The sequence below is a fragment of the Ochotona princeps genome, chromosome 4 (genome assembly GCF_030435755.1).
Source record: "Ochotona princeps isolate mOchPri1 chromosome 4, mOchPri1.hap1, whole genome shotgun sequence".
Taxonomy (NCBI): domain Eukaryota; kingdom Metazoa; phylum Chordata; class Mammalia; order Lagomorpha; family Ochotonidae; genus Ochotona; species Ochotona princeps.
The window spans coordinates 80,728,251-80,836,691 of NC_080835.1; the positions used below are offsets into that span (position 1 = coordinate 80,728,251).

Sequence of the window (108,441 nt, forward strand, 5' to 3'; positions counted from 1 at the left end):
TTTCAAATCAGCCCAACTTCAAAAATAAAAAAAATAACTCACCTCTGATTAAGCACTGGGCAGCGAGGTGTCACTGATGGTTGTGGCAAGAGGAGCAACAGGGAGAAGGGTCACGAAAAGGACAGTGGCAGCTGTCCATGAGCAGCAGAAAAGGGAAATAGGAAAATTGGGTCATAGCTTGACCAGTCAGAGGAACCTCTTAAGGATGCGGGACGCTTGACTGTTCATAGGCCAGCAGCTTTCAGACAGGTGCGCAGCAGCTGGTGAGTTTGGCAAAATTCAGGTCACTAGATGCTCAACTGAAGAGCCTCAGGTCTGTGGCAGAGCTAAAACCTTACATTGCCAACAAGCTCCCAAGTTCAGGATCATGCTACTGGTCTGAAGAGCAAAATTGAAAGCTACCATTGTAGACCAAGAAAGAGATAACCAAAAGATGAAGATTTAGGAAACAGATACTTTGTAGCAACATACAGAAAGCAGACAAGGACAGGATTCAGAGTCAAGGTAAAGTTGGTCTTGAAGAGTAAGAAATCAGGCTGGGGTTGATGTCATGGTATAGTAAGCTAAGCCACTGTTCCACGTCCAACACAGTTCCCTGCTGGAGGCCTGGGAAAGCAATAAAGGATGGTTCAAGTCCTTAGGCTTCTAAACCCACATGGGAGACCTACAGGAAACTTCTGGCATCTGATCCGTCCAGCTCCAGCCACTGTGGCCTTTTAAGGAGTGAACCAGTCAATGGAAAATCTGTCTCTCCTCTGTGACTCCTTCCTTCTTCTTTCTCTGTTTTTAAAAATTTATTTACTCTTACTAGAAAGGCAGATTTACAAAAAAACAGGAGAAACAGCAAGAGAGATCTTCCATATGCTTATTCATTCCCCAAATGGTTGTGACAGCTGCAGCTGAGCTGATCCAACCAGGAGCTTCTTCCAGGTCTTCCACACGGGTGCAGGGTCTCAAGGCTTTGGATCATCCTCTGCTGCTTTCCTAGACCACAAGCAGGGAGCTGGATCAGAAGTGGAGCAGCCAGGCACTAACAGGTGCCCGTATGGGATCCCAGCATTTGCAGGTGAAGGGTCAGCCCATTTGAGCCATCACACTGGGCCCTGCTAGTCTTCTAAATAAATAGAATGTATATATATAGCAAAGGCATATAAATACATATCTATATAAATATATAAACACATATAAATATATAATATAAATGTATAATGTATATACTGATAATTACTATAATATTTAATATATAATAATATACATATAAAGATATAAATATGTGTATATTGCAAAGTTAGATGTACAGCGAGGAGCAGAGACAGACAGGAAGATCTTCCATTCTATGATTCATTCCCCAAGTGACTGCAATGGCCAGTCTGCGCTCATCGGAAGCCAGGAGCCAGGAACCTCCTCCAGGTCTCCCATACAGGTGCAGGGACCCAAGGCTTTGGGTCATCCTCAACTGCTTTCCCAGGCCACAAGCAGGGAGCTGGATGGGAAGAGGAGCAGCTGGGATTAGAACCGGCGCCCATATGGGATCCTGGTGTGTGCAAGGTGAGGACTTTAGTCGTTAGGCTACAGTGCCAGGCCCAGAATAAATCTTTAAATGGGGATGCATATGTCTTCCTCTGGGACTGTTGGCAGATACTTTTTCTAAGACAAAAATTATCTTTTTAAAAAAAATTATTTATTTTTATTGGAAAGGCAGATACAGAGAGAGGAGGAGAGAAAGAAAGGTCTTGCATTTGATGGTTCACTCCCCAAGCGGCCAAAACGGGTGGAGCAGAGCCAATCTGAAGCTAGGAGCCAGGAGCCAGGAGCTCTTCTGGGTCTGCCATGCAGGTGCAGGGTCCCAAAGCTCTGGCCCATCCTCGACTGCTTTCCCAGGACAGAAGCAGGGAGCTGGATGGAAAGCAGGGCTGCTGGGATTAGAACTGGTGCCTACTGGGATCCTAGCGTGTTCAAGGCGAGGACTTTAACTGCCGGGCCCCCAAAATTATCTTTTAATTCCATTTTCCACTAACACCTTAAACACCAACATACAAACACAGCTGGGGTGTCTTACCAAGGAATGCTGTCAGCAAGATGGGCTGCTTCCTCGGCCCTTTTTCTTCCTAGTCCCTACTGTTAACCTTTAACCCTGTGGTTGTAGACCAAGCCAGTTAGTATCAGTGTGCCCAATAATTAAGTATTATAAATGAAATACTGTTTTCTCCCTATAGTGAAATAGCAAATAATATTAACACCCAGGTTAGTCTTCTGTCTTTGAGATAAACAAGAACAAATCCAAGTTTGGATCAGCACTCCTGATGTTGGGCCAGAAACAATTCACAGAGCATACTGCTAGCTGCTTCCTCACAGATATTGTATTAAAAGCTTTCTTGTCCTGGGTTTGTGAAACCTTGACAATGATGTATCTGTAGGCACACCTTTTGCTTTACAATCAGCTGTCATAAAGCTGGGAGTTCCCTGACAGACCAGGATTATGTGCCACATTTCTCATAGGTCAAACCAGTTTAAACACAGATAAAGCCTAGTGATATGCATGGTCTAGCATCGGGAAATGGACCTAGTTTGCCCATTTGCAACTTAAAATATTGAACTCTGCGGCCCAGCATGCATAGCAGGTACCACAGCCTACAGTGCTGGCATCCTACATAAGTCTTATCTTCTCCACTTCCAATCCAGCTCGTAGCTATTGTGCCTGGGACAGCAGTGGAAGATGACCCAAGTCCTTGAGTTCCGGAAGAAGTGGCAAGCTCCTGGCTTCAATATTGTTTGGCCCTGGATCTGCAGGCATTTGAGGAGTGAGCCAGTGGACGGAAGATCTCTGTAAATCTGACTTTCCAATAAAAATAAATCGAAACAAAATTATAAAGAAAATTACAAGTACTGAATTCCTAGACTCTTGCAAGTGTAAGAAAGGAACTGTGCAACTGAGAAGCACAAAAACTCAAGCTGAAGCAGAAGGTTGCCTCTTGGTTCCAGTGACAGTTATACCGAGATTCTTTAACTTTGTTTGCAAGTCAATTCTTTCTCTCCCAACCCCCCACCTTCAAGTCCCAGTGAAAGTCAAAGCTTAAGGGGGACAATATGAAGTGAGATACACTGATCCACCCAGTCAGTGGTCTATAAACCATGCAGTTACTACCAGAGAAGACTCAACTGAGACATGGCCCCTCAATTTAAAGGAGCCCTTTTAACATTTCTTTTAAATTCAGTTCTTCTATGCAGTTAGTTTCCTACATACAATTCGCTTTACAGTTTTCTGATTATTGTTGACCTGACCAGTAACTAACTGCTGCAGAGCCCGTTCATCTTCACAACCTTATTACTAAACTAGCTCTAGCTGACTTAAGGATTCCACAACTTTACAAATGTATCCTATACATGAAATAACATTTTATATTTTAAACTTGCATCTGGGACCTGGCACAAATAGCCTAGTGGCTAAATCTTTGCATTGTATGTGCTGGGATCCCATATGGATGCTGGTTTGTGTCCTGGCTGCCCCACTTCCCATCCAGCTCCCTGCTAGTGGCCTGGGAAAGCAGTGGAAGACGATCCAAAGCCTTGGGACCCTGCACCCACATGGAAGACCTGGAGGAGGCTCCTGGCTCCAGGTAACTCAGCTCCAGCCATTGTGGCCACTTAGAGAGTGAACCAGTGGACAGAAGATCTTTCTCTCTATATCTACTTCTCTCTCTAAATCTGCTTTTCCAATAAAAAGTAAATAAAATCTTTAAACAGGTATCTGATGTCAAATTGGATTTGACATGGCCTAACCTGAAGATGAATGTATTATTTTGAAGTTTTAAGTTTTCGACTCCTTCCAGACACGATAACTATCACTGGTGGAAAGCTACATTCTTGACTGCTTTTATGTGAAACTACAATATGAAGTCTGAAAAAAGTAAGCGGGTTACTTTTCATATTTCTACTTTGTAAGGTTAGCTGAGATGTACCATTTTACCTTGAAATATATGAATATGCTTAGTGTAAAAATAAAAATTCCTGGAAACTATTTCATAGTAGAACAGCAACATTTTCTGTGTAGGTGAAAGCTTTTATATTACATTTTTTATTTTGCAAGAAAATAAATTATACAACTTAAAAAATAAAATCCAAAATTAAGCAATTCATCAAAATATTTCAGCCTATTGCATACAGAAACTGCTACCATTTAAAATTGTACAGCATTATCATCTCAGTATGTAGTGGCACACATTCAAAATCGTACAGACCATGTAATGATAGATTACAGCCTAGGGTTTCACATCTGTTCAACACTCCAGACAACATAATGTAGATGACAGGAAAGCTCTCTTGTGGTGTTTATTTCACAAGAATTTCTAAGACAGCATCCCATTCATTTACATAAAAATAGAAAAACTAGCTTGAATGTAAGATAGGAAATCTTTCTGTAAAACTAGCAAATCTTTCACCCAAATTGAATTTTTTAAAATTTGACCCTTGAAAAGAGCTAATGACAGCTTACTGCACAGAATGCAAAATATTTTGACGCTCCAGGTCACTGTATTAAATTTAATACAATGTAAAAATAAGAAAGCTAACATTCCATTTTGGGAAATTTTAATATTTATGCACAAAATAAGAGCAAGAGACTTAAATAAACAGGTTGAAAGAATTCAGGGACCCCTCCACTGCAAAAAAAGTAAAAATTGGAAGACTTCAGAATTGACTCCAAGATCCTCACTGGAACCGTGATGCTCCAATATCCCTCTTGCTTTTAAGTATGAAAATTGTTCTACATTTTCAGTTATACATTTTTTCATGTCTACTTACTATGGCAACGAGATGACAACAAAGGCTAACCTTATCCAGATGACTCCATCTTAAATTAGAAGGTAAGTGTTCACAGTTTAAATTAACCTCAGAAGCATCGAACTGCCAACAAAAATACCCAAACCCAAAACAGTGGGGGTGGTTGAAGGGAGGAAGGAGTGGAGGGTAGGGAGGAAGATGGATTTTCTTCTTCCTTAACTATGTCAGGTTTCACCTCTGTTCATAGAGCATTAATATCTCAAAATACATATTACAGAAAAGAGACCTGATAAAGGATACTGTGCCTCTAAAACTTTAGCAAACTGCTGGTAAGACTTTCTTTACTTATTTCTTTAAAATCAACACATCTATTGTCAAAACATATTTAAAGCAAATTTAACAATGGTATAGGCACCTTGTCAACTAAGAGGTTTTCATAAACACCATATACACAATGAAAAGGTAATGAAAACTGAGACTGTAGTATTTGCTGCTTTTCACCACCCCCCAAATATAATCAAGACATAATTGGCTATTTAAAAACTTACAAAATCGAATGGAAAACTTTGCCATGGATTTAGTGTTACCCACTTTCACATTAAATTTGCCTTTATAAAGAAAACATTATGGCTCTTATTCTTCAATTAAATGACCAAAAAGATCATAAATCCTGAAAAAGTTCAGAGAACAATTATGATTTAAACAAGTCTTAAACTTAAAAAAAAAAAAAAACAAAAAAACAAAAAAACCAGAGTGCAGTTCCCTCCCACCCCTCACAGTTTTCTCTTTTGGCATTCTTGTACCAGGACAAGCATATATGCAATACCAAACTATTTGTTAAACATAAGGATCACAATCATCACAAAATTATTCCTTCTAAATTTCAAACTTATCAATGTGGTTAGCAGACATTTAATCTGAGAAAACCGTAAGCACTAATCTTAGTTTAATTCTTCACAAAATGTGTGGTCTAATAATTGACACATACTATCTTAGAGATGAAATGTAAAACAAATTTCTAACCGGAATTTGTATATGATCAGCAAAACCTTAAATGCTTTATATTTGCTTTCCTTTCTTTCAGCAGGCAGCTCACAAAAACCTCCTGGGATTGGGGACAAATTCCATGAAATATTATGAAAAAGCATTCTGCTGTAATGTTATACTATATGCTTTTTCAGCATGCCCTACTACTTTGAAAACCATACTTTTAAACTATTATTTAACATCAAACAAGATAAAAAATAATTTGTAAGAAAATTTGAAGTGTGCACCACAATGAGTAAAAACCCTTGTTGATTCATTCTTTCCCAATGGGGAATAAATCTTTTTCTTTAAGTTGTTTAAGTCCTCAAGTCATAAAATTTCTACTACTCTGGGTATTCAGTTGCTAGCAACTAGTAAGTTGCTACTTTGGATTGACTGAAAGGAACAAGGTAAGTGTTGCCTTCTGAAGATTTAAAAAATGTTTATTTTAAAATATATAAATATATATGTACATATATTTGGCAAGTTTCCTGTTCATATAAGATTGCAACAACTCTGCTATTATTTTTCAGGTTTTATGTTGTGGTTATTTTTTCTCTTCCTCCTAGGTGACAGACACTGAATTTTTTCTACAACAGCATGTCTTTCTTTCCAGAAACCTGAGCAAAATAGTTCTATGCTACCACGTAAGAGATCAGTTACCAGAGAAGATTTCTGTGTTCTTTTTAATAAATTTGGACATGGCATTATAAATATTCATTACATAAATATTAAGTGTGTTAGCAAACCACTTAATACGCTTGTCTTGGTATTTTGACTCCACAATTGTAATGACCTATTTCCATAAAGTTTTTTAGACAGTGGAAGCAACAATTAATATACACTGGACTTTTTTTCAAAACAAGCTCTTCAGCCATGTAAGATTAAAACAAAAAAATTACCAACAAACAACTAAAACAGCAATCTCTTGCTGAAAGAAAACTAATGTTTTTAAGCTGGAAATATTTAATACCTATTTTAGGTCACTATTACAATCCAGTTATTGTATTGAAGCAGTGTTTGAACGACAATTCAATACTATTAAATATTTAGCTTCTCATCTACATCTGCCCTCTCCCAACACTACGCTGACCAGTTCACTCTCTTCAGCAAAACAAACCAAGAGTGCTATTTCTAGTTTTAATGGAATTTTTAAAAACAAAAGACAACAGCATTTTCAGTGCATGAATATCTGAAGATCCTTCCTTGTGCAAGTACATTTTTTTTTAAGAGAGGAAAAAAGAAAAAAAGCAACAAGAACCCCGTCCTCACCATTTCCAACGGAATTTCTCCTGGTGGGTATAAATCAAATTTACCTTTTTTACCTTTTAAAGTTCATAATGGGCTCTTCATGAATGCAAGTATCTCCACAAAACAGCATGCTGTTAAAGTGTGTGCAACATGAAGGGGGTGCCATCATGCTAACTAAAGTGATTGGCAAAATAGACTTGTTTTTTAAGGTAAGGCAGAGATTTTAATATGTAATCAAAGTCCAAGTAAACCTATCTCCAGCACAAACTGTTGACAACTTTCTGCCCAAGCACTCCAAAATCTGAGTTCTTAACATTGTCCATGATTTTCAAAATTATGCCATATATATGAAAGTGTTGATATCAGATTCATCTCTTCGGATATATTTGTGCTCGATTAGCCATTCTATTTGCTCTTTTATCATTTTTTTTTGAGGCAAGAACATGTTTTTCAATATTTCAACTAATTCAGTCTGCAGCTGGGCATTACTAATTTTCTTTCTCATTTTCATTATTTGTATAATAGCTTCCTAAAAGAAAACATAAAAATGAAAGAATATTAATATATTAAATTATGTTAAATAAAACAAAAAGTGACATCTGTTTTTCTTCCTTTATCCAGTATTTATCCAAAGGAATAGTAATCAGTGGGGTATTAATACTGATAGTAAGCAGGGTTTTATTTAATAAATGAAAGATTTTTTTTTCACTCGCCACAAATCTGTTCATATGGAAACTTTGAAAAGTAAAGAAATTACCCATAATCTCTCAGCAGAAATAAAAGCACACCTAATATTTTAAAATCCTACTCCTTTCTTCTGTACCATGCACATTACAAAATTTATCTTACCTGTGAATACAGTAAGTATATAGCTAGGTATTATACTTATCATCAACTGACATATAATCATACACAACACAGATACTTTTTCCTCATATTCCAAAGTTATTCTTCAATATAGCAGTAAGGGGTATAGCAGTAAGGGGTATGAACACTATCTTCAGTGTGCATTGATTCAAATATATATATATATTTTTATAAAGGAACATTTTTCATTTAAGTCAATTTTATCAGTGTTTTCCTTGATGATTTCTGTAACTACTACTAAGCTTTCAAAAAAGGTTATTTGAAAATTGTTAAACAAATTTTTCCCTTTCACATTTTCTAGTAATTTCTCTTAAGTAAAAAAAAACAATAAACAAAAAAACAAACAAAAAAACAAAACAAAACTACTGCACTGATGGATATTAGAACTGGTTGCAAAAAAAGTGAAAAGAGGAAAAGAAAGAGTATTTACTTTTTAGCATATTTAAAATGGAAAATTGATGCAAATCAATAGGCTTGGAACCCAAACACTATTTCTGAAAAACTGCCCCTTCTCAACGTGTAGATACAATGCCTTTATTGACACTACAGGGTCAAGCAAACTCCTCTCTTTCTGTATCGGGATACAAGGCTCCTGGTCGCAAATCAGAAACAGGGAGTTATGTCAAAGGTCCAGCAGTAAAAAGATGTGGTAATGTCTGCCACGCTAGGCACCTCAAGTTAGCTTTGGTAGACGTGAAGATAATGGTTGTGTCAGAGGAGCTACGAGGAAACTCCTGCCCTGATCCCCATTTGAAATGCTGCAAGTCACTGCACTCCTGAATCAGAAAGATGCCCAGAGTTTAGAGCTCAGGAAGCAGCCTGCTCTGAGTCTTTGCTAGCAGAGGATAAGAACAGTGAGCTGTGCAGGCCGAGGTTTCACAGATGTGGGTCAGAGTTTCAGAGGGCTCAGTAACTCATTAAGGCAGGAGAGAGGTTGTGCGGCCCTGACCAGTTGGAAAAAGAGTGAATCCTATGTTCATCTGCTGCACAGGTCAGCAATACCTACCAGCAGAAAAGAAAAACCTTCCAAAAGCTGACCATCCAAAGTGCCACAGCTGCCAAGAGGAAGGACCAGGACACTCGCACTGCTGTACAGGAGTGACAGTGTTTTCACTATCACTACAAGGTAAAGCAAATTCCCACAATATATTCAAATGCTTTCTTTTAAAACAGCGAACAACGGGGATGGAGTAGAATCAGCAAGAAATAAGAAAGTCTGTATTATCAGCAGAGACATCTTTAGATTACTGGATTGTGCAGAGTTTCAGATCATTTAATGACAAAACAAAATTACTCCATTTTCTCTGAACAATGCATACAACTATGCCGGCCCTCCTTTTACCCATTTGGCCTCTTCAATCCATCTGGGAATTATCCTGGTAAAGCTGTAAACCAGCACTGTATCTCGACTGTCCCACAAAACAGTAAGATCTTCTGACATCTCTTACTGAGTAATCCGTTCCCTGTCTATGGGTTGTGGAACTGATTGCCTTCACAACCAAACATTATCTATATTCAAATTCTCGTAAAATTTCTCAATTAATGTTCAATTTTAATATTTGGCACTGCAAGTTCCACCATCACTGTCTAGTTCTTACTTTGAAAGTTACTCAATTACCATTATTAATTTTGTTAAAAATAAGAAATTATAAATAGTGAATTTGGTATTGATATGGCAAAAATAACCTCTTTAAGCCATTTAAACCATGGAAGCAAAGAGACTCCAATAATGAGCAAAGGGAGCTAGACACAAAAAGACATACTGCCTGAATCCATCAGACTAACAACCTGGATCAGGCAGAACAGAGTGAAGGTGAAAAGAATCAGCTAGTGCAGAAGGGAAGCTGGCCGGAAACGAGACCTGGGGAGATGATTGATGTGACGTGCTTTCAGCAGCAGCGCTGGACCAGCAGACATCCAGCCACCGAGGGCACCACCTGCTGCTTCCTGGGACGCGCAGCAGCAGCCAGAGGCTGGAAGGGGGAGAACGGGACTGGAACAGACACTCCCCATGGGATGGGGTGATCCAAGCAGGGGCTCACCCCACTTCACCAGGCACCCCATTCCTTTAATTATATGATCTATTAGTAATTTAACAATTTAATCTCCTAGTATTTCCTATTTTCGCATTGGTCAGAAAGTCTGAGTAATATTAAATAAAAATAATAAAACTGGAACAACTTTTTCTGAAGTTAATCACACATTAATTTGTAACAGACAGTTTATCATCATCAGAAGATATAACACTAGCTTCAAAATGTTTTTAAAAGAAATGAAAATAGAAAATTTTCATTTTTTATGGATTTGAACAAATTTCTTAATTTTGCATTACACAAGAATTTCAAGTTTTAAAATGAAACACAAATTTAAATACTTCAATCCTAAATATGTAATTTGTTGCAAACACACACTGATTCAGGAGGGGTGAGGTTAAAAGAAGACATAATTCAGAATCAAGTCTGTACCAATTCAACAGATTCCACCAGAGGCCCCCAGGCCATACAAATTCTGCAGTGAAGAGAATTCCATCAGTACAATGTTTTGATTCTAGAAAACTGAGTATTTGCACTCTTTCTTTAAAAAGGTCTGATTATGTCTAGGCCTTTAAATTCAAAAAAGGTTTGAAGATCTTAAAAACAAATGCAAGCTTGCTCAGAATTCGGACATTTTTCTTAATATTACAAACCTGGGTTCTTAATATCCTTAGTTGAACTATTCCTTCATTCTCTTCTTCTCTCATCCTTTCTGTAGTGAGCTGCAAGCGTCCAATCAAGTTGATTTTACCCCTTTTCTGAACTTTTGCATTTTTTCTGTAAAAGAAAAATTTTACAGTACTCCTTAAGAATTAAATATATTATAATAATCAATGTCCAGAGGAGACAGACATAATCTAAGATACAGAACTGTTTCAAGAAAAAGTAAAATATACCCAATATTCAGCTTTATTCAAAATAAACTGATTTTCCTCAAAAAATCATACTGTATCTGTAAATAAAATAAGTGACAGGGTCTGTGCTGTGAAGAAGTGGGCTAAATCTCTGCCTGCAATCCTAGCATACCATTTGGGGCACTGTTTTAAGTCCCAGCTCTCCACATCCAATCCAGCTCTCTGCTGATGTGTCTAGGAAAGCCTCTGTCATATCCATCTGCCTGTCATGCCATTCTCCTTCCTTTGCTTTCATATAAATAAATAATCTTAAAAAAATAAAAATGGAAATAAGTGACTACAGTCCCTGTAATAATAAAGTAAATTTGCCATGACATGAAAATAATCAGATAATTCAAGATATATAGATTGCTGTTCAGCATGAACTTCTAGATGGATGTTGAAAAAACTCGTTGCTCAGGAACAGCTGCTTTTTAATTGTGAAAGTGGGGGCCCCCGTGTCGCACAGTGGCTTACTGCAGCATGTGGTGTGCCTGTGGCCTCCCACATGGCAGTTGGTTGGAGTGCAAGCTGCCCCACTTCCTGTCCATCTCCTTGTTAACTGACATTCCTGGAAAAGTAGTGGAAGATGTCCCAAGTTCTTGGACCCGTATAACATATGGGAGACCCGAAAAAAGCTCCTGGCTCCTGGCTTTGGCCTGGCCATTGCAACCATTTGGGGAGTGAACAGGCAGATAGTCTCTTTTTCTCTAACTTTGCCTTTCAAACAGATAAATTAATTTTTAAAGAGTGTAAAAAGGTGTTTAAAGGAAAGCAAAATAGTATGATGTCAGGCATCAAAACTGTATCTATAAAAATATGGTAAAGAAATAAACACCTCCAGATCATGAATATACATCCAAGTCAAGATACACAAACAGAAAACAGAGCTTTACCCCATTGGGTGGCTCATTGCCCAAACTCTCACAAGGCTACTAAAGGGGTTGAAACCAAACCCAGGATTTTAATCCAGGCCTCCAACATGAGCAGCAGCAACCCAGTTATACAAGCTATCACCACAGCGTGTCCACAGAGACTCAGTGGTTAAACCCCCGTCTTGTATGCACTGGGATTCCATATGGGCGCCAGTTTGTGTCCCGGCTGCTCCACTTCCCATCCAGCTCCCTCCTTGTGGCCTGGGAAAACAGTCGAGGACGGCCCAAAGCCTTGGGACCCTGCACTCATGTGGGAGACCTGGAAGAAGCTTCTGGCCAGCGGAGACAAACTCTTTCTTTCTGTCGCTCTCTTTCTCTCTGTATATCTGACTTTCCAATAAAAATAAATAAGTCCTGAAAAAGAAATGAAGAGGAATTTAGCAAAAAAAAAAAAAAAAAGTTTATGTGTTTGCTTATTTGAAAGGCAGAGTTGCATACAAAGGCAGAGACAGAGATCTATATGCTAGTGCACTCTGCAAATGGCTACAATAACTGGGACTAATCCAGGTCAAAGCCAGGATCCAAGAACTCCATCCTAGTCTCCCACAAAGGTGGAAGGAGCCCAGGTACCTGTACCATCTTCCACTGCTTTCTCAGTTGCATTAATAGACAGCTGGGTGGGAAGTGGAACAGCCATGACTTGAACTGGTACTCTGATATGGGACGCTTACCCTGCAAGTAGGTATTAACAAGCTGTGCCAAGATATAAGACATGAAATCAGGCATCTTAACTGATAGACCAAATGTCTGCCCCTCTAACTTGTTTTATTAATTTTTACTTATTTATTTTTACTTCATTTGAAAGACACAGGTTATCTTCAGTCTGCTAAAGATAATGCCCACAACAGCCAGGGATGGGTCAGGCCAAGGTCAGGAGACTGGAACTCCATGTGGGTCTTCCACCTGGTGGCAGGAAGCCAAGTACCGAGTTTACCATTTACTGCCCTTCTCAGTGGGTAGGAAACCAGAGAGGAAGCAGAGGAACTGAGACTGAAACCACACATTCTACTACGGGGTATAGGTGTCCTAAGCATATTTTCAACGACTATGCCAAATGTTTGCCCCACATTTTTTTCTCCTGTTTTTAATTTATTTCTCTTAAGACTACCTCCTTACAACTTTCAGAAAGAAAATACAAAATAACAGACAGACTGGTTTCAATGCAACAGAGCCCCAGCATGGCAAGCTCTGCAGGACCACTGCCGTGACTCTGGGGCGCCATGGGGTTCCTGGGGAGTCGGTGGGGACCCTCCTTCCCTCGCACTGTGACATTCTCGGCGTGGGTCACTGCTGCGCCCCACATATTTTTAATAGCTAATTAAATAAATTAAGTTAGAGTGATGACACTATACACTTATGTTCCAAATATCATTTAAGAAAATAATTATTTTGCTAAAAACTAAAGCAGAAAATTTAAACAGTTTTTATTCTGGGTCGACCAACATAAAGCCTTACATTAAACTGAACTCCTGGTTCACTGAGAAGAGGGTGCCTTCTGTGAAGTCTTTGGGTGAGTTGACTTGAGGCTCGTACAATAAAACTTGCCGTTTGAGCTTTGGGAAAGCTACTAAAGACTATAAAGAATCAAGAGGGAACAATTAGCATTTATAAACAGTACGCAATACTGACATCAGTTTTCTTACTAAATCAACATAGATGGGGAGGGAATGTTTTTTCATCTTGAGAATGGGATCATAAACAAAAAGAATTTAAACTTTTATTTGGCACCTCCACAAACACAAAAATGTAAATGAGACTTTGGAATGGAAAAGGTGGAGAAAGAATTGGCAGTGAGGAAACAATAACTGTTGTCTTTAAAAAAAGACAAGAAATCAGGATTGATCACATAATATCGTAAAACATTTTCCAGTTATAAACCAGTCATTTGCTATGTATCTGGTAACTTGTGAAAACTGATGTCTATAGAACAGACATAAAGTACAGTTATGAGAAACTGACCAATAACTACATTTTACACTTCCACAAACCAAAGTTTTTTAACTGTTAGGTTTTTCATCATCACAAAATCTTGCTACATACTTTTAGGATTAAATCTTTTTTTCCACAGTTAACATTCGAATATCAAGTCAATCATTCTCTTCTCCTTTCTCTGTGAAGAGGGGGGAGGAGGGAGAAGCTCTTTCTCTGGTAACTTGCCTATTTTCAAACTTCTTTTTCTATAAATACCTGTTTTAGCATATGTGCTGCCGGAAGTGAGCACTCTATAAATATCGGACTAGTTTTCTTGTAAAAATCATTTACTGAGTGCTTTAAATTAATTTTATAATAACCACATTTTTGCTGCTTTGAAGAAGATACAATGTTAAAGATAAAAACAAAGAAACTAACCCATAAAGTCCGTCTAAGCTCAGCATCAGGGAGTTCAGTTGCAAGTTTGAGATTTTCAAAGCTGATTTTCTCTCTAGGTCTTTGGTTCCATGCAAATAACACAGCCAACTGAAATGTGGTCACCTCCAAATCATATTGACCTACTTCATTCTTAAATGTTATCTATAATAAATAAAATAATTTTTAAAAAGTTAGAATTTTTCATAAACATTATCATTAATATCTGTTCCATGAAATTATTTGTGGAAAATACAGTTGTCTTCTAACACCCGCTCTTATAACCTTCTCTGTAGCAAAATGGGCCATGTGACTTAATTCTGCTTAATGTGATACAAAAGGGAAAGGATGAGACAACTTCTGGAAGACAGATACAGTGAGTATATTTGATCCTAACCAGTAACTCATGTCCCAGACAACTTCACAGAACAAACCCACCATTCCTGGCCAAACTTTTCTTATTTTAGAGAGGCAAAAATCTATTTGCTCAAGTAACTTGTATGTAAAGTACAGCTAAAATAGCTGAAAGAATGCACTAACTACTAACTACTTACAATTCCATTTGACATGAGATGATGCCAATGTAATTTTCTACCACTGTGATTTTTTTTGTAGAACTCTTCTACTTCAGGTATCAAATCCTCCAGTTCAGTAGGAAGTGAGACAAAGACCTTCTCAGAGCTTCTTGACCAGGCACCAGCATTCAAAATTTTAATATTAACTGAATCAGCTGAAGGCAAAAATACCAGAAAATAAATAATAAAAACAAACAATCTTGACAATGGCTAAATTTAAGCATTAAAAAACACAGTAAGTTTTGGTGAATAACAAAATTTTAAAGATTTCATTAAGAGGGCCCTTCTGTTTCAAAGTAAGAACTGTAAGTCTACCATTCTGCTTTGACAGTGGTCTCCAAGGAACATGAACTATGTAACTTCTTTGAATTTACTACTACTAGCATTTATTTTTAATTTACCAGAAAAAAAGATATTTTGTGTTTAAAATTTTTAATAATCTACACAATATGTAACTGTAAAATAATACCTGGTAAAGCCAGTTTATTATTTTTGTGCATTTCTTTAAAAGCTTGGTTCAAATCTTCAGATACTTTTATGTCCTGAAACATTCTAGCAAGTTTGTTTACATAATCTGCAGGCATACCAACTTCCTACAAAAACCGTAAACAGAACAACAAATAAATACATATGTTCATACATTGTTAGGAAAAGCAGTTTTTAGGCAAAGTTTTAATATGAAACTAAGTCTTAGACACTTTGATATGCTTTCATTTCTCCTTTATTTGTTAGAATACTTAATTCTAATTAAAGTTTATTTTTAATCTAGCCATTTAATACCTATTAAATTTGATCCTTTGAAGCCAAATGTGATGATAGACTGTCTTGTTTGAAAAATTCCAGTATTAATTTCAATTATCATAATACATTAAATAACACAAGTTCTTCAACCACACACTTTTAAGTTTTAGTTGCCACTGCATAATAAATCTAAGTATATAAATCTCAAATTTTATTTCTAGCTTCTCAATCCACAAATTGGACAAAAGCAACAAAAAGGACAATATAATCAATGACCAATCATAATACTCATAATACTTCCTTGAACATTTACTAATCAAGTGCTTATTCAATTCATCAGACAACAAGGTGCAGTTCTGGTACAACTTTGTCTTCCAGTGATAAATCCACATGACATTGACAAAAAGGGATAATCAAAAAGGTAATCAACAAAGTTGGTAAGAGTACACCAAAACAAAAGTGACCATACTGAAAATAGAACAATGTGTGAAGCTACAGAAGAAAACTGTGATCATAGTATTGATACTGCAACACAGAGGATTCTAGAAATATGTAAGCATAAGAACTTCAAGAAGATAAATCACTAACATAAGTGAAAAAAGCACCAAGTGTCAAAAATTATAAGATGCCCCAGAGGAAATGATGCTGCCAAAACTTAGTAAAGAACTCTAAGTATATTGTGACACTGCAAACTGGGAGGAAGGCACACAAGATGTCTTTAAGACATAGAAAAGATGCTCTTTCTTTACTTTTTAATGCTTATTTTGTTATTGATAACAAAATTTATTTCTTATTTATTTGAAATGCTTGGTTACAGAGAGAGGGATAGACAAAGATGTTACATCCCTTGGTTTACTCCTCAAATGGCCTCAACTGTTAGGGCGGGGGCAGGCCAAAGCCAGGAGCCAGGAACTCCATCTTGGGTTCCCATGTGGGTAGCAGGAGCCCAAGCACTTGGGCCAGTTCTTTCCCAGGCACATTTAACAGGGAGCTAGATCAGAAGTAGGGCAACCATGACTTGAATTGGCATTCACATGCGATCCCCAGTGTTACAGGTGGTGGCCTAACCCATTGTGCTTTAACGTCTCACTCTTACTTTTTTCTTTTTTCTCTTCAGTTACTTTCTTTTAATTTTCCTGGTGTGCGGGGGGAAGGGAAGGTGACTGCTCCTTGCTGTCAAACTACATCAGGACCTGCGGATGGGAGGTGTCACTGATGATGCCTTAAAGATCCCGATGTGGGTAAGGATGCTTTGAAAGTGTTACTTGAGTGGTTTTGATAGTTCTGAGACATCTAGACCTTTACTCTTTTTTTAAAAGACTTTTTTTAAAAAAAATTTGAAAGTCAGATAAGATTTATGGAGAGAAGCAGAGACAGAGAGAAAGATCTGGTTCACTCCCCAAGTGTCCACAATGGCGGGAGCTGAGTCAATCCAAAGTGAGCAGCCAGGAGTTTCTTCTGGGTCTACCACACAAGTGGCAGGGTTCCACAGCTTTGGGCCTTCCTCTACTGCTTTCCCAGGCCACAAGCAGGGAGCTGAATGGGAAGCGGAGCAGCCAGGACACAAACCAGCACTCATGGGAACCTGGTGCTTACAAGGTGGGGATTAAGCCAATTTAAGCCATCATGCCGGGCCCTAGACCCTCACTCAAGTTACTTGCCAAGAAGGCAAATGCTGTTCAAACCTCTCTTAATCTTATGAACAGCTTTACTGAGCTGTATAATTAATTGTAAATTCACCCTTTTACAGTGTACAATGTAGTGAATTTTAATATATTCAAAGAGTTTGTAGCCATCAGTACTATCTAACTGTAGAAAATTTTCATCGCCTCTAAGGAAATCCCATGGGTACTTAAAATCATTCTACACGTCCCCTCCCTGCTATAGCTCCTGGAAACCAACAAGTCTACCTTCTATCTCTGGCTACTGACCTGCTCTGAACTTTGTCTATGAGTGGATTCACATGGTCTTTGGTCTTTGGTCATGGGTTTGCTGCATTTAAGCATAACAATTGTTCTAAGTTCAGTCATACATTAGCATATAATAGTACTTATTTGTATTGCTCAATAACATTGCATTGGAGGCATAAGCCATCTTTTATTCATTCATTGATTCCCTAATATTTTGTTTTGCTTTCACAACTTGAATATTATAAGGAATGCAGCCATTATCACTGATATACAAATATTGGCAGGGACAAAAATTTTCATTTCTCAAGTGGAATCAAGAATGGGCCAACTGTTTAACTTTCTGAGAAAATGTTAAGCATTTTCCCAAACTGGGTACATCATTTTATATCTTCACATAGCAACTCATAAAAATTCCAGTTTCCCCTCTTCCTGAAAACAAACTGACTTAAAAAAAAGAGAGAGTAAGACAAACAGAAGGTGTCTGTCTCTTTGTTAACTCCCCCAAATGTTCATAATGGCTGGGCACTGAAGCTGAGAACGCACCGTAAGTCTCCTACGTAGGTGGTAAGAGCCTAACTTGTTGGGCCTTCATTGTGCCTCACCGTGTGCATTAACAGGGAGCTGGAACCAGGAGCCAAGTGTACTAATTGTGTCTTCTAGGCCTGACTGGCAGGCCAAACGCCAGCCCCATCTACTTCATATAGCCTAGTTGGTAAGTAAAGTGCATCTCTTTGTGCTCTAGATTTGCATTTTAATAGTGAATAAGATATTAAGCATCTTTGTATGTGCTTATTAGCCATTTCTCCATTTTGATTGAGTCATCATTTTATTGTTGTAAGAGTTCTTTACATTCTAGATATAACATCAAATCTACAAATTATAACCACTCCCTTTTTAAAAAATTTATTTAAAATGCAGAATGACAGAGAGTATGAGAGGGTTGGGGGGAGAGAGAGAGAGAGGGAGAGAACATTCAATCTTGTACTGACTGGCTTCAACTGCCTGAACTGGGCTAAATGGAAGTCAGGAGTCAGGGATGCCAGCGTTGCAATCAATGGATTACTCTACTGTGCCACAATGTTAGCACCAGATGATTTTTTTTTTTTTTTAAGATTTGTTCATTTTCTTATTTGAAAGGCAAAGCTACAAAGAGAGGAGAGAGACAGAAAGATCTTCCATCCATTGGTTCATTCCCCAAACTGCCGCAACGTCCAGAACTGGGTCAGTTCAAAGGTAGGAGCCTGGAGATTCTCCCTGGTCTTCCATCCACACGGGTATAGGGACCCAAGGGTTACTTTTCATTGTTTTCCCAGGCACATCAGCAGGGAGTTGGACCAGAAGTGGAGCAGCCAGGACTCAAACTAGAGCCCATATGGGATCCCAGGACCACTAGCGGAGGCTTAACTTACTAAGTCAAAAGTGCTGACCACTAGATGCAGGTTTTACAAAGAAATTAATCACTAAAATTCTGAAAGTTTTTATGTTTTTAAGTTATAGTATATTAAATACATATTATTTCCACTATTTCTTTTTCTCATATATTTCTTTTTATATATTTTTTTAATAATTATTTTGCATTATGTGACAGTTTCATAGGCTCTTTCTCATATATTTCTAACAGTAAAGAGTTTCGAATGCTTTGAAAAGAATTTTTAAATGTTATAAAACAGTTTCCTTACTGGGCAATTTCATTTAGCACAGCAATCTCTACCATCTCACGCTGCCATGTGAAGCAAGGCTATTATTAAAAAAAAAAGTGTGTGTGTGTGTATGTTTCCAGAGACAGAGAGACAGAGAAATGGAAGGCAGGAGAGAAACTGAGTTAGGGCATTCATTTTAATAAAACTTAATGAGCAGTAAGAAGCAGACTCAAATATTTTTATATGAGAATTTTGTTACAGTTAGCATTAATTACCCCAATATGACATCATAAAGATTCCTTTAGCTATGCAGATACGCCTATACTTATTTGTACAAGCACCTCCATAGTTACACACTTAGTATTGAAAGCAGCTCATGAAGCAAATGATTTGTTTTATAACCTCTAAAGTAATTTGAAATGAGAGTAGAGTCAGAAATCAGAACAAAACAAAACAAGAGTAAAAGTGCTTTAGTGAAAGTCATTAAGAAAATTTTCTTTATTAGATATCATTTTATTTTATATAACTTACATTGGATTACTATAAAATGTTTATTTCTTTGCTGCTACCATTATCACCAAAATATATGACTGAAGCACAATAATGAATCACATGCTATATTAGGAAAGCAGATGGTTTCTTTAAAAAGTTACTTACTCTTAGCCATTCAACCATATTTTCTTCAATTTCACTATCGGCAGAGATGTCTAATATAAGACGTCGTGTCAAATGAGCTTTATGATACCTCATAAAAACGTCTTTATTTTGTACATATTTAAGTACCAAGAGCTGTATGGAAAACAAAGTTACTTTCAATTTTTGTATATGTTTTAGGATCTCTGTCACTTAGTTCCTCTTATATGAAGCTGCCAAAATTCAAATGTTTATGAGCACACATGCAGACTAGCTATTACACTATCCCATCTCTGAAACATTAAGTAATAATAACATTTACTTCACTATTTAAAAAAGGAACCAAATTTTAGACTTTAGCCAAATAACCTTTTAGTCACTATAATAACTAATTTTTAAAATATTATATAACAAATGTCACAATTCTTCCCATGAAAATCAACAGCTATTCCAATTTTCTTTCCCACAAACTTTATTTGTCCCTGACATTCATCTTTCTGGTATTTTGTCTATTATTTATCTCCTCTTTGTATTCCTGGGATTATAACATTTCATCAATAACTAGTACACAAAAAATACAAGCAAGTAATTCTTATTTTCACTCATCTAGCTTGTCTATCGAAAAGAATAAAGAACCACCAATATTTGAATTATTCCACATATATCATCTTCCCCAACCCAGGCTTTCAGTTCTTTAATAGGAGCCAAAATTTAATTGCCTAAGAAGAATCAGAAAGAGAGAAGAATTAAGTGATATTTCTCTTTCAGGCAGCTACAGAATACCAATTTTTAGGTAGAAACAGCAATTATCCCATAGAGGTCACATTACATAGAAGTTTCTAACAACAGTGGTTATCTATCTATATCTATATAACTGTTTAGAGTCTATCACAAAAAGTCTCATAAATAAAACACAAATTCAAAAATAAGGTAATTTCAAATTTTAAGATATATTAAAAAAAATCTATATACCACTTCTTTAAGCTTTGCTTCAATCTCTTCGGAGGTTAGTTTTTTGCTTAACGGTGTTTTTCTTAGCAACATGTCACAGTAATTAGCAAGCAGCTCAGGGCATTTTGATTCTGGCTGAGTTTTTAATCCCACCCTAAAAAAAAAATCAGAAACAATGGATGAAGAATGACTGGTATTTGCAAATTTTTTTTTAAGCCAATGTTTCACAGACTAATTTTAAAAAATGTGTCTATTTATTTAAAAGGCAGAGAAAGAGAGCCAGAGAAGAGGCAGAAGTAAAACGGAGGAAGGAAGAGGAGAGGAAATGGGGGAGGGGGAAGAGAGTTCTTTCCATTTGTTGGTACATTCCCCAGTCACAGTGGCTAGGGATGGTCCAAGCCAAAAACTTGTGCCAGACTCCACTGTTTTCCCATGGACTTTAGTTGTGAACTGAATGAAAGTGGAGCAGCCAGGACTCAACACTGGCACGCCAAGAGGGGATGTCAGAGTTACAAGTGATTGCTTCGCTTACTGTGTCACAATGCTGGTCCCACAAACTAGTTTCTAATGTTGCATAGTCTGGTGATTAGGGCTAGGACTAGCGAGAGCAAGCCAGATGTCTTAGGGTTCACAACTTAAACAAATACTCATTCCCTAAGTGCCATTCCTGTATTTACAGTACACTGAAAGCAAGAAAGTTATTAAATTTTGTACAAGAAGTATTTCCATGCCTCAACATAGTGCCAGCTTTGTCAATGGTCTTAATTTTTTCTCGATTTTTTCACAAGAAACATGCTTGCCAAATTTAATAAAGAGAGTATATCAGACAGACTGGGTAGGCATTTCAGGAAAGAACCAAGCCTTTTTAAGAACTTTACTCTTTCATATGCTAACATGCTTTAGGAAAACTGCATGTTGCTAGATATTTTGTATGATAACACTATGCTTTTTCATGTAGGGATGGACTATTGTGGTACAGCAGGGTAAATTACCCCCTTGGAACCTCATATCCTAAGACAGTCTGGGTCCAATTCTAGCTGCTCTACTTCCAAGCCAGCTTCCTGCTAACGCACACTAGCAGGCAGCATATGACAGCTCCATTGCTTGGGTCCCTGCTACCCAAGGAACAGGACCCATATGAAGTTCTGAGGGTTACAATTCTTACCTTACCCTTTAAATATGTCCAGTTTCAGAGCCGGCACCATGGCACAGTAGGCTAAGCCTCCACCTGTGGCAAAGGCATCCCATATGGGTTCTGGTTTGTGTCCTAGCTGCTTCACTTCATATCCAGCTCCCTGTTTATGGCCTGGGAAAGTGACAGAGAATGGCTCAAGTCTTCAAGCCCCTGCACACGCGTGGGAGACCTGGAAGAAGCTCCTGTCTCCAAGCTTCGGATTGCCTCAACCCCAGCCATGACAGCCATTTGGGGAGTGAACCAACAGAAGGAAGATCTCTCTCCTTTCCTCTGTAACTCTGTCTCTCAAATGAAAATAAAACCTTTTTTTTTAAAGTGCCAATTTAACATTCACGTTAATTACCCACTTTGAACAAATTCTTAATTAACAACTTGGATATCTATATCACTTCCCCGACAAGAGTTATTTAAATCAGTAAAGTGTATTTTCATGCTTGAAAGTCTTTTATTTTCCATTCTACTTCTCTAGATAACATATGTAAATAAAATTAAATGCAACATTTAAAATTTTCACATGACTTTATAATTCAAGTGTTATTTTCCAAAAACCTGAGCTATCCAAATTAGTAACACAACATGTGCAATATTCATATATAAAACATGGACACAGAGCCAGTACGGTGGTGTAGCGCATTAAGGTTTTTCCTGCAGTACTGGCACCCGCCCCCCATATTGGGGCTAGTTGGGATCCCTGCTGCTGTACTTCTGATCCAGCTCCCTGCTAATGGTCAGGGACAGCAGTGGAGGATGGCCCCAAGCTCCGAGCTTCAGACTGAGCCAGCCCCAGCTGTTGTGGCCATTTGGGGAGTGAACTAGCAGATGACAGACTCTTTCTACCTTACATTCTCTGTAACTCAGTCTTCCAAATAGATATATTTTAAAAATGCATATATTTAAAATTTCATCAACTGCTTTTACAATGTGTTGGATAAAAATCTTATTTTTCACTCTCAATTATGAATTCCAGAATTAGCAACAGTTCCGTTTCTGCCTTGAGAACTCTTATGAGTAGGTAGGTGGGACTGGAACAAGTTTTCTTTTGATGTCATTAAACTCAACATTTCCTGAATCATCTTGCTGGAAATAAAAATAAAACAAAACTATACTTGGTCCTGGTATGCTGGCCTAGTGGCTAAAGTCCTCACCTTGCCTGCATTGGGATCTCATATGGGTGCTGCTTCGGGTCCCAGCAGCTCCATCTCCTATCCAGCTCCCTGCCTGTGGCCTGGGAAAGCAGTCAAGGACGGCCCAAATCCTTGGGACCCTGCAACCACATGGGAGACCAGGAAGAAGCTCCTGGCTGCTGGCTTCGGGTCAGCTCAGCTCCAGCCATTGTGGCCACTTGGGAAGTGAACTGATGGAAGATCTTCCTCTCTATCTCTCCCCTCTCTCTCCGTATATCTGACTTTCCAATAAAAATAAATCTTAAATAAATAAAAAATTTAATTTCCGTCTTATTTGAAAAGCAGAAGGAGATCGCAGAGTGCACAAAGATAGAGACAGAAATCTTTCATCTGCTGGCTCACTCTTCAAAACCCCCGAAAGCCTGGACTGGTTCCGACTGAAGCCAAGAGACTGGAACACAACCTAGCTCCTTCTACACGAGTGCTAGGGACCCGGTGCTCCTCATTTGCTGCCTACTAGAGTAGATGCAGAGCCAAAACTTGGGCCCCAGCATTCCAACTCAGGACACGGGTTCCCCAGCCAACATCCCAACCACCAGGGCAAACACTTGGACCAATTCATTACAAGTCTGTAATCACCAACATCACCAAATTTATAACATTTTCATTACTCCTGAAATAAACTTCACATCCGATATCAATCAAATCCCATTCTCCAGCTATTCTCCCCTCACAACCCTGAGCAAAAACTAGTGTCTTTTTGTTAATCTGTTGGTTCTGGATCTAATGTAAATGTTTATTACATAATATATAATTTACGTAACTTACGCCTTTTACTTAGCATGTTTTTGAAAGTCGTCCATGTCAAAGATGTACACAGGCAGATCTCTTTTGCAAAATATATCTTTCATTTTGGTAAAAAGAGATTACTTTGACCGGTTTTAAGTGTAAAAAGCGCGTATGTATTAATTTCATTGACAGCATTTTATTTACAGAATGTCTTCATTATCTCAGAGAAACTTTGTATCCACGGAACTATAGAATATCTCATTTTCCTTACCCCTAGAACTCCTAGTTATCTTCTTGTAAAAATATTCTTTCTGCCCACAACTGTGGCTCAACAGGCTAATCCTCCAACTTCTAGTATCCCAGTGGGAGTGCCAGTTCACATCCTGGTTGCTCCACTTCCTATCCAGCAGCCTATATAAGTCCTGAGAAAGCAGCAGAGGATGGCTCAAGTCTTTGGGCCCCTGCACACGTGGGAGACCCCAAAGAGGCTCCAAGCTCCTGGCTTTGGATTGGCTCAGCTCTGGTCATTGCCGCCATTTTGCAGGAGAGAGAATCTGTGGATGGAAGATCTCTCCTTTACTCTATAAATCTGCCTGTCCTATAAGCAGAAGCCCTGAACATTAAGCCAGTCTCCAAGGTGAGTGGCAGGAAGCCCAGACACACCATCATTTGCTGCTTCCCAGGCGCATTATCAGGATGCAGGATTGCAAGCAGAACAGCCAGGATTCACACTGCGACTCCAAAGTCAGATGCAGGAATTACCGAGCACTGGCTCAGCTCATCACCATGCTCACCCTGCTTGGTAGCTTTTATTCTATTTTTTTTAAAGATTTATTTATTTTATTGGAAAGGCAGATGTACAGAGAGGAGGGGAGACAGAGAGGAAGATCTTCTGTCAGACGATTCACTCCCCAAGTGGCTGCAATGGCCGGAGCTGCACCGATGCAACAAAGCCAGGAGCCAGGAGCGAGGAACTTCCTCCAGGTCTCCCACGCAGGTGCAGGGTCCCAGTGTATTGGGCAATCCTCAACTGCTTTCCCAGGTCACAAGCAGGGAGCTGGATGGGAAGTGGAGCTGCCAGGATTAGAACCAGCGCCCATATGGGATCCTGGGGCGTTCAAGCTGAGGACCTTAACCATTACACTATCATGCCGGGCCCTTATTCTGTTTTTGTCTTGATGGGCTTGACCTCACACAAGTGTATTCATACAAAATCTGTCCCTTGTTTCTACCTTATTTAACTTGGCGTGTTTTCAGAGTATTTTTATATTGTACATACACCAGAAAATCTTTTTTTTTATCCTTTGTTAAAATTAGGTTTTGGGCCCATGCGCGATGGCCTAGCAGCTGAAGTATTCACCTTGAACTCACCAGGATCCCATATGGCCGCCGGTTCTAATCCCGGAAGCCCCACTTTTCATCCAGCTACCTGTGTAGCATCTTCCTCTCTGTCTCTCCTCCTCTCTGTATATCTGACTTTCCAATAAAAATACATGAATCTTTAAAAAAAAAATTAGAAGGTTTTTGTGGCTGAAAAATATTTCCTTGTATGGATATACTACTTTTTCTTTATCTAATCAGTCATTTGAGCTGCTTCCAGTTGGGGGCCATTAAGAATAATTCTTCTCAAATATCAACGCTTATACACCAATTTTTGAATAGATGTATATTTTAAATTTCTTGTGTGTATGTATGTGTGTGTGTGTATATATATATATATATATATATAATTATATATAACACATATATATAATTAGACTACTGGGCCTTACTGACTGGGCTTAACTTCTCGAAAAACAAACTGGATACAAAGTAGCTGCACTGGGCATTTAAGAACAGCCTCGGAGAAAACTGAAAGTCCAAACCCCTAACTCTACAAAGTACCTGATATGCCTGATAGTTTTGTCTCTCTTAAGTGCTGTTAGTAGCTATTCACTAATTTTAGCTCAAATTAACAAAATTTCCTAACATTTTCATGTCTCATTTTAGTATTTATGAGAATTAAGAAAACATTATCTAAAAGTTGCTAACATTTGTCTCAATTATATGCTTCTTAAATATGCAAATCTTATTTGTTTTTAAATAATCACAATTTACATAAACAAAAAAACAAAGTAGCTGCACTACCAATAATTTTTCTACATCCTTACTAACACTTTTTTTTAATATCTACCTTAAAATTAAAAAAACAAAACAATTATTTGAAAGGCATGGGTTACAGACAAAGGGGAAAACACAGAGATCTTTCATCTGTTGGTTCACTCTGCAAATGGCTGCAAGAATCAGGCTGTCATACCAAAGCAGGGAGGCTGGAATTCTGTCCAGGGCTTCTGCATGGCAGGCAGGGGCCCAAGCACCTGGACCACCTTCTGCTGCTTTCCCAGGCACATAAACAGGAAGCTAGATTGAAAACAAAGCATGACATGAACTGCAATCCACAGGGGATGCCAGCATTGAGCAGCTTAATCCACTGCACCACAATACAGGATCCCACTTTGTAAATTTTAACTAGCCTAGTGAGGATGAAGAAGTTTCCCAAGCGGGGCTAACCCACTAATCTTAATTAAACTCCCTATTGGCCAACTCCAAAACAGGTTCACTGGAGAATTTGCTTCTAAAATAATTTTTCTATTAGGTGATAATTAGTTGCTCTGTCTTCACAGACCTGTAATGTCATATATGTCATACTGAATACTGGACTCTGTATAACGGAAGTACCAAGGCACAAGATGATATTATCTGACATGAGGAGGGCCATAATCCACCTTTTGAGAGTCTGACAATTGTAACCCAATTAGGAAATGAGCTGGTTTAAACTGAGTTGCAGGTTTCACAAGAATCAGGTGATGTTGGGTGTGCCACTCAATCTACAGAACGTTCCTCCTGGGCTTCCAATCGAGAGCCCAGGGACTTCTTGCTACTCTACTATTGTGGAACCTCCAAAAGTCCTACTGCCACTAGCCAATCCCAGCCTTCTCTCCCATTTCCCTTTCAATTATTTTGCCACACTTATGCAGCTCTTTGATAACATTAAAATCACTGTTTCCTAACATTTAAAAAATTTTCTCCTTTATGTAGTTTTAGAAACGCAGGCTTACAGAGACAGAGGAGAGAGATCTTCCAACTGCTGGTTCAAACCCCCAAAATGTCTGCAGACATCAGAACTGGGCCAGTATGAGGCCAGGAGCCTGAAACTTCTTCCAGGTCTGCCACATGGAGACAGGGGCCCAAGAATTTGGGCCATCTTTTGCTACTTTCCCAGGCACATTAGCTGGGAGTTAGATTAGAAGTGGAGCAGCTGGGACTCAAACCAGTTTTCATATGGGTTACTGGCACCATAGGTGGAAGCTTAACCGACTACATCATGGTGCCAGCTGCCTGTTCCCTAATTTTTCTAATTGTCTTCAATGGAAGCTCTTGCATACTATAACCTACTCTAGTCCTCCAGATAAGTTAGTCTACTAAATAAAGTTTGTTCTTAGAAAATCATTTCTTCCACCTCTAACAACCATAACATCTGCCTGCATTCCCTGTTTGGATCAGCTACTGAAACTCATTTCACTACACAGTGTTTCTATTATATTTTTGGCCTAAGAAAGGAAATAACGATTTTAGGAGCAAAAAAAATAAAAGAAAATCAGCAACCTTAACTTCTGGGAATTTATTTTTTGGATAGAGTTATACATGTAAAACAAGAAATGGATCGTATTACTGTTTCTTTGTTCATGTTCTGTTTTTCCTCATATTAAAGCATGAAGAAAAAATGTATTACCATTTATTCAAAAGACATGAGAGAGCGAAGTGACATGGTATGTGTGTATGTGTGTGTAGGGGTAGAGGGATCTTTAATACACTGGTTCACCCCTCACAAGCCTCAGCAGTTAGGGTCTGGGCCAGGCCAACACCTGGAGCCAGGAACTCCATCCCAGTCTCCCACATGGGTGGCAGGAACCCAAATACTTGGATCATCATGTGCTGCCTCCCCAAATGCATTAGCAGGAAGCTGGATTGGAAGTAGTACATTAGGGGCTTGCATAGGCTCTCTGATATGAGATGCTGACATTGGAAGTAGCACTTTAAGCCACCATGCCAGAATTCTGGTTCCCAAGAAAATCTAGAAGTAAAGAAACAAAACTGCAGAATGACTGCAAATGACATCTGACTTTTCATCACAAAAGTGGGGCTCAAAAACATTGGTATGTATGGTAAGCATTCTGCCCAGCATTTGTGATCAGTGGTCCCTGCATTCCATACCAGCATGCCTGGGTTTGATACCCACCTCCGACTCCTGTTTCAGATTCCTGCTAATCCGACCCTGGGAGGGAGTTATGACGGTGTAAGCAATTGGGTTTCTGCCACCCGCATGGGAGATCTAGATTTAATTCCTGATTCCTGGCTTTAGCCTTTTCCAGATTCCCTGACCCAAAGTGAACATCTGGGGAGTTAACTAATAGATGGAAGCTCTGTCACTCAAAAAAACAACAACAACCAATGTTATAACAATGTGTTGTAAGGAAAGACCCTATTAACCCAGAATTCTATAAACAGTAAACACAGCTTCAAGAATAAAGGGGCTTGGCACAGTGGCTCAAATAGCTAATCCTCCACCGCCAAGTCCCTGCATTCCATATGGGTGCTGATTCGTGTTTCAGCTGCTCCACTTCCTTTCCTTCTCCCTGGGAAAGCAGCAGAAAATCGCCCAAAGTCTTGGAACCCTGCACCCATGTGGGAGAGCCAGAAGCACCTAGCTTTGAATCAGCTCCAGTCATTGCAGCTATTTCGGGAGTGAATCAACAGATGGAAGATCTTTTTCTGTCTCTCCTCTGTAAATCTGCCTTTCCAATAAAAATGAATAAATCTTAAAAAAGAGAGAGAGAATAAAGATACTGACAGATAAAGAAACCCAAAGACAATCAATTCTAGCAGAATTACACTAGAAAATGCTAAACCAAGTTCTTAGGGCTGAAAGTCAATAATACCAGAACACTGAGACCTTCGGAAAAGAATAAAAGCACTGGAGCTACATAATATGCAGGTAAATGTAAAAATGCTGTATTTTAACTTCCATTTAAAGCAGTTATGGTGGTGTTCAGTATACACGGCATATGGAGAAGTACACATACCAGGAGCATAAAGGAAGGTGAGGTAAAAGGAATTATGTATTCACCAAATTTTTAATTGGCATAAAATGGCACAATACTAATTTCAAGTAGACTGGGAGAGGCTAAGAATATATATGAGTATGTAATGCCCATAATAATCATTGTAAAGAAAAAAAATCAGCAAGTTAAATAAGAAGCCAAAATATAACTTGAAATGGAAATCTAAAATAATTTAATAAGCTCAAAAGAAGGCAAGGAAGAAATTAAAGGAAGAACAGAAAACAAACAAGAAAATGGCACACCAAATCCAATCATATCAATATACACATAAATGAAGTCAATACTCAGTGGCAGAAATTATCAAACTAGATAAAAAAAAACAAGACCTAGCACATGCTGTCTATCTGAACACATTTTAAAGGAAAAAAAGGAGAAAAATACTATATAGAAAGTGAACATAAGAAAGATTAGAACAGACATTCTTTTCAACTATAAATGAGTATAATGAGGCAGGACACAGAAAAGGGTCAACACATACTTAAAATTCAAAGCCATCATTCTAATTCTCAACACATACTTAAAATTTAAAAATTATTAACAGTAAGAAAGTCATAAAACCCTAAATACTTGGGGCTAGCACCATGGTGCAGCAAGCTAAGGTGCTGTCTGCAGCAGCTACATCCCATATGGGTGTTAGTTTGAGTCTCAGCTGCTTTACTTCAGATCCAGCTCCCTGATAATACATCTAGCAAAAGCAGCAACAGATAGTCCAAGTGCTTTGGTCACTTCACCAATGTGGCAGCAACAGATATAGCTCCTAGCTCCTGCCTTTAATCTGGCCGAGCCCTGGCCATTGAAAACACTTGGGGAATGAAAAGAATTGGAAACTCTTTCCATGTCTCTTTTTCTCTACTTCTTGGCTCTCAAATAAACAAAAATGTCTTAAAAAAAATCCTAAACATTTGAAAATTAAAACCACATATACCTCAACTGGAACAGATCTGCAAAAATCGGGAGCACAGATAAACTTTTCCTCTAGGAAACTAGAAATTCAAGTGTCTCCATGACGCCTGTGTTCTCCCACAGGAAAAGAAACAATCAAATGATATTTTTGAGATCTTGTGAGAGGAAAAGGCTTGTGTGGCCAGAAGGAAAAACGTGAAGAGCAAGAACAGCCAATCAAGCCATCATTCCAATTCTCAAACACCTAAATGTAGACAATCTCCATCAAGAGTAATGGCCAAAAGATAATTAAGCTCCTTAAATGTGGTCATGTCAGTCATTTTACAATATTCCTTTCTTGCCAGTCCAGAAACTGGGAACTTGGGAATAGCAGTTTGCACAAGATTTAAGAGTTATGAAGCAGACTGTGGATAACATCTACCCAATCCATACTCCTGCTTACAATCCAGTTTACTTCTGGGTTACATTTTGAGATGTAAAGGAAGCTCTCTACTCCATCTCTTTGGACTCTGGATTCCAACAATTATCTGTCTTTGAATGGGTGAACCTCTGACAGCAGAAAATAAAAAGCTAACATTGTTGGAATTTCCTTCTCCAGGACTTCAAAAATGCCTGGAGAAAAATATTTGAACAAGTTTTGGCAAGGGATCCAGAAAATTTACATCTTACATAGGGGTGTACAATTTCAATAGTCATTTTGATTGTCAGCTAGACCCATGGGGCAGCAGATAAAATCACTACATTAACCTCAACATTTTTGGCTGAAAGCCAAGTTTCCAAGGGGGAGGGGGAAAAAAGCCAACGTTTCACCATGAATTGTGAGGCATCTTGGATTTAAACTTTCACAAAGGTAGAGAAACCTACTTCCTGACTAAAGAAAGGCTCTTGCAGGGTGGCTCATTCTGCCATCCATCAGCAATTCAGAGATTTCTCAGAAATGGCAGATTTCTGCCATGTCTGGATTCCAAATTTTGGTCTTAAAGCAAACCCCTAAATGAAGTCCTAAAAGGATCAGAAAATGATACATCAGAATCAAATGGGGAAAAACACCAGGTCTTCCTAAACTTGCATGAGCTATACTACATGCACCAGTTTTGGTACTGCAAGATTATTAGCAGGCCTTTGGACTTGCTTATCCATCAGAGGTTAAGAAATCAGTCTTGACCCAAAGGCTGGGCCAACTAAGAAATCAGACACCTACTTGTCTAGATAGCTGCAGGTACCCAACAGTGACCAGCCTGCCAGTGTATTGTGCCAGTTACAGGCTGATCATCTGTAGGATAGGAAAGAGTCCAACTCAGTGAAGTTGGAGTTGCTCTTTAGTGTGTGGTTTTTTTTGGGGGTTTTTTTTGGTATTTTAATAACCCTAGGTCTCCTGGGGATATACTGTGAAGATGTACATCAGTGGGATAGGTCAACTTGTTGTAGGCAAATTTGAGTGGCAAGTCACAATGAGAGTCACAGAGAGATTGAACATACTCAGAGGCTTATCTTTTGTGTCAGCAAAGTCTCCACACAGCATTTCGTAAGGGCTCAATTAGAACCTACTTCTCTGAGGATCTTTGAACTTAGAAACCATACAACTAGCATTGCCTTATTCCAAATTGGGTTAGTTTCCTGACAGATGTTGGGCGGGTTTTTTTAAAGGCATCATTCATTTTTCTGCATTTTTCCACTTGATCAAGATGTGTAGGAGGCATGACAATTCATCATATTCCTGAAGCTCCTGATACTTTGTGATTCCTTGGCAATGAATCTCCTTACTTGTGACTGTGAGTTGAATAGGGGAGTCCAAACCTGGGAATTATTTCCTTAAGGAAGGCCTTCAGCTCTTTATAGGATTTTGTTTTATTTGGGGAAGTTTCCACCCATCCTATAAATGTGTTTCCTAAAACCAAGAAGTATTTGAGGTTTTCAGTTGCCTTTGGCATCATGAGAAGATGTATTTGTCAGTCTTCTGGTGCCCTTGAACTGTCCTAATGATAATCCAATCTTTGATTGTGTTTTGCACAGACCACATGGTTTGGGGTTCTCTTGGGAGAGTTTTTCTCACATTTGGCCCGATTATTTACTCCTCCATTGTAGAGTGGCATCCTGATCATAAGTGAGTAGCCTGGATATGATTAATCTCCTTTTCTGTAATATTCTCTGGTATTAACATGATTCCCTGTTTGGCCTTCTTTGGTCCTTTGGGGCCTACACTGAGCCACCTATTTTACTATCTGGTCTAATTTAGTAGTTCCATTAGCAGTTTGGTTCTCAGCCATGTAGCACATACTGGGCACTTCTTTGGCCTTAGGAGCCAAGCATTACTTTGCATGTTTGCTTTGCTTTCACCTGCTATTGAGAGACTTCCTTCTTTCCACATGGCTCCCTGAGCATGACTGCTGAAAAATCACACTTTTTTTTTTAAGATTTACTTATTTTTACTGGAAAGGCAGATATACAGAGAGGGGGAGAAATAGAGAGGAAGATCTTCCATCTGATGATTCACTCCCCAAGTGGTTACAATGGCTGCAGCTGAGCCAATCCGAAGCCAGGAGCCAGGAGCTTTTTCCGGGTCTCCCACGTGGGTGCAGGGTCCCAAAGCCTTGGGCTGTCTTCGACTGCTTTCCCAGGCCACAAGCAAGGAGCTGGATGGGATGTGGAGCATGGCCACCGGGATTAGAATTTGCACCCATATGGGATCATGGGCGTGCAAGGCGAGGACCTTAACCACTACGTTATTGTGCCGGGCCCAAAAAAATCATACTTTTATAGTCAGTATACATGGTTACCTTTTTGTTGGTTCTCAGTTGCAAGGGACATGTAAGTGCAATTAATTAGACTTTTGGGGCCTGGTCCCAGGGAGGAGAGCCATAACTTCAGGAATCTCCTGGGTGTGTGAGCCCTGCATGCCAAGCTGATGTTCTCCCATTCCATGACGCTGCTCCCAAGGGTGAACATTTCCAAATATGGATCCTTCAAGCTAGGGGAGCAGGGAAATCAATCACGTCAGTCTGGCCTATGCCCACGTGAGAACCCAGAAGAAAACCCTGACTCCTGGGTTTCATCTGGCCCAGCTCCAGCCACTGCAGCCATTTGGTTAGTGAACCAGTGGATGGAAGGTTGACCCCTTTCTCTCTCTAACTTTACCTTTTAAATGAGTAAAGTAAATCTTACAAAGCAAAGCAAAACAAAACAAAACACCAGATACACGAATTGAATGAAAAAAGTTTTACATAGACAACTAGGCAGTGGGGCTGGTGCTGTGATATAGTGGATTAAACCACTATCTGCAATGCTGGCATCTCATATGAGCCCTGGTTTGAATCCTGCCTCCTCCATTTCTGATCTGTCTCTTACTAGCTCGCCTACGACAGCAGCAGCACAAGGCCTGAGGATTTGGGACCCTGTACCTACATCAAAGCACTGGATGAAACTCCTGACTCCTGGATTTGGTCTAGCCCAGTGTTTGCTGTTGCAGCCATTTGGACAGTAAACTGGTAAAAGAAAGATCTCTTTCCCTCTTTCTCCCTCCACCACAACTCCACTTTTCAAATAAATAAATAAATCATTAAAAAAAAAAAGTTGGCAATGAGGAGCTCATGCTGTGGCTCAACATACTAATTCTGCATCTGCAATTGCCAGCATGCTATATGGGCACCAGTTCATGTCTCCGGCTGCTCTGTTTCCCATCCAGCTCCCTGCTTATGGCCTCGGAAAACAGAGGAGGGTGGCCCAAAGCCTTGGGATCCTGCATCCATGTGGGAGACCTGGACGAGACTCTCGGTTTTGGATCGGCTCAGCTCTGGCCATTGTAGCCTTTGGAGAGTGGTGGAAGATATCGCTCTTCTTTTTCGTATATGTCTTTCAAATAAAAGCAAATGAATCTTAAAAAGGGGGGTTGCATTGAACTTATGTGATTCCATTTACATATAATCCCAGGACAAAACTAATCTGCAATGAAATGATTAGATCAAGGGTTGACTGATGAAAGGAATGGGCATGACACAATTCTACAGTTATGGAAATGTTATACATTATGGCATCTGTCAAAACTTAGTCTATTTTCACTGAACACTTGTATATAACTACATAAAAATTCTCCTCAAAACATAAACATGGAAAGCAATCAATGTCTGCATGCTGAAGTACTCAGGGAATAAAGGTTACCAATGTCTACAACTTATAGAAATGAATTTTAAAACTTGACTGATAGTACTTTTCCCTTGGTTTATGAAAAGGATCAGTTCTAGCACTCCCCCTCTACCCAAATATAAACTGAGGATGTGCAAGGCTCAAACGCAAAATGGCAGCATGTACATATAATCTATGCACATCTTCCCACACAATTACTGCCATTTATACACTTATTGTAGTGTTTGGAAAATAATGACATGAAAACAAATCTTCACACATTCAGAACAAAAAAAATCCCAATATTTTCAATTGTGGTTGGTTGAACCTAGGAAATGCACCTTACGGATGGATGAAGAAGGCCAACTATCCAGAGGGATACATGTTCAAAAAAGTAATTACAGCAACAATGCTATAACTGAAAATATTCATAAAAAATGCTTGAGAAGAAGGAATATTTCTAAGTACTCATGAGATGAGGCTGTTAAGACAGTAGAATAACGTGTTTCACACATCTCAAAATTTATACCAGAGTACTATTATAGCCTTCTAAACTATGTCAACCATGCTCCAGGTGTCTTCTATCACTCAAGCAAGTTATACAGTTCAGCAGTAGAGAAAGAAATCTAAACCACTTTTTCCTTATCGAAAAATGGTATTTTTTCAAATATTATTAACAATTAAAACTTCTTTGCAACAGTATTCCAATTTCTTTTATTAGCTTTTATTGCTACTTGTATTATTGTAACTTACAATAATTATATCTTAATATTCAAATTTTCTATAAATTGTGGTTAGCACAAGCAAATTCCTCCTATTAAAAATTTTTCAAATGTTAATTTTAAATTTACATTACAATTAACTCCCCTTTCTTATTTTTTTTTAAACACTTATTTTTCTTGGAAAGGTAGATTTACAGAGAAGGCAAGACAGAGAAAAAGATCCTCCATCTGTTGGTTTACTTCACAAGTGGCTGCAATGGCCAGAGCTGAGCTAATTCGAAGCCAGAAGCCTCTTCTGGGTCTCCCATGCGGGTCCAGGGACCTAAGGCCTTGGGCCATCCTCAACTGCTTTACTAAGCCACAGGCAGGGAGTTGGATGGGAAGTGGAGCAGCCAGGAAAGAAATTGGCATCCATATGGGATCCTGGCGCATTCAAGGTAAGGATTTAGCCACTAGGCCATAGCACCGGGCCCAACTTCCCTTTCTTATAACACTGATGAACTGAGACATCTTCTATAGCTTTTACACTTGAAACATACAATTTTCTTTATCATAAAAGTAATTTAACACAAAACTACATAAAATATTTTTAATAGCCAAAGGTAGTAAAATTCATTAAAGCAATAAGAGCTATAACAAGGCTAAAAGAGTAACAGGGAACCCCGCACAGCTAGCACATAAAACATTTTGAAAATTTCAAGTATTTTTAAAATATGGTTGTAAATAGCTTACCCTTTCTGCTTCAAAGGTAATTCAAGTTTGAAAATAGTAGCATCATTAACAACTGCTTTATATGCCTGCAAAATAATTTGAAATATATTATTTTTAATATTCAAAATACAATTAGAGATAAATCATGGCATTTCTAAAATATACGTATCCATTTTCCTTCTCTGTTGTTTTTGTAGTTTCATAACAAAAACATCACCTGTTTCTTTTACATCTTCAAAGCTATCTTCTGGTTTTGCCCCTTTTAGCTAATACTCCAATTCTCTCCCTCCCTTGAGCTAAGTTCCAGAAAAGTTAATACAACACACTGTCTCCAAGTTTCTGCCTGCATTCTACTGGAAACCACTCTCATAAGGTTTTCACACCACTACTCACCAGAATTCTTTTTACCAAAGTCACTCACAACCTCAGCATGCTGAAGTGAATGCGGAATCCTTACCAGCAGCAGCACATGTAAAACACAGTGCCTCTCCTGCGGGAACCTCCCCTATTTGTTTTCTAGCATCCGGGTTCTGCTGGACATGTTGTTCATTTTTCCTCTCTCCTCATGCAAGATAGCACCTCACCTTAATCACAGATACAGGGTGAGTACAAGCTGACACACAGATTTTTCCAGGCCCATTTTCTCTCAGACTCTATACCACTACACGGATGTTTAACAGACATTTAAGTTAATTTATTCAAAGCTGTAGTTCTGATCCTACTTTATCTCAAAACCTTTCCCCACAACCTTTCTCACTGCATTAAACATGTTCTTCTAATTGATTAGAAACAAATCTCAATGCCTTTTTTTTTTAAGATTTATTGATTAATTTGAAAGGGACAACTAAAGAGAGAAATAAAAGACAGAGGAGAGAGAGAGAGAGAGAGAGACAGATTGATTTCCATCTATTGGTTCACTAACCAAATGGCTATAATGGCCAGGGCAAGGCCATTCAGAAGCCTGGGATCCCACCCAGGTCTCATGAGGATGGAAGGGTCCAAGCAGTTTGGCCATCTTCCACTGCTTTCCTATTAGCAGGGAGCTGGATCCCAAGGAGAGTAACCAGGACTCAAATTCCAATATAGAGTGTCAGCATCTATGTCTCAAGCACCAGCTTAATGTCTGTCATGATGCCAGCACTGTAGTGGCATTTTTAACTAATCATTTTCTATACCTGATTCATTAGCAAATGTGGAACTCTATTCACATATTATCAGAATCCCAGGAATCCCTCCTTCTAAGCATATACTACCCCCAAACCAAAATCACTACCATACAAGGTTTTTTGTACTCCTATGTTCACTGTTGCATTATTCCCAGTAGCCAAGGTATAGAAACATCATTAGTATCCATCTGTAGGAGGACGAACAGATAAAGAAACTGTGCTCTGTATGTGCACTGGAATAAAAAAGAAGGTATCTTGACACTTGCTACAGAATGAATAAACCTACAGGGCACTATGCTAACTGAAGCAGGTGTGACATAGAAAGAAAAATATTACATTATTGCCCTGTCAAACTTACAAAATATTCAAATATACAAAGAAAACAAAAACAGCTGTTACTAGGGATAGGGAAAGAAATGTCAGATAGATGATAACGGAACAGAGTCAGTGGGAGTCGAGATGCGTACTCAAAGAAAATTGCTGAAAGGGAGAGCTCTCACTGGGTTGGCTAGGAAAGTGGTCAGCCAAAGCCTTCCACATTTAGTAGCTACTGTCACTTTTATCTTTTAATTCTAAGCCATACAGTTCGTACGACAGACACTGTCAAACCTCTCTCTCCCCTCTGGCTTCTCTCACTATAAATATCAACATCTATACCTAACGATGCACTTTCTAAGACTGGAGATACAACCTGCCTATACTTCTGGCAGGCTAGAGATGTGAAGGAATCAATACCTCGTAAGAGGAATAATTTTAAGCAGTGTCTTTAATACTTTTAGGAATAAGCTACAGCAGCTAACCATAGTCAACACCTCACTCTGTTTGCTACCATCCTTTCTCTTTACATCGCCTTGCCTTCCTACACACGTTCCTCTCATTTTCAAAACTAGTTATATATTGAGGGGCCCAGTGTGGTAACCTAGCAGCTTAAGTCCTCGCCTTGCACACATGGGAATCCCATATGGGCACCGGTTCTAATTCCAGTGGCCCCACTTCCCAGCCAGCTCCCTGCCTGTGGCCTGGGAAAGCAGTCGAGGATGACCCAAAGCCTTGGGACCCTGCACCCATGTGGGAGACCCGGAAGAGGCTCCTGGCTCTGGAATGGCACACCTCTGGCCGTTGCTGTCACTTGGGGAGTGAATCAGCGGATAGAAGATCTTCCTCTCTGTCTCTCCTCCTGTCTGTATATCTTTCTAATAAAAAAAAAAAAATAAATCTTTAAAAACAAAAAAACAAAAACAAATTCCTTATATCACAGCTCACAGTCTTACATGATGTGGCCTTCTGTTTCCTATTTATTTCCTGCTCTCTCCCCCTCTCACTCATCCACTCTGGCCACAGTGGTCTCTTCTCCTATTCTAGGTACATGCCAAGTGTTTTCCTGTCAGAGAGACTTTACAGCCATTGCTTCCTCTGGGTGGAACATTCTGACTTAGACACCATTACCAATTCTGACTGAAACATCATCTCAGTGAAGCTTCTGCAGAGTACTCCGTTTAAGACCTCAAACGATCCCACCACCTCCCCATTCCCTTGACCCCTTTCCTATTTAAAATCGACCAAAACAGAGAGGGAAAAAAAGACTAATGCATAAAGTTGTCTTTTCAGTGTCATTAAAACAAAACAAAACAAAACAAATAAAACCACTCACTTGGGAAGTAATTAAGGGTAGTTGAAGAAACAAAAAGAGTAAATTTTCCCTAAAAAGATTAATTCATTTATGAGGCAGAGTGACAGAAAGCAGGGAGAAACAGGGAGAAACAGTTTCCATTCTCTGCCTCTCTCCCCAAATGCCTACAAGGGCCACAAGAGCTGGGCTGCACCAGATGGAACCCAGGAGCCAGGAACTCTGTCAGGCTCTCCATGTGATGAGCGCATCTGCCACTGCCTTCCCCAGTGCATTAGCAGGCAGATGGACTGAAGTGGAACAGTTGGGATTCAAACCAGCACTCTAATACTGCATGTCAGATTCACCGACAGCAACTTAACTTGCTGTACTACAATATGGGCCCCTAACAGTAATTTCTTGTGACATCTTTATGACATTTAAAACGACACAACTTTATGGACAAACAATGTTTCTTTATCATTATTACATCTTAGTTCTGATGTGAAAAGTCTGTATTCAGTGTAAATGCTTCCCTCAGAAGCCAGGATAACCAAAGGAACCTTATGCAAGCATAGCAGATAGAGGAGTCAATTCTGTTTGGCAGGCGAGAATTCTACCACTGAACCACCAATGCAATCAATTCTGTTTGGGATAAACTGCATAGGTAGGTGGGGAATCCATCAAACAAATTCCAGGGAAGTACACTTCAAGCTGGGATTTACAGGAATGATGAACAGGGATTCAATAATCCTAATATTCAAAGACAAACAAAAATTCTTAGAAAAATAAAGAAAACAATTTCTAGATAAATTCTAGTTCACAGAACACTCAATGCTTTAAAAAAGGCAAGTCTAATGGATCAAATGTAATAAATATAGCTGCTCTCCACTTTTGAAAAAATTAGAGCTGCTAGGCTGTTTCAAATTTAATAGCAAGATAGTGTATATCATGTACTAAAAGTAAATTATGACAGTAACACTTCAAACATAAAGTGTTAATATTCAGAAGTACATACCTTATCTCTTGCAGTAAGAAATCGTGGATCATCTTGAAAAGCTTCTTTGACGAGTTTACTAAATCTATTAAATAGAGTAAGTAACTGCTCAACATATTTTTCAGAGTCCTAGAAACAAAATGTTTTATATTTGAGTTTCTAAAAGGAACACAATGACATCAAAAAGCAAAAATATATAACCTATAAAAGAATTTTTTCTTGATAGCAAAGATGCTTGAACATCACTGTTTTGCTCTTCCAGTTAGTAATGTAAATACCCAGATACACACTTAAATAACCTTGATACACATTTACTATTGCCATTGAAGAGAACTTACAGTAGTGATAGTTTCAGCAGCTGCTACCATATCTGCCAGGCCAGCACTAATGATATGCTCCTCCAAGTCTTTCAACATTGGCTCTATTCCATTAGGAACTTTGTCCATCAATGAAAACATTAAATGTAACTCTGAAAGGACAGAATACATCCATGTAATCATTTCATTCACTATCATAAAATACCTGTGCTAGTAAGAGTTTGGAGAATTGTATGATGTTACTAGCATTCTGTGCGTACCGTTGGTTGAGGAACTGCTATGGTGAGCAAGGCTTCCTGCTCTACCTTCTCTGTGTATTCAAATTTAAAACAAAATTAGATCTAACTGAAAATGATCAGATACTACAAAACGAACACCCCTAAAAAGGAAGTCATTGCACCTCATATGTGATAAACCATTTTTTATTTGAAGTCCATCAGTTTACACAGAACATTAGTACATTTCATAAGGTAGTTGTACTACTAGGAAGACAGCTGCACCATTAAAGGTTAAAAAACCCAGAAATTATGACTATAAACAAACAGGATTTTAAATGATAAAAATGTATTAATGCACTTTTTCATGTTACACCATTTAACTGACCTTCACAAAAACCCTACCTATTTGAAAATAAGTATTTTCAAAGGGAGTCCAAAACACATCAGATGTAAATCATCTTAAATTGGCATATAGAATCTAAATATTTCATTCATGGTAATGAATAGCTTGCTTTTCACTATAATTTTGTTTTTACAAAAATGAGTACATTTAGCAAATCAAAATATGCACTGTAAATTCAACTAGAGATTAAATGGAACTTTGTAGTTAGACACAATTAAATCTACAATAATACATTCAGATGCTAAAAGTGGTTATCTCAGAGATATAAGGACGTAAGAGATTTTTTTTTCTTTTGCCATGTATCATCTATCTTTCAAAATATAACTTTACTAAGAGATTTTTAGGTGGTAAAACAAAAAATACTTCAAAAATCTTAGACTGATCTGTCAGTGTAATCACAGACTAGAAAAATAAAGATGGCATGAGGACAGAAAAAAAATAGCCAATACTGATTTTAACAAGAGCAGGATACTTTATTATTTATCATGATGTGAGGCTTTATATCAAGACTTTCTCACTGAGAAAAAAATTCAAATTATAAACCATTTTTGGGGAGTTGGATGGAAATAAGTAACACAGAGAACTGTATCACTTCTTAAAAATATTTGGTACAACATTCCACACATAAATCAAAAACCTATTCTTACAAATCAAAGCCCCTCTAAACACAGAATGTTATTTTTACTTGACAAAACAGAAATTCATCACACATACTCAGATATACATATAAGTATAAACATCTAAGGAAGAAAAAATTTAAGCTTGAAACCTAAGTGCTTTGGTATTATTCCATCACCTTCTTTAAACACAATTTACAAATATATCTAGATATACAGGAACAATTCAACAGCAATTTATTAAGTGAATTTCCTCAGAGATAAAAAATTTGGATAACAGTGTATGCTTTTACCTACTTTCAGTTTCATTTCGTTTGATCATGCCTTGGCACTCTGCTAAGATAGTCTCTTTAAATGATGTCACCAGGGCATTTACACAGCATTCCATGAGCTGAAATGTACCAAAAAGTAGTCAAGAGGTTTGTAGCATAAGGTTTATACCATAAAAGGTCATAAGGTTTACAGCATAAATCTATTCCAACGTACAAAATAAAACCATACTGATCAACAGAAAAAAATTTAGGGTACCAGAAGTAGTTTTTACTTACCTTTACTGTGGGATTACTGAAGATACACTCTACACTAGTTTACCAAAGTCTATAAATATCTGCACATAAGGAAAAGGCTATGGAACTTAGCTTCTCTTCAGAAATTATAACAAACATCCTCAAGGAGGGAAGTAAAAAAACCAAAAATATATATATACAAAAACAAAATAAAAAAACAAAGTTGGATTAATCCTTTCAATCTGGAGAGAATCAACACTGTAAATAGTCTCTATAAGTGTGAATGTATTCATTCAACAAACAATTACTGGATGCTGACTATGTGTAGGTATCAAAGAAATGTTAAAGAGGCAAAGAAGAATGAGATATAACTCCTTCTCTTGAAGTGATCACTGTCTAATTTCTTTCTAGAAGAATAAAAAAGGTAAAAATGGTAGGAAGACAAAGATCAGAGAAGACTAGAAAGTTATAATGGAACTAGATTATAAAAGAAAACTATAGTTCGGGAGTTTATCCTATATATAAGGAAGGATAAACCAAGGAAGCCTGAAACAGAATGGGCCCAGTGCCACGGTGTATCAAGTTTAAGTCTTCAGTTATACTGCCAGCATCCCATAGGAGCCCTAGTTCAAAATCCAGCTACTCCACTTCTGATCCAGTTCCCTGCTAAAGGCCTGGGAAAACAGAAGATGACCTAAGTACTTATGCTCCTGTCCCATATAAAGACCCAGAAAAAGTTTTTAGTTCCTGGCTTTGAAACCACCTAGCTACATATGGCCCACAGGCCTATTTTGGAGAGTGAACAAGTGGATGGGAGACCTGCACTTCCTTCTCTCTGTAACTGTGTATCAAATACAGTTGAGAGAGAGAGGGAGGGAAGGAAGAAGAGAGAGAGAGAATATATAGCGATATTCTGCCCTAGATTCACTTTAAAATATGAAAATACTTTTAAAGATTCATGACAATGAAATTACGTTTACACTGCTATAAAAAAATTTGGAAATCCATGCAGTTTTCTCGTAATACTTGTCTTGTACAAACTTTCCAAAGCACACTCACATTCATGTGATGACCATAAGGTGAGTGCTAGGAAGACTGGTAAAAGAGGGTGCTGCAATGGTTCACGTGGGCTTGGTGCGTTAGTCAATTGGTTAAACCCTAGCCTTGCATATGCCAAGATCCCATATGGGCACCGGTTCGTGTCCCAGCTGCTCCACTTCCCTTCCAGCTCCCTGCCTGTGGCCTGGGAAAGCAGTAGAGGATGCCTCAAAGCCTTGGAACCCTGCACCTGTGGGGGAGACCCAGAAGTTCCTGGCTCCTGGCTCCTGGCTTTGGAATGCTTCTGGCCATTGCAGCCACTTGGGGAGTGAACCAGTACATAGAAGATCTTTTTTTCTCTCTTCTCTGTAAATCTGCCTTTCTAATAAAAAAAAATTAAGTATTTAAAAAAAAGGGGGGGGAAGGGTTCATGTAAGATAGGCAAGGGTCTACTATACTAGGAGGACATCATTAAAATCCCCTAAATAGAGCAAATAATTACCACATGCCATGCCTGTTCTCACATGGCAAACAATTGCTCATTCTTCTTGCTGGGTTTGTAGGCTTTGAGTACTAAAGCAAGGAGCAGTAACACTGACATACCTCTTCTGAAAAACATACCATCTACTTACATGAAAGGAGGAAATTACACAAAGGGAAACAATTATATGTGCCTTCATGGAACCAACATAATACTATTAATTACTAAAACTAAATTTATCTAATGGAAATTTGTTATACTAGCCTTGCTAGTTCTTAAAATATTTAATATTCCCTAAAAAATGTTTTATTCAATGGGCCCGGCGCAGTGGCCTAGCAGCTAAAGTCCTCGCCTTGAAAGCCCTGGGATCCCATGTGGGTGCCGGTTCTAATCCCAGCGGCTCCACTTCCCATCCAGTTCCCTGTTTGTGGCCTGGGAAAGCAGTTGAGGACGGCCCAATACACTGGGACCCTGCACCTGCGTGAGAGATCCGGAAGAGTCCTGGCTCCTGGCTTCGGATCAGCTCAGCTCCAGCCGTTGCACTCACTTGGGGAGTGAATCAAAGAGGAAGATCTTCCTCTTTGTCTTTCTTTCTCTCTGTATATCTGACTTTGCAATAAAAATAAATAAATCTTTTAAAAAATAAAATGAAAATAAATAAATAAATAAAAAAGCTCTGGCCCCAATTGCAGAATACTTTCATTCTATAATGGTTTTGCACAAATGAACCGACCTACTTTGTTGTTGTTTTTAGTAAAAGGCAAAAGATTTTTTTTTAATATAATGAGAAACCAGGGTATGATGAATTGTTCTACTTTCAACAGCAAAACTAATTGAAAACGGAGTGGCATTATGGCATAGTGGATAATGCTGCCACCTGAGACATCAACATTCTAAATGAAGGCCACTTCAAGTCCTGACTGTTTCACTTCCATTCCAGCTACCTGCTAATGTGCCTGTGAGGGCAGCGGGGGATGGCACAAACACTTGGGCCCTTGCCTTCCATGAGAAAAGGGTAGACGGAGCTCCAGGCTCCTGGATTCCGCCTCACTCAGGCCCAGTTGCTGCAGCCATCTGGAGAATGAAGAAGAGGATGGAAGATCTCTTTCTGTCACTCTGCCTTTCAGAATAAATAAATAAATCTTCACCAAAAATTGACAACAGGTCAATTTAAACATATACAACTAATGAAGAACAAAGAGTAAGTGTAATCTGAGCATATTCTAAGTGCCAGTGACTTGATCCGTTTTCTATTTCACTGAAACATTCACTTAAACGTTATGCTATTTTCTCGGTAATACAAATTTTGCAGATTATAAAAATCTAGACAAGTACATTTCAAACTGTTGTGAACTGAGTTTTAATGGCTGTAATTAATTTATTTTCTTAATGACACATAACAGGAAAGTATCAGTACACATGACTCATTCTGATAATGAATGTTATTTCATGAAATTACTTTCAGAAAAAAAAATTAGTTTCAGATATATACAAGTAAAAAAAGCAATAAAATAAAAAATACGTTTCTTACTGTGGGTTATAATAAGTATGTAATGGAGTAAAATGAAAAGATAATCAAAGAAAACTGAGAATTTGCTCACCATTTAAATGAAAGGCATTAGGTAAATAGAAGGAGGCTGAAACAGTTTCTAACTTAAGAGGTTAAAAGCGGCCAGCATTGTGGCATAATAGGTAAAAACTGCTGCCTGCAGTGTTGGCATACCACACGGGCACCAGTCGTGCCCTTCTTGTTCTGAGTCAGCTCCCTGTTAATGGCCTGGGAAAAGCAGTGGAAGATGGCCCTGGTGTTTGGGTCCCTGTTACCCAGTGAGAAATCTAAAAGAAGCTCCTGGCTCCAGGTTTTGGCCTGGCCCAGTCCTAGTTAGTCCTGGGACCAGTAGATGGAAGATATCTTTCTGTCTTTCCCTCTCTGAAACTCTTTCAAATAAATAAATATATATATTTTTAAAAAGGGCAAACCAATTAATAACAGGTTATTATAACATTTTACTAAACACTCAGTATTAGGCATTATGCTAAAAACTTCACATATATTACCTTATTTAACTCAAACAACAAATTTACGATGCAGATATTCAATTTTATAGCACACACAGGCTAAGAGGCTAAATAATCTGTAAACATTACAGTTGGTTCTTGGACCTTGACTTGCCACGAGGCCAGGTAGGGGACTCCACAGAATCCAAATGTTCTTACTATAACAACAGATCATGTGTATATTAATAGCTATATATTTAGAACTAGGTTAAAGTTTTTCTTTTTTTAAAATAGCTGTATCCTGATTTGCAATTTTTCTTGATGTATACAAATAACACATAATTAGAATTATTTTGTGACATTTAAATATATATATATTTACAATGTGCTCAAGTGTTTGAAGGAATAGAGAAGTTCATACACTGACTGATTTTATAAATCTAGTTAGGGACATGTAACCACATACCTAAAAATATGTGCAAGCTTTATGTGGATACAAAACATGTATGTATACATGCTCATATAACAAGAAGCTCAATCCCAATAACAAGCAAAGAAATAATAATAAATGCATTGTCATAATAGTGTAAACTTCACAAGGAAAAACATTTTGGTTGATCAACAGCTATGTAGTCATGGCCTTGGACACAGAGCTTGATAAACAACAAAGAGAGCGTGAGGATAAAAGGACAGAGAGGAAGGCTGCAGAAACCTGGGCTACTTCACTACCAGACAGGCAAATAAGAATATTTTAAATAATCTTTATAGGTATAAGAAAAGGAAAACATTACTAAGATGAATTCAAGGAAATAAAAAAGTTATATTAGTTCTATCAATGAGGAAAGTCTTCCTTACTGAGATGGAGTGACCCTTGCTACCCAGTACTAAATTTGAAAAGTAGGTTATGGTCAAATATTAGAGGCCTTGAAAACTGGGGACAGGAAATAATGATACTCCACTTTTTAAATAAAGTCATAAAACGATAAAAGCATTCTTTATAAAAGATTATCCTAAATTCACAAAAGAAGAAATACAAAAGGCCAATAAGAATAAACATGTCCAGCCTCTCTAACAAATTGTTTATCCTTCATTTTCTATTTGAAAGGTAGAAAAACCATGATGAAGATCTTCCGTTCTATGATTCATTCCCCAAATACACACACCAGAAAGAGATAGCCCAGGATGAACACAGAACTTCATGTAGGTCTCCCACATAGGTGATTATGGACTCAACCATGTGAACTATCACCTGCAGGCTACCAGACTGCATGTAAGCAGGAGATTGGATTAGAAGAAAAGCTCAGACTCCAACTTGGAATATGGGCATTCCAAGTAGTATATTAACTGTTGTGCCAAATGTTTGTCCTAATCAATTTTTAAAAACATATATTTTATTTATTTGAAAGGCAAGGCTACAGAGAGATGCAGAGGGGGACAATCTTCCGTTTGTTGACATATTCCTCAAATAGCCACAACAACCAAGACTGGGCCCAGTCAAAGCCAGGAGCCACGAGGCTTTCTGGGTCTTCTATGTGAGTATTCAGACCCAACAAGCACTAGGGCTATCCTCCCCCCAGGCGCATTAGTGGGGAGCTGGACTGGAACCAGAACAGCCAGGACTCATGCCAGCATCGGACAGCTTTACCAACTATACCACAATTTGGGCCCTAACCCAAAGGCTTTTAAATCTACATTTTAAAACTTTTAAAATCTGATACTGGGAAATTAACAAAAATCAATAAATACCAGATACGCAAAGATATGGGTAAATAAACACACTACTGGTACAATAGTTACTACAACATTGCTGGAAGTCATGTAGGTATTAGATACAATTTGTAAAAGGCTCATATTCTTTGCTTCAACAATTTTTAATAGTCTATTCTAAGAGGATGACAAATCTGAGAGACAATACATATGCATAAGCATGTTATAAAGATATGTAGGTACTTAAGGATATCCCAGGAAGCACTACATAAGAAACAAACCATAAACAATGACAGTGGCCATCATTACAGGATGGCATATTATATGTTAGGTATATTATACAAGTATATTAAGCATATATTATATATATTAGGCATATAATAGCTAAACATACAGGTGAGGTATATTATACTATGTTATGCTATAATATAAAGTGTTTACACTAAAATATACAATGCCACAAATTTCTTCTAAAATGTTAGAGCAAAAAGGAGGAAGAGAAAGAAGTAATGGAAGAGAAAGGAAGAAAAGAACAGGCATGACAGAATGAAGATAATTGTTGAACTTGGAGGCGGAGTACGGAGTGGGATTCTTTATATTATTTTCTCTACTTAAAATATTTGAAACTTCCGGGCCCGGCGGCGTGGCCTAGTGGCTAAAGTCCTCGCCTTGGAAGCCCCGGGATCCCATATGGGCGCCGGTTCTAATCCTGGCAGCTCCACTTCCCATCCAGCTCCCTGCTTGTGGCCTGGGAAAGCAGTTGAGGACGGCACAATGCATTGGGACACTGCACCCGCGTGGGAGACCCGGAAGAGGTTCCAGGTTCCCGGCATCGGATTGGCGCGCACCGGCCCGTTGCAGCTCACTTGGGGAGTGAAACATAGGACGGAAAGATCTTCCACTCTGTCTCTCCTCCTCTATGTGTATATCTGGCTGTAATAAAATGAATAAATCTTTAAAAAAAAAATTTGAAACTTCCATTACAAGGGTTTGAAAAAACAATAATGGCATACATCTCTCCTGCATATTGGAAACTTCTTCAGAAAACTATCTTATCTAAGCAAAAAGAAGAAAGGAAGATTGCTAGATATGATTCTCTCCTTATTTCAAATAAGTTTTGTCCTAATAAGAGTCATGTCCTCATGTCTTCAAGGACAGAGATCATGCTATTCCTCTTTTATAGTTTTTCCCCATCACTTACCAAAGTACTATATAATACACAGCGGATCTTAAACATAGTTGTTATTTGAAAAACACATGTGAAATTGAAAGGATAGTGATAAACCATCTCTCTCACCTTGTATTCCCCTTTCTGTCTCCTTTTGCTAGCTTCCGTGAAGAAAAAAACTTTTTGTCATGTGCCATCAACTCCTGTATTTTGTTTGCCTGAGATGAGCACAACTTCTAAATCCAAAGCAATCTCTCCCCAGAGGTCTGCAAGGTGAAATACTTTAACTATCAATATGCTTGATGTTCAACCTCCACTCTAGAAAGACCATAAACCCTTCAAAGACAATGCCTACCACAGAAACACAGCAGCCACTCAGTAAGTTATTTGTTGAATGAATGAATCCACTGATCTCTAAAGATGAAAAATGAGATACGTAACCTAAGCGATGCAAGTTTGCTTACAGTGTTACTGAATCAGCATCATTAATTCTACTTCACTGACTTTTAGTAAAAAAACAATATCAGTTCTAATTTTTATTGGTTTTTTTTTTTTAAAGATTTATTCATTTTATTACAGCCAGATATATACAGAGGAGAGACAGAGAGGAAGATCTTCCATCCGATGATTCACTCCCCAAGTGAGCCGCAACGGGCCGATGCGCGCCGATCCGAAGCCGGGAACCTGGAACCTCTTCCGGGTTTCCCACGCGGGTGCAGTGTCCCAATGCATTGGGCCGTCCTCAACTGCTTTCCCAGGCCACAAGCAGGGAGCTGGATGGGAAGTGGAGCTTCCGGGATTAGAACCGGCGCCCATATGGGATCCCGGGGCTTTCAAGGCGAGGACTTTAGCCGCTAGGCCACGCCGCCGGGCCCATAATTTTTATTGGTTTTATAACTGTTTAGGGAATCATTTACTTTACCTCCATTATAAAGCAAGTAATGGGGCCCAGTGCAATGGTTCATGGCTAAATCCTCACCTTGCAAGCACTAGGATTCCATATAGGCACCAGTTTGTATCTCAGTTGCTCCACTTCCCATCCAAGCTCCTTGCTTGTGGTCTGGGAAGGCAGTAGAAGATGACCCAAGACCTTGGGATCCTTGTATCTACATGGGATAACTGGAAGAAGCTCCTGACTCCTGGTTCAAGATCAGCTAAGCTTTGGCCATTGCAGCCTTTTGGGAGTGAACCAATGGATGGAAGCTCTTTCTGTCTCTCCTTCTCTGTAAATCTGATCTGACTTCCCAATAAAAATAAATAAATCTTAAATACATGAAACAAGTACTGAAGTAAAAATCAGTTTAAGATTCCCCAGTGTGTCTACTGTATCAATCTTAGGCAATTTACCATATCAAGATTTACATGCAGAAGGCTATTCTCAAAGTTTCTCTTAGCCCTTCTTAAGGTTCTAAAACTGTGATTGGTGGCCTTTGGTTCATTTCTAAACTGGTTCAACACACAACTTTTTATAAAGAGTGATAACGAATGTGCTTCTTATGAGATTTTTGGATACCGTCATTACCAAACTAAAATACTGAAGTTTCATAAGTACTTGTATTAATGTTAGTAAGTTACAACTTATAATCAATTACTTTCTCAGCTATGTTGTTTTTGTCAGTTTGCATAGAGAATAAAGCAGTTTCTATTTTTCTTTGGTATCAACTTTTCTTCAAACCAGAATCCTAACAATACATGAACCTGGGAAAGCAGCAGAAGATAGCCCAAGTCCTTGCATCCCGGCACCCACATGGGAGACCTGAAAGAAGCTCTACACTCCTGGCTTTGGACTGGCCCAGCCTTGGTCATTGCAGCCACTTGTGGGAGTGAACCAATGTTCACCTCTGCTTCTCTGCAACTCTGCTACTCAAATGATAGTAGTAATGAGATACCTTGCCATTTTCCCAAGGCTATGTTTGTGTCTTTGATAATATTTAGGAAGTTTCTCTGCTTAGAAGTTTCATCCATTTCATGCTAATTTTTCCCAAGAATTTAATTTTCTTTCTAGCTAACACAAGCAAATTCCTTTGACATTACCTCCTTTAAATATAAGGCTAGTTGTTTTTGTATATAAACTGTAGCTCATGGAATTATTCATTTTCAAACATTATCACTTTTACTAGATTCTTGGGGGTTTTCCAGATACACAATCATAACATGTGTACCAAACAGGTGCATTTTTTAGTTATGTTGGTGAAATATGTGTGTGGGTGGGGCGAAGCCAGAGGAAACTTTGGTGAAGTCTACAGCAGTCGTGGTGTACAAATTGGCATCTGACCTGGATCTAGGTGCGAAAAACTAGTAAGCCATCTAGTTAGCCGGTTTCCTCCGAGGTTTCCCTGAGGACAGCTGGCGCTTTCGCAACCCTGCAGTTTTTTCTGGTAAAAGTGAATGACTAGATGTTTGGGGTTGAAACTTATGCCCCTCATTGATTAAACCTGTCTTATTTGTATTCTTTTTTTTCCTTTTAATATTTATTTGTTTAAATGTAGATTGTTAGAGAGAGAAAGAGATCTTCTACCTATCGGTTCACTCCCCAAATGGCTGTAACAGGCCAAGCTAATGCCAGGAGCTCCTTCCTTATCTCCTACATGAGCAACAGAGATTCACACATTTGGGCCATCTCTGCTGCCTCCCAAGAGCATAAGATTATGGATCAAAAGTGGGGCATCAGGACTTGAAGCAGTGGTCAGGGGATGACAGCATCATAGACTGCGCACAACAACATGCTCAGTTAATATCTTTAACACAATGTTAAACAGTATAGATATAGTATGTGCAGGAATACATGCTTATCTTATTCATGACCTTAGTAAAAATTTCTCTAATGTTTCTCCATGAAATAAGCAAATGGCTCTAGAAATGACATGTAAACATTTCTAAAAACATTATTAATGAAAAGAGAAATAATTATTTTTTTTCTTTAAACAGAGTTATTTTTATTTAAAAGAGTTAGAGGGAGAGGGAGGGGGAATCTCCATCCACTGATTCACACCCCAGTGACCACATGGCGAAGTAGGGCTGAGCCAGGCAGAACCCAAGAGCAACATCTGGGTCTCCCATGTGGGTGGCAGGGATTCAAGCACTCAGACACTTGTCCCCCCTTTTTTGTTTTTTAATGGACGCCTGTCTTAGGTTGTCCAGCAGTCAGTTGACGCCTTACCCGCCATGGGAGCCCCACCCAGGGCACGTGGGATCCCTGTCTTAGGTTGGTCATCAGCTCTGCCAGATCTTACCCATCTCTGGCTACCCATCACACCATGCTCAACCAGACTTGAGCGCTAGGGTTTTTCACAGCTAAGGCCATCATGGTTTGTCAAATGATGACCTGCTCCCAGGCTTGTTGCCTGATTAGGCGGCAGAAAAGAGGAAAAAATACTGCAATCATAGTCACGACCATCAGTCTCAAGGCTAAGACTGCGTTCCATTCCTATAACATCCATGCTGCCAGTCTAATGCCATTTAGAATAACTTTCCTCAACATGAGGGGTACCCAGGTCTTAACAATGTACAAGTACTGTTGAAAACACTAACATTCCAGAATTTCATAGTGCTAAGATGTTACATGTATACAAGACAGTTTTACCAGGAACCAGAGACCCTAAATGTCTATCATCCCATCTGGCTACATAGAGAGGCACTCAACAACATCCGTGAGGGCTGGATGGTTGAGTTGGTTAGATGGAACTAAGCTTTAATACCCATTGACAAGTACAAGAACCAAAGGGGATGGAGGACAGACTGGTCTACTGCTATACATACTGGCAAACCAGGGTAGGGGGCAGGCCTGATGGGGGTTATTGTGGGTCGCTCTGACTAGGCTGCAGCTCCCACTGGTTGAAGTAAGGGCCGAGTATGTGCTGGGCAGAACCAGACTAGACTGCAACACCCATTGGTTCCAGTGGAAGTCGGGACTGAAAACAGAACCAACCCAGCAATTGAAACCACCAGCTGATTGGGGTGATGGACTGTGCCGGGCCCTGCGCTTGCTAGAACATACAAGAATCTGGTCTGGGAGTACCTCAAGGTTTCTTTGGAGATCTCCCCAATCGAACTGCTGGACTCAGAACTCTAGCCAAGAAAAGACAGAAGACAGAACAGGTCAATCATTCATCTCAGCTATATGTTGGCAGCGAAATACTGGGCAAACGGAGCCTTTATGATGGACCATATCAATCAGTGGACGACCTCATCGAGCGAAACTGGCAACGATTCATAACTGGAGAACTATTAACACCACTTGAGCAAATATCTCAGAGCATGCCCCATATCCGGGACTTTGGGTGGGTGGGAAACCGGGTGGGGCTTCTCCCTCAATATCCCCCTTTACCTCAAATACATGATGGAAACAATATGGACATAATAGTATTACCCACTTCCCTATACCCCCTGAACCTTTTTACCACAATTAACTATGTAAAGATTGTCAACAACAATACAATAAAATAAAATAAAATTTAAAAAAATTGTTTTTATGTCTTTAAAGAATGAAACTTTTCTGTGCAAAAAATTTTTTAAAAAGTGCAGAAAATGTTGCCTGGCCCCAAAGTATGATTCCTTCGTCAACTAAAACTCATCTAAAAGCCTTTGTGGCAGGTAACTAAACTCCTAGTTAATCTATCACACACTATCAGCTGACTGCAAATTCCCAGTTTTGATACTAAGTAGTAATTGAAAATGGTCCATTCGTGCAAATTTTTGGTAAGACTTAACATTTAAACATACAAAAGTCCAAAATAACCTCCAAGATGTTTAATGTTTTACAATTTAAAGAAAACAAATTCATTATACAAATTTCATTCAGATCCATTAGCTACATATAAAGCCTGTACAGTAGGATTGTGGCCTGAATACAAACCGGTTTACGTTTGTATCAGTTCTTCTCAAGAACGTTATTATTTTCACACCACTATCAACAACATAAACAAAAGTTCAGAAATCATTTATTTTTCTAAAGTTGCTGCATAAAAAAAATTTCTAAATATAACCACATTTAAACTGAAAAACAAATTACAACTACTTCTTTATGTTTAGCAGCACTGCACAACAAAGCATGTCACTCTTTCCAATTACATCCATAGGTTATGCCACTCCTTCATTCGCAAAAACCCTCCCAAGAGACATTTAGAAAAGCACTGTGGATGGAGGAAACTCATTCCACAATCTGAACATAAAAGCATTTATGTATAATAATGAAAACACTACACCATCCTACAAAGGAGATTGTGTTCTAGTCTTTCAACTCCAGTTTGGGGAGAGGTTCACACTGTAAACCATGGAAAAACACATTCAGAAATTTTATTTTAAGAATTTTTCCAGGGCCCAGCACCGTGGCCTAGCGGCTAAAGTCCTCGCCTTGAAAGCCCCGGGATCCCATATGGGCGCCGGTTCTAATCCCGGCAGCTCCACTTCCCATCCAGCTCCCTGCTTGTGGCCTGGAAAAGCAGTCGAGGACGGCCCAATGTGGAAGAGGTTCCAGGTTCCTGGCATCAGATCGGCGCGCACCGGCCCGTTGCAGTCACTTGGGGAGTGAATCATCGGATGGAAGATCTTCCTCTCTGTCTCTCCTCCTCTCTGTATATCTGACTGTAATAAAATAAATAAATCTTTAAAAAAAAAAAAAAGAATTTTTCCGGTATCTGAACATGCATGTGTGTGCATGTGTTTCAAAGTAGAAAGGCAGACTTCACTGTCCAAAGCAAATGGCTATATTTGTTTGCCTCTACCTTCCTCATTCTGTTCTTGGTCTATTTTCTTAGTTTATCCATTACAGTTGAATTTCCACAAATTTACTGTAGATGTGACGAAACTACACTCTCTAAACTGGAGTAGAACTAAAAACACTCCCACCTTACAAAACTGTAAGATCCCCATCCAAGCACTGCAAGCACATGGATCTACTAAAAAACCTAAAATCTTCCAAACTAAGCTCATTTTTCTCTTTAATATACATTTTCATATGTAATCTCTGTGTAGCAGAGATGAGACATGGGGAACAATGCTGGCTCAAACTCTGATATCCAGTCTTATCCATACAACAGGCTGCTCCACCTCTGGGAAGTCTGTCTTTGCCCTTGGCATTCTCACTGCTGTAACGCTACTACAGCTTCTTATTGCTTAAGTTATAGTAAAAATCTTCTATTTATTCTCATTTCTTTCCTATTCTGCTTTGTTCCCACATTAGTCTGCCTCAGGGACAGCTCTGACCACTGAACACCTGCTTCATAAACATTCAGATTTTCAGGCCCAGCGCGGCAGACTAGCAGCTAAAGTCCTCACCTTGCATGTGCCGGGATCCCACATGGGAATGCCGGTTCTAATCCCGGTTCTAATCCCGGTGGTCCTGCTTCCTGTCCAGCTCCCTGCTTGTGGCCTGGGAAAGCAGCCCAGGACAGCCCAAAACCTTGGGACCCTGCGCCTGCATGGGAGACCCGGAAGACCCGGAAGAGGCTCTGGGCTCCAGGCTTTGGATCGGTTTAGCTCCAGCTATTGTGGTCGCTTGCGGAGTGAATCACTGGACAGAAGATCTTCCTCTTTGTCTCTCCTCCTCTCTGTATGTCCAACTTTCCAATAAAAATAAAATAAATTTTAAAAAATTCATATTTTTCTCTGCCTGATGAATAAAGTCCAAGCTCACTGGAAATTTCTATAAAGAACTTTCATAAATGAAGCTTAGACATCTGTCAATATCAAAATTATGTTAACTTTTAAAAAACATGGTAAATCATGAACAAACAAAAAACTCCTGCCATAAAATTCAACTCAATGTTGATTTCTTAGCAAAGAATACAATAAACATGAATGTCAGTTAAAATGGAATAAACCAGTTCAAGGTAAAACCAAAAACTTCTCAAAAATTCCATCCATAGTTGAAGAACATTTAGTTTTAAGCAAACGAGAATGGTATTCCTTTGAATGTAAATCTAAATCTCTCTTAATTATTAAAACTGAGGGGAGGGCATGACATGCAGGCAAAACTGGCTAATCCTCCCCTTGCAAGTGTTGCCGGGATCCCACATGGGTGACAGTTCTCGTCCTGGCTTCCACTTCCCATCCAGCTCCCTGCTTGTGGTCTGGGAAAGCAGCAGCGGATGGCACAAAAATCTTGGGTCACTGAACCCATGTGAGAGACCCAGAAGAATCTCCTGGCTTCTAGTCGGCTCAGCTCCAGCCATTGCGGCCACCTAGGGAGTGAAATCAGTGGACTAAAGAGCATTCTTTGTCTCTCCTTCTGTCTGTATATCTGGCTTGCCAATAAAAATAAATCAATCTTAAAAATAAAAATTAAAAAAGGAGATAGTGGGGATGGTACTGTTGTGTAGCGCATTAAGTTTCCACTTATAGTGCCATTATCCCAACATACACCAGTTGGAATTCCAGCTGTTTCATCAGATCCAGCTCCCTGTTAGTACCCTGGGAAAGTAATAGAAGAAGGTGCCTATACTGATGTGGGAGACCTAGAAGAAGCTCTGGGCTTCAGACCTGCCCAGCTCAGCCGCTGCAGCTATTTGGGAAACAAACCTGCAGATGGAAAATCTCCATCTCTCCCTTCTTAGTAACTCTGCCGTTCAAGTGAAATAAATCCAAAAAATTTAAAGTAGTAACAAAACGAAACAAAACCCCAATACCTAAGCACTGTACGTTAAATACAGAAAATCTAGAGGAGAAATGGCAAATAAATTTGTATCTTGCACATTCACTCTGAATAATAATGTGTTCCAAATAAGTTGCCTTTGGAGTTTTGCTTTGGCTCCCTGGGCAAGAGTACTGTGATCAATTAGCAAGTGGTGCTCAGAGGCTTATGTCACTTGTATCACACAGGTAGCTGCCATTCCCCTAGGCTATCATACCTCCAATAATCCCATAAAATATACAATTGCAAAGTTACTTACTGCTTCAACAGAATTACATTCTCGTCTTGTTTCTAAATAACGTAGTGCTCGTTTTTCTTCTTCTTTTAATTTAGCATCTGCCTGTCCAGAAGCGAAACATCAATCAATTTAAAGCAAATCAAAATAACAGCTCAAATTATCACATACACTAAGTTCAAACTTACATATTTCATATAATTCTGTACACCATTTTGCTGTAAATACGAGGGTGCCTGTGTTCTATAAAATCTCTCCGTTGAATCCAGGTATGCCTTCTCAAAATTGTCCCTATAAATCTGAAGCTTATCCTCAGGATTAGAACAAAGGTTAACTGAAAAACAGGAAACAAAATGCTATCTGAATATGACGTATGTGAGCATTATGAGTAAAAGAAGTAATAAATATTGAATCATCATGTGCAAAGAGATAATGCTCAAGAAAACTTCAAATTAACAAGTAAACAATGCAGAAAAATAGACTATTTTTAGTAGTAAAGAGACTGACTTCTAACTAGATGATTTAAGAAAATCATTTACAAAAAAGATCTAACTGAATCTTATAAACTAATACTTGTAAAGGTAGAGATTAGTAAAGAAGGTAAATATTCAGAAGAAAAAAAGCGCTAACAACTCGTTGATCTAAGTGGATTCTGAGGTTACTAGAGGATAAGGTAGAATGATAAACTAGCAGTGACTGCAGAGAGCCTCAAATCTGAAATCAAGCAGCCTGTCTGAACATACCATGGTATATCACAAAAGTGCTAACCAGGAAAAATATCAGTAAAAACAGAACCTAAAAAAATAAATCTTGTGAGCAGTAATCAGATGAAATGATGGCAGTAAGATCACTGTAAGACTTTTCAACGTCTTGATGTAGAACTTAAAAGAGTTCTACTTTGGTAGCAGCTGAAATAAAAATAAATACATTCCAGGGCCTCTTCTAAAGGGAAAAAAAAGGCTCAATAACTAAAGAAATAAAACATTGAAAAACAAGCCAATAAAGAATAACTCAAGACTCATTAATTCAACAATTATTTATTGAGAATTTAAGTAACAGAGTGATATGCAGTGTCAACAAAAACACCATCAAACAAAATTACATGAGGGCCTGGCACAGTAGCCAAGTGGCTGAAGTCCTCACCCTGTATGAGCCAGGATACCATATGAGTGCCGGTTTGTACCCTGGCTGCTTTACTTCCTTTCCAGCTCCCTGCCTGTGGCCTGGGAAAAGCAATCAAGGATGGCCCAAAGCTTGGGACCCTGCACCCGGTGAGAGACCCAGAAAAAGCTCCTGGCTCCTGGCTTCAGATTGGCTCAGCTCTGACCGTTGTGGTTACTAGGGGAGTGAACCATTGGATGGAAGATTTTTTCACTGTATATCCTTCTCTCTGTAAATATTACTTTACAATAAAAAATAAAATTTTAGAAAAACAAAGTAGAGCCCGGCCTGGTGGTCTAGCAGCTAAAGTCCTCGCCTTGCATGTGCTGGGATCCCATATGGGCACCGGTTCTAATCCCGCTGGCCCCACTTCCCAAGCAGCTCCCTGCCTGTGCCCTGGGAAAACAGTTAAGGACGGCCCAAGGCCTTGGGATCCTGCATCTGCATGGGAGACCGAAAAGAGATCCTGGCTCCTGGCTTCAGATTGGCTCATCTCCGACCGTTGCGGTTGCTTGGGGAGTAAATCATCGAAGGAGGATGGTCCTCTCTGTCTCTCCTCCTCTCTGTATATCTGACTTTCCAATAAAAACAAATAACTCTTAAAACAAACAAAAAAAAAGTGCCTGAGATTTCTGAGATTTCTTAACAAAGTACTAGGAAAATTGAATTAAATGCTCGTTGGCAAAAAAATTTTTCTTTTAGAAATCCACGTGATTATTAAGAATACATACTTTCTAAGAGCTTTCCAAAGATTCCTCACTTTAGGGAGTCACAGGCGCCATGAAACATGAAGTGAGAGAATCTAACCAAGAGTTCTGATAAGGAAAGGCCTCCAGGAAACAAACAAGGATGAATTAGAAAGTGAAGTAGGGTCAGGAAAGTATCCCACGTCAGAAGGAAAATCAGACTGAATGCACAAGTAAGAATATCATTGTCAGAAGATGAGAAGCTAGTAGGGAACAAACACATGAAAGCTGACTTATTTCTGAAAATAAAAATGCAAACTTAGTTACTTCTTCTGAGCAACAGATTCAAACTTACATTTGTCTAATTTAGATTACTAAAAAAAAATAATGAGATGGAGAAAACATTAACCACAAGAGAATTCTCCAATGATTCTTCAAAGCAGTTTTGGGACCAGTACAGTATTTTCTTAAAAAAAATGACATCATCTTATGTACTAATAAATATCACTCTGATACTACTATTTTACAAATGTCCTGGTTTTCACAAAAAGATAAAAAATAGAAAAATAAAATAAAAATTTCAGCACACACCATATGATTCTCTTACTCCAATGACCAGCTGAGAATCAAAAGCTTCTCCTAATCTTTCAGCATGAACCAGCTTCATTGCACTATCTTGCAGTCTGTTTTTTATATTTGAAAAAATTGATTCATTCCATGTATCAAGCATGAGCTAGAAAAACAAAAACAAAATAAGGCACCACTTTCAAGCATTAATAGACCATGTACCACACATACTCAGAACCTTTTTCAGTACAAATGCTAAAAAGCAAAATCACATTACATCTATGTTCACTTGAATACTTCAGGAAAACAGTACATTTAGCATAATAGTAAGTGCTTCAGAATCTGACTGGATTGAATTCCACTCCCAGGTATTATTACACATCTGCTTTCCTATGTGTAAAACAGTCAAAACAATACCACAAGTTTTAAGTGACTGCTACAAAATCTATATAGGATATATGAGAGGCTACTTCTCCTGTAGTTGCAAGAGACTGAACCACAGTAACAGCGATAAGTGTGAACAAAAAACACACAAAAAAATCAACCAAAGTCTGTGATACCAGGCCTGCAGTAAAAATAACACATGTGGATCTACTTTACAGATGTTCCACTAAAATGATGAAAATTATATATAACAACATTATGGGTAAGCACAGTGCTTCAAGTAACTGTCAGTTTAGAAGATATTTGATTAACAGTGGCAATAATTAAAGTTTTATAACATCTACCATATATCTGGAACTGCTTTACTTATTTTCAACATATAACTCATTTAATACTTAGACCCTGGTACATTTGCTACTATTGTCATCTCCAGAGACAGAGAGCAAGGCTAACTTTCCTGCACTCAGGGAGCTGCCTGTGTCCAGACTATGCTTGAACCATGGCCCTAGAATCAGTGCTATTTATCTTTCTACTGTTCAAATAATTTAGTAATCCTATTTTTAAACTGAATTTCAATCTACAATCCACACAATCAAACCACTAATTTATAATGGATGATAGGCATAAATAGGAATTCGAAACACTAATCTCTAAAAACCATTGTGTTAATGGGTTAGGCAAAATTTTTTTCACAAAAGATTGTATCATTTTCCTTAAAAACTTTTTTTGGACATTTAAAAATATATTTATTTATTATACTGGAAAGGCAAATTTACAAAGAAGGAGAGAGAGAGGAAGAGGAAGGGAGAGAAACAGAAAGAAAGCTCTTCCATCTGCTGGTTCACTCCCCAAGTGGCCGCATTTGTCCAGAACTGAGCTGATCTGAACTCAAGAACCAGAACCTCCCTTGGGGTTTCTCACGTGGGTGCAGAGGCCCAAGGCTTTGGGCCATCTTCCACTGTTTCCCCAGGCTAGAAGCAGGGAGGTGGATGAGAAGTGGAGTAGTTGGTGTCCATATGAGATGCTGGCATCTATGTATGGGATGCTTTGCAGGTGGAGGACTAGCCAATTGAGCCACTATGCCAGCCCCTGGCTTAGTGAGTAGAGGTGAGGCCTGCAGCATCAGCATTCCATATAGATGCTGGTTCATATCCCAGCTGTTCCACTTTGAATACAATTCCCTGTTCAAGTGCCTGGGAAAGCAGTGAAAGATGGTCTAAGTCCTTGGGCCCCTGCACACACATGAGAGACCCAGAGGAAGCTCCAGGCTCCTTGTTTTGGATTAGCCCAGCTCTGGCTGCTGTAGCCACTTGGGAAGTGAACTAGCAGATGAAGGATATCGCTCACTTCTCTCCTCCTGTCTGTTAATCTGCCTCTCAAACAAAAACAAAGTAAATTTCAAAATTAAAAAAATAAATAAAAGATATAAGTATAAAGAACATAGTTCAGCAAGAAAATACACAAGATCTATAAGCAATAATCAAAAGACAAGATGTTCAACTTCACTGATACAAGTTTCAAAATAATCACAAAATAAATTACTGTAGTATAAACATCAATCAACATGGTGGCCGGTGCTGTGGCGTAGTAGAATAAGCCTCCAGTTGAGGTGCTGGCCAATATAAGCACTGATTTTGAGTTCTGACTGCTCCACTTTTGATCCAGCTCTTTGCCCATGTGCAGTGGAGGACAGCCCACATCCTTGGGCCCTTGCACCCAAATGGGAGATCTGAAGAACATCTCTGTCTCTCCCTTCTCTGTGAGCCCCCCTTTTTAAATGAAAAAATAAAGCCTTAAAATAATTCTTTCAGCTTGACAAAGATTTAAAGTTTAACAAAACACTACATTTGCAGCAAAACTGATAAACAAGGAGATATCTCTTGAGTTCTTTTTTAACTTTAGCTACTACATATGGTAGCTAAAATTATGCAATATTTCTATTTCTGTGTTTGGTTTATTTCATTAAACATGATGTCCTCAAATTCCCAACATTTTGCTGAATAATATTCTACTCTGTGTGTAAACATGTGCCTGTGTGTATACATATACCTCACATTCTGTTTTTCTGCTCATCTGACGCGGGACACCTTGGTTGACTCCATCGTTTGGCTACTGTGAGCAGCTGGGGAGCAGGTATCTCTCCGATACAGAGTTCGTATCTTTTCAGTATTCACCCAGCAGAGGAAATGCCACATCATGTGGCATGTCTACTTCTAGTTTTTAAAGAAGCCTTCATCTTTTGTGCCACAGTGCCTGTGTTAGTTTACATTCCCCCTAACAGTGTCTAAGTTCCCCTTCTTCTACATCCTTGCCAGCCTGTGTTACTCTCTATGCAGCGTAACAGCCACTATGCCCAAGACGAAGTGTTTCCTCTTTGTGGCTTTGATTTGCATTTCCATGATGATTAATCACACTGAATATTTTTCATATATTTGTTCTTTTGAGAACTGTCTATTCTGGGGTAAGATTTCCAATGTACAAACAAGAACAAAACTAGACAAATGGGAAAAAAGAGGAGAGAGGAGGGGAGAAAAGGACAGAAACTGAGTACATTTCATGAAATCATAATTGGTTACTTGTCACAAAGCTCTGAATTAGAAACTATGTAAAACATGAGAATAAGCAAAGTGCACACCTAGTTTATAATGACTAGAATCAAGTAAAAAGAAATTTATAAATATGACAGCAATTTAGCCAATGTTAAACACAGAGATACTATAAAGGCATACTAATGAAAGATGTTTGAAAGAGGAAGAAAAGCAACTTACAGGAAGACAAAAGTACAAATAAAAATCAGGGAAATAAAACACTGATGATAAAACTGGAGCAAAAAGTGAAAATGAAAAGCAAAAGAGGTAATATTTCCCCTCTCTTGGGTCACTACTCCCGCGGGAGGGCATGAAAACTAGGACGGGGGCTGGGGTGGCTAGACGGAGAGGCACTCAACAACATCCGTGAGGGCTGGAGAGTTGAGTTGGTTGGAGAGAACTAAGCTTCAATGCCCATTGACAGGTATGAGAGCCAAATGGGAAGCGGGACAGACTGGACTAGTCTGCTACACATACTGGCAAACCAGGGTAGGGGGCGGGCCTGGTGGGGGTTATTGTGGGTCGCTCTGACTAGACTGCAGCTCTCACTGGTTGATGAAAGGGTCGAGCACGTGCTTGGCAAAACCAGGCTGGACTGCAACACCCATTGGTTCCAGTGGAAGTCGGGACCGAAAACAGAACCAACCCAGCAATTGCAACCACCAGCTGATCGTGGAGATGGACTGTGCCGGGCCCTGTGCTTGCTAGAACATACAAGAATCTGGTCTGGGAGTACCTCAAAGTTTCTGAGGGGATCTCCCCAAGCAAAATGCTGGACTCAGAACCCTAGCAAGAAAAGACAGAGGACAGAATAAATCAATCAACCACCTCAGCTATATGTTGGCAGCGAAATACTGGGCAAATGAAGACTCTAATGGACTGTGACAATCAGTGGATTCTTCAATGACCTCACCGAACTAGAAGTGGCAAAAACGGCAGCGATCCATAACTGGAGAACTATTGAAACCACTTGAGCAAGTATCTCAGAGCATGCCCCACATCCGGGACTTTGGGTGGGTGGGAAACTGGGTGGGGCTTCTCCCTCAATATCCCCCTTTACCTCAGATACATAAAGGAAACAATATGGACATAAAAGTCTTACCCACTTCCCTATAGCCCCTGAACCTTTATACCGTAATTAACTATGTAAAGAATGATAATAAAAAAAAAAGACATATATTTACACATAGAAAAAAAGTTAACAAACTGAAAAAAAAAAGAGGTAATATTTGAAGACATAGATCTAGAGTTTAAAACTGACAAAAAAAAGATGAAACACAACTGAAGCTAAAGATGGATGAAAGAAAACTACTATGGAACAAAATCCAATAGCGATTCAAAAAATATATATACATGTGAAGCAGAAACATCCTTTTAAAATCTAAATTACGCTTAAATGCCTTATAATTATCCTCTTTCTGGAAGAACATTACAAAAATAATGGGAAAAAATGACTTACCTTTCTAACAATACTGTCTTCAACATTTGATTTTTTATTGCTGCCCTGTTTACCCATTAAAGTAATCTCTAGTTGGCAAAAAGGTTTCGGTAAAATGTCACATTGCGTAAAAAATTTTCGCCATTCCACAATATATGCTTTTAATAAAGCTGTATCATCTTGATGGCTCAGTACTCGCTGAAAAAAAAAATACACATTTGAAACAAGTGCAAGTACCCGATGAGTAAGAGCAAAATATATTCATGCCATAATTTAAAAAAAATGTTTTATCATACAAACTGTACAACACCCAAGAGAAACTGAGATATATTTGTTCACCAAAACACACATGAATGTTTGCAGCAACATTATTTAAAAGACAAAAAGGAGAAACAACTTATATCAGTGAACTGATAAATGAACAAACAATCTGATTTAGACACAATAGAATATTAGCCATAAAAAATACTGTTAAAATACAGATGAACTCTGAAAACATCCCAAATGAAAGATAGTAGTAGCTAAAGCACACGCTACATGATTCCATTTAGAGGTATCATAATAGATTTTATAAAGACAAATCAGTGGTTTAGTCGTTGCTTGGGGCTGGGAAGGAGGGGGTTGTGATCAGCTACTCTTATTTTTAGGGTTTTTAAAATATTCTGGAATAAGTTGGTGGTGGCTGTACATCTCTATAAATACACATATACTGAAGCCCACTGAAATCACACACTTTGAAGGAGTAAATTCTATAGGTCCACAAAATAAATTTCAACTTCTAAAAAAGATGGTAGAGTATTTCCACACTGTTGAAGTTTGGGTTGGTCCCTGACTTGCCCAACAGCACGCTGCACATGTAATACCGTGAGATTTCAAATCTAGATCTGAAGATATCTTGTACATTCTGGTTCCCCTTCAAAGGCAGGTTCCCTTGAGAAGGACAAACCACTCAGAGAAAACCAACCAAACCAACCAAACATCAGATATGAGATTAAAACTTTCTTGGACCACCCTGTCCCAGCAGAATGAACAGCTTGCTGCTGCTGTATTCATAATGTCAGGCAAGGGCTGGTGCTGTGGTGCAGCTTGTTAAGCTATGGCTTGCAACTGTGGAATTCCATTTGAGCAATGGTTCAAGTCCAGAGTGCTCAATTTCCAAACATGCTTATGCACCAGGGAAAACAATGGAGGATGGCCCAAGTCCTGGGCCCTTGTTGCCCGTATTGGACAGATGAAGGGCTTGGCTCCTGGTCTCAACCTGGCACAGCTCTGTCTATTAAGGCCATTTGGGGAAGTGAACCAGCACATGGAATAAATATCTGACTCACCCTTTCTTTGTCACTCTTCCTTTCAAATACTCAAAATAAACCTTGCACAAAAGACAAAAAATCTTAGGTAAAATCAGATGAGTCTAGACCAAACTGATTACCCACAGAATTACAAACAGAAGTTATAGTAAATCTAAGAACTGCCCAAGCATTATGTTTATTTTTGCTTCCATTATCACTTTTGATTTTCAAAGTTTATGTTTTACTTATTTGAAGAATAGAGCAAGAGGAGAAGGGAAAAAGGAAGAGAGAGAGAGAAGCTGACTGTATTTGCAGTTCACTCCCTAAATGACCACAGGGGCTGGGGCTGTGCCAAGCCAAAGCCATCACTTCTCCTACACACGTGGCAGGGATCCAAGAGCTTTAGCTAACCTCTGCTGCCTCCCAGGGTACATCCTAATAGGAAGCTAGACTGGAAATGGAAACAGGATTCAGTTCCAGAAAGTGGGATATGAGAAGCAGTGAGTGGTGGCTTAACACATTGTGCCGCAATGTCTGCCCCTAAAATAAACATTTTAATGTACATTATCTTTACCATTTGGGAGATTTTGTTCTTTTTCCAAGGTAAGTTCAACCAAATGTTATCTAGCAAAATAACCTTTCTTAAGCATTTAAAAATTATACATCTTTCCTATTATATCTGCTCTGAATTAGGTTCCTGCTGATATATACATTCCAGATTTTTTGTGGTATTTTCTTTTATATATATATATACATATTATTGATTACATTGCATCATGTGACACAGTGTTATAGGCACTGGGATTACCCCCACCCTCCCCAACCCCCCCATGGTGGACTCCTCCACCCTGTTGCATTACCACAGTTCAAATTCAGTTGAGATTCTTTCATTGGAAGCATCTACCAGGCATAAAGTCCAGCATCTTATTGTCAGACAAGTTCATCAGTTTCTTGGGGAGACCATCTCTGGTCTGAAGGTAGAGCTGATAGATTGGTTTTGATATTTCAACAGATCTGAATTGCTGCCACTCTCACTACTCCAAGCACAATGCAGTTGTTGGAGAATCCACTGATTGACACAGTCCATCATAGAGTCTCCATTTGCCCAGCATTTTCATTGCCAACATATAGCTGAGGTGCTTCATTGACTTGTTCTGTCCTCTGTCATTTGATGGTTAGTGTTCTGAGTCTGAAAGCTCGATTGGGGGGATCCAAAGAAACTTTCTCTGTGGTGTTCCCAGACCAGATTCTTATATGTACTGGCAAGAACCGGGCCCGGCACAGTCTATCGCCCGATCATTTCAGATATTTTTAAAAGACTTACTTTTTATTTATTTGAAAAGCTAGGATTGCAGGGATAGAAAGTGACAGAGAAATATTCCATCTACTAGTTTATTCCCCAAATGTCCGCGATGGCTAGAAGTAGGCTGGTCTGAAGCTAGGAGCCAAGAGTTTCTTTAGGGTCACCCAGATGAATGCAAGAGTTCAAGGATTTGGGTCAACTTCATTGCTTTTTCAAGCACATCAGCAGGGAACTGGATCAAAGTCAAGCATCTGGGACTTGAACTGGCACCCAGGACCACAGGTGGAGGCTTAATGTGCTACACTACAGTGACAGTCCTTACTTTCTAGACTTTAATGGGTCATGTCACAATGCTAGTGTGGAGTTATTTCTTAACATCTGTTAAACATAAGTATTTAAGATGATTCTTATGAAATTATTTCTAGAAACTTAAGAATGGCATCACGTATCAGTTCGAAATAAACTTATTTTATCTTTACCAAGTCATAAAATGGTATATTAATTTTTAATCCAAGTACAAACTGCATTTCTAAATAAACTGTAGTAAAACCATATTGATTAAATTTTGACACTGAAACATTAATTTCTTTTTTTTTTTTGATTTATTTTATTTTTATTACAAAGTCAGATATACTGAGAGGAGGAGAGATAGAGAGGAAGTGGAGCTGCCGGGATTAGAACCAGCGGCCATATGGGATCAAGGCGAGGACCTTAGCCACCAGGCCACGCTGCCGAGCCCTGAAACATTAATTTCTAAATAACACTTGAAGATAGAACTTATTTATTTAAGATTTACTTATTTTTATTTGAAAGGCAGAACTGCAGAGAGAAGGAGAGACAGAAAGATCTTCTACCCTCTGGTTCACTCCCCAAAAGGTCCCAATAGCCAGAGCTGAGCCAATCTGAAACCAGTAGCTTCTTCTGTGTCTCCCATGTGGGTGCAAGGTCCCAAGGCTTTGAGCCATCCTCCACTGGTTTTCCAGGCCCAACCAGGGAGCTGGATGGGAAGTGAAGCAGTGAAACACAAACCAGCATATGGAACCTCAATCCTTGGAGGTAGAGGATTAGTCAGTTGAGCCAAAGCACAAACTCAAAGATAAAATTTATTTTATTGGGCGATAACTACCAGAGTTCGTGTTGTGTTGTAGATAGGGCCATGTGACTGGCAAACCATGTAGTGCTGGATGAAATCCAGGCTGCTTCATGTTTGGTCCAGCTCCCTGCTAATATTCTAGAAATAACAGCAGAAGACAGCCCATGTTCTTGGGTCCTTATCACTCATGTGGGAGACCCAGATGAAGCTCCTTGCTTTGCCTGACCCGCCCCAGCTATGAAGCCACTAGTGGAGTGAATAACAAATACAAGATGCCTCTTTTTGTGTTTGTGTCTTTCCCTAGCCCTAATTAAATAAATGCCTATGCAATCATCAAAAATTTTATCGAGATATTGTCAACAAGAGACTTAGTTCTTTTTAAAGATTTATGTATTTTTATTACAAAGTCAGACATACAGACAGGAGAGACAGAGAGGAAGATCTTCCATCTGATGATTCACTCCCCAAGTGAACGCAATGGCCGGTGCTGTGCTGATCCGAAGCCAGGAGCCAGGAACCTCCTCCAGGTCTCCCACACGGGTGCAGGATCCAAAGCATTGGGCCGTCCTTGACTACTTTCCCAGGCCACAAGCAGAGAGCTGGATAAGAAGTGGAGCTGCCGGAGTTAGAACCAGCGCCCATATGGGATCCCGGCACATTCAAGATGAGGACTTCAAACGCACGGACTTCAGCCACTAGGCCACACCACCGGGCCCAAGAGACTTAATTTTTTTAACTAAGGATATCAATCTTATTCTACCAGAATGGTATCCAGTAGCAGAATTTACATGTAAAATTTCAATATCCTCATTAGTTATTTACAGAAGAAATGCTTGAATTTCAACTGCTGAATAGCTGTTAACATTCAACGAAAGGGGGCAGCACTGCAGCCAAGACATTAAGCCTCTGCCTGCAGTGCCAGCAGCCTATGAGGCACTGGTATGAGTCCCAGCTGCTGCACTTACAGTCCAGCTTCCTGTTAATGTGCCTGAGGAAACAGTGGAAGGTGTCCAAAGTCCTTGAATCCCTGCACCCATGTGGGATACACCTATTTGGCCAAGCCCCAGCGTTTGTGGTCATTTGGGCAGTAAATTAGCAGATGGATGTCTCTCCTTTTCTTTCTCTATAACTAACTGCCTTTCAAACAAATAAACAAATAAGTAAATAAATGAAACTATTTTAAAAGGTTAAGTATTTACCAAGATTGTAAAATTACTATAATATACGAACTTTTTTTTAGTTAATTTATTTATTTTTTTTTATTATGTTGTTGACAATCTTTACATAGTTAATTGTGGTAAAAAGGTTCAGGGGGTATAGGGAAGTGGATAAGACTATTATGTCCATATTGTTTCCTTCTTGTATCTGAGGTAAAGGGGGATATTGAGGGAAAAGCCCCACCCAGTTTCCCACCCACCCAAAGTCCCGGATGTGGGGCATGCTCTGAGATACTTGCTCAAGTGGTTTCAATAGTTCTCCAGTTATGGATCGCTGCCATTTTCGCCACTTCTAGTTCGGTGAGGTCATTGAAGAATCCACTGATTGATAGAGTCTTCATTTGCCCAGTATTTCGCTGCCAACATATAGCTGAGGTGGTTGATTGACTTGTTCTTTCTTCTGTCTTTTCTTGCTAGGGTTCTGAGTCCAGCAGTTCGATTGGGGAGATCCCCTCAGAAACTTTGAGGTACTCCCAGACCAGATTCTTGTATGTTCTAGCAAGCACAGGGCCCGGCACAGTCCATCTCCACGATCAGCTGGTGGTTGCAATTGCTGGGTTGGTTCTGTTTTCAGTCCCGACTTCCACTGGAACCAATGGGTGTTGCAGTCCAGCCTGATTCTGCCCAGCACATACTCGACCCTTTCATCAACCAGTGGGAGCTGCAGTCTAGTCAGAGCGACCCACAATAACCCCCACCAGGCCCGCCCCCTACCCTGGTTTGCCAGTATGTGTAGCAGACTAGTCCAGTCTGTCCCGCTTCCCATTTGGCTCTCATACCTGTCAATGGGCATTGAAGCTTAGTTCTCTCCAACCAACTCAACTCTCCAGCCCTCACGGATGTTGTTGAGTGCCTCTCCGTCTAGCCACCCCAGCCCCCGTCCTAGTTTTCATGCCCTCCCGCGGGAGTGGTAACCCAAGAGGGGGGAACCCACTATTTCCCTCCTGGGTCTCTCTAAATCCCAGTTTATGCTCTTCGGGTGGTTCTGTGGTTAGACTTGACAGAATTAGCCCCCAGTGCCAGCTTCTGCCATCTGATGTTGTGGCTAAGCCCAAACAACCCTCACCCACTCTAATTTGTGCTTGCACCAGTAGGAATAATCAGCCCAGCCTGGCTTTTCCCTGATCTAGTCCACATGCGGCGCACAGGTGTTGTAGCCCTGCTTAGTCTGGTCTGTCCCCAGCCCAGCCCATACTCTCCAGTGGGAGTAGCTGTCCAGCGAGGGGACCAGCCCCTTAATCCCCCTGCCGGCTCTGCCCCCTCCCTTTCTGGTTCTCACGTGTGCTGATTGGGTGCTGCGGTCACATCCAGTACAGGCAACCTCACCCTGGCATTCCATATTGTGCTCTGGGTTTTGTCGTGATATAATATACGAACTTAAAAATTCAACTTGAGGGCCAGAATTTGGGTAAAGAAGATTTACTGTCTGTAACATCTGCATGTCATTTTGGAGAACAGTTTGAATATTAGCTGTCCCAGTTCTGATGTATCAGTTAAAGCCGTGGAGGATGGTTAAGAGCTTGGACTTATGTAATCTACATGGAAGATTCAGCTGGAATTTCAGGCTTCTGGCTTTAGAGTGGCCCTGGCCCAGTCATTAAGGCCATCTGGGGAGTGAACTAGTGGATAGAATAGCTCTCTTTCTCTGTCTCTCCTTCCACCTCCGTTCTCTGTGTCACTTTTTTTGGTGGGGAGGGGAATGTTTTTCTAAGGATTTATTTATTTTTATTGGAAAGGCACATTTACAGAGAGAAGTGGAGAGAAAAAGATCTTCTGCTTGCCGGTGTACTCCCCAAGTGGGTGCATCGGCCAGAGATGAGCCAATCTGAAGCCAGAAACCAGGGGCTTTTTTAAGCTCTCCCACACAGACAGGGTCCCAAGGCTTTGGACCATCCTCCACCGCTTTCCCAGGGCACTCTTAGGGAGCTGGATGGGAAGTGGAGCAGTGAGGACAGAACTGGCAGCCATATGTGATCCTGGTGCGTCCAAAGCGAGGACTGAGTCACTGAATCACTGCAACAGGCTCCCTCTTTGTCACTTTACCTTTCAAATAAATTTTTTAAATCTTTTAAACATGAAATTGAATAAGAAAGTCTAGCTGTCTAATTTTCAGGTTTCACATTATACAAATAAAAATAATCATGTCTATAGGCCCCTTCTAAAAGTAGTTTAAGGATTCATCCTTTAGAGATGCCATAGTTGATTCAAAATAAAACACTGCTTTTGCAGTAATTTTTTCAAAAGACGAGGATATTAATAAAACTAATGAAACCAATCCCACGGGGGCCACTGTGATGCAGTGGGTTGAGCCTCCACCTGCAATACCAGCATCCCAGATGAGCAATGCTTCCAGGGGGAACCAGTGGGATTGGTTTCATTAGTTTTATTAATATCCTCGTCTTTTGAAAAAATTACTGCAAAAGCAGTGTTTTATTTTGAATCAACTATGGCATCTCTAAAGGATGAATCCTTAAACTACTTTTAGAAGGGGCCTATAGGCATGATTATTTTTATTTGTATAATGTGAAACCTGAAAAGCTGTGCTTCTAACCCATCTTCCTGCCAATGTGCCTGGGAACACGGTGGAAAACAGTTCCAAGTGCTTGAGCCACTGCCACTCACGTAGCTGACCTAAACAGAGGTCCAATCTTCTGGCTATGGCCCAGCCTAGTCCCACCACTGAAGCCATTTGGGCAGTGAGACAGCAAATACAAGATCTCCATCTCTGTCTCGCCATTTCTCCAACTCTGCATTTCAAATTAATAAATAAACTTTAAACAAAAAATCCCCAAAACTAATGAAAACTAATATTTTCTTCAGAAATATTAAACATTTATACACAGTATCAACATAACACTGAATTATTCAATTGCAGCAATACAAAAGACAGTTCAAGAATTTTGCTATCAGATAAATATCTGGAATTGAAGAAAATTACTGTTAACTTGAAAGAGGTCTGAGAGAAAGGGGCAGATGCATGTAGATGGGTTTATAGTAAAAAATCCTGATGATAAGGACTTCTAAATTTTTTAAGTACATTCTTTATGGCATTTTTTAAAAGATACTTTTATTTTTATTTATAAGGCAGATTTATAGAAAAGGAAGGAAAGACAGAAACATCTTTCATCTGCTGATTTACTCCCCAAATGGCCACACTGGCTTAGAGCTGGGTCAGTCCAAACCCAGGATCCTGGAGCTTCTTTTGGGTTTCCTATGTCACTATAGAGGCCCAAGGCTTTGGGCCATCTTTCACTGCATTCCAGATGTATTAGCAGGGAGCTAGTCAAAAGTGACTCAAACAGATGCCCATATGGAATGCTGGCCCAGCAGGCAGAGGTTTAACATGTGATGACATGGCCCTGGCCCCCTACGACATTTTCTGAGGAAAGTAATGTGCTCTCTTAACAAAAGTAATGCTGTAGGATGAAAACATAAATGATGGGCCCGGCGGCATGGCCTAGCGGCTAAAGTCCTCGCCTTGAACGCCCCGGGATCCCATATGGGTGCCGATTCTAATCCCGGCAGCTCCACTTCCCATCCAGCTCCCTGCTTGTGGCCTGGGAAAGCAGTTGAGGACGGCCCAATGCATTGGGACACTGCACCCGTGTGGGAAACCTGGAAGAGGTTCCTGGTTCCCGGCATCGGGTTGGCGCGCACCGGCCCGTTGCAGTCACTTAGGGAGTGAATCATCGGATGGAAGATCTTCCTCTCTGTCTCTCCTCCTCTCTGTATATCCGGCTTTCCAATAACAATAAAAAAAATAAATAAATAAAAATAAAAATAATAATAATAAAAAAAAGAAAACATAAATGATGATCATTTTATTTAAAAAGGCAGTAATAAATGTGTCAAATGCCAGAGTGATATTTAAAGTTATTTTAGGGGTCAGTGTTGTAACACAGTGGATGAAGATGCTGCCTGGAAGGTCAACATCCCATATGGGTGCCATGTCGAGTCCCAGCACTCTATTTCTGATCCAGGTCCCTGTTAATACTCCTAGGAAGGTAGAAGACACCTCAGATGCTGAATCCTGCACCACACAGGAACCTGGAAGAAGCTCCTGGCTCCTAGATTTCCTAAGGTACAACCTAGCAGCTGTGGCCATTTGAGGAGTAAACCGAGAGATGGAAGATTGATTTCTCTCTGTTTCTCCTTCTCACACTTTTGTAACAAATAAAAATAATAAATAAAATAAGTAACAAATAAAAGAAACAAATAAAATAAATCTTTAAGTAAAACAGAAAGATAAGGTTACTTTAGGAAGTCCTACTCTCAAAAATCACAAAACTCGATGTTGTTTGAGTAGTTTTTGAACAAATGTAAAATAAAGATGCAAAACTTACCGCCTGAGCTTGTTTAATAAACTCAAGAATGTCTTCTTTTAAAGCCTGATGGATTTTTGCTGGGCCTTTATCATCCCAGAGACAGACTGCATGAACATCTCTGTAGAAACAAAGCAGGGAAATGAAGACCAGTAAGAGAACAAGAACACACAGACTAACTTTAAATTCTCTGTTAATAGAGTTTCCACAGGTCATACTAGATCAAACTAACAGTGCCTGAATCCATCACAAGAATCAAGTGTTCTTAAGTGTTCTTAAGTGTTTCACATACACATTTGTTTCTACAATTCTTTTGAAATTGCTTTCTTCTTTCATTTTCTGCTATTTATTGTATGAAATTCAACTCTAAAAGCACATTTCCATCTTCCAATGTCAAACCCCAATTTAAACGCCATTAATATCTACTTTCACAAAACAAGCCCAAATCTTTATTCTTTAACACAACAGATATAAATTATTCTTTTAAAAATTAGTTACTCAAATCCAATTACAGCCCATATCCCAAGTTCCTCCAAATATTCATTACCTACTTCACATCAACCACCACGGTGTCTCCTTTATTTAAACAAAAAGCAAAAGCTCTGGGTTGGCATTGTGTCGTGGTGAGTAAAATTGCTGCCTCGGATGCCAGACCCCCACAGGGGCCCTGATTCAAGTCCAGATTGCTCTACTTCTGATCTGGTTCCCTGTTTATGTACCTGGGGTAAAAGCAGAGAATGTCCCAGGTCTTTGGGTCCCTGTACTCACAAGAGAGACCCAGAAGAAGCTCCTGGCTCATGGCTTCAGTTTGGCTCAGCCCTGCCCATTGCAGCTTTGGGGAAGCGGAATCGACAGATGGGAGATTTATACTCCTCTCTTTCCATTCTCTTTCAAATAAAAATTCTTCATTAAGAAAATACAACAGATTCTCTCAGAAACTGGCATACAAAAATTTAACTTTAAAAATCTGACCCCTCCCCTGCAGCTGTAGACAATTGTCTACACTGCCATGTACCTAGGCAACTGTTGCATTGCTGGGAGAAAAGCAGCTAATAGCTGGATTAGACTAGATGACATCATCTGCTACCTGCTGGCACACACAAACACTAGGGCTGGGGGCCTGCCTCACAGGGATAGGCCATAGTACCCACCAGTGAGGGTCAGGGCAGAGGATGGTTCACACAAGACTGGGCTATGACATCAACTGGTACATGGGAAAATCAGGTCTGGGGGCAAATTCTGTAGGGAATATGTGGGTTCATCCCCATAGGTCTGCAATATTCACGGGTTTGTGTAAAAGCTGGTGGGCAAGGAAAGAAGACATGCCAAGGTAGGCATGACGACAGAACTCATTGACACTCTTGTGAATTGGGGTTGGGAGCATGCTGGGCTGGGTCTGGGAGCCAGCCTGTTGGGGGAACTTGGGGAATTCCCCTATTATACTGCAGCTCCTGCTAGAGAGTCCAAAAGCCAGGTGGGCCAAGTCAGGCAGGGCTGCACCACTTGTCGGTATGTCTGTGGGCAGACTGCACCACACTAAGCCTTTGCACCCACTGGCACAAGTGGATGCCAGGGCAGGATGAGGGTAGTGCAGGGCTAGGCTACTGCACTCTCGTTCACTTGAGAGCCAAGGATGGAGGCAGGCTCAGCAGGGCTAGACCACAACACCCAGGGAACTAAGGGTACTCCTCTGCTATGCTGTGGTTCCCACTGGTGAGCATAAGAGTTGGGGCTGAATGCAGATTGGGCTGAATATGGCTACAGCCCCCTCTCAGCATGCACGTGGGCTGTGTCTGGGGGCAGGCTGGACTGGGCTAGGCCCAAGCATCCGCTGGCACTCACAAGAGCTAGAGTGGGTACAGGCCAGAATGGGTTGGGCCACAACACCAGCCAGTTCACATGAGAACCAGGTCTGGGAAATGGTCAGGCTGGGTTAGGCTTCAGTTCTCACCAGCATAAAGTGGGACTAGGGGCAGGCCAGGCAGTCAGGCTGCAGTAACTGCTGGCAAATGCCAAGGTGAGACAGGCTATACCACACTGGGCTGCAGCACCCACCAGCACGCACAAGACCTGGATTTGGGGACAAGCCCAGTAGAGAAACTTCGGGGATTCTCTTGCTAGACCACTGCTCCCACTGGAATTAGGGGCAGACCAGGCTGGGCAAGGCTGCAATACTTCCTGGCCCGCATGTAAGCTGGGTTGGGAAGAGGGCCAGACTGGTTTATGTCACTACATATTGAAGAACCAGAATCAATTCAGGCCAGTCAGGCTTTGACAATGCATCCACTGGCAAGTTCCAGGGGGAACTGGGTACAAATCATGTCAAGCTGGACTGCTTGAACTCCTTAGCAAGTATAAGATCCAGGGCTGCGAGTGGGCCTAGCACGGGAACTGTGAGCACTCCTCTGCTAGGCTGCAGCAATCAGTGGTGAGCATAAGAGCCAGAGCTGGGGACAAAACAGGCTGGATAAGGCAACAGCACCTGCCAGCATTCATATGTACTGAGTCTGGAGGTGGGTTGGGCTGAATCAAGCCTGACAGGATGCACAATGGGCCAGACTAGACTGTTGCGCATGCATGGGAACTAGGGCTAGGGGCCCGGTGGAGTTATTGGCAGTCAGTCTGACTAGGCTGCAGTTCCCACTGGTGTGTGTAAAGACTGGGTTTATGGTGAGCTAGGTTAGGCTTCATTTTGCATGGGAACTGATCAGGTAAGTGCATTCACCGGTATGTGCATAGGCTGATATGGGTGATGGACTGAACCAGACCCCTCCCTAGCCAGCACATAAGAACCAGGTCTGGGGTCACCCCAGGCTCATTCCAATGTTTCTTGGGGACTTTCCAACTAGACTGCTGGACTCATACCTGAGCCACAGGGAAAATCACAATATATGTGGCCCAAGCTTGGAGTGCATGTTATCTTCTCAGATGGTGATGCCTGTGCAGTGGACAGCATGCCCAGATGCAAACGGAAGACATGACGGTCAACTCATCTAGGCCAGCAGGAGACATTGACTGCTTTGTCAGAAGATGGAAAGCAGAAGAAGTTGGACAATTTTTCTGGCCAACTTTTGCAGCAAGTGTTGGGATGCGTAGACACACCAAGCTGGACTCTGTCAATCAATAGACCTTGGAAAGATTTTTCTCAACCTTGGAGCAATGAAACCAATGTCTTAGAACTATCAAATCTGCTCAATAACATTCTTGGAATATTCTTCCCCACATCAGGGTCTCTAAGATCACATCAAATCACCATTCCTCCGTCCCTGGGTGCTGGTTCGCTTGGCAGCAAGGAGCAGCACCCACCCTTCTCACCCCCTGTAGATGCAGGAGAAAAAGGAAAAAATTGGAAGAGTTTAAAATAAAAATTCATTCTATAACATAAAATAAAAATTTTATAAAAAAACATTTAATAATAAAATCATTTCTAAAAATCTGACTATTGGAAACAATGTCACAGCACAGCAGTAAGCCACTGCCTGTAACACCAGCTGCCCATATGCATTCCTGTTTATTTCCCAGCTGCTTCAGTTCCAATCCAGCTCCCTGTTAATGCCTTGGGAAAAGATGATGACATAAATGTGTGGCCCCTGTCACCCACATGAAATATGCAGAAGAAATTTTTGGCCAGGTAGAACCACTGCGACAATCTAGGAAGTGAGCCAGAGAATTGGAAGATCATTTTTGTTCCTCTCCTTTCTTTAACTCTTTCAAACAAATCAACGCATCTTTTTTTTTTTTTTTAAGAAAACAGACACATTTACTAAAACTTAAATATTTCACAACAATATATGTTCAGAAGTTGATTTTTAAAAATTATGTATGAGAGACAGATGGGGAGGGGAGAAGGAATGGTCACTTTCTGAACGCCCACAATGGCCAGTCAGCCAAAGCTCATCTGCGGCTGAGCTAGGCCCAAATTGGGAGCAAAGAACGCAACCCACAGCTCCCACACTGGCAGCAGTGACCCGGCCACTTGAGCTGTCACCTGCTAACTCCCAGGGTGCACATCAGCAGCGATTTGAAACTTCCTCCCTGAAAGCTGACTTTTTAATGATAAAGTCATGCAGCAGAGAAGCTTACAACAAAATGACAGAATCAAAACATGTTCCCCACAGATTGCTTGGCTCTGTAATGGTGCACTGATACAAAAAAATGTTTAATAATAATAATAATAATAAGTCTTTAGAATTATATATATAATCCTATGCCAACCAAAGAATTCATTGAGGAAGACATCAAGAAAATGGGGGACACAGAATTCAGAAACCTCATTTAAAGATTCTGATCAACAATGAGAAGCACATACAAGAGTTCAAAGAATTTAAGGAATATTTTACACAAGCAACAGCAGCAATAAAGCAAATCAAGGCTGATATACCAAAAATTAAGAACACAGTAGAGCAAATTAAAAGTACAGTGGAGAGTCTCCAAAATAGAATGAAGTAAGCAGAAGAAAGAATCTCAGAATTGGAATATATTTCCTGCTACCAGGGGGAAGCAAACAAAAAGCTGGAAGCACAGTTGGATCAGGCAAAAAAAAGTATTCAAGAATTGAAAGACACTATTAAGAGGCCAAATATAAGAGTTATGGGAGTCCCAGAAGGTACAGAAAGAGAAACTGGTTTTACAAATATATTTAATGAAATAATAAAAGAAAATTTCCCTAATCTGGAGAAAGAATTGGGAAACAAGATCCAGGAGGGGCACAGAACTCCCAACAGGCTTGACCAAAAGAGATCTTCACAAAGACACATGATCATCAAGTTCTCTTCAATTGAACATAAGGAAAAGATCCTTAAATGTGCACGTGAAAAAATTCAATTGACATATAAAGGAATGCCAATTAAGCTCACAGGAGATCTCTCACAGGAAACTCTATAGACAAGAAGAGAATGGAGTGACATATTCCAGATTCTAAAGGAAAAAAAATTGTCAGCCTAGGATAACATACCCAGCAAAGCTTTTTTTTTGTCTTTGAAAATGAAACAAAATTCTTCCACAGTAAAGAAAAGTTAAAAGAATTTGCCTCTTCCAAACCTGCCCTACAAATGATACTTCAAGATGTTCTCTTGACAGAGAAGAGGAATAGCACCCAACAAAACCAAGGGCAAAAGTGAAGAACATCCCAGTAAAATGACAACAGAAGACTAACCCAATGAACAACCCAGTCCTAAAATGACAGGACCAAAGTACCACCCATACATATTAACCTTGAATGTAAATGGCTTAAGCTCAATCAAAAGTCATACTGTGGTTATGCAACAAGGTGGAGGAATCCACCATGGGGGGAGGGTTTGGGGAGGGGTAGGGAGAATCCCAGTACCTATGAAACTATGTCACATAATACAATGTAATTAATAAAAAAAAAAGTCATAGAGTAGTAGCCGGGATTAAAAAACAAAACCCATCTATTTATTGTCTAGAAGAGACACATTTCACCAACAAAAATCAGTGCAAACTATATCGCATGGATTTTGATGTTTTCTGTTAGTTTCATCCCTTCAAAACTTTTTCCTCTGATTAAATTCTTCAATGACTCATAGATCATACAGTAGCATCATTTTCTTCAAGAAGGTTCTTGACTTTTATTTCTTCAGCTGCGTGTTAGTTGCAGCATCAGTTTAACCCTCTATGTAACAATGACTGCCTCTTTAAAATATTATTTATACTAAACATGAATTTTCTTTAAAAATAGCTCTCAATGGGCAGACATGGTAGTTCAACAAGGCAATCTTCCAGCTGCAAGGGTCAGCATCCCATATGGGCACTAGTTTATGTCCCAGCAGCTCCACTTTCCATCTAACACCCTGCTTATGACCTGGGAAAACAGCAGAGGATAGCTCAAGTCCTTGGGACCCTGCGCCTATGTGGGAGACACAGAAGAAGTTTTTGGCTCCTGGCTTCAATTCAGCTCAACTCCAGCTTTTTGCGGACATTTGGGGAGTGAATCAAAAGAAGGACAATCTTTCCCTGTCTCTCCTTCTCTCTGGAAATCTAGCTTTCCAATAAAAATGAATGAATTTTAAACAACATCTCACAAGTTGGAAATAATTTGTTTTTAATTTCATAGACGAGAGTTAAATCTCACAACAGGGATAGAGCAACAATTTTCAACTGAGGTGGGAACTGTTTCCTCAGAAGCATTTATCTGTGCTTCAATACCAGGGCAAGAGAAGCACACACAGAGCATTCTACTTTGGATGTTTATAAAGGGGAAAGCAAGAGATGATAAACACAATATCCAGGACAATGTCAGTTATTGCCCAAAGTGTCAGCATTACTCCAAATGAGAAACAAAGATACTCATTATGAGAAAGGGGAATCAAATAACCAATGTACTTTAATATTGATACATTACATTTGTGCCTCAGTACTATGGTTTTAATATGGTTTGGTCCCTCTCACCTCCTTCTCCCCAGTTTATGTAAGAGATTAATCCATGAAGTCACATGATAATAGTATTAGAAGGGTAGAAGCTGGGCCCAGTGCGATGGCCTAGTGGCTAAATCCCTGCCCTACATTCTCTGAGATCCTACATATGACGGCCAGTTTGCATCCTACCTGCTGCACTTCCCCTTTGTTTCACTTTACCTTTCAAATAAATGTGAAATCTTTTAAAAATGAAATTGAATAAGAAATTCTAGCCCTCTAATTTTCAGGTTTCATATTATCCAACTAAAACAACCACATTTCTACAGGCCTCTCCTAAAAGTGGATAAAGGATTTATCCATTTGAGAAAAAAGAAGGTGGGGAGGGGGGTAGAAGCTAAATTCTACCAGGGTGTCTAAAAATAGGGCCTTTAAAAAGTGATTCAATGGGGTTGGTGCAATGGCTCAACTGGCTAATCCTCCAGCTCCAAGTGCCAGGAATTCATATGGCGCTGGCTTTAGTCCCCACTGTTTCACTTTCCATCCAGCTCCCTGCTTGGGACCTGGGAAAGCAATGGAGGATGGCTCAAAGCCTTGGGACCCTGCAGCAACATGGGAGACCTAGATGAAGCTCCTGGCTCCTAGCTTCAGGTCGGCTCAGTTCTTGTCATTTGAGAATAAACCAGAGGATGGAAAGTATTTCTCTGTCCTTCTCTCTGAAATTTGCCTTTCCAATTTGAAAAAAAAAAAAAAAGTGAACTCTATGAGATTATTAAGGTAGAGCCCGAGGACTGAATCCTTGCAGTTTTATGAAAGGATCTGAGATCAGACATGCTCACACCGGGATGTAATGCAGCTAAGCAAGGCCTTCACCCAAGCCTGAGCAATGCTTTTTGCATTTCCTGTCTCCAAATTTGTGAGTTAAATAAACCTTTGTTAGCAGCCTACTCCGGACATTTTGTTATAACAGCCAAAATAGTAATAATAATAATGAATTCAGATTCGGAAGGATAAAAACAACTACATTTACAAGGTGGAGGAATCCACCATGGTGGGAGGGTTTGGGGAGGGGTGGGGAGAATCCAAGTACCTATGAAACTGTGTTACATAATACAATGTAATTAATGAATTAAAAATAATAATAAAAAAATAAAAGCAAAAAAAAAACTACATTTTTTTGCATCTTTTGTAAGACATACAGGAATCATTTTACTTAAGAAGACAATATTTTGGGCTGTTTTAGGTACTCAGAAATGATCAAGACTTAAAAATATATATATATTGCATTAAGACTAGCAAATATAACAAGCATATGGTTATTAACTATTAACCATAGCATCACATTCAGAAGTACACCTTAGGCAGAGAACACAATCATTCCAAACTTCTTTCCCCAGTCAGGAGTACTCAAAAAAGCATTATTCTTAAAAACTAAATCATATCAATGAAGGCTGACAAGTCCCTAAAAGAAAAACCAACCATATTCAAGAGTTTATCAAATAATTTAAGCAAAATGTATGTGTACATGCTATTTCTAATCAAATTTTAATTTTTCAGGGCTGGTGCTATGGCTCCCCAGGCTAATCTACCTGCAAGTGCCAGCATATCCCAGCTGTCCCACTTCCCATACAGTCCTCTGCTTGTAGCCTGGGAAAGCAAAGGAGGATGGCCCAAGTCCTTGGACCCTGCACCCATGTGGGATGTCTGGAAGAAGCTGCTGGCTCCTGGCTCTGGATCGGCTCAGCTCCTGCTGTTTTGGCCACTTGGGGAGTGATTCAGCAGATGGAAGATCTTTCCCTCTCTGCCTCTCCTCTCTGAAAATCTGTCTTTCCAATAAAAATAAATAGATCTTAAAATTATTTTTTAATTTCTGAAAGGGTAGAATTATAGGTCAAAGTTATTATATAAGCTATATGTTATTTAGGAAATTAAGAGTATTTTCTTTTGCGGCATCCTTGTCAAAATGGGCATAATTGCTTACTGCACACAGAGCAGGCAATCACATACCTACAGTTCATTGACATAGCATGTTACTAGTATATAGAAGGTCTAAAACTGCTATCCTTGGAAAGATCTGTTTACAAGACTGGAACTTGGCTGGCATTGGACAATTGGATTTACAGTGTTCCCAATCATTCTTGATAGGAAATCCTTGTACCTAAACTGTTTATAAAAACTGTGGTTTATGTTGAACACTTGCTTTCCTTTTGGGAGTTTGGAATTTTGGCGATATGCCAGGCAGAGGCTGCCTTCATAATTAGCCCCCAATAAAAACACAGGCACTAAGCTCCCCAGTGAGCCTCCTTATGCAACAATTAGTTGCTAGAGGAATTGAGCCTGTCTTCTGATACTCTTTGGAGGAAGCCATTTGGAAGTCGGTTGATTCTCATGAGTGCACTGCTACAAAAGCCTGAGCCCAGCCCCACTCAGTCTTTCTTCCTGCCTCACTCTATGACTATTTCTGCTTCCATACTGCATCACCAGGAGGGAGGGGCCTTGTCCATGTCTGCAACATGTCCTAGACTTTCAGACTCCAAACCTGTGAACTAATAAGAAAACCTCTGGATATCTGTTGGCATACTAACACAAAACTGATTGACACAGATGGCTACAAAATCACCCCTGGTATGAAACAGCAGCTGAGCTTGTCTGTTTTGAGAAGTAAAAAAATTACCTAAGAAATCTCAACATGGTGGGGAAGGTAGGCGTTTGACACAACAGTTAAGTTTCTGTTTGGAACACATGCACCCGATATGGTAGTGCCTCGGTAAAGTTGCAGCACCTCCACTTTTGATCCAGCTTCCTGCCAATGAGCTGTCCTAGGAGACAGCAGCTCATGGTTGAAGTACCTGGGTCCCTGTCCTCCACGTTACAGACCCAGAATAAGTTCTGGGCTCCTAACTTTGACCTGACCAAGCCCTGCCTGTTGTGGATGCTTGTGAACTAAACAAGCTAACAGAAGATCTCTCTCTCTCCTTTCAAATGAAAATGAAAATAAGCATACATCTTACAAATGGAACTAAATTTCAAAAATGAATTAATTAATTTAAATATGACAAAACTAACCCCAGGAAACTTGGCTTTCTCAATCAACTGGCTGCTTCTGGTCATGCCAACTGACAACATGAGGGGAGACATGGAACAGGCTATAACTTATGTCTCCAGGTTTTGTTCTTGCCTCCAGGTGTGAAGAAAAAATGTTCCAAAATTCCCGTAAGTGAATCTGACATCATCAAAAATGTTCAAAGTGTGTGCTTTTCTCACCTCCACATATGAGAAAGTAAGAATTCAATGAGCACCCAGGGCTAGAACAAAGCTTTAGATACAGTAGAAAGAAATAGGAAGAAGGGATCACCTGTCACTGTTTGTTCAGCCCCCACGGCCCCCTCCCGGCTGTTGCAGCAAGGTTAGTCTCTTAATGCTGAATTTCCTGTTAAGAGTTTCATTAAAATGAGTTATGCAGTAAAAAAAAGTAGAGGAAGAAGGGGTTAATGATGGCTTTGTATTTTTTTTTTTTTTGGCTTTGTATTTTGTGGCTACTGCATTTGTATGTATATAAAATTGATGTAATGTGTGTAATATGCTCGTCATTTCATAAATGCTAAAAGAATCATCCAGTTAGGAAAACTAATCAAAACGGGGAAAAAACTACAAAGAAACAACTTTTAGTGGGTGGCAAAGAAACTGAAATTTAGTCTCAGCATTACAAACAAAATTAAATCTCTATAATAGTATTTTCTGTAAGTTTTACCTACTGGTGCATATGAAAAAACATTATTGAAAAGGCAGATTTAGAGAGAGCAGGGGAGATGGAGAAAAAGATCTCCCATCTGCTGGTTCATTCCTCAAGCGGCTGCAATGGCTGAGGCTGAGCTAACCCAAAACCAAGGGCCAGGGGCCAGAAGCCTTCTCCAGGTCTCCCACACAAGTACAGGGTCCCACGGCTTTGGGTCATCCTCTGCTGAATTCGCAGGCTACAAACAGGGCGCTGGATGGAAAGTGGAGCAGCCAGCACGTGAACTGGCAACCATGTGGGGTGCTAGCCTTGCAAGACTAAGATTCAGCCACTAGGTCATCACACTGAGCCAAATAGTATAACATTTTTAAGCATTGGTTTGACAAAGGTATAAAACAAACCTTTACAAAACCATATTTGCAGCAATAGTGATCTACCCAGGCACTTCTTTTTTATTTTATTATTATTTGTTACTTGTTTGTTTCTTTAAAAAAATTTTTTTTAGTTCCTACACAAAAGGAAGAACATGAGGTATTTGTCTTTCTGTGTCTGGCTTATTCCACCCAACATAATGTCTTCCAGTTGCGTTTTGGACTTTTAAAAAGGCAGTTTTCCCGGACCCGGCGGCGTGGCCTAGCGGCTAAAGTCCTCGCCTTGAAAGCCCCGGGATCCCACATAATCCCGGCAGCTCCACTTCCCATCCAGCTCCCTGCTTGTGGCCTGGGAAGACAGTCGAGGACGGCCCAATGCATTGGGACCCTGCACCCGCGTGGGAGACCCGGAAGAGGTTCCTGGTTCCCGGCTTCAGATCGGCGTGCATCTGCCCGTTGCGGCTCACTTGGGGAGTGAATCATCGGACGGAAGATCTTCCTCTCTGTCTCTCCTCCTCTGTGTATATCTGACTTTGTAATAAAAATAAATAAATCTTAAAAAAAATAAATAAATAAATAAAAAGGCAGTTTTCCCAAAGTTAGTGATCAGCTTAATACAGCTGTCCTCAGAAATCAATATCTTTTGATAGACTACCCACTAAATAATCAAGACATAAGAGCTGTAAGGTAACCTAAAGTTATTTTGAAAAGTTTTAAAATTCCAGGATTTCATTCTGATTCCTGAACACAGTAAACTGAATAAAACTGTCTTTAAAAAAATGTTGTTTCTATTTTGCTCACAGGTCTGGATGTTTTGGAGAAAATGAAAGTTCTCTTTACTAAATAGGATATCCTGATTTTTCTAAGGGAAAAATAAATCCCAGCACCTGAAGAGGCACAGGAGAGGCGGGGAAGAAGGAGTGACTTTTGCTTTTCAAAACTTTTCCTTAAAGATTTCCCCTTTTGTTAAAGGAAAACTCCAAGTTGTAATAGAGGGCTTTGAATTTAAACTAACCATCAAGCTTACAATCACACTTGAATCACATCCAGCTGCACACCTGTGCAGAACACCTCCAGGTGCCATTCACACCAAGAAGCAAGTGAGCCAGTGTGAAGCCAAGCAAAAGTGAAACCCAACAGTCCTAGTTCATCCAGAACCAAAGTCTCAGCTGAACTAACTGGTTAGAGAGCCGTAGGGTGAAAGACCCCAAAAGAGAAGACACAGGGAACCTCGTTAGCTTTTGCTACCTAATGTCTGTCTTGCTTAGGGTACCCCCACCCCGCACATGCCCTCTGAGATTTGTTGTGTATGCTAACCCTGGAAGGTTCTCAAAGTTCTTCAAAGGTTCATAGAGAAAGTTAAGGACAAAGTCACTTGGCTGACTAAGGTAGGTAACTCTTAAAGTTAATGAAATCGGATTTGATGGGCATAATCAGGGCCCCCCAAAAGGCATAACAAGAGTCAACACTAAAAGTAGTGCTGCAGCATGGGGATCTACTGACAACAGAATCTGTAAAGACATTTTGGCCAAAAGCCAAGAGTCAACACAGCAGAGCCAAGCCTGCATTTCTTGGAAAAACCTGCTTGCAAGGTTAGCCCTTGGCTGGCATCTGAGAACTTGAATGAGCAACATTTTTCCACTCTAACACAAAGCTGTCCTGAAACGCCAGGAGCAGTTCAGTGTACCTAAACTAATCAAACAATATGGCTTATACTAAATATCTGTACTTCTGAAAGTCTGGAATTTCAGTGGGTGATACAGAGATGGCCTATGTGAGAAGCTCCCATAAAAGCCTTGGGCAGCAGTCACTCCACAGTGGAGTAGAGTCTGAGACCCAGCTGCTCTACTTCTAGTCTGGTTTCTGGTAATGCTCCCAGAATGGCAAACAATGATGGCCTAACTGGGAGTCAGGGATAGAGTTTCTCACTGCTGGCTTCCTTCTGGCCCAGCCCGGATATTGCAGACATCTAGAAAGTGAACCAACAAACAGAAGACCTCTCAAACTCTGTCACTGTCTTTCAAATAAGTAACTCTTAAAACAAACAAACAAACAAAACCTGACCACTGAGTCTCTAACAAGCTTCCCTAGGAGACAACACAACACAGAAAATTTGGGCGGGTCTGGATGCGAACCGGAACTCCACTCCAGAGGACACCTGGTACCATGGCAGAGGACGGAGAACAGAACAAATTGATCAATGATCCCAGCCAATCATTGGCAATAAAGATCTAGGCAGACGGAGACACTAAGGTGTACTAGCAGCCAGCGGATTCGGGAGAGATTTCATCATGATTGGAGTAGTGGGTTTGCCAGCAATTCAGGACTGTTGAACGATCAAAACCTCTTGAGAAATTCATGGTGTTGTAAATTTCTATTTTTCTTCCTGTTGTTGATTTTGTACTGTGGCTTTTCATTTAAGAGGGATGTGTGGTGACTGTGTAATAGAGACTACCATGTCCAGACGTAAGGATGCAGTACAGTGTGCTTCTCTACTTCCAGAAGATGGACTACTAATGAAACTATTAGCTGTAACTTGACAATAGGATGCTGGACTCTCAGCCAATGTCCATGCCCACAATGATGAACATATGACTGTGTATGAAGAGCTATGTTATAGTAATGATATAGGGGAATTCGGTATTTGGGGGCGATTTGGGGATGGGGCAGAGGAATTAATTAATTAGTTAAAAAAAGAAAAGAAAATCTGGTTGCTGGGAGAAAGCAAGTGTATGTTTGCCTCCCCTGAGACTTTACCCATGTGCCTTTTTCCTTTCCTTACTTTGCTCTGTATCTTTTCACAATAATAGACCATAATAGTGAGAGTATGTTCTATGTTCTGTCCTGTGTGTCCCTCAACCAAGTCACTGAATTTTGATAGGTCTCAGGTAACCCCAAAAGAACCAGCAATAATTTTATTCAGGTAAATAGGCAAACACTAGAATCATATATTACACTTATGTTAACTAAGAGAATTAATGGGTTACTTACGAAAACAGATCAAACCACTGCTGCTTCGTAACAGATTCCTGGCGTAAAAGCTTCAGAACAATCGGGCGCATGAAATCCCACTTGTCTTCAAACTGAAGAGAGCCTTTATTCTTAAAACAACAACAAAAAGGATGGTTCAATTTCAGTGCAGTCAAAATCTAAATGTCCTATAATTTTAAGATATAGCTAGAGAAACATAGAGTTCAAATTTAAAAGAACCAATTTTCAAGAATAGAATTCCTATAGGCTTAATATGATGTCAAGGAATCACACACAGACAGCCGCATAGGTTTGGAATAACAATTTGGCTTTGTCCAAAGAGAAGCTTCAGTCTTTCCTCTTGGCTTCCAGCAGGCAATCCTGGGTATCTGAAGGCTATAACAGTGTCTTGGAGAGCCTTAGGCCATCCAGATAGAAAACGGTGTGACTAAGGGAGGGAACTTGGCCATATGGGTCCTGATGTAGGGGATTTGGGTCATAGGTATCAACCAATTCAAACAATAAAACCCTCCATGTAAGTTGAATCACACTGATTCACAAAACATCTTCAGAAACTTGACAGATGAGACTTTCGCTTTGGCAGTACTCATGCCTACTACAGTCACACACTGGTGCTAGGAGATATGCTTCCTGATCATATGTGGACGTGTAACAGAAGCCTGGGTCTGAAACTCTGTCTCTTTCTTTGGCTTACTTAAATCTCAATCTTTTCCTGTAACAAATTATAAACATAAGCACAACAGTTTTCAGGAAATTCTATAGAACTTTCCAATCAACGACCTGAAGGTACTTTTAGTCAGTGTCAGACCTATTTTTTTTTTAAAGATTTATTTATTTTTATTACAAAGTCAGATATACACAGAGGAGGAGAGACAGAGAGGAAGATCTTCCGTCCGATGATTCACTCCCCAAGTGAGCCGCAACGGGCAGATGCACGCCGATCTGAAGCCGGGAACCAGGAACCTCTTCCGGGTCTCCCACGTGGGTGCAGGGTCCCAATGCATTGGGCCGTCCTCGACTGCCTTCCCAGGCCACAAGCAGGGAGCTGGATGGGATTAGAACCGGCGCCCATACGGGATCCCGGCGCGTTCAAGGCAAGGACTTTAGCCGCTAGGCCACGCCGCTGGGCCCAGTGTCAGACCTATTAATTCTGTAGTTGTCCTGAACTCCTCATAAGAAGTGTAGTCATCACACAGTATTCATGGTGGGAACTGTTCCAGAATACCTCATATATCAAAATTCACAGATGCTCACATCCCTTACATGAGTCTAACACATTGTAACATTTACATATAATGTATATGCTTTCAAAATCTTCCCCACATTATTTAAAATATCTTACACAATGTTTAGTGTTATGCAAATACTGTATTTGTTTTGAATATAATGACAAGAAAAAGGTGTACACAGTACAGATTCATTTCATTTTCAAAGCTTTTCAATCCACAATTGGTTGAACCAACAGATGCAGAATCCCTGGATACAGAAGGTCAAAAGTAAAATGGAAATCTGTAAAACCCTCATACTAAACTGTTGAGCCAGCACAAGAAATGGAACCTAAGCCAATGTAGCAGACATATATGAAATCTAATAAGATTCTAGCAAATCAAACAAATGGAAGATCAAAAACAATGGTACTTTGTGGCCCAATATCATGGCTCAATAGGTTTATCCTCCACCTTCAAGTGCCAGTATACCATGGGGGTGTCAGTCCATGTTCTGGATACTCCATTTCCAATCCAGCTCCCTGCTGGAAAGCAGAGGAAAATAGCCCAGGTCCTTGGGACCCAGCACCCATGTGGGAGACACAAAAGAGGTTCCTGGCTCCCGGCATCAGATAAGCCTAGCTCTAGCCCTTCTGGCCATTTAGAGAGTGATCCAATGAATGGAAGATCTTTCCCTCTCTGTCTATCCTTTTCTTCGTAAATCTGTCTTCTCTATAAAAAAATTAATTTAGAAAATAATACTTTATAATCTTACATAGTTTATTTCAACAACGGGACATTAAGGGGAAAAGTTAGTAATTTATTAATTACTAAAAGGGCAAAGTAAGAGGTCCAAATACATTCATCATTACTGCTGTTCCTTCTCAAGTTGATATAGACACATGACTTCTTTTGGCAACTGTGTTTCAACAAAAGTAATAAATTTTCTTAGACGATGATCAAGCACTTTATGAAATGTATGACTATTTTACTACACAAATAGGAGGATACTGCTCACTGTATTACAGACTGTGAAATGTACTGATTCCATGGAATCTGCAATCCTCCTGAACGGTTTCTCAACAAATGCTCTGACAGCAAACTACACCAAAATCACAAGAAAGGTTTGTTAACTCTCTCAGACTTGTTGGAGTTTAGAATCACTGTGTTTATCAATACCAAATCCATGATAGGAACTACAAAAATATTTGAAAATCTATAACCCAAAGAGGTTAAAAACACTGACAAACAATATGCTCATGAAAACAAATGGTAACTTCTAACGTCTATAGTTCATTCTAAAAAAGTTGTTTTGCCTCAGATACCTGCTTCTTTCACCCAGTATTACTAATGAGAAAGAGATTTATTTCAAGCTTAGAACAAGAATTAACTGAGTTTTTCCCTTGAACAACTAGTTTTTGATCTACGCACTTCAGTAAATGATATACGTAACTACGCTCACCTCTTACTGTTGGGTAACAAGAAATTCAGCCAATCTGTGATTCCACGACATGCACTTTATGTGTTAACCATATTCCTGCCTTCATATTACTTTTTTCTGTTTATCTTTTTCCTGTCACCCTCATTTTTTCGTGTACTCTTCCATCATGAGGAAAGGGTATACAAATACAGAAAGAAATGATCATGCAACTTTTAAGACTTTCTTTTATGTTGAAAATCATTATACCCTCTCAAAAGAACACTAACTCTAATGAATTTTAAGAGAGTATAAACACCACAACTGAAAATCAAAAGCAGGCAGAGAACTAAAATAGCCAGGTAGCTGAGTTAAATTAAGAACTAGTTAGGCTCCTAAATCTCCTAATTGACATGGCAAAACTACAGGAACCATGCTTATGCTGTCTGTTTATAAAACAGATAAAATTAATTGCATATAACTTACTTTCCCTGAATACTTAACCAAAGGAAAAATTTAACAATAATGTATTTTACTAAACTTCAACAATAGGTCCCCAAATGGTCAAAAAGTTGTTTGACATTCTTTCATTACATTGAAGAATAAATCAGTGAATCATAACTATACAGAGGGACTACAAAGTTATCTACAAAAGAATGCCTTATTACTTAATAAACTTATGAACCCTAATTTACGAATGTTTTCACTGATGAGTTGAAGGCTGCTTCATCTCTCTGCTAAATTTGTTTATACAATCTCTTCTACATGAATTCTTTTTCTCCTTTTTTTTAAAGATTTATTTATTTTTATTGGAAAGTCAGATATACAGAGAGAGAGGAGAAAATACAGGGAGGAGGAACTTCTGTCTGCTGATTCACTCCCCCAAGTGGCCGCAACACCCAGAGCTGTGCCTTTCCAAAGCCAGGAGCCAGGAGCTTCTTCCAGGTCTCCCACAAGGGTGCAGGGTCAAGCTTTGGGTTGTCCTTGACCGCTTTCCTCGGCCACAAGCAGGGAGCTGGATGGGAAGCGGGGACATTGGGACACAAACCAGCACTCACATGGGATCCTGGTGCAAGCAAGGTAGGACTTTTGCTGCTAGGCTACTGCGCTGTGCCCCTTCCTTTCACTTTTCTTTTTTTTTTTTAATTGAAAAAGTAGATTTTGACACAGAAAGCCAGATCTGCTTGTTCATTCCCCAAGTGGTCGCAATGGCCACAGCTGAGCTGATCTAAAGCTAGCAGCCAGGAGATTATTCTGGGTTTCCCACAAGGGTGCAGGGTCCCAAGGCTTTGAGCCATCCCTTACTGCTTTCCCAGACCACAAGCAGGAAGCTGAAAGGGAAGTGGAACAGCTAGGACATGAACTCGCGCAAGGCAAGGATTGAGCCACTGATTCATTGCGCTGGGCCCCTTCTTTTTCTTAAAAATTTGTTTGAAAGAGTGACAAAGATGGACAGAGATGAAAAAAGACCTCTTCACTTCCTAAATGGCCGCAACAGCAATGGCTGGGCCAGGTCAAACTTAGGAGCCCAGAATTTCATTCGTGTCTGCTCTACGGTTGGCAGGGGTCCCAACTGGGGCCCTCTCTGCTGTTTTCCCAATTGTATTAACATAAAGCTAGATTAAAAGTGGAGCATTTGGGGCTGGCATGGAATGGCTCAGCTTGACAATGCAGCCTCAGCATCCCATATAGGTGTGCAGGTCTGTGTCCTGAATATTCTACTTCTGATCCAGCTCCCTGATGATATCCTGAGAAAGCAGCAGAGGATGGCTCAAGACCTTAGGGCCCTGCACCTGCTTGGAAGATCCATGGCTTTGGATCAGATTACATCAGTTCCAACATTTGTGGCCACATGAGGAGTGAACCAGCAGAAGGAAGATCTTTCTCTCCCTATAAATCTGCATTTCCAAAAATAAATAAATCTTTATTAAATAGAAGTGGAACCTTCAGTACTCAAATTGACACTCCAATGCACATGTTATGATTGCAGGAATGAGCTAAACCTACTACACACAACATTGTTCCCTAATTCTTTCACTATTACAAGTACATTTTCACCAAGAGGACCTACACATTTCCCAAATCCTTGGCCCCTCTATCCTTCACTTGTTAGAACACAAGTAATTCCATCACAGGCACTCTTCTCAAACACACAAATGGGACACAGACCAGCTAATGGAGAGCCAACAATGGACAACACTGAAGAAAGTATCCTATGCAGAGGAGACAGACAAATACAAAGATCATAGAGAAGAACACACCTAGTAAGCCAGGCATGGTAGCCTAGCGGCTAAAGTCCTCACCTTGCACCTGGTGCCGGGATCCCATATGGACGCAGGTTCTAATCCCAAAAGCCCTGCTTGCCATCCAGCTCCCTGCTTGTGGCCTAAGAAAGCAGTCAAGGATGGCCAAAAGCCTTGAGACTCTGCACCCATGTGGGAGACCCAGAAGAGGCTCCTGGCTTCAGACTGACTCAACTCCAGCAGTTGTGGCCACTTGGGGAGTGAACTAATCTTTCTCTCTGTATATCTGACTTTCTAATAAAAACAAATAAATAAATCTTACCAAAAAAGAACACGCTTCATGTTCTCAAGTAGAGCAAAATAGGAAACTGGCAAAGAACAGATAAGGTCTGGGAAGTAACTTGCGAACCCTCCTGGACTGGATCTTGTACAGCCTTGAAGACCACCATAAAAGCTTTCACTTTTTTTTTAAGGATTTATTTATTTTTTATTGCAAAGTCAGATATATACAGAGAGGAGGAGAGACAGAGAGAAGTAACTTCCATCTAATGATTCACTCCCCAAGTGACCGCAACAGCTGGTGCTGCGCCAATCTGAAGCCAGGAGCCCAGATCCTCTTCCGGTTCTCCCATGCAGGTGCAGGGTCCCAAGGCTTTGGGCCATCCTCGACTGCTTCCCAGGCCACAAGCAGGGAGCTGGATGGGAAGCGGGGCCGCCGGGATTAGAACTGGTGCCCATATGGGATCCCGGGGCTTTCAAGGCGAGGACTTTAACCACTAGGCCATGGCGCCGGGCCCAGCTTTCACTTTTTTATTTGAAGTTTACTTACTTATTTGAAAGGCAAGGAGCAAGCGACAATGAGAATAAAAGCAAGCACATCCTTTCACCTACCAATATTTTTCAGAAATGCCCACAAAAGCTGAACCTGGACCAGACCAAAGAGGGCAGAAATTCCATACAGGTCTCCCATGTGAGTGACAGGGACCTAAGCACCTGCCACATCATCTACTAGCTTCCCAGGGTACACATTAGCAGGAAGCTGGATTGAAGTTTGGTCCATTATGGGATGCAGGCATCCAAGGAGGCCTAACTCATTGTACCACAACACCCATTCCTAACTTCTATTTCAAGTAAAAAGGAGAGCCATTACAAAATTGTGGGAAGGAATTTCTACAATCTGATTAACAAACCACTATTCTCCCCACTACTCTATGTTGAGAACATAATATTAAGCAAGTGTTAAAGCTGTGTGTAGAACTGAAGGCAAGGTAAGAGACAAAGTGAGAAATAGTTGTATTGTGTACTTTTAAAGGTGGTACTAACATGATTCCATCACAGTAAGCCTCTGGATATGAGAAAAAGAATAAAACATGATTTCAAGGCTTCTGTCCATTAACTAGAATGGAAAGGCAAAACAAACTAAAGAATGAAAGCTTTAGATTTTGGTTTTAGACATTACAATTGTCATAAGTATTAGTCTTGAATAGGCAGCTTAATACACAAATTCAGAATTTAAAAGATTTCATCAAGAAAAAAACATTTGGAAATCATTAAAATCCAGATGAATGTTAAAAACCACAGGTGGATGAGATCACTGTGCAAATAAAGATGAATAAAGAGGACCTGAATGAAGCTGAGTATTTGGGTAGCCAGCATTAAGACTTGGAGAGAAGGGCCTAACATGATGGTTCAGTGGCTAAAGCCTTGTTTTGCACATACCAGGATCCCATATGTGCGCCAGTTCTTGTTCCAGCTGCCCCACTTCCCATCCAGTTCCCTGCTTATGGCCTGGGAATCCAGTGGAGGATGGCCTAGTCTTGAGACTATGCACTTATGTGGGAGACCTGGAATAAGACCCTGGCTCCCGGCTTGGGATCAGCTCAGCACTGGCTGTTGCAGCCGCTTGGAGAGTAAACCAGGGGACAGAAGATCTTCCTGTCTCTCCTTCTATCTGTATTTTTATTTCCAATAAAAATAAATAAGTCTTAAAACAAAACAAAACAAAAAGAGATGGAGAGAAGGGTGAAAAATAGCAAAGGAGTAAAAGCAGAGAGTTGCCCAAAAAAATCAGTATGACATTCTGGAAATCAAGTGAACAAAGTGGACCAAGGAAGGAAGGAAGGGAGGGAGAAGTGAGGGTGGGAGGGAGAAGCGAGGGAGGGAAGAAGGGAGAAGCGAGGGAGGGAGGGAGGGAGGGAGAAGCGAGGGAGGGAGGGTGGGAGAAGCGAGGGAGGGAGGGAGAAGCGAGGGAGGGAGGGAGAAGCGAGGGAGGGAGGGAGAAGCGAGGGAGGGAGGGAGAAGCGAGGGAGGGAGGGAGGGAGAAGCGAGGGAGGGAGGGAGAAGCGAGGGAGGGAGGGAGGGAGAAGCGAGGGAGGGAGGGAGAAGTGAGGGAGGGAGGGAAGGAGAAGGGAGGGAGGGAGGGAGAAGCGAGGGAGGGAGGGAGAAGCAAGGGAGGGAGGGAGGAAGGAAGGAAGGAAAATAGGTGCATTAACAGAAAGCTGGAATTAGAAGCAGAGCCAGGACTTGAATCCAGGTACTCCCACACAGGATGCTAGCAATCCAAGCAGCATCTTAACCACTGAGCCAAATACTTGCCATTCAATAATAGTTTTTTGTAGAGAAGTAAGTATAAAAGCCAGAACTGGAATGAAACTAAGGGAGGATACATGATGGGAGTGAGGGCAGAGGAATGACTAGAGAAAGTATAAACCATTTTGATAATTTTTTTCTATAGAAAGTAGTTTCTATATGCTTAAAGAAATACTTCAGAACCCAATGAAATAGTAGCAGTGTACAGAGAAGAGAATGAAATGTTACAGAATTTTGATTACTCTGGGTATAGGTGGAGGATATGGGAAACAGATGGTAAAAGGAAAAGACAAAGAAGTAGATGCAGATGCTGGGAAAGAAAGTACAGAGCTACCCCAGCTGTAGGCAATGGCCTAGGTTGCATTGTACAGCTAGTAGCTGCCAGGCATCCTGGGCCTGGTTAATGCCAATCTGTGTTAACTATACCAGTATGCCAGCATAATTGCCTTTTAAAAAAAAGATATTTGGGGTACAGATGCTGGCACTCTAGCAGACAGGGTCTGGGGAACTGCACACGAGTTCGTGGGCCCTGCATGGAAAGGCAAGGCCCCAGGCTGGCATAGCACACTGCCAGAGAACTGGGCTTGGAGGACCTGAACTCTTGTGGGCATGGGAGGCTGTGGATTGGTCAGGGAAGCAGGTGTGGAGATGTGCAAGAAGCAGGACTGCTGAGGGAGAACATGACAGGTGAGGAATGACTTCCACGGGACTTCTACCAACCAGGTTACTGCACTTACAAGTAAATGAGGGAGCTGAAACTGGACGATCTTTTGGGGTCAAACCAATACACCTGCCACATGGGAGAACTGAGCTGGGATTGTTGATATTGATCACCACCTACTAGTGCACACAAAAGCCATGGCTGGGGGGCCTGCCTGGCAATGCTCGACCACAGTACCTGCCAGTGACTGTTGGGACAGCATGTGGACCATGTTAAGCTGAGCCATGATACTAACCAGCTCATGAGAGAACCAGGTCTGGGAGCAAACTCTGTGGGGGATCGTGGCCTCATCCCTGTAGATGAGCCATAACAGCTGGTTTGTTTGAGGGCTGGGGGTGGTGATGGGGCGTTCCCCAAGTTCTGCCATCAGGCCCACTACCAGGCTGACTACCAGACCCAGATCTCACACAAGCAAGCAGGTGCTAAGTCCTTACCTAGCAGTCTGCAGTTTCTGCTTTTATGTTGTTGCTGGATGATGAGGAAAGAGCAGCCCCACACCCAATTTTTGAATGCATTTACAGGTGCTACAGCCTGGACCAACCCAGCTTTCCCCAACTCCAGTATCCATGAGTGTTGGTGAGTTTCGTGCTCATGCCTAGCTCAGCCCATCATGCCTGCAAGAGCACAGATCCCCAAGCCCAGTGTTGTGGTAGTATGCTGTGCCAGCCTGGGGCCTTGTCTGCTACACAGGGCCCACACACACTTGAACACAGGTCAGGGCTAGACACGGCTGCAGTATTCCTTGGTATGGGTGTGGACTGGGTCTGGGGTGTGCCAGACTGGGCTAGGCTCTAGCACCTGCTGAGCTGCAAGAACTAGGTCTGGGGGTGGACCAGGCAGGGCTGAGCTATAGCACCCAACAGTGAAGGCCAGGACAGGGCATGAACTGGTCAGGCAAGGCCAGCTATACCTGCCAGAACAGCAGGTTCTTGGCCAAGTCAGGCTGGGGCAAGAATCCACCAGTGTGTACGAAATCTGTAACTGGGAGGTGAACTGATAGAACGACTTTGGGAACTCTGTAGACACAGTACCCACAGATGACAAGAACCAAGACTGGGAGCAGCTCAGATCAAGCCAGGTTACACAGTACCCGCTGCCATATGTGGAGGTCAGGACTCAGGGAGGGCCATGTTAAGTCAATTCATAGCACCCACTGGCAGATTGAGAAGAGGACAGGGTGCAGGACAGTCCCGGTTGGGCCACAACATCAACCTGGCTTTTACACTCACAGGCTTTTACACATACTTAGTGCTTGAAATCATTGGCCAAGAGTTTCTACTGACTCTGTTCAAGTGGTACCTGAATTTTGAAAGAGCTCATATTGGGGCTAGGACTGGGGGACTGGGCTGGGCTGGGCTAGCAGCAGCACCTGCCAACATGAGCGGGAACTGGTAGGCAGGCTGGGCCAAACAGGGTGAGGCACCTGCTGGTGAATGCCAAGGTGAGGCGAGCCATGCCAGTCTGGGCCACAACTCCCACTAGCACATGTTAAGGGCTGGGGACAGAACTGACCAAGTGAGTGCAACCACCAGTGTGTATGCAGGCTGATGTGGATGACAGATTGAGCTGGACTTTGCCCTGGCTGGCACCCATAGGAGTCAAGTCTTTTGGGACGCCCCCCCTCCCAACTAGATCACAAGACCATGGAGTGTATGTGTCAAAACTGGGTCCTCATGGTTGCTGAGGCTTATGCAGCGGACAGCATGCCCAGATGTTCATGGAGGACATTACAACCAATTGACTAAGGCCTGCAGAGTATGTTCAGTATCATGGAGAGCAGAACAAATCAAATTACTGAAACCATTTTGTCGCTGTCCTGCAGCGATGGACTTAGTGCACAGAGCCGATAATAACACGCTTGGACTACTGACTGATGATCAACAGCCAAAATTTATTAGGGGCAACAGACTTTATATGCTGAGGGTCATACAGGATTAGGGTAGAGATACTTAGTTCATCAACAGAACCATCAACTGTTTCTATGCTTTAGTTTGGAAGTCCTTTTGCCTTGTATATTACTTCCCACTCAACTGTTCTTATACAAATGATATCTCATCAGGTATACAAAAGGTAGCCATACAGTTGTTCTCATGCAAAGGATATCCAATCAGTCACACACAAGACATCCCTTCAGTTGTTTATCATACAAATATTGTCCCATCAACTGTAATCCTGTGCTCGCTGACTACGGTCGCTGACCTACGGTCACAATGTCCTCCTACACCATTTGAGCTGTACTGTCAGAGCATGCTCCACATCACAGACCCTGGGATGTCACTGGGTGGCTGTCCTCAATCCTCAGGTACTGATGCGATTGGGCTACAGCCCTTCTCCCACTTACATCAGATACAGGGAAAAATATGAGATTAAAGGCAGTTGTTCCATTCACTTTTCCCCATTCCTCAACCTTCCAAACCCTGATCAGAGGTCAACATGGGCATGCATCCCTCTCAACAATGTAAATATCATCAAAAAGAAAATGAATCTATTATATAAAAAAAAGTACAAGGGTTCTGGGAATTTTCCTTTTTTATCATGTTAATTTCTCAGTGATAAATAAGAGAAATAAGAAGATGGGGGAGGAAATGTCAGAAATGTTGATAAAAAGATTTTTTTAAGACTTATTTAAGTCACAGCATGATGGCTCAATGACTAAATGCTCATTTTGCAAATGTCAGGACCCCATATGGGATCCAGTTCATGTCCCACATGCTGCACTTCCCTTACAGCTCCTGTTTGTGGCCTGGGAAAGAACTGGAGGATAGCCCAAAGTCTTGGGACCCTGCACCTATGTGCGAGACCTGGAAGAAGTTTCTGGCTCCTGGCTTTGGATTGGCTCAATTCTGGCCATTGCGGTCATTTGGGGAGTGAACCCCCGGATGGAAGACCTTTCTCTCCTATTCTCTGTAAATCTGCCTTTCCAATAAAAATAAATAAATCTTTAAAAATAAAATCTTTTCCTAAAAAAGATTCATTTTATTCACTTGAAAGGCAGAATTACAGAGATAGGGAGAGAGAAGAGAGGGCATTCCACCTGTTGTTTCACTTCTCAAATGGCTGCAACAGCCAGGGTTGGGATAGGCTGAAACCAGGACCCAGGAGCTCTTCCATGCACGGACCTGGGCCCCCTTCTGCTGCTTCCCCAGGAACATCAGTAGGGAGCTGGGTAGGAAGTGGAGTATCCAGGACTCAACTGACACCCATGAGAGTTTGGCATTGCAGCATGGCCACTCAACCTGTTAATGCCATACTGACAGTTCCTAAAAAAAATTAGAGTAGGTACTAGGAAAGTGGAAGAATGATATGAAAGTACAGTATCACTGGGCTCACTTGTAGTTTGTAATGTCATCTGTTTAAAGTGCAAACTGCTTGGCTGTGTCTTCTTCACCACTGACAACCATAAAGGGCTGGCACTGAAAAGTGAAGAAATGGACTTACCGAGGGTTATGGTTTTTTTTTTTTAAATAAGAGTGTGGCCCTTTTTATTTCCTTTAATCAGAAAAATATACCCCACATTTCCAAGACAAAGGCCTTAGGGAAGCACCAGAAAGAGGGGCTTGCCCAAGGGTTTGGGGGGGCGCCCAGAGCTGTTCTGGCTGGGTGAGGAATGTCAGCTGCAAGGGAAGGTAGCCCTCCCACCAGGGCCTGTCAGGGGAGGGGTGCTGGCGGCCAGCAGATGGCCTGGACACACAGCAAATAGCCATAGGTCCCAGAGTCCACATAGAACACTGAGCAGTGTCTGACCAGGGACCTCTCAGGTGGCCAAGGATACTTTCTTACTGCAGGGTGCTAATAGCCCCTGATGCCTGCATGTTAGGAAACTGAAAACAAACCCTGCCCTTGGCCAGACCCCCTGCCCCTTGCCCTGGATTCCAAGAGAGAGGGTTATGGTTTTACCCATGTGAAACAAGAAAGGCACAAGAGATTCAAAAGTATACTGAAGGAAATAATTACATCTGAGAAGAGAATTTATGCTTGGAAACTAAAGATAAAAGGACATTATGATAAATGGAGGCAGACATCTTTGCTTCTAACTTGATGGAACAGCAGGAATCAGATTTCCTTTCTTGTTTTATCAACTAGAAAACCTAAAACCAGTACAGGACAGTGCTACCTGAGGGGATTAAAAATAAGCTGAACTCTACAAATACCCAAATACTGCTTAAGGAGTGTCCCTGAGCCTCAGCACAAGCAGAGGGAACCCAGAACCCATGGTTTCCATAAGTCTAAGAGTTTGGAGAGGCCATCATGCCTAGAACTTGTGGCCCCAAGAAGGTGCTTCAAAGCCTGGAGGGAGCTCAAACCACTGGCTGAGTGTTGACGTGAACATGTGTGTGATAAAACTGAGACTGGAGAAAGAACCACTAGGAAGGAATAGGCAGGACGACAACCTAAGCACACACCTGGCTAGACAGAGCTGGTGTTCCCAGCAGCTGGAGTGGAAACAAGCCTTCAAGTGCCGGGCTCTAGCTCTACTCCTTAGAAACGGCCTGAGTCTGTAGCAGAGCCAAAGCAGCCCTAGCCTAAATATTATCCTGGACCCACTCTAACAAAAGCAAGCTACCACTCCCAAATTACCTAACTGCATTACAGCCAAACCCAAGAAATATTTAAAAGAAATCTTAAAACTCACAATGTTAGACATCCAATCAGAAATAATAAAGCATGCAAAGCAGCAGAAAAAAAAAATACATTTAAAAATGACCCAGAAATGATAAGGGTAACAGACCTCCATATGATCAGAAAGGCTGAAGGAAGCAAGAACAGAGATAATAGATTTTTTTTTTTAAAGAACTTTCTGTGATCTGTGAAATGTCAAGTGACTTAACCTATATAAAGCTCAAACCTTGTGGTGGGAATGGGAGGACTATTTGAAGGAAGAAAAGAACGGTTTCTGATTTCATGAAAATGACAAACCTCCACATACACATTACAGCATAAAGTGGCGAAATCGATGCTTTAGTGGTGGAGTTGGATGATTCAAATAAAAACACCAGAGGAACTGAGTATTACAGTTTAGACAGGATTTGGCTCCTCAAACACACGCAGATGCTTTTACTCAAAGTCTTAGGGACATAGTTAATGGATTAGTTGCAGCAGGACTGAGGTGGATCCTATATGTAATTGTGTTATTCTGGGTGGTGGGTCTGGTGGGAGGTCCTTAGATCACAGCAGGATGCCCTGAGAAGGTAACTCCCAAAGGAGGCTTGGTCACTGCAGCTGTGTTTGGTCAGGTTTCCCTGCTGTTTGGCTCATCATGTGACCATCTCACCATCCTCATGAGGCTGTCCAATCCTGACTGTGAGTCTAAACCAGAAGCAGAAACAAAGCTCCCTATTTCCTATGCTGCTCATCTCAGATATTCAAAGGAATCAAAAGCCAACTGATGCAGGGAGCAATAAGAGCCATATGCTTGGAAGTGAGACCATAAATTGATCAAACATTCATCATTATCTTTTTATTGTTCTTGCTTCATCATTCCATTGTACTTCCTCGTTTATTTTCAAATAGCTTTCTTTAGGTGTTCAGAGATCATTTAACATAAATCTGTAAGTAAATCTGAGTTTAGCATGTATACCCTCCATTTACTCCACTACAGTCTTCTCCACTTCCCATCTTCGCTGCATACTCAGAGCCAAAGTCTAGAGCTGGTAGAAGACATGCTTTGATTGACTGTGAGAATGAACTGAGACTAAATTGGACTCTTTTTTTTTTTTTTTAAGATTTTATTGTTATTGGAAAGCTGGATATACAGAGAGGAGAGACAGAGAGGAAGATCTTCCAGCCGATGTTTCACTCCCCAAGTGAGCCGCAACGGGCCGGTACGCGCCAATCTGATGCCGGGAACCAGGAACCTCTTCCGGGTCTCCCACGCGGGTGCAGGGTCCCAAAGCTTTGGGCCGTCCTCAACTGCTTTCCCAGGCCACAAGCAGGGAGCTGGATGGGAAGTGGAGCTGCCGGGATTAGAACCGGCGCCCATATGGGATCCCGGGACTTTCAAGGCGAGGACTTTAGCCGCTAGGCCACGCCGCCGGGCCCTAAATTGGACTCTTAAAGACCAGAGGGATGTGGGATTGATTTGAAACGTCATCACTTGGTAAAGAAGGAAAATTCAATGAAACATAATTGAAAACAGTACTTGGAAAATAAAAACAAGTTATTTTTTGGCAAATAAAATAGTGTCTCCACCTTCTGAAAACTCTCAATGTTACTGTTTTCATCATAGCTTTCATTACTAGCAAAAATTATGCAATGTGGGGTTTTTTTTAGTGTTAATATTTACCCTTACTATAAGTGCCAATGACTAAAGACCTTTGTATTTCACATGCACTACCACATCACTGACACTTAAAATAGTAACCAGCACAGAGTAGATGCTCAGATATTTATGGAATGAACAAACTCCAGTTACACAGATCAATTGCCCTTGATAATACTTGTACGTACTCCCATGAATTTGACCAGTGTTTTTGCCTGAGCTGTCCTCTGCTTTGTTTAGGAATGCATCAGGCACCTATTTTCTCAACCCACTACACCACGGCAACAGTCGAGTTGCTTTTAGTACAGCTGGGTTCACAGGACCCAAGGACAGAACCCAATAAAAACAGCCTTTGTCTCTTTTTATTCTCATCCTTCCCAATCTACTCTACATGCTTACTGTCCTCTTAATAACCCCCAGCAGTCTAAGCTTCCCTTCTTCTATTCTCACATCCTCTTAGTAGCTTTATTATTAAAGAGTACAGAGAGAGAGCTAGAGAGCTTTTTATGTCTTTAACTAACATAACTTCCAGATTAAAATAATTGGTTATTTTCATGGAACAAGATTCTCTCATTTACATTCATCACAGTCTTACAGCCACTGATTCAATGCATTATTCCCATTGCCATCTTTCCTTCCCTCTCTTTCCAGAGCCACACCAAGGAGAAACAAGTTCAGAGGAATGCATGTTGGCAACAGGTGGGGGTGGAAATGGGAAGGAAGCCTGTGACTCAGTCCTTATCGATGCCTACTTTAAAAAAGAAATTTCTATCTACCCAATGAAAAACACACTAATTATAAGGGACCCATAAAACAAAAACTAATACTGATCACTATCTTTTACCCTGATTGTTTTTCTTCATGGTATTTATCACAACCTGACTTAAATTCAGAGAGACAAAATGCAGATCTTCTACTCACTGGCTCACTTCCTAAATGCCTACCACAACCAGGGCTGCACCAGGCCAAAGCCAGGGGCTGGAACGCCATCCTGACCTCCCACAGAGGTGGCAGCATCACCTGCTGCCTCCCAGGGTGCACATTAACAGGAAGCTGCGCTGGAAGCAGAGCTAGAACTTGAACCCAGGGACCCTGATGCAGGATGTGGGAGTCCAAAGCAGGGACCTAACTGCTGCCACAAGCGTCCGTCCCAGTTTTTATGTTTGTAGCATCTCTTCCTCACAAAAATGTAAATTATTAAAAAGCAGGAATGTGGCTGCCTAGCTCAACATTATTAAGTGAGCATTACAAAATGCTAAGTTCTCATTCAATGAACAGATCTACCTATGGAACTTCATTTAAAGCCCTCTTGGCAAGCATCAACAGCTCCCACAACCTTGTATTCCCATTTCTCACTTCCAGGTCCTCTGGGCTCTACTCCATCAGCCAGGGATCACCATCCAGATAATGCAACAGAGCATGCAGTCCTGTTACACGGTATCCAACCGGACATAACTTCCACTCCTACCCAACGTCTGCCTAATCAACACATAGAAAAAAATCAACCCATCCTTCAAAATGCAACGCCAATGCTTTCTCTATGAAATCTTCTGTGGCCATCCTACCAGAAACTAGTTCTTCAATCTGTGAGGGACCACAGGGCAGCCGGTCACACATCTCACATTTTCGCCTGAGAGTAAATCATTAGTGCCATCTAGTCTCCTCAGTATATGGCGAGTCTCTAAAGAGCACAGGGAGGGAGAGGGGGAGATTACACAGTAGTTATTAGGGAAAGAAGATAAAGCTGGAAAGACCTCAAAGAATTTGAAGCATCAAAGGTATCTGAGCAGGAGAGGAACGTGGTCAGAACAGTTCTTTCATCTGGAGATCAGATCAGAACTAAGATAAAAATAGTGAAATCATGGGAGCTAATACTGTCCCAGAAAAATAAGAGTACAAAGATAGAAGAGGTCAAGATTAAATCCTGGAAATATTTACACTGGGGCAGAGGTGGGAGGGAGGAAGGAAGGTCGATGAAAAATACAAGTGGTTTCAGAGAAAGCAGACCAAGAAGAGCATATCATAAAGCCAAAAGAGAAGTGGAGGAAGTAAGCAAACAGCATCAGAAGAGGGGATAAATACTATCAGAGCAGAATCACATCTGGCAATCAGGAGATAGCCAGCACTCCTTGGCTGACCAATATACACAGAAAAGATGGGCTGGGGGTCAAAGGAACAAGCCTCACCGCTAGGCCACCGCGCCAGGCCCGCCTCATCACATTCAGAGTGACACACTGTAAAGGGAGCAGGGAGTTGCTTTTCCAGAAATTCTGATAGTGAATGAAGACAGAAAAGCACAGGAGTTTGAGTCACAAACAGTGCACAGGTTGAATGTGAGGAGAAAAACGAATGAGAACTTTTCTTATCGGCTTACAAGTGAGAAGGGAGAGGGAAGACGCCACCAAGCCCTGGGGAAAAATGAGGGCTGAATAAGAACAGGTGAAAGGAGACAAATTCAGACTTGGCGCTGGCAGCCGACGTCTGGTGCAGCGGTTGCCACTCGAGCTGTCCCATCCCACACGGGAGTGCCTGCTTCAGCTCCTTACCACACCATTTCCAGTCCAGCTTCTTGCTAATAATCTACACTCTGGGAGGCAGTGGATGATATCTCAAATACCTGGGCCCCTGTATTAGTGTGGGCCTGGCCAAGGCACAGCTGGTACAGGCATCTGGGTTGTAAATCAGGGGGTAGAAAACCTCTCTTCTTTGTCACTGTGCCTTTCAAACAACAACAAAAGCTGGCCCAGGAAGCAGTCTTTTGGCATAGCCCCTAAGACACCACATCCCATATAGGAGTGCCTGAGTTTAACCACTAACTGTACTCCTGATTCTGGCTTCCTGCTGTTGCTCACCCTGGGAGGCAGAAGGGAATGCCTGGAGTAACTGGGTCCCATCCACACACATGGAAGACCCAGAATGAATCTCAGGCTTGGTCTTCTCCAGCATAAGAGCTTTGGCTCTCCATCTCCCCTTAATAAATACAATAATACGAAAAAAGGGGGGGCCTACAAATGCAGTTATAGGGAGAACTGGGAAAAATCTGTGGTACTGAACACGAAAGGGGAGGTCATGTCAAACAGCAGGATAAAATGATTTACTAGAAGAAAGACGCAAAGGCGGGAATAGGGGAAGCATCAATAACTGTTGTTTGGAATAGGATAATAAAGTAAAAAGGAAGAAAATGAGCAATGAGGACCTGGATGACAACAACACAACAAAAGGAATGAGCACAATTAAGTGTTAGTAGTAATCTAACGGTTGGCAGTGTGGAGCAGCAAGTTAAGCTATCGCCTGCAGCTCCAACATCCCACACAGACATCAGTGGTTTAGTCCTAGAAGTTTCACTTCCCATCCAGTACCTTTCCCAAGAAAGGCCATGGAAGACAGCCCAAGTATTTGGGCTCCCAAACCCATGTGAGAGACACTACAGATTCCTGGCTTTAGCCTGGCCCATCTCTAGCTTTTGCACATGTTTCAAGAGTTACCCAGTGGATGCAAGATCATCCTTGTCTATCCCTCTCTGTAACTCTGCCTTTCAAACTTTTTTTTAAAGATTTATTTATTTATTTTGGAAAGGCAGAGTTACAGAGAGGAGCAGAGACAGAGGAAGATATTCTGTACAATGATTCACTCCCCAAGTGACCGCTATGGCCAGAGCTGCGCCAATCCTGAAGCCAGGAACCTGGAGCTTCATCCAGGTCTCCCATGCAGGGGCAGGGTCCCAGGGCTTTGTGCCAGCCTCAACTGCTTTCCCAGGCCACAGGCAAGGAGCTGGATGGGAAGTAGAGCTGCCAGGATTAGAACCAGCGCCAATAAGGGATCCTTGTTCAAGGCGAGGAGTTTAGCCACTAGGCCACTGTGCTGGGCCCAAATAAACAAACTTTTAAAAAATGCAGTAATCTAAAACAGAAGATGGAATTACAATATCAGATCCCACAAAAGTTCTATAGCCACTTTGTTGTTTCTTTGTAAAGAAAAGAAACAACTTTGGAAAAGGAAAGAACTTTGTAAAAAGTTCTTGAACATACAAATCTTCTAACTGGTTGACAGTTGAACACGTCAAAATGTACTATATAAATGTATGCCCCAAAGGCTTCTGAAATCTGGCGACAATCTATTCTCTTAAAAAGCAGAAAAAAAATTAGTCAGTCACATTTTTATATATATATACATGTATATGTATGTATGTATGCATGTAGATATGAAAGCTAGTACGTGTGTGTGAGGGGAGGTGTCTTTTCATTATGTTGAAAGAGATACAGAAAGAAACCAACAGAGATCTTGCTGCTGCCAGTTCACTCCTCACTCAAATGGCCACCACAGCGTAGGCTGGGTCAGGACAAAGCTAAGTAGCAGAGGCTCAATTCAGGTATCCCAAGTGAGTGACAAGCACCCAATCGCTGCCCCACAAGAGTACAAGTTCATTAACAGGAAGCTAGAATCAAGTTTAGACCTAGGACTGCAAAGCAAGCATTCAAACCCTAATCTCACACTTAACATCTAACCAGACAGGATCTCACTACATTTCTCCCTGAACACAAATTCCAGCCTTACGACTACTCTTCAATGCACAAATGTAAGGTAATCTGCACCCCTGCTCCCCCATCTCCCAGTGAGGGGAGCTGGAGGTTTTCTGTCCAACTTGAAAAAGGAAGCTTCAGTGATGTCATTGAGAGACTCAAATGTCAACATTTAGTGCCCACTCTATTTGTTATCTACATTTACAATCATATATAATATTCACTTGGAAACTTTAAACTGCCTTTTCACATAGCCAACATTTCAAAAAAGTTTCTACTGACATTATCAAACAAATCTTTAGCATTTATCTTTGCCTGCACTGGAGTGACAGAGTCACTTACTAGTTCTTTCCCCAAGTGTGACCATCTTCTTTTTATTTATAAAAGTTTGAGTCTGTAATCTTTTTAAGTCATGCCTGAGGTGTCCAGTTTTTATACATTCAGTTTCTTCTTTCTGTAAGTATGAATCATAAATCCAGAGTCACTACAAGGCAATTACTGCACTTGCATGACTAACGTAACTTGGACTTCTATCTACTCCACAAAATCCTTTGTAAGGCTTTATATGGAATAGAGTGCTGACTCGCTCTTTACTGAGAAAGTTTTATTTAGGGAGAGAGAGGGAGGCTTTGTCCTATACTCAGGTTTCAAGAAGTCAAAATTTCACAAAGAACTGGGAAATCAATTATTCTTTCAACACATTAACAATGTAACATACTGCTTATGAAAACACAAGGAAGGGCCCAGAGAATGGTTCAATTGGCTAATCCTTGCCCAATCACAGGATCCCCGATGCTCTACTTCCCATCCTGCTCCCTGCTTGTAGCCTGAGAAAGCAGGGGAGGATGGCTCAAAGCCTTGGGACCCTGCAACCACGTGGAAGAGCCAGAACCTTCAGATCAGCTCAGCTCTAGCCATTCCAGCCACTCAGGAAGTGAACCAGCAGATGGAACATTTTTCTCTACCCCTCCTTCTCTCTATAAATCTGCATTTCCAATAAAAATAAGCAAATCTTAAAAGACAGAGGGGCCTGATGTGGTAGCCTAAAGTCCTTGTCTTGCATGCGCCAGAATCCAATAATGGGCACCAGTTCGTATCCCAGCTGCTCCTCCTTCCATCCAGCTCCTTGCTAGTGACCTGGGAAGGCAGTCGAGGACAGCCCAAGGCCTTGGGACCCTCCATCTGTATAGGAGACCCAGAGGAGGCTCCTGGCTCCTGGCTTCACATCAGCTCAGCTCTGGCCATTGCGGCCACTTGGGGAACGAACCAGTGGATGGAGGATCTTTCTGTCTCTCCTCTCTGTAGATCTGACTTTCCAACAAAAACAAATATCTTAAAAAGAAAGGAAGAGAGAAAGGAAGAAAACATAAGGATGCATTAACAGTCTTTAGAAATTACAAATTTTGTTTCTGAGTTCACGCATTAAAACTTTGCTATACCAGAGGCCGGTGCTGTGGCTCACAGGCTAATCCTCCTCCTGCAAGCACCAGCATCCCATATGGGCACTGGTTCATGTCCCGGTTGCCCTACTTCCCACCCAGCTCCCTGCTTATGGCCTGGGAAAGCAATAGAACAAGGCCCAAAGCACTGGGTCCCTGCACCCGCGTAGCAAAATTGAAGAAGTTCCTTCCTTTGGATAGGCTCAGCTCCAGCTGTTGTGGCCATATGGGGAGTGAGCCAGAAGATCAAAGAATCTTCTGTCTCTCCTTCTCTCTGTAAATCTGCCTTCCAAATAAAAGTAAAAACAAAAACAACAAAAACTTTGCCATACTAATAAAAAACTAGAGTGGTTTTCAACTCACTTGAATTGTTTTCCCTGAAGAAACAAAGAGAAAGCTCCTATCAAACAGGTGTTGCTGCTAACCCCCTTTTTTACAGATGAGGAAATTTTGGTAGAGAGGTGAAGAAACTTGCCCAACTGCAGCAGCACCAGTCAGTGCGCAGAAAGTATGGAGCTGGGGCGGAACGCTAACAGGCAGCCGCATCCACCGGTATCTGCTCTGGCAGGTGCAGGTAACAGACCAAACCCGACCTGCACTGGCTGGCACACAGAGCCAAGTCTGAGGTCACCCAAGGTGATGTTTCTTGTGGGACTCCCCAAGTAGAACACTGGACTCAGACCTCGTGCACAGGGAAATATCACAGGATGTGCTGGCTGAACTTGGAGTACATGTATCAGAACTGGGCCTCCTTGGTTGCTGATGGTTGTGCAGCAGACAGCACGCTCAAATGCACATAAGGGACGTGACGGCCAGCTCATTTAGGTCAGCAGGAGACCTCACAACTGCCCTGTCAGAAGACGGAAAGCGGGACAGGTTGGAGAATTCTGGCTAAGCTTTGCAGCATGCTCCTGGGCCTCTGGACACATTAAGGTGGACTCTGTCAACAAACAGAATTTAGAAAGATTTTCTCAACCCTGGAACAATGAAAACAACAACTCCTCAAAACAATCAAAACCACCCAAGTGACACTCTCGGAACACTCTTCCCCACATCGGTTCTTTAAGGTGTAAGCAACTGATCTGGTGCTGATGTAGTCTGACAGCAAGGGGTTGTCCCCTCCCCCTCCTCCCCTGGGGACACAGAAAACAAAATGGAAACATTTGTCCCACCCACCTTCCTCCATACCTAACCCTACCCAGTTTAATCAGAGGCCCACAGGGACATGAATTCCTATCAATTATGTAAACAATGTTAACTAGAAAATTAAAACATTTTTAAAAAGTGCTCCATATGTAAGTGATACAACATGTAAGTGGCTGAAATTCAGAGGGTCTAATTGTAAGCCCTCCCCCCCCACGCCCCCATACTGACCCTTGGTAAAATCTGGCCTTTATTTTTAAGACTGTCAGGAGTTCACGTTAGGGAAGAAGACAGAATAATGAGGCTGTTGTACATTTTATGATTACTTTCTGTTATCCATGCACACTGCCAGAAGGCATGATGTGTTAGCTCTCCCGTCGTATTTACTTCCTGAGTTAACAATCACTACCCTCCAATTCAATCGGTACTTCCAAGGCAAAAAAAAAAAAAATCGCAGTATAAACACAACCACTTTTTCAAAATGATGATGATGATGATGATGATGATGATGACGATGATGGACACGGCCCACGGCCGCCCTGGGCCTAGATGTCCCTTGCTCTCTCAAACTTTACATGTCTCGTTTCCAAGGGTAAGTTTGCTATGCCCTCCACTGATGGCACCACTTCATCAGCTGGCATCTGGCTGTGCCCTGTAACTAGGGGAGTGGAGATGGGGTGGGAAGTAGTTTCCTAGGGGGATAAAAGGGGGAAAGGCGGGTGCAGGAACTCCAGAACGGGGGCGCCTGGGAGGCAAGGTGCAGCATGCAAAGAGGGACAGAGCATGCAGTGCAGGCACCGCCGTCTGGGGGTTCGCATGCAGACGGAATGGGAACGGGTAGTGGGGTGTTGGAGGCGAAGTCATTGAAACCTGTTAGGTAGTCTTCCCTCGGATTTTTTTTTTCTGTTCTGCACAAGAAACAGACCCCGAAAGTAGGACTGGGCCAGTGGGGCTGGGCACACACCACGACCGCCCCCTTCCCTCTCTCTCCGGCTCCGGGCCACAGCCGGTGCCTGGAAAGCATCGCTCGCCGGCCGGCCGCCCTCGGCCGGCGGGAGGGACGAGGCCGGGGACCCGCGAGCTCCGGGCCTCGGCCGCAGCTCTCCCTCCCGGCCGACAACGCCGGGTCAACAGTCGCGCACGCTTCGCCTCGGATTCTGCCCCGACCCTGCCCGGGAGGGCTGACGCGGACCGTCACGGAGGAAAAGCCAGGCTGGAGTGAGGGTCTTCTTACCTTTAACAGATTAGACGTCGCCATGTTCCTTCAACTTAGATTCTCGCGAGACGACGCGAGAATTGGCGGCGCTCCGGGCCAGGCCACAACTGGAGGCCGGAGTTCCCTCCGGAGCCCGCGGGCCCTGCGTGCGGCCCGCACCGGGGTAGTGGGGGTGAGGCGGGCGCCGGGGCGGCGTGCAGACGGCGCGGACCTCGTCCCAGGCACCGGGCGCTTCGCCTACATGGTCACCGGAGCTGCCCCGCGCCAAACAGCTCATGCAAAAGGGAGACGGGGCCGGCGAATGGGGAGAGCCGGTAACGGGAGCCGACCTGACCGGGCAGAGCAAGAAGCATCGACTCCACGAGTGGCCCCCGCAACCCCCCACAACTCCCGGCGGGCGAGCCTTTGCGGTCGCCCCGCAGCGGTCGTCCCCGCAGCGGCCACCGGCAACGAATTGAGCCCAGGCCCGGCGGCTCGGGTTCCGCGGCCCCGTCACGTGACGCGGCGGGCGGGGGCGCGCCCTCTGCCGGCGGGACCCGAGGTTTCCCCTCGGCCTTCACGTCCCCCCACTCGCGGGACTCGCTCTTGGGAGACACGTGATCCCGAAATGCTGGAACAGCTGTCTTCTGCAAGAACTGGCCCCGAGCAGGCGCCCCGTGCATACATGCTTGTCCACGGGATAAATGCACAAACGTGTTCACTATTCATCTTTTTTTTTTTCTTTTCAAGAGTGCCTGATGCTTGGACCGTTCTTCAAAAAGATTGTTGAAGGAATGAGC

General features: G+C 41.0%; 1 protein-coding gene across 1 annotated transcript; it reads right to left on the reverse strand.

Annotated features, from left to right (window-relative positions):
• Nucleotides 1–5,509: 5,509 nt before the first annotated feature.
• On the reverse strand, nt 5,510–108,075 carry CUL5 (cullin 5). Its single transcript, XM_058663951.1, has 19 exons — nt 107,681–108,075; nt 84,911–85,020; nt 71,462–71,561; nt 62,238–62,414; nt 57,831–57,972; nt 55,581–55,726; nt 55,417–55,497; nt 40,927–41,020; nt 39,413–39,543; nt 39,096–39,203; nt 35,327–35,391; nt 20,602–20,734; nt 19,654–19,785; nt 15,175–15,298; nt 14,685–14,860; nt 14,134–14,295; nt 13,240–13,358; nt 10,610–10,733; nt 5,510–7,585 (listed from the first exon to the last, which is right to left on the reverse strand). Exons 1-19 carry the CDS (start codon nt 107,702–107,704, stop codon nt 7,391–7,393), a joined length of 2,343 nt encoding a protein of 780 aa, XP_058519934.1. The 5' UTR covers nt 107,705–108,075; the 3' UTR covers nt 5,510–7,390.
• Nucleotides 108,076–108,441: the final 366 nt, after the last annotated feature.

Coding starts and splice junctions, on each gene's coding strand:
- CUL5 (XM_058663951.1), bottom strand. CDS start 107,704: ATGGCGACGTCTAATCTGTTAAAG. Junction 57,973..62,237: donor AAGACAGTATTGTTAGAAAG/GTAAGTCATTTT, acceptor TTGTTTTTCTAG/CTCATGCTTGATACATGGAA. Junction 15,299..19,653: donor ATATGGTTGAATGGCTAAGA/GTAAGTAACTTT, acceptor CGGTTTTTGTAG/GAAGTTGGTATGCCTGCAGA.